Source organism: Citrus clementina, unplaced genomic scaffold, assembly GCF_000493195.1.
Source record: "Citrus clementina cultivar Clemenules unplaced genomic scaffold, Citrus_clementina_v1.0 scaffold_8, whole genome shotgun sequence".
Lineage (NCBI taxonomy): Eukaryota > Viridiplantae > Streptophyta > Magnoliopsida > Sapindales > Rutaceae > Citrus > Citrus x clementina.
The window spans coordinates 1350142-1487285 of NW_006262022.1; the positions used below are offsets into that span (position 1 = coordinate 1350142).

A 137144-nucleotide genomic window follows, 5' to 3' on the forward strand; every position below is an offset into this window, starting at 1 on the left:
TGACAATGTCATTCAAAGATTTCATTAGTTCATGCTTTTCGTTAACTAGAGATTTGCTCTTCAAGTTTGTTCAATTTGCCGTTTACTGCTTGCATTTTGTTTTTTTGCATGTTGTTTTATTCAATTATTTAAGTATAAAGGTTTCTTGATTTCCAGGTTTTAAGGAATTGGAAAAGTAGTGATTTTGAATTGAATTTGGTGGGAGATTAAACACTGGCAAATGGCGGCTATGAGTGCAACTGTTGTGGATGTAAAGCTTGAAAGAAAGGAGTCGCAATTCCTGGAATTCAGGAAGCAATTGAAAGAACATTTTCGAGAGGAATTGAGAAAGGAATCGGGTTCTCTTTGCAGAAGTACCCGGGAAAAGAAGAAACTGCCTTATGACAAGTGAGTGATTAAGGTTTCTTTTCTAATTTCTATCCATTATCTGATGTTAGGTTCGCTTGAGTCTGTTACCAAATGTGACGTGACATTAAACACGTCTGTTACCAATCTCAGCCTTCTATTGCACAAAGATTACTACAAAGCAAAGGAACATTAGAGGTTCAGCAATCAGCAGCATTAAGGCTTACGAATTCGACAGCAGCTTCAAAAGCCAAGCCTGTCGTGCTTATTCGGAGACCAAAACCTCATGAACTCTAGGTCTCCCGGGATTACTCTTCTATACTTTCTGATGGTACAGAATATATCACTTCTCTATCTGGTGTGCAAAGTGCTTTCTCAAGCTCTATAACAAAGAAGCATTTGGATGAAACAAAAGGGAGTTGTGAACCGGAAAGGAAAAAGCTGATGCTAAACCAACTTCATTCTTCAAGAGATAAGGTCCCTGATAAGCAGAAAACTGCCCAGTCAAAGTCCGAAGCTTGCAATGCGGAACTGATGCCAAAGCTGGTTAAGTTTACTACAAAATATCGCACTCCTGATGGGCAGAAAGCTTCGTCTTCAAGGTCTTTGATTGCCAGAAAGCAGAAATCAAAAGAGAAAATTGATTGGGTGGAACTTAAGAAGGCAAAACGGATGCCAAACAAGCTGCAATCTTCTTTGAAAGTTCAGGCTCCTGATATGCATAATGCTTCAATTTCAAGGACTCTATCTGTAACCATCCGACAACCAGAGCAGGGGAAGGAACTTCATGCACCTAACAAGGCAAATGCAATGCCGAGCAAACGCCAGTCTTCTTCACAGCACAAGACTCTTTCAAAGCAACAGGTCCACCCCCCGTCATTTATTCAGAGACATGCTACATTTATGCTTCTATTTCTTTTCCGTTACATTTAATTATGCATTTCCAGGTTCTGATTATTTCTAATCTCCAGATTAAACCGCCAACGCAAGAGCCTTGTTATGGCGACGAAGTTGACATGTCATACATTTCCTCCTTGTGCCAAAATTTATTCAGGTATGATTTCATTCCCTTTGGTTTTGAACTCATTTTTCCACTTTCTGTGAACAAGTTAGTTCTGTCATCTATGGCTTCATTTCATTCAAATCATAGCTATATGATTTGAATGAAACGAATTGAATTATACTATTATCCTATTGGATCACACTCATGTAATGAATTGAATTATAATTTTCTCCAGGCGTAGCCACGCAAAGCAAGTACTTGACGATCATGATCTCAATGGTGACTGCAGAGTTTCCAGTCTCAGTGACATCCTAAGAGAAGAGAGAAAAAGGTAAAGAGGGTCGCTCAAAACAACTGTAAATGGTTACTATTATATATAATATTTGGCACTTTCCAGCCTTAATTGATAATGTCAAAAATAATTTTGCTTCTTTCACAGTCTCTCTATGAATCATTTATGTGCGCATTTGGATTCTAATTCAACGTTTGTATCTCTTGACAGTGCAAAACTTGCAAGGAAGGAGGATCAAATTGAACAATTACGAGAAGAGACAGAGGAGAAGCTTAGAAGACAAGGAAAGAAGCAGAAGCTAAACCAGAACTGAGACAATTTCAAAATTTTCCTGCAAGCAGATTGTTCCTGAAGCTCTCACTCGTCTGCCTTTTTGAAAAGTGTATATACATTACCATCACAACTGCTGGTATATATATAGAAGCACTGCATCATGTAAGTAACATGGTTGGTATCATTAATAGAAATGTTAATCACTTTTATTTTACAGTGATGATGTTACTTAAGAAGATGTGTAAAGCGACATTTGAAAAGTGCAATAAAAGAATTGTTTTTTTTTTATTATTACATGATACTATTGTTTAAACTACAACTCATATTATATGAGACTATAACTAATATTTACAAATCAGATTATTACTGGGACCAACTTACATCAATACTAATAGAACTCTGCCCAGATTTTTAACCCTCATAAATATTCGAGAAATATCTACTCCTCACTCTTGAGTAAGAAAAAAGATTATCTTTATTCAATTTTAATTAAGGAAAGAAATACCCTTACCGTATATTTATGAGGGTTCAAACTGCTCTGCTCTCCACACCCTGACAACTCGGCCCAAGGCCGAGTGGCCAAAAGAATTGTTATTATACACTAGTAATGAAATGTTTTTGTTATCGACGTACGCAGACTTGTATTCAGTTTGTCAAAAATACCCATATTGACTTCCAAGTTCAGTGATTAGCGAGAGCCAACAATATTGCTTCTCTTAGGCAAGGCAAGAGCCAGATAGTGAAACGTGATGATCATAGATTGATGATCACTCCAAGTACAAACAAAATGATAGCAATATTTTTAACAGTAGTAAAATATTATCTTCGAAAATAAGATTAGGATAAACAGTTCAAGGGGCATATTCAATTTAATTGAACTGAACTGAAACGTTATCCGAAATATGAAATCTAAACGTAATCTAATCATTGATATCCTCTTAAGAAAAAAAAAGAAAAATTCTAATTTTATGATCATAAATATCTTTTTGTAATTCACGTGTCGCAATCAGACGATGGAAGCAGTTGGAGATACAATTACAATTAGATGTATACGATTGATAATCTAAGTACAGGACGTTGGTAAAATATAGGACTACGGTTGCGGTACAGAATCTCAACTTATTTTACGGGACTACGCATAAAATTCCAAAAGATGATTTTGTCAAAAAGCGCTTTTACCACCCGCAGAAAGTAACCTATAAAAAAGCTGAAGGCGTTGGGTGGTTTCTTCAACCATCAGTCTTCATATCAACCACCGTTCAAGTATCATAACAATAAGCGTATTAAGTAAGCTTTTTGTAATGGCGAAAAAGGAAGCGAAAGAAGAGGAAAAAGCTGCTGCGTCTTTAGCGGAACCAAGAACAAACCCATCCGTGGAGGACACAGGGATGGTGAGAAACTCACTCACATTATCACCTCCAAAGCCATCATGGTTCACACCCGGAAGGTACCTTTTTTCTTTTTTTGGGCGTTAATGGTGGTTTTGAGTTTTCGTGTTTGGTGCTTGTTTGGCTGCTGAGAAAATGTGGGAAGAAAAATTGAGGGAATGAGAGAGAAAGAAAACGGGAAGGTTGGTTCCTCGTGACTTTTTGTTTCGGTAGTTTTTTTTTGGGTTTCCGGGGGAATTGGGTTTGTTTCAGTTAAATGAAGTTTAATTTAGTTGAGTTATAAGTGAACAGCAGAAGTGGAATACTTCGCATTCAGTTGAATTCAACTAGAATTTGTTTGAATTCCAATCTAATGATTAGTTGCATTGTGTTATAAGCCAAGTTGTTTACAACCCAAGGCAAGATTGGCCTGATTATTCTAACAATGACCCTTTAAAGGGGGAGACATATACAGTAGCAGCACAATGGCTGTTGCTTCCGTTTTGGGGTATAAGAAGAAGGGTTACATGTTGTGTGACTGTGGAGTCGATTGTGTTGTTGTTTCTAAGTGTTGCTAATTAATTGAGACACTGGGCTAGGACATGAAAGATTCGGTTCTTTCTTGGGGTTTGTAAGTTATAACTGACTTTGCCATTCTTCTCAGGCTTCTAGTTATTTTCTGTTTCATCAACTTGTTGAATTATGTGGATCGAGGAACAATTGCAAGCAATGGTGTGAATGGAAGCCCCAAAAATTGCTCTGCAAATGGTACTTGCACTCCTGGTACCGGAATACAGTAAGATTTACTTGGTATTTTCATTTGAATTTGTAGAGTTAATCTGCATTTTATAGTGCATGACTGCCTTATATGTCCTCCTTCAACTAGTCAACTCAAGCTCAGCTATCTGTACATGTGCGCTACATTCGCATGTCTCAGATCTTACTGGAATATGCAATTTTTTTAACCAATGTTTGGTTTACTGCGACTTACAGGGGGGATTTTGACTTAAACAACTTTCAGGATGGTGTTCTGTCATCTGCTTTTATGGTTGGACTTCTTGTGGCTTCTCCAATCTTTGCTTCCTTAGCAAGAAGGTAATGACATTTATAAGGTGCATTGTTGTCAACCCGTATTCCCAAGTGAGAGGCATTGTTGTCATATGTTCTTGTATCTTGATGTGGGCTCTAGTGTAATCATGTAGCGAATCTTAGTCCTAGAGTGAATATAGTTTGCCAGGTTCATAAGAATTGGAATGATAACTTTTTGGGATTTTTTCTCAGCTTTTGAAGTATTTTCCAAATGTTGAATTCTGATTTACTATTACGGTTTTTTGGTTGAATCCTTATATGCTCATGAAACTTTGCAGTGTAAATCCATTTAGACTCATTGGAGTTGGATTAACAGTTTGGACACTTGCTGTAGTTGGCTGTGGTTTTTCATTTAGTTTCTGGATGATTGCAATCTGCCGGATGTAAGCTATTAACGTATCCATTTTCCTTTCTTCTTGTTATTACCGAGGAGCAGTTTTAAAATATTCACTAGATCTTTTATTGATTGTCTTCAGGTTGGTTGGAGTAGGTGAGGCTTCATTTATAAGTCTCGCAGCACCATTTATTGATGATAACGCTCCAGTTGCAAAGGTTTTTTTTCCCCGTGAAATTTACCAATGAAACAGTAGCTGTTTATGTTTAACTTCAGGGGGTTAATTTTGAATAAAATTTAATTATGGATGAAGTCATGTAATCTTCATCAAGAACTTCTATTTTAGTAACTTTTTTATTTTTATAGGAACTTAACAACATTGTATTATTTCATCCATAGTTTTCTGCTAGATGAAGGGCAGATTGCCATTCATCTAAATATGGACTAAGCACAAATGCTTTTCTAGCTCAATTGTTCACTCTTCATAGGGGTGAAAAAAGCACTCTCTTGGGTTATTTCATCATATCTTTCTCTAAAATCAGTCACATAAGATTTTAGATTTTGGACTTTAGAACTAACATGCTGTAGACTTGGTCCTCTGATTACAATGCAAAATGTGCGGAGTTCCCAAGTTTCTAAAACTTTAGAGTTATGATATTGTAGTCAACTACAAATATACGTTGTGAAAATTACTTGTTTACATGAAGAGCCATGGCCAATCCTTAGTTTTCTCTACTTCTGCTCTTGGTGTATGCTCTGGCCTGTTAGATTTTATATTGTTCCCTATACCTGCAACACATGACTTGGAGCAGACTGTAGGAGTGATTGAAGTTTGTTCATGCTTTGCAAAGGAGTATTCTATAGGAGTGAGAGAGAATCCAAACTTCTACTGAAGGGAGTCTTCTTTATATTATTTTACATTTTCAATTTCCTTTTGGTGTGGCAAGTTGAGTTACCCATCTTAGTTTCAAATTTGAAGAATATAAGCCCATCTTAGAAGTGATGCATTTGGAAGGAGTGAACAAAAAAGTTTCTGTTTAGTGTATCTTTGGATTTCTAATTTCTCTTGTCGATGTGATAAACTAATTCAAGATCTTTCAAAACTTAAGCCCTCTTCAAAATCTTAATGGCTTCTCATTCTGATATAATATCAATTTCTGCATTCATTTTTGACAATCAGAGTGGTCGTTTTCTATTTACTTTCTTCATCTGTATAACCTGTGTCTTATGCCCTGCATTTGCTTCAGAAAACTGCGTGGCTTGGAGTATTTTACATGTGTTTACCCTCTGGTTATGCGATCGGCTATGTTTATGGTGGCTGGGTAAGTTTTTTATTTTTCTTTTCTTTGTTCAAGTATGATTAATACAGTTCTTCTCAAACATTCTAAACAACTTTAGCTTTTCTTACAACTCTCCAGGTGATCATTTTGTAGCATTTTGTATCGTTCATATTTTCTGTTGATCATCATTTGTTCTTGTTGCCCTTTCAGAATGCTTTTTCTTGTCTTTATAAGGATTAAAATACAATCATCTTCCCCATTTTTTTTCCTTAATAGGTTGGTCATTATAACTGGCGCTATGCATTCTGGGGTGAGGCAATACTGATGTTTCCATTTGCTGTCCTAGGTTTTGTAATGAAGCCTTTGCAGCTGAAAGGTGCATGTTTTTTACATTCAGATTTTTCTTGATCTGGCAGGCATCTTCCAGCTATTTCTAAATAATTTCTGGATACAGGTTTTGCTCCTGCAGAATCAAAAAAGGCATTCACAGATATAGAGATAGCTTTTCCAGAAGCCCAAGGTGACACTCATTGCAGTAGTGAAGAATGACAGTTAAATATAATTTGCAGATTAGCTTCTTTTATCTCAACTAGAAGCCGTAGGTTTATGATGGGTTGATTAGTTTTTTGATGCCTTACAAATATCTCATTGTAGAAAATTGGTGTACAGTGAAATAGTGTATTTGTTAGTTTTCTGAGTTTATGATGATGCAGATAGGGGAGAACGGGATGACAAAAACCTCAATAAAGATTCAAGATCCAGGTGAGGCTATAAACCTTGAATTGCGTGATTTTTATAGTCTATGATTGCATTTCCAAGTATTTGTTTGTATTGACTTGAGTTTCATGGCAGAAGTTCTACCATGATACAGTATTAAGTGTGGAACTGTCCTTAATCATTGGGTTTTGTAGAAAGATAAAAATTCGAAACAACTAACCCAACATCTTCTTGTTGATCTAATTGTTGACTTTAATAAGTTTTTGTGATCTGAATTATATAATCACTCCATGTAATTCTAGATTCGATAACATTTGATATATTTGTACTTAGAAAATGTTGATTATATTTTGCTGCATGTTCCAGGTTTAAAGCTACATCGAATAATGTGAATCAGTTCGTAAGATTCTTTAAAGACATGAAAGTGCTTTTGAGGGATAAGGTTTTCGTTGTCAACGTTCTAGGTACTTTTTTTCAGTCTTCTTTTCATAAGATTCTTTAGGTGGCTTATTTTCGCATTCTGTTATATGGATTCTCTCAGAAAAATCAGTTACTGATAGCAAGTTGCAGATAGAACTTTTTTGCTCACAAATTTCATTTTGGGTTATCCAGGATGTACTAATCTCCATAGCTGTATTGCTCTACTATGTCACTGCATGTAAAATATTTTGAGAATATAGGTGGCTGTTTGCAGGTTATATAGCATACAATTTCGTCATAGGGGCATACTCGTATTGGGGGCCTAAAGCTGGTAAAAACATTTATAACATGGTAAGCTTTTTACCTTTCATGTGACATCAAAGCTTTCATATCATTTAAAATATGAATGTTCTGTTATGATCTCAAATGTTTGCATATATTGATTGAGTTTTTAATTGAACTAAAGCTCCATAGCACCTGATCTTTTGCAGAACAATGCAGATATGATCTTTGGAGGAATTACTGTTGTGTGTGGCGTACTCGGTACACTAGCAGGAGGTTTTGTTCTGGATTTCATAGATTCGACAATCTGTAATGCTTTTAAGGTAAATGCTCAAGCATTTAAAATTTTTCCTTCTTCATATACTTCTTTGTCAATTACTTCATGCATTATATTTTTCCCGGTTGGGCAGTTGGTCATATGGGAATAACAAAAACTGGTTCTTTTTTGCAGCTTCTTTCCACAGCAACATTTTTGGGGGCAGCATTTTGTTTCAGTGCTTTTTGTTTAAAGAGCATGTATGCTTTTCTTGCTCTTTTCGCCGTTGGTGAACTATTAGTCTTTGCCACTCAGGTGTATTTTTTTCTCCCAAGCTGAAAAACACTTGTCTTTACCAATATGAGCCTCTAGTTAATTTTGCTACTGCAGTTATTACATGCTTTTCATTCACTATGAAGAAAATACAATGCATTAATCTTATGAACAGTGAGATTATGTGTTCTGCTAGTATATAAGTTTTATTTTCAATGACTTCAAATGGCAATCTTGGATTGGAATTTCCCAAGCTTTGCCTTCCAAGAACTGAAACACTTAAAATTCATGTTATTGTAACTCTATTGATAAACAGTTGTCTCATTTGCAGGGTCCTGTAAATTTCATATGTCTCCACTGTGTTAAACCAAGTATCCGACCACTCTCTATGGCTATCTCGACTGTGAGCATTCATATCTTTGGAGACGTTCCTTCCTCACCACTTGTTGGGGTCCTTCAGGTTTGCGTTCATAGTCCTTGTCTTTACAGTTAACTGAAATTGGTATAGATGATGGTAGAATGTTGTGTTCCCATAAGAGTTTAAGTTTCTGAAGCTGTAAGATTTTCTATTCTTTGCATTGGTGCGTTTACATGTTTCAAATGTCTCTATGATGGATTAACTTTGCGGATGTTCATGGCAGGACCGAGTTAACAATTGGAGGGAGACTGCTCTTATTCTAACAGCTATTTTGTTTCCAGCGGCTGCAATTTGGTTTATTGGTAGGTGCTTGTTTGATACTTTCTTGCGTGGAACAATTTAACTCTCTCCCTGTTAGGTTGCAGAACTTTAATGACATTTTTTTTTTCTTACCTTGAAATCCAGTGGCCACGTAATCATTCTAACAGTTGTCTAACGTAACAGGAATATTTCTGCACAGTGTGGATAAATTTAGTGAAGATAATGAGGATAAAGTCAGCAGGATCGAAAGATCGAAGACAACTCCTTTGCTTGAAGATGAGAAAGCGGAAACAACACAAGCTTGTGCAGAACCATAAATTTTCTTAATAACTTTTTTGTTTTTGTTTCTTTTTTCCTTTTTGAGGCATTATTTCTTGAGTGTATAGGTTAGATGTTCTTTTCTTCTTAGGTTCTAATTTTACTTCTGATGTAAGTAATGTTTTATAGAAAAGAAAGTGCGAGACTCTGTTCTTGGAGCAATTTGCAGATCAATGTTTTAAAGAATAACAGTTACGGAAATTTGTACAAATAGCCCAAGTTACTCAATTTACAAAAGCACCTACTAAGCAAATTGGGTTGATTTTGTAACTCCCCTTTTAAGTGCCATGTCATTTGTCACTTCGATTAGAATTTAGATATTTTTCGTCTACTATAAACTCGATCAAAAAAAGAGTAAGGGATTAAGTCCGACACGTGTCAGACACGTGTCTAAAGCGAGTCTCCTCCTTCCCACAACTTAAACAACTGTGGTGGTAGTATTATGAAAACCAGGTTCCCTTGAGCCCACGGAGACTCCATTTGCCAAAGGCAGGATTCAATTCAAACGTGAGATAAGAAGTTTAAAGAACCATCACCATTAGGAAAAACCATTATAATCCATCAGCTATCTGTATATTTATATGCTAAAAACCAAAGGCAATCGGGCCCATAGATTCTTTTGCTTGTTTTGCAAAAGCTGTCTCTTTTCCCTTTATTTCAGATTATAAGCAGCAAACAACAACGTTCTCACTCCTCACTAGATCATTTTTATACGAAAAGCCTTCTTCTTTTCTTTTTCTTCCAAATCAGAACTAATCAATACGCTCTTGTTTTTGTTTTGTTTCAATGGCACCAACAGCAGCAATGTTAACATTGTGTTACCATAACAGTTACAAGCCTTCTTCTTCTTCATCGCCAACTTTTCCTTCTTGTTCGAGGCCACATGCTATAGCAGCAGCAGCAGCATCTTCTCTGGTGATTAAAGTTTCAGCAGCCAAATGGGTATCACAAGGCTATGCCATACTCAAAGGAAGAACTGAGGGCAAAGAATCATCTGCTGTTGTTGATCTGGATTCCTCTTCTTTTGCTCTGGAAAAGAGTTTTGAAGAAGCCCTTCAACTCAGTTGCTGGTGAAGTAGAAGCACCAAGCATCAGTGTTTTGAGTTTTCCCAATCATCATCAAATGTGTATACATAAGAAATCTGATCCTTTCTTTCTGTACATAACCATTAATCTTTTTTTCAGATACGTTAACCATTATCAAAGTCTCTCTTTTTTTCTTTTCTTTTTTTAAAATCAAATACCCTATTTGTTTTGTGCAAATATTAGGTGACAAATGCTGCTTTTGTTGGCAATTACTCCGAACTAGCATGTTTTACTATGTAAGACAGAATTATCCGAGCTACACCCCAAGTATTTTATTCCACGACGTGCCTGAAATTAAAGGATTCAAAATAATGTTCAAATCCGCAAAAAAATGGTTCTTCAATTTTGTTCATCACATGTAGTACATAATGCAAGCAGCTACATGATCAATAGACAATCCAAAACTCAACAATGGGAGAGAAGTAGCCGAGCTGCACCAACTCCGATGAGTAGCAGTTACAGAAGCACCAACTCCGATGAGTTGCAGTTATACAAGCGATAGCTCGCCAGCCTCAATCGACCTCTTTACAAGTTTAGCCCATGATTCGTTTGTCTCGGTGATCACCTTTAAAGCATAATCCTGTTTATCATGCACGTGGATCAAGATCAGAAGGTCGTCCAGACGTGTATATACTAATGATGATGGGAATAGAAGGTCAACCAGATTACAGGATTACCTTGTCTGCAGCCTTGTTGCCGAGACCAAACTTGTTGGCAGGCTTTCCGTCGGGGATCTTGTAGTCTCTAAACCAGTCCCTGATCGCCGTGAGAGTTCCCTGAAACAAGTTACCGGAATGACTTAAGATTGTTTGTAACTGCTATTGTTTGTAACTGCTATTATAATCACGTTTGCACAAACGAACAAAATGTCAACAGTTTGGCTATCAATCCATCATTCACTACTCCAACAAGAGCCAACATTCCAGTTCAGCCCACCCAATTTTGCATTCTTTCTATAGCTGATGTACTTGATATTTGCAGCTATTATTATCATTTTCATAATCACTTTCTTTTGCGACTCTTTTAGAATATTACTTACAGGAAAATGCTTCTCGACATCATCAACATCGTTTACAAGGGCAGCCTTTGGATCATCCAATGAAATTGCCACTATTTTCCAGTCAAGTTCACCTTCATCAATCATGGCTAAGGCACTCAAGGGCTTGACCCTAAGAATTTCACCAATCTTTCTCCTTCTTTCACCAATCTCAACAACATCAACTGAAAAATAAAGCAAGGGAGGAGGGTTATGAATAGGCATCTCAACTTAGGGTACAACAAGTAAAGGCAGAAGTGTGAATGTAAAGGCCAAAAGTTGAAACAGAAATGCAGTCAAATACCTGGATCATTATCCCCAAATGCCCCTTCAACTTCAGAGTTTGCAAAAGATGGATCTTCCCATGTTTGTGGAAACAATCCATAATTCCAATTTATGTTGTATCTAAGGGTCAAACACATGAGATTTGAAAACATGGTCAACTATTTAATACTCAAATAAACAAATTTACATGATCCAGTAAATGGACTGTTGGTTACAAGGAGAGAGAAGATACAACTGAACTTAAAACAGCACATTTCATTTCAAAAAGCCTGTGGAGTAGATTGTTTCACATTGATTAAAGCTACGAATAGGAGCTCCACACAGACTTCAGATAAGGCTTCATGATGTACAAAGTATTAATTATATTGATAGAAACCACTTGTGTGTTTAAAAGATTTTAAGAATGTGGAAAATTAATTGAACATCGCACAAGGAAACATACTGGGTGTATGAAACAAATAAGTCCAATGACTTGGCTACCCAGGAGGTACAAATTAGCCTAATACACAAGGTCACTTGGAAGCTAAATGAGTTTAAAGAGTTTTGAGACTGTGACAGAAAACTGTATACCCTATTTTTCAGTTCAAAATATGCCCACAACGGAGAAAAAATGGAGATGGATTTATGCTGTCAATTCAAACAGTGAAATCAGGATTTCGTTAAGATGAGTTGAAACATTTGAACAGTTTAACTGTAAAGATATGTTCTGATCAGGTGTAGCAAGCTAGCAATCTTAGAAGTAACACAAAAGCAGCTTTTGTTCAAGGAAATTAGAAATTCAATCACATTGACCAATGAGAACAAACTACATCCCACAAGAAATGAAATTAGAGAATCTTACGGGTAGTATCGAAGCTTCCCCTTCTTTATATCCTGTTTAATAGGGGTGTATAGCTCATCAGTAGCAACCTCCATCTTTGCACTTGATTCTTTGGGTATTTCAACAACAAAGTTGAAAACACCGTCACCCAATTGCAGCGGTATGTCATGCCAGGGAGAAACCTGCATGGCAAGGACATGTATGTTTTAGTAGGCACACAAAATGTAACTATTTGCTATAACTGTTAAAGAAATTCAATTCATAAGTTCATACATAAAACTCAATTGAAAATGAACATTCATCTGTTGTGAATCCAGAAAAGTTAAAAAATAATTCATAATAGCCGTCAAAGACAAATGCGTGGGTATCCAACTATCCAATGTTGTACCCTTATTCCCTCATAGACTTAGTTCCTGGAAACTTCCTATTTCTCAATATTCACCATTTTATTCACAAGATGTTTCAGATCCCAGTAGTTTTCCAGAATAGAATAAATTAATCACAGATTTCTTTCAATCATAATTGTGATATTTCATTATATGCCTGACCTCAATCAGCCACCAAATTCGACCAAAACTAGTCATGAAGCTCAGATTTTCAACCACATTTACTGTGTGTTCTATTTGCTCATTTTCAGAAATGAGAAGAAGTAAAATTAATCCAATTTCAATGAACTCAATCCACGACAGCTGCGAATTGGCAGATGAATAAGACCAAATTTCTTATAATCAAGTCGTTCAATCATTAAAAAAAATACAATTATCAAACCCAAAAACCCAATTATACTCGTCTTCCTCCTTTCCATCCAAATTTTAATCGCCCAAACAGAACCCAGAAGCAAAATTATATGTAAACTAACAATGACAATCAATTGGAATTTTCGAAGACAAATTTGCCCCAAATTAACATATATCCAAATGCAAAAGATTATCTCCTAAGAAATTAAAACTTGGCATCAACCTGTCAATAGATTCCCTTTTCTTTCACTCCCAACATTTTCCCAGCAGCCAAACATGGTATAAGAGAAACATTTCAAGCAACAACTACTCATTCCAACTATAGCCTAACTCTAAAACCTGTTGAATTCCAAGTTTTCCCATTGAATAGTTTTCTTTTCCCACATTTTCCGGCAACCCAAACACACAAAATAGAATTTTTTTTGCTAAATAAAAAAAAGAACCTTTTTGCCAGAATTGTTGACGAAAAAGACTCTGTAATCTAGAGTTTCAGGCTGGCCCTCCTCTGTGATTTGAACCTGAGGATTATAAATAGCCCTACATGAAAACAGCCTCTTTGACGGAAAAGCAACTCCTTTGGTACCAAAGCAAAGATTTGTGATGTGGGATTTGTGTTTCAGAGCAAAGGGTGTTTTGGACAGCAAGCAAGAAGTGGTTTGGCTTATCGCTTTTGCGGCTGCCATGGCTGCTGACTGGCGACTGTGAGTGGGAGTGAGTGAGAAAGTGGAATGAGTTTTGGAGATTTGACTGGGAAGTGTTTTAAGGCCACAGGACTACAGGAGCACAAGTACTAGTAGAGTAACAGGTTGGTCTGTTTTTGTCTTTTTCAATAATAACATGCAGCACCCTGAGTTTTAGGATTTCTCAAATTAGAATATAGTTTATCCATAGGTATTAAGTAATTTCCTTAAGATTGAACTATTTAAAACTCGCTAATTTTCTCTTTATACTTTTTCAAAAATTAAATTTATTATAAAAAAATTTTAATTTAAAGATCTCAAAATTATTCTTCACTAATCTCTTTGTCTCAAAATTAACATATTTTCTCTACTCTTACATTTTGTAAACTAAACACTCAATTCTATATATAAGAATTTTTTTCTTGATATTCATTAACTTTTGTATTTAGTAAAAATTAATTTCTTAATATTTATGAACTTTACATGGTTGATATATATTTGTTGATATTCAACTTTAAATAGTGTGTTTTATTTCACTTAGTTTGTGATATCAATTATTTACAACTAAAAAATTATATTTGAATGAATTTATGAGAATTTGTGAAATGGAGATGAGAAAAAGGAAAAAGAATTAATTAAGTAATTTTATTAAAAATTACTTAGATAATAAATTTCTTAATTAAAGAAGGGTGTAGAGAAGAAATTGGTGAGATCAAATATCTTCATTCTTTCCTTAATTCTTATTTTTATTTAATTGACTAAATTGCCCTAATAATTTTAAAGTTTGACCATAATAATGTAACAACTTATAGCTGAATAATAGAGGGATAGTTAAAGTCTTTTTACATACAAATAGGAAATAAATCATCTTATTTTAAGGAATCTAAATAATGACTATTCAACTATATGTTATATAATTAAAGCTTGTCATCTTGATGTTAAGGGGATAGACTCAAGTCTTATCCTATCATTGCAAAAATTCCTACGCCCCTCTTACATTATAGTTCATGTCACAATTAAAATATTTTTTTATTTTCCAGTGAACTATTAATTGTAAATATCTAGGAAAAAATGAAAAATGAAGGACGACCTATTTCAATTAATTTGAAAATTGATATCTCCAAAGAAAGTGTAGAACATTAGGGAGCCGTATGTTATTAATCTATTGGGATGATGAAAACCCCGGGGTTGTTGGGGTGGGGGGGAGGGCCAAAGGGCCAAATCTCCATGATTCACTGTAAGTTGATTGATTTTGAAATTCATGAATCTTGACTGTTGTTTATGTTGAGATTCATTACGTGAATCATATTAACATATGGGTCTAAATTAATAGAAACGGGGATGAATCTAGTCTTATTTGGTAAATCTCTTTGTATTTTGGTGATGGATTAACGAACAAAAAATTAATTTTATGCGTTGTTGGCTTATGTGTAAAGTTATGTTGCTGTAGACTTATTTTGACGTGTAGTTACTTCGTCGTCAATAAAAGTTGGCTTAGCTTTAAAAAAAAAAAGTATAGAATTAATTTTCAGTATAAAATTGCCGTTTACAAACTAATAGAAGTTTTTATTAACAACAGAGATTTCGATTCAAGGAGTATGATCTTGGAATTGAGGTGTTGTATTTTTTAAACTATAGTTGCTATGGAAAAAAAATATAATTATGAAATAAAAGTTAACAATTTGTAGTAAATATAAATTTTAAATAATAATTATGACAAGATTATTAAGAATATAATATATTTTTTATTATACAAGTGAAAAATCATATCAACATATTTTTTGAACTACAACAGTTAATATTTACCAAATATTTTAATGTTGTAACTTTTAAAATACAGCTACCTAACCTCAATCTTAAACACACCTTATATTACCGAAATCGCTCGATAAATGCATTGCTGACGCAAAGCAAATTATAATGAAGGGTAGCTATCCCTTATTGCTTCAAGTTCTAGTTTTATATTAACCACCACTTTTCTATTAGCCAATATTAAAGAATTTAAGATAAAAGATTATTTTAACCCTAAATTGATTTAAGAAGAGAAAAATATATTTAGGAGGTTTCAAGGGTAAAATAGTTTTTTGATATATTCTTTTGTGGTGGTTAATAAAATTAACAGAAAAGTGGCCGGTTGATTTAAAACTAAAACTTGAGGAGGTGATTTTGAGATATTAATTAAAAATTGTGATAATTACTTGTGCTTTGGATATGATCTAGAGATGGTTGAGGGAGAAAATTTATGTGATGAATCTTGGATCATTTTGCATTTACTGTATGTATAATTACTAGGGTGTATATTTATTCATGAGCTTATGAATCTATGCAGTTTGTTTATACATATTTCTAAGGAAGTAGTTTTTTTTTTCTTTTTAATAATTCTTTTAATACGAACACATATTATCGACCGTTTGTCTCGGCGAAACACCTTCGAAGTATAATCATGTTTGTCATGCCAGAGCATAACAAAATTTCAACACAATTATAAAATTAATCATTATATTTTATGTAGCCTTCTTTCCTCTTGAGACCACCAAACTTGTTGGCAGGCTTTCCAATCGCTGATTGCTGCCAGATGTTAAAAAATCATCTCATAATCTACAGATCCTTTATAAATGGCTGGAAGCCCCATTCCTCATGTATCGTCCAGCGGAAATGACACCACGTCCCGAAAAGCCTCCCTCCAGCAATGATGAGTTGTCTAATAGCAGTGAATCTATGGGATCCCCAGTCCAACAATGGCTTATAAATCTTCTCATAATCAATACTAAGTCAACGAGGTTGGTGCGAAAGCTGAAGTTAGAGCCTGAGCAGTCCCTCGTGCCCGAGGCTATAGGACATATTCTACGTTTGGACGACCTCGTATGTATCGTCAATTTTTGAAGAGAGGCGAAGATTGTGCATCCAGTTGGGTCGCGCTTTCAATTTATTACACCTCACTATCAAGGGTTTAGTCAGTTTTTGACGAGGCAGGCCTGCTAAGTAAACAAGATTTGGACATTTAGATTGATGAAGATGGTCGGCAATATGCAAGTCATCTGGTAAAACTTTAACATTCGGACAATCCAAAATCTCAATAATTACAATAGACTTGTTGTTTTTCAACCCTTGTGCTATGGACTTTAACGCTTGTAACCCAGACTCAGTGTTTTGGCCAACGGCAAAATAAGATAGCGTTTAGAAACTAGTTAAATTACCGATTCCAAGAGGCATTTCCTCCAATGGACAATCTCCCTGGTCCCCGAGGGATGTTGACTAAATATAAGCAGACAGTTATCGTTAACCAACTTTTTCAATTCATAAGCCGGCATAGTACCCATTATGGATGCGACACCTTGATTACGGGTTGTGACAATAACCTTACTTCTTGATGCAACCGCGGCAAATAGATCTCTCATATTAGTCCAATCTACGTATTTCTCCTTCCACGTGTCATCCAAAGCAAAGTTGAAATTTCTTTCCAGATAATCCACTGTTCAGTTTGACCTGAAGCGAATTTAGATTATCATCAGAGGCTGAGGCAGTCTCCGGAGAAATGGTATTGAGAATTGAATTGCTTTGGTGACCCCAAAACACAAGCCCAAGCTTTCAATTCAAAATGGGATTACACCGTTTTGTCATTGTAGACGGGCAAAGCCGGAGTTGTGTTCCCTGATCCGCCCATCCCTATAATAGGAATAACAAAGAATCCACCATCAATTGTCTCAGAATCATCTTTCAATACCAATTCAACCGTGCCCTCTTCTCTTCTTCTCTGCCATATACTTCAGCTTTCATGACGCCGTCTCTTGTCATTTGCTTACTCTTTTCAACCTCCCTCCTGAACTTTCAAGTCCAATTGGTCTTTCTGTGGTGCAATATCTTGCAACCTGAAAGTGATCTCCTTGATTTCAAATGCAATCAAATTTAATAGACTCGGGATTGAATTTGGTGCAGTAAGCTGGGATGAGCTTATTACACGACTTGTTACTTGTACTGGGATGTTGTTGATAAGGTTGATTCGACGTGTTCCTCCGAAAAGCCTCAGCTGCAAACTCATCTAATTTGTCTTCCACATCATAGGCCGCGTTTTGAAGTTACCCCAGCCAGAGTTTTACTGAGGGCACCACTGTTTGCCTCTCATCTGCATCATCAAACACTGCTTTGATCTTCTTCAACATTCTCTCTCACTTCTTTATATCAGCTTGGATGTGCTCTTGGCGTGCAAATAGCTGAAGAACATTCGCAGCCAACATTCTTGAACAACGTCTCAATGGAGACACATAGAATGGCCTCTCCAACAGTTGACAGTTTTTTTTCCCCTTTTTTGGGAAGTGAACAAAAGGGGTTACTGAAAACGAAGTGATGGAAATTAAGAACAACCTGTTTTGATTGTTTTGTGAAGGCTAAGGTAAAAGGACAATGACTATACTATTGAAGAAGAATATTGCAGAAACTCACCAAGCCAGCAGAATCAGAATAAGGACAAAATTTATGCATTATTAAGCAAAGCAAACTTGGGATTTTTTATTCGAAGCTTAATTAAAAGCTATGTTTAAGACTTTGTCGAATGTTGTAGGCTAAGACTTATGAACGTTTGGGGTGAGAATCAATCAAAAGACAGGAAAGTAAAGTAAAAAGAAGACGTTAGTTGATTAGATTTCGCACAAGCATGCAATTGGCATTATTCCTTTAGATTAAAGCACGTCTCATCCCAATTTCTATCAATTGTAAAGAATGGTACTATAAGAATTAACTTGTAAATTTTGGAGACGAAACAAATTGATTAGGTTTCCCATGTCTGAACACTATTTCTTCAATTGATAACAGTGTCTAATAGAACTTCTATTATAGAAGTGTAAGTAAATTGTCAAGTGTGTTTACTGACTCGAGGAAAGTTTCAAAGATGCAAACACCTTGAACAATTTTTAATATGTGCCTGCCTATAAATTTACCTCTAGCTAGCTATCTAAAAACTTAAAAGGATGCAAGTTTAGCAAGTTCCAAAATTTTAATTAATTAATAAAAAAATAGGTTAATTAAGTAGAAATAAATACGAGGAGAGAAAAAGAATAGAAAGCTGAGAGGGAAAGAGAAAATAAGAAAAGGAAAGAGACAATCTCAATTTTATTATTTAATTTGACATGAATCATTTTCTTTTTTTCTTTTTTTCTTTTTTTTTCCTCCTCTCCTCTCCTTTTTTTTCATTTCTTCAAACTAAAGAAGTAAAGATGTAAAAATTAACGACTCTTTAATCTCCATGTTTGACTCCATGTGCCAGATAATGAAGCAGATTTTCTCCAAAAAAAATGATATTACATATCACTAACTATTCTTAGGGACTGTTTGGCCTATTTCGTTCAACGGTTTGTAATTATATAAAATAACTACAAAATTTGAGGACCTAATTGAAAATGTTTGCATTATATTTCTTAAAAAAATGGAAAATAAAATGTATCAGGCTATCAGCACAATTTTTTTTTTCTTTTACGATTGGCTGTAAACCCTAAACCTCGAAAACAGAGAAATAATTATTCTCGATTCCACGATCATTTTCGATGGCTTCGTCAGAGATCGAGGTGGTTTCATCAGCAGAAGCGAAACCGAATGAGAACCAAAACGACAACCAAGCTGCCGTAACGGATGTGTTCTCCGCCTCTGCTTACGGAGACTTCGAGAAACTAAGAAAATTTGTAGAGGAAGACGGCGCTTCCGTCTCTAGACCCGATGGAAACGGCTATTTCGCTCTCCAATGGGCTGCGCTTAACAACTTCGCCGATATCGCGCAGTATATTATTGATGTAATGCAATTTTTCTCAATTGCTTTAATTGTGCAGCTACTCTGCGTGTGGCATTTTAGTTATATTTCAAATGCTGCTATTTTCTTTTTATATTTGAGTAATATGAACACCTTTTATCAACAGATCACATAGGAACTCTAATAGAAACTGTGATACAAGTTATGGTACAACTTGTGGCTACTGGACTAATGCATTATGAATGGTTGAGATTGCATTTAATATGTGTTATTTCTAAGGTGTATTTGTTACACGTGTTGGATAAAATCTTAGTTGTTGAAAATTCACTTATCCAATGACTTGAAAGTTGTTTTTATAAATGAGGCACTGTTGATTTGCAGCTTTAAATGTGGTAAGAATTGAAAAGAAAAGGTCAAAATAGGAAATAGATTAAATAAAACACTTTCTATATGCTTTTGACTAATTTTGCTTGTGGTTGATTGATGAGGTATCTTTAGCATTTTTGTGTTTTTTTTTTTTCTTTTGGGCTTGAATAGAAAAGTTTATGTTAATACGGGTTTTTATATTTTCTTGAATTGGTTTTCTTGTTTTATATGGAATATTTATAAATTCTATTCTGACTGCTGTTGAAGCATGGGGGTGATGTCAATGCAACTGATAACAATGGGCAGACGGCTTTGCACTGGGCAGCTGTTAGGGGTTCGATTGCTGTGGCGGATGTGCTTGTACAGAATGGAGCTCGAGTCGAGGCAGCTGATGTACATGGGTATCGGGTAAATTTCTCAAGCTTTTGTGGGTAATTTATTTTTTCTTGTACTGAATTCAAGTTGAGAATCAGACAATATGTGTGTAGTAATGATACTATTTAGAAAAAAAAATTGATATAGAGTATATTTCCGGTAAGATGTACTTATATGATTTTAATGCAGGCAGTTCATGTTGCCGCTCAATATGGGCAGACAGCTTTCTTAAATCACATTGTTGCAAAGTATCATGCAGATTATGATGCATCGGATAATGAAGGGAGGAGCCCTCTTCACTGGTATGTTGATAATCACTGACTTCACAGGTTTTTTTTATTTTCAAGTTCTGTTACAATTAACCGGAAAATTAGAAGATCCTTTACTTTAGGATGATTTCTTAGAAGTTCAAGTTGACAGGAAAATTTCTGATTGTCATTAAAATGTAATGAACATTGCTCAAGTGCCTAACATGTATAATTGCCTATGTAGAATAGTACACTTGTTATATAAGAAAATTAATTAATGATGCCGTTAAATTTGTTTGAAGTATCTAGTATACGGCTGCTTTTGTGCTTGACGTTCTATGAAGTTTTGCATGTTGAATATGTTTTTGAATGTTTGATGTGTTTAACTTTTAAATCTTGGCAAGTGACTGCTAAAGTGAACCAGCTGTTCATGGTTGTAATTGTTTCAAGTCAATTTTTCCTTTCGCTGGAATCTTCATTTTTGTTCTTTCTCCATTTTGCTTGTGCTTGAAATTCTTATCCTTTTCTCTACTCTCTTACACCTTTGACAAGTACAGTAATACCTGATTTCAGTTTCTGTTTCAAACCGTTTGATTCTAGGGCATCTTTGGATGCTTGAGGTTAATAAATGTTTAACATGTCAGTACTAGCCGAAGATGTTCATGTTGAGTTTTAGTGCTTAAACTATTTTGCTTGCCGTAGGCATCTTTGATCAGAAAATAGTAAATGCCTGTTAAACATTGTTCTCCTCATGGTGCTATAAACCAGGGCTGCATACAAGGGATTTGCAGATACAATTAGACTACTACTTTTCAGAGATGCAAGCCAAGGGAGACAAGATAAAGATGGTATGTGGGCTTTGAGTATCCTCTGGCTCTTTTATTTGGCGTGCTTTCCCAACTTATAAATCTTTAAATTTGATGAAAAAAATCCATGACTGCAGCTGGGTGTGGCAATAGTTTTATCTGACAAAACAAATTAGACTCATGAAGACAATCTTATTACTACAAAAGAATAACATTGATGCACGTCCAAAGAGCTAGCTCCTTTATTTTCTATTCATCTTTTCACAACTGTACCAAGCTTATTGGCTGTGATAATCGTTTTGGTAGTGAAACTGAAGTTTCTAAATGCTTTCAGGGTGTACCCCTTTGCACTGGGCTGCATTAAGAGGAAATGTGGAAGCATGCACTGTCTTAGTACATGCTGGAACAAAACAAGAATTGACGGCGAAAGATAAAGCTGGGCTTACTCCAACTCAGCTCGCATATGATAAAGGTCATCGGCAAGTCGCCCTTTACCTTGTACGTGATTCTGTGTTGATGTTTGCCTTAGGTAGTTTACTTTTGTTTGAGTATTTGAAATTAAGTCTTATTTGTTGAATCTGTAGGATTTTAAGCTTATGGAAATCGCTAGTACTAATTTATCTTTGAGGAGATATTTATTTCTTGAATATGTTTAGAAGTGAGGCTAGTTTTCTTTTGTGTCTAGGGAACTTGTGATTTCATTCAGTTCTTTGTCTTTTGAAGTGAGATGAAATCACTATTATCGTCAATTTTTATGGAGTCCTTCGTTTTTCTTGTCGATGACTTCCAAAGTTAGATTTGGAGTGGTTAGATACTTCTTAAGAGAAATAATCATGCAGAAATTGGAAGAATTTCCTCTAATTTGAATTTTGAAAATTGATTATGGAATCTACGTTATGTCATACAAATACAAATTAGGGGTACACCTAGAAACATGGTTTATTGGACTTTCAGATTTGATTTTCTGGCACTTCATATGTTTTGTTGATCAATTGCTGAGTATGTTTGTTCCTTACTCCCAAATTGGGTATTGGAAAAACGTTAGGTTATTTTCTTTTCATATCATCTATATCTTCGTCATCATTGGAGCTTGGCAACCAGTAACACTATACATATTTTGTCGGGTTTCGTTTCAGTCTAATGCACAGCACATGCATCGAAACCACTGGGGTGACAAAATTTGTGGTCGGAAGACAAGTGATATTGGTTATGCGCCGATTTTGTTTTCTATCATTATCCTTTGCATCATCCTCTTCATCAACTCAGTTGTGGCTGGTAGGAAATCTATAGTGTTTGAATATTTCATGTTTTTAATTGGTTTATTGGAAATTTGAGATTTTAATCCTGATTGTGTCCTTATCTGTCATTCTAGCTCCCAGGTTGACCAAAGTAACTGCTGTTCTTGGACTTTGGTCATGGACTGTTGTTTCTTTAGCTGTTGGTTCACTTATAATGTTCTATAGGTGTTCGAGGTAATTTCTTGCACTGTTGTTAATGTTAAGGTTATAAAGAAATATTCTTTGTTTTTGGTATTGACTTATATAGTATGTGAAAGAAATGAGGAAATATTACGTGTGCCTTTGTCTGGGATGATACTGTCATCTGATTATACAATTGAAACAATTGGAATTATCAAGCACTTCTATTCCAACTTGTGTTTCTTTGGTGGTTTGGGGATCATTAATCTCTTTGACTGAAAGTGACTTGCAGTCAACGTAATCAGCAGGTTTTGACTATTTTCCTGTGTTTTCCTGACTATGTATAAGCAACCTAAAGTTTGAAAGAGGCAATGTGAGTTGATATTTGTGCCCTTTTGATCAATGATACTGAAATAGTTGTTTCTTTTCTACTACTGTTATATTGGCATTTGCTTATCTTGAACTTGATGTCATTTGATATATTATCCCTCCCTGTTTATTTTGATAAATGGTAATAGTTTGCTTCTCAATTATTTCTTATTTCTTAATGTTCAAGTTAAGTTTATGATGAAATCTTTTAATTGCCTGCAGTAAAGATCCGGGTTATATTAAAAGATCACAAGATATTGATAATCATACAGATTCAGAGGTATGAAATTTTTCTCGTCGAATTGGATTATGTCATATACTGTTCAACCTCTAATATTAGCAGCAGAAGTTCAGCACTTGTTATTTTAATTTAGGAGTCTTAATTCCATATTTGGGGGAAGAGAGATGGTGGTTTTATGGAAATTTGGTGTGTCAAAAATTTTTTGGCTTTTTGTTGGAGAGCAATAGCCGTATTTTTGAAGATAAGTTGAAGATTGTGAACTTTTATGGGACAAGGCTAACTCTTGGAATTGCGTCTGGCTTCAGATATTTGGTGAATGGAGACCTGAATGTTTTTCATTCAAGAAGGGAAAGTGGTTGTTTGATGATCATGGTGTTTTGTGGAATCTTTTACTGAGATTTGTATTTGATTTCATATAGTTTCTTCATAGTGGACTGCAATTGATCTGTTGTGATTATTAATTGAACATATCTCTTATTGAAAAAGAGAGCTTCAAAACCATATAATGGTTGAGTGCTTTCTACACTACTGGGTGAGGGACTGAAATTCAATCGTACAAAAGTTATTTATTAGCACTTCGATCCAATAATCTGAGGGTTATTAAAGTCAAATTTCAAAATGTGAATCTGTTATTGCTATCCACTAAGAGCCTGTTTTATCCATTACCATAAAGTAGTTTTCCACATATTGCTTGTATAGTGCGGCTGATTGTTTGGGGTGGAAGGGCTGCTTATTCCGTTTTGGACTGGGACATTGACATTTGGTGGCCATTAGAGTTGCTTAATTCGTTAATGATGTATTGTCATTTGCAGGATCCCTTGTTGACTATTGATCTAAACAACTCCCCCATATGGACAGGAAATTGGTCTCAACTCTGCCCTACTTGCAAGGTTTGCTTGATGACATTTCTCTTTGTAAAGAAGATAACAAATATATTTGTGGTGCATGTTTATTTTGTTTTATTCTCAGATTATTATTATTATTATTGTTTTAATTTTCAGATAATTAGACCTGTTCGCTCTAAGCACTGCCCTGCATGTAAATGCTGTGTGGAACAGTTTGATCATCACTGCCCATGGATATCTAATTGTGTTGGGAAGGTAAGCGGTTGGCTTGAACTATGCTAGGATGGAATTGAGATTATGGCATTCCTGAAATGACTGAAAAGCTTGATCAATCGGTTATTACTGACCAAAAGTTCAAGCACACAACAAAACAGCTCACTTTTGGGGTCTGTCTTCACATTTCTTCATTCCATCCAAGTTGACCAAATTTATTAATTCTGAATCTATGCTTAAATAGAACTTGAAACACACCTCTTAATGCAATGTACAGCACTTTGAAACCAATTTCTGTAAAGCAGTTGTGATGCCAAGAATGATGTTATCCAAGTTATATTATGTTAGTGTTTTACCCATTATAGCCTTTGATCTTGCAAGAATGATGTTAAAATGCGATATTTCCTAACATAGAGTCTTCAATATTATACCTGATTTCGAGATCTCTGACATTCTTTGGTTTTGTATCACATCCATACTCTATATTTGTTTCTTTACCAGTTGTTACAAGAATGCTTAGTACTTTTCTACATTTTATTTGATGTAATCTCCACTTGGATAATTGACCTGAAGATGTTATGCATGACTTTGCTTCAAGCTTTAACATTTTTCATTTCTTGTTGCCTCACCTGCATATGTTTTATCTTTAAACGTATTTTTCATGATGCTTCTTGCAGAGGAACAAACGAGATTTCTTTATTTTTCTATGCTTGGGAACTTTGACTTCGTACCTTGCTAGCGGCATTGCTATTCATAGTATGTAGATTTATCCATGTTCCCACTATTTAAATTTTCCAAGTACACGTATAGGTGCTTTGTACCTAATATTCTATGTTTTACAAGATAAGGGCAATATTTCATTTATGCCAGGAACTTGGACAGCACCGCACTTGCCTGCCGGTGGAACATGGATTCACTATGTGCTGGTGCATCCTGGTCTTGTTTTGTTTCTAGTTTTAGACACTATTATTTTGATTGCCGGAACAACTTTGACCTCAATACAGGCTTACCAGGTAATTGACTGGAGACTACTAGACCTTTGATATTTTGTGGTAATAGTTTTCGAGGGTATATGCTGTTAAGGTGGGTAGATCCGCATGAGGTTATTAGTTCCTTCTTCTTTTGTTAATGTTCTTGTTTCCAGTCCTATTCAACCAATACCTTTGTGTTATCACTCATATGTTAGTTGATGATCACATACCATACAATATCATTCGAATTTCCTAATGTACATTTGAAATCACTCTTGCGCTTGTCAAATTTGTTGCACCTATTGTGATAGAAGATAGTTGATGTCCACAATTGATTTGCTTGAGCTTATGATTAATGTACTTTTCGTTTTGATATTGCAGATAGCACGGAATATCACAACTAATGAGTTGGCAAATTCTGTTCGGTATGATTATCTTCGTGGTCCAGATGGCCGGTTTCGTAACCCATATAACCATGGGTGTCAAAAGAATTGTGCAGATTTCTTCATTCATGGTTACACAAATGATGATGAGCTTGCTTGGCCACCATTACAGCTGGCTGCAAGATAGGACTATTGACTTTTACACACTGATTATTACTACTAAGCTCGGCTGGTTGCTCTTCTTGGTTGTAGATAATACTCAGGTAACCCTTCACACTGGTGGGAATCCCTGTCATCTTTGACCCTAGGCATTCTTGTTGATGATATATATAAACCAACCTTTCGACATTGAAATTGTATCATGTGCTTATCGGATTGCTGTTTCTGAAAAATGCAATATACATCAATAGAAAAGAAATGAAAGCTTCGAATTTTGATTCTTTTTTTCATGCAAGGAAATGTATTCTGTAATACCAATGTACAATTTGATTTATAAGTAGTCGATGTTCTGAAGATCAAGAGACAATTCATTGCATCCAAACATCTCAAGCTTCAAGGCTAGTCTATTTGCAATGAACCACTAGGTTTTAACAAATTCGAGGGCAATATGTGTAAAATACGAAAAGCTTCAACAAATTCATCTAAATACAAAGACTAAGATGCTTACAGTACCCGAAGTTGATTTACCCTTATTAAGATGCACTCTCCTGTTAACAAATATAAATATAAGAGTTTGATGAGATCTGAACTGCCTTCCCACTAAACAAATAAAGGTCCGCTAGGTCATCATAGACTGTTTGAAACTTGATCAGTAAGTACAAGAGGCAGATAGTTCAACAGCAAAATGTCAACTTTAGTGTATCCCACTAGGCCATGTTTGATTCTTTACAGGTTTGAGAATTGCTTCAACCTCTGTTAGAGCTTCCTGATCCTTTCCAAAAAGTGCCAGTTCTGATGCAGCAGTGACATTCTCCTGAACCTGGTTATAAAAAAGCAATGTTTAACTAACAGGCCAAAAAATAAATTCAATATTCTTTGTTTTGATTGAAGTCTGAAGACATTACGGAGAAAGCTTGAGAGCAGGAGGAAATGGATCCATAAGACTCAACATGATTAGGAGAGATAATTACTGAAAAAGAATTTTATGTTGGATAGTACAGAAATGAATCAATTAAGCAAACCTGTTTAACAGAGTTCATGCCAACCAGCACCGATGAAATATCCTTATTTGACAAGCTGTATTGCATGGCTATCTTTGAAATGTTCTTGCCCTTCTCTTTACAACGGGCAGCGGCAGCTTTGCATGCAGACTGTCAAAATGAAACAAAGTCTCAACAAAATAAATGACTGATCAGACAGATTTCAAATAAGATGCGATCCATTTGAGGGAGAAAGAATACCTTGAGTTCAGGTGAAGCTGGGTGCCATTCTGGGGGACCATTATCTGTAAGAAGCCCCATTGCAAGAGGGGAAGCACTAATGACGCCTACACCCTTGCTCTTCAAGTAAGGCAGTAAATCCTCCAATGTTGAATCATTAATACTGTAATGGCAGTACGAAAGAATTACATCAACTGCACCAGGTGGCACCCGATCAAGCATGTAGGTAAAAATTTCCAAGGGAAGTCCGGTAATACCAATGAAACGGATTTTCCCTGCTTCCTTCTGCTTCTGAAGGGCAGGAATGGTCTCATTCACAATCTGTTATCAGAAACAAATAAAAGCAGCCTAAACGTCATGATTACATTCATTTAAAATACGAGAGTGAAAACAATGTATAAAAAGTAAATAAAAATCGCAAGTAGATAAATATAAATCAGGATTCATAATACTGACCTGGTCAAGAGACCCAAATTCAATGTCATGGCACTGCAGTATATCGACGTAATCAAGCTGCAACCTCGCCAAGCTCTCATCAATGCTCCTAGTCACTCTCTCAGCACTAAAATCAAAACCGTCAACATACCGCCCGCATTTTGTTGACACAATATACTCATTTCTCGGAACGCCCGCAGCTTTCAGTGCCTTACCAAGCATCTTCTCAGACAATGTCCCTCCATAATATCTTCAAAAATTGAGAAAAAGAATCGAAAATTAGAATTAAAATCGAAAAATTAAGCACAACATTCATATGCAATTTTCTGCCCAAATGAATAGATTAATGTCATTTCCATCCCAAATGAATATCCCCCATTTCACAATCAAATATATTTCTCATAAAATCTAAATGAAGCAATACAATTTTTAATTCATTTTCTTCCCCTTAATTACATAAAAACATCATAAAGATTTCATTTTTAACACATACAGACTACCCATTTTCACATCCAACAACAACTAAGCTAATTCCATGTCATTTTTGTTATTAATCTTTTTATTCCTGGATCAACAAATAATGACCGAACTACAAATAAAAAATTAAAAAAATATATATTTCAATGCTACTATTTATCAAAAAATTAATAAAATGGGATAACAGAAACAACACGTACGGAGAAGTGTCAAAGAAGTTGATGCCAAGGCGAAATGCTTCGCGGACGGAGGCAACGGCGTCGTTTTCAGAGACGGCCCCAAAAACGTTGCCGAGCGGCGAGGCGCCGAAGCCGACGCAACTGAGGCGGAGGCCCGTGTTGCCCAATGGTCGGAGCTCTAATTTGCGAAGTGGGAATGCCATTTGAATTAAGTTTAGGGCTTCTGAGAGGCGTTTGGGAAGTGGGAAAAATTTTGTGAGAATACAATTTCTTTATTTACTCACTTTTTTTTCCCGGGAAAAGTTTTTAACAGTTAAAAGAATATTCGAATGGAAGTAGTTTTTTACTGTTCATGTGTGATTGGAAGGAAATTTCTTGTGGGACCCTTTCAGTGGATAGTGGGTATTATATCCAATTATTCGGTGGATAAAAGATATAATGGTGTTATATTCGAGAGTTTAGGGAATAAGAATAAAAGAATGTGAATGAAATTCGTCGGGAAAAAACTCTTTTTATTTTTAGAGTTTCGTGTAATAATTCATTTTATTTTTATTTTTTAAATAATAGTTTAAAATATTTTTTTGTTAATTTACCGTTAGTTAAATATCGTTTGTTAGTAATTCATTAAAGGTAAAAAAAGATTTTCCATCAAAGAGAAAATTAGAAAAATAAACAAAAGTTGACATATAATTAAAAATAATTTTATCTAATCTCACTAAACAAAAAATAACGAAAAAGATGAAAAACTTATATTTCACGAAATTTTTTTTTACTTCTTTCTATTTTGGCAGCATGAAAGCCCTATAAACCATATATTTAAGTACAAAAAATATCATAATTTTCTTATTCGTATAAGTATACTCTCTAATTGTAATGTAAAATGGCTTGATTGAGTTGAAGATAAAAAAGATATTCAGCACATGCAAACACATAAAAATTGGTGGTATTTTTGAGTTTTTAATTACAATTTGTTCCTTATGGCAATTATTCAATGGCTATATCAAACTATATCATGATTGATCTCATTTAAGAAAAAGTTAATAAATTTTGCATACTTTGTACTGTTATTTAATTGTGTAAAAAAACTATTTTGATATAGTTTGTATCATTTTAATAAAAAATCATATTTTGCCCTTAATGAATTACTAATTAACGATTTTACACTAACGGTGAGTTAATGGAAGGATATTTTAGGCTATTGTTTGAAAAGTAAGGATGAAATGAGCTATTTTATTAAACCATAAGGATGAAAATGACTTTTTTTCCAAATTCATATTTACTTGGTACAATATAATTTGAGAATAAGAATAAAATGTGTGGATCCCATATAATTTGGGAATAAGGAATGAGAATCTCATTCCCATGGGGTTGGGAATCTCATGGGAATGGGATTCCCATTCCTTGAATTGACATTTGTACTCTCTAATTTTTTCATATTTTCCGCATTACCCTCGTTCAAATCACAAATAATTTTACTATTACATGTCATTATTATTATTAAATTTTATTAACTTTATTATTTTAGTTATTATTAATTATTGTTATTATTATTTTTATTAATATTATCATTATTAACATTTGTTATTATTATTTTATTAATATTATTTTTATAATAATATTTATACATGTATCTAGTTAATGAAAATTACATTATTTAATACTATGAATATTTTGGTAAATTGATTCTTATTTCCATTCCTCATTCCCATTTATTTTGCTAAGTAAACATATCAATGTCATTCCAGTACATTCTCATTTCCATTTATTTTTGCTAAGTAAATATTGAAATCTCATTCTCATTCATCATTCTCATTCCAATTCACTCCCATTTACAACTCATTCTCATTCCATGAAATAAACGCACTATAATAGATTTGCATTGTTAATTATACCAAGTAAATGCAATTATTGTCTCAATGATTTTGGATTTAATAGTATAATGACTAGTGAATTTATCCTTATTTTTTAGTTTAAATTTTAATTTAAAATGATAGATTTTGTAAAGATAAAATAAATTTTTAAATAATTAAAAATAAAGAAGAAAAAGATAAGGTTGAGAACAAATCAATTAATTATTATTTTCTTTTCATATTTACAGTTAGTCATTTTTTTTTTAGAGATAGTCATTATCATCTTAATAAAATAAGAATTCAATTAAAGAATAAGAAAAACATATTAATCCATAAATAAGGTTCTTGTGCCCCAGCATCAAGTCTGTTGGCAAATCCAACCCGCATCATTTTTTTTTCGTTGTCTTTATATTTTATAATATTTGGAGTATGCAAGTAAATAATCCATGCTCATGTCTAGGGGAAATCAAATCTTTTCTAGTATGGATAAAAAAAAATTTACTATTTGATTATTAGATAATTCTCCCATCTGAAATTTACGAACGTTTGCAATTAAACATGACTTATATATATATGTATGTATGTATGTATGTATGTATGTATGTATGTATATAACCACAACTCGGAAGCTCATTTTCCTAATTAACTAATCCAAGTAACGTTAATAGGCAAGTTGTTGTTTATGATGAAGTACAAAGTAGGCATTATTATAGAGAGTATATAGATTCCAAGAAATTTCCATTATTTTGGCCTACTTGCTGAATGCAATTTAAGATCATCATTTTGAGGGGCCGGGTTAAGTGTTAGTCCGTCTGTTAGAGTTTCTCTATCAGCCCGAGGGAATCTCTCAATGCATAGACATGATTACTTTGAATATTAGCACCAGCTTTTTTCACGATAAGAATAATTTGTCTCCTGAACCAAGAAGCACGAACAAAAATTCAAACTCTGATCGGTGCTGAAGCCACCAACTATATTCTATTTTACAAATTTCAGCATCATTCTTAGAGAATCTAGTGTGTTACACCCAAGATTATCCTGTAAGTGATTATATGAATAAGAACCAGGAAGCTTCTCAACCATTTCACAGACTACCATAATATAGGGGACACAGCTAATATAATTGCATCCAGCATATTCAGTTCTGGAATTAATCAACAGTTCAACACGGACTCTCATCTTTTTGTATAGCAATCCATTCCAAGTGTAAAGATAAATCAAGTTTTGTTTCAACACAACTGGAATATACAATGTCTTTTGGTAAAGCACAACCCAATAACCCATTGCTTTACAGAACCTTACCTGAAATTTACCGCTATTGATCTCCCTAATCTTGGTTCGTGATCTCAATTTAGAATAGAGTGACTCTAGCTTACATATAAGCTCATTTATCACCCTTTTCTAAGCAATGTACGACAGCTGAACTGTTTAGCATACACAAAAATTGATTATGTGTTTAGTAATGGAAACCTGAATGCCGAAAATAAATAGCGTTACAGCAGACACCTGTGTATTGTAGATATATATACTTTAGTTTAGAGTACTCCTTTATATGCTTTCTCCTTTCTTTCAATTTTTTCTTGTTTTTTTTTTTTTTACCCAGTGACCGTTTGGTTGAATCATCCGTTCGTGTCACAAGGGTATAAAAAAATAGTGATGGAAGTTAAAAGATCAACGAATGATCAAAAGGGGTGAAGTTTGAACCCGAGTTGCCTGAAGCGCACGTCGGCAGCCTGTGAACATGAAAAGTCAAAGAAAAGTTTCATAGGAACAGCACTGTTTGTTTTCCGAAATTAATAATTTTTCGGGCTGTTTACACATTCTTGCTTTTTAGTTCACATGTACCAAAAACTATTTATCACAACTGGTATGTGCATTGGCTTATCAGCAAATTATTGGCTTCAATTTGTGAATATCATACGGGCTCGGTTCGGTTCGGTTCCAAAAAACGCCTCCCCTTTAATAGCCGCTGGGTTTTTTATTTGGTCAATGACAAATCTTGATTTGAAATTTCAACGCTTAGTTGGTGATGAAAGTCCACAAAACAACAAAATGGAGGATTGTTTATGGCATTAATTTGTCAGCAAAAACAGACCCACTTACCGTAAAATATTCTCATTCTGTTGCATTGTCTCACAAGTTTACTCATCCATCATTGGCACCGAATTTCAAAAGCCATTTTCACATCAAAACTATAAAGTTGACGAGTCAGTCTCCAGTTATTGTGGAGAAGGTCTTGAACAGGAAAACCCTTTTGGTTATTAACTGCAGGGGGAGTACTTTCACACTGCTATAAAGTCTTGAGCTTCTACGTGTAAATTATTCTCGTGCTCATTTGCTTTTGCTTGAATTTGACGATTTCATAAACACAAAACAGGTCTTAATATTTGGGTATCATTGGTGGTGGTTTCTTGTTTTGCAGGCCATTCCATCAGAGGGAATTTAAGCTTCTTCACTGGAGATTTCATCGATCAAAGGGTTACCAGAACTGGTAAGCCTAATTTCTTCTGATCATTGAAACAATTTCGATGGCTCCGTTTGGTATCTTGGTGCTGTGACGAAGGCTCTATCTGTCAAATGATGTATGTATTTGACAGCTGGGGAAGATAAGCAACTATGCTGACAAATATGTTCATGCAAATGTTTACAAAAAAAATAGAGCCTTGATCATATTAGATTAAATATGTTGATATTCACAGTCATTTAAACGTCTAGAAATTTGACTAAAATAGCAAATTTTGGCTAAATTTTTTCTGCATGATAAATTTGCAGGGAATGGAGGATCTCAGCTTCATGAATCAATGGCACATGATGAATTCTATTGATGAGTTCAACTTACTACCTCTAGCAGCTGCATTTGGAGAGAATTTGCAGCAGTCTTACACCCACCCATCTTTCAACAATAACACCGGCATCGATAGACCCCAGAAACAGCTGAAAACAAGCACTTGGAATTCATCAGAAACTGGGTTTAATCCCAATAATGTTTCTAGTATCAACATGAACCAAATGGGCATTTTGAAGCCTAAACAAGAGACAGGGGCAGGGTACCCATCTGATATTTTGCCTTCTCAAGTTTCCTTTGGAAATAACCAAAACTACGTGTTCAAAGCCAGTCAAGGAGCTAAAAGAATTAGCCCTGGAGCTGGAAACAGGCTCTCCAACACACAAGATCACATTATAGCAGAGAGGAAGCGGCGCGAGAAGCTCAGTCAGCGGTTTATAGCTCTATCTGCTATAGTTCCTGGCCTAAAGAAGGTACATATATATATATTCCTCCGAGATTATGCTGTAGCTATATTATGAGCCAAATTTTGATTATTTTTTGTTGACAGATGGATAAAGCTTCTGTTCTTGGAGATGCAATCAAGTACCTGAAGCAACTTCAAGAGAAAGTTAAGATACTTGAGGAGCAAGCAAACAAGAAGACAATTGAATCAGTTGTGTTTGTGAACAAAACACAGCTCTCTGATGAAGGTGAATCCCCTAATGGTGCATTCAATGAGGCACTGCCAGAAATCGAAGCAAGGTTTTGTGACAAAAGTGTCCTCATTAGGGTTCACTGTGAGAAGAGAAAAGGTGTCTTTGAGAAAATAGTGGCTGAAATTGAGAAGCTTTATCTTACAGTCATCAATAGCAGTGTCATGACGTTTGGGAGCTCTGTTCTTGATGTCACCATTATTGCTCAGGTAATATTCTTTTGCAAGCATCCATATTTTGTTAAAATTTTTATCTTTCCACGAAGAAATAACAGAAAAAGAAAATTTTCTTAATGCTCACAAAGAGTTTTGTGATCAATGCATCTGCGTTAATAACACTTTATCGATTAACAATCTTCAGGCCTAATAATGTTCTTTTCATTTTCAATAGATGGATGTGGAGTTCAACATGACTGTGATGGATCTTGTAAAGAATCTGCACTCAGCTTTCCAGTTGTTCGCGTGAAGGAATCACTTTCAGTTTCTTTTCAGCTTCTGCAACTACAAAATAAATAATCCTGATATACATGGAATCAGCTCAAATTCAGCTTTTTCAAACTCTTATTGCATACAGAGCGTGCAATTCTCCACCAAGTTAAGACCATTACGTGAAGCTTTGTTTGCTGTGAGGTTCATTTTGCAAGAGGGTTTTTTTTTTTTTAGTTCATTTTTGCATGGTTAAAAATATTTTTACCATGTTTTGTACGTACCCTCTTGTTTTAGAATAATGATCTCACAGCTTTACTAGGCCTTCTATATTTTTTCCATTTTCCCCTTTTTTCAAAGGAGAAGTTGAAAACTCGACTGAACCTAAACTATGCCCTCTTCATACCTAAAAAGTTGAAAAGGAATTAGAAAAGGGAAAAAAATTAAAGGGTTTTTTTAGGTGGGATGGAAAGCAGGCCTTGTCTGTAGTTTGTTTGGTCAATGTTTTAGAGGAATCTTGAAATTATTTTCTTGGGCCTCTTTTGATTTGTAATGTCATTTGGTCTGTAACAGTTTGGTTCATATTAATGAATTAATAATATTGTTCCACGCAATATTGATATTATCTTATGATATATTGTGATTCAAATCTCCAAGATTCTTCGGAAGATGCTAATTTATTTACAATTGGAACTTTTAACTACCAAGATTAAGCAACTAATTAGCCCCACAAAAGATTCTAATCTTTTTTTTTTTAAAAAAAAAGAGTGATTAATTAGTAACATTCCACATTTAACATAATAACAATTAACAACCTATGCCTGGGGCCAACAATAATCATTCAATCAATATGCTAGATGGTTTAGCAATAGAATTCATAGAATTATTTGATTAAAAAGAATTTAGATTCAATATTTTTTTAAATATTTTTATTGGTAATAAAATGTTTCTATCTAAATCGGATCTCAAATTATAGCCAAAATCTTATAAACTAAGCCCCAATCCACATTTTTCTAAAGACAACTAATGCAAATTAGGCTGGAATTAGTACTTTAAAAAATAGCATTAAAAAAATGGAAATGCTTTAAAAAAAAAAGGGGGAAAACAAATCAGCATTGATAAGTTTGTTTCGCAAATGAATACAAAATAATTTTATTATAAGTTTGATGTAACAGTTGAGATTATTAATTTCTGTGGGGGAAAAAATTGTTAAAATATTGCAAATTGAGAAAAGTGTACTCTCATTGGAAGAAGTTGTAAGTTGACCAAAAGAATGGCCGCTTCTCGCTCATCCGCCCACAGCTTTCGCATTAAGATAAGGTCACCTACTCATTTTAATTTTTCTCTAATCCAAAATTTAAATATAATGCTGATTAGTGATTACACATAATACTAAAGTTTTTTTTTTAATCTTCTATCATTTGAGGTATGATTGTCTGAATCTACCAACATAAAGATTTATTAGGAAAGAGAGGAAAAAAGGAGTTAAGGATAAAACATATAAAAATAAGAAAGAAAAATGATGCAATAATTTTAACACTAATTGTCCATCCAAAAAGATGGAGTTTATTAGCAAAAAGAATGGTTGCTCATGTTTGAAATCAAATAATGGATGTTAAACCAATGGGGTCTAAGGTAGCATTTGCTTATTTGTTTATTTATTTGCTATTTTTTTCTCCTCGAATCTAAATAGGTGAATTTGGCATCTTATTTATTTTTATTTTAAAAAAATTTAAACATAATTATTTGACACTTGTATCCTTATGAGTGAAATGAATTAAGTTTTTAATTTAGAAAATAAGTATATTTAATATAGATATTTTTTAGATTAATATTTACTTCTCATTTAGAAAAAAAAAGTTACAAAAGTTTTTTCTCTTTTTCTATTAAGATGTAAATGTTTAAAAATTAAATATAAGTTTCAAAAAATAAAAAAAAGTTTGACATTTATAAAATGGGAGGCCCTAAGTTACGTTAAGCGTAACTTACGGGCATCTCACAGCAACAGTGCCACTGATGGGACCGGGGTACTGTTGCTGTGAGAGGCGTAAGTTACACTCAACGTAACTTAGCGCCAGCCTTATAAAATTACAAATTTTAGATGTTTAACAAACAAGTCCTACTTTTAAAGGAAAAATTACGAATGATCAAATCAAGTCAAGATAATAGATATATGAATGACAAGAATCCAACATATTAGATAACAACTAAAATATTTTTCTTTATCGTATTTGCTAGGAAATATTTTTCTTTTTCATTTTCAAACTTACGGCCAACCTCTCACTCTCATACAAATGGTCCCAAAACCGGAGCTCGATCAGTAGCTTTGTTTGTCAAAAGAAAAAGAATTGGGGTGTCTACAAAGTTTGGACAGGTAACTAAATGAATAGAGAGCCAAATTAAAAGGCTCGTGATTAGAAATTATAAAGTCTATGGTCTTGTGTGTGGCAGGCAAGAATCTTCATTATCCCAATAAAACTAACAACCGGATAAAGGAGACAAGAAAAAAGATTGAATCTTGGAACCGGTGTTGGCACCGACTATTGTTTCTTGGAGGGTCTCTAGAAGCCTTGGAATTTATTAAGCTTGATCTTCCAACCGTAACGTGACAACTAATAAGAGAGAGATGTCGGGGAAAAATTACGAGTTGGAATATTAAGTACTCTTGTTGTCTAATAATGCGGTACTTGGTTTGTTTTGGTTGAGCCTCCCTCGGAGTAATTCTTTGCGGATTGTCTCTGACTTTTCGTAGGTAAATAATTGAATATCATCGTTAATCAAGTCCTATATATAATTTCCTTAGAAAATTTATCACAAGAGGTCCCTTAGTCAAATATCATACAATTCCTTAGTGGGTAAACTTCACGCAAGGCGCCATATGATAATCTTAGAGCATCTCCAAAAGGTTCTATAAATTTTACTCTTCAAATATCTATTTGCTTACCTATGTGGCAAATAGAAGAGTGAAAAAATATGTTATTCTTCAAACGACTCTTCAAATAGAAATGAGTTAATATTATTTTAATTAAAATAACTATTTTTTTTGAAGAAAAATCAATAGTAATTAACGCACCTATCTCTCTTTCTCTAACAAAAAGTAATAAAATATAAATTAAAGAGTGATAAAACAACTCTCCAAATTTAAAGAGAGATAATTAATTCTTATTTGAAGAATCTTAATCGGAGTGTCTTTTAGAGTCTTAAATGCTGATAAGACTTTTCAAATAAGTAATAAAATCTTATTTGAATAGTCTTTTTGTAATGCTCTTATGTTAGACAGACGAAGGCTGCATTTAGAGCGGTTTTGCTGCCATCTTTTATATTTTAGGAAAATTCTCTTAAAATCTAGAATATAGGGTGTGACACCCCAAATGGACCTGAAGATGGTGGAAGCAGAAATTTTTTTAAGTTATGGTGTTGGGTTGACTGATGATATTTCCGTCCTAAACCCACTCCACTTATTATAATAATTCACGTTGCTTTAAAACTTTTAAATAAAGAAGAAATTTTGAGAATTAATCAAGTAAATCTATCTTCATTGTTATTATTATTCTTGTTGTTGGTGATTATATATTTTTTTATTATATTTGACCACGAAAGTTACTGTAATGTAAATTTAATATGATTATCTTACCCTCATGAGGTAAAAGTACCAAAATGTCCAACAAAATTCTTTTACTTCAATAACTACCTTATACAAAGTGCTACTTTATTATTAATATTCAACTAAAATGAGAAAATATTTTATGACATGTGGAGTATTAAAAATTTTAAATTTTATTTAAAACATATTAGATTATTAAACATAAAATAAATGCCTTAACTATTAGCTATAATAATAAATGTTTCTTGAAATAATTTTGTTATTTCATATGATAAAGGTAAAATAGTAAAATAAAATTTATTTTAAAACAACATCAAAGATTGTTAAAAGACCTAAGTCGAGAAAAAAAATATTATAAGAATATTTAATCAATTAATTGTTCAAACTTACTATTAATTTGTAAGTTTGTAAAATAAAGAGAGCGTATTGTAGTTATATTATGTAGGCGGCGTAGCAGTGAAAATATCCCACCCAGCCAATATCCTTCATCCCGGTGAAAATATATCAGCCGAAGCCATTGTAGTAAATGTCATCCAAACCCCCTAAAATTGATTTATTCAACCTAAAGTAAACTCATCAAAAATGAAATTATTTCAAAACTAATTTTTCTTAGAATAACGAAACTATATTCCACACTAAAAATGAAAATAATAAGAAATACTCTGTATCTTCAAAATTTCCGGTTTTTTTTTTTTTTTTTTAAGTTGCAATTATCATACACGTGAGTTTCTTGGTGAATCAGTACATCAATTATATAATACACACAAACAGCATAATTCTAGACAGCCGCTACATAATTCTGGAGACATACATGTGATGTGGCATTAATTGTTGAAAAAAATGGATTGAATGAGAATGATATACATGAATGGTTTAGGATCAAGGACTGCAGCTGAAGCTCAACTCTCCGGACTCCGCCCAGCAGGTTTAGATCTGGATATCATCCAATGACAGTTCGTCTACTGTTAGCATCTTCATTTTCTGCAAAGCAAGACAAATTATCAGGCAAGGCATTTGATACGAATGGGGGATGCATTTTTCAGCAATTTCAGTTTCTATAAAAATACCGTGATAAATTGAGGCGGATCATCCAGACTTGTGGAGCCTAGAATGATTTCTCTGTTCAGCTTTCTTGTGAGCTTGTGACACACCCTTAACTGAGGATTAAAAACATTTGGTAATGTTGAATAAGTTATAATGGCAATCACTATAATGTCAATTAGATATTAAACGAAAAACTTTTCATACCTCTGATCTGGTAGCTCCGCCAACAATAAATACAAAAATACGTTGGCCCATCTTCTTGAAATCACTAGATGCATGTCTTAGTACTGAATCACTGCTGTATGGCAACAGAAGATAAATACCAACACTTTCCAGGGACAGGGAAAACCAAAATAGTATAAGAATGACCAGCCATGAGAATAATGAGATGAACGAATATTCAACCATGCAAGTGTCTCACAACAAAGGTCTTCATTAAGTAATGGGTTAGGTTTCACCAAACAGGCAGCAGAATTAAGAGAAAGAGGTCTACAGTACATGAAATTATAAATCGGCAGATTATGAAACCTATGGGTCTATGAAGAGAAGAGCAACAACAGCACCTTGAATAACCATCATCAGAGTTTCGAGGACGAGCCCATGTCGGTGTCCGTCTGGATCTCATTGAATGAGCAACAGGTGGTTGACTAATTGCTGCAGACTGGTTTTTCGCATGGACGGTTGGACTCGGCTCATTCATACATGGATAATCATCCTTTGGTAGTTCTTTTTTACCAAGTTTTTCTATGAGTTCCTGAAAATGTGAAATCAATTGCATTAACAATCCACCGTGAACATCTTTCTAACGTTTATTGCAAAGCCAATTAGATATAGAAGATGGAAAACACAGGAAACCAATTTAGATGTAAAGATAGATATTGCAAATTTTATTTTGTTTACCATGACACTAAAGGATCTTTTGAGAAAGTAAATATCACAAAATCACTGCAAATATACATGGAACAACTCATAGTGAAAAAACTAACTTTGGATGTACCTCTATCATCGGGTAAAAGCGTGATAACTGCCATGTTTGTTCTTCACCAGTGCGGTCTTTCCTAACTGCTCGCTTCTTCTGACGGTTAGATAGGAAGAGGAGGGAAAGAAAAGTAGGGCTTGTTGGTTAGAAACATACATCCAACGTTAGAAGCAATATTTCAACTGACATGCAAATGTTTACCTTATTAATATCAAACTTCAGAGAAAAAGCTCCAGTCGAACTTTTTTTGATATCTGATGCTCCCCCAAGCAGTCTCATATTATTTACAGCAGTTATATCATCAGACTGTAACCTTGCCAACTGAAAGATATTCACGCAAATTAGAACCCAAGGAGAAAGATATTTAAGAAAAAACTGACGTAAATTAGGCGTAAAAGGGAGGGGAAAAAAAAAAGGAGCCCCCAAAGGTTTAGATGCCAACCTTCATTATATTTTGACCCTTTTCACCCTGAAACTTCTCAGGATAAATGGCTGCAAGAATCATCAATAAACGCAACTTATTTTCACGAGTAACATCCTGCATAGAAGTGATACTTTTTTCTCATAAGATATACAGATAAATTTGTAATATATCAACTTATATGTACAACAAGTTCACACCTCATTTGTAGTAAAAAATTTAACTACATCCTTCAGTCCTGCATCACCAAAAACAAGGTCCTGCTCCAGCTGGCCAAGTTCTCTAAGTCTCAGCTCCCTGATTATTTTGTTGATTTTTCCTGCAATCTGCACAACCAGACCCACTTGCATGACAACTTGGCTGACAGAAATTTCAATCAGTCAACTACTATTATATCCAAAATCTTTAGAAGAAAAATAATATTCTCCAGTTGAGAGGAATTTAAGCTAAAATGTACATGTATTTCTCTTCATTTTGACACAATAGTACAATCATATTATCAACAGAAGTTACCAAAGCTACAAGCAAATTGGGAATTAAGATAGAAGATAAATAAGGAGATCTCATTGGAGTTGAAACAAAAAGGCAAATGATGTTAATGTGGCTAATATTCTCACATGACTCAAGAATTTTGTGAGACTGAGAAAATAGTAGTATTCGTTGCATTACAAATTAAGTAAAGTCTGAGACTTTTAAGTCAATCCAACTGTTTAATTCATTTGTGACCAAAGCATAAATAATGTTCTGAAAACTCAATAAACAGCAGAGGGTAGCACAGAATAATGATAAGAAGAAATAAGATGTGTTAAACTAAAAAGATGCTTCAGCACTACCAGAGTACTAACCAGTTACCTCTTAATTAGAATGGAATCTCTTCAGTTGGAAGTTTAAGGCCAACAATCTCTTATCGAAGAAAAACAAAACTATTGTTGAAAGAGGATACTCAAATGAATGAATGTTAACAAAAGAGCATTGTTATCAGTATTGATTGCATGCCTACCAATTGCTACAACGAACAAAATATATCTGTCGAATTAATTTGCGGTAACATCAGTTGGCAAATGGACAAAGATCCACATAGCATTTTACCAATAATTTATGGAAAAAGCATAACATGGCACAACACATTTCTTCACTAGGTTGCATGCAGGAGAGACAAATCCGTGCCCCTAGTGGGGGCGCAGGGGTTGCGTCACCAAACCAAATACTAAATTACTAGACGGCGAAGAAGAAACCAACCTCTACATGGAGGGAAAGCTTGTCAATTTGGTCACTGTATTGTGGCAATGCTTGAACCATCTTTTGCAGATCCTTTGTAGAAAGTTCACCTCCATCTCTAACAAGAGATTTGCGTAAGAATTAAAAAGTGACAGAGTTCACATTTGAAAGTTAATAAAGCTTTATTCTCCAATGATATACCCAGTGACAGATTTTCACCAACCTTGCACTGTGTTGAATTTGTGCAGCTTTATTTTTTGATATGAAGCTGGTCATTTTCTCATGCAACCGTTCACTTGCCTGAGGATCAAGAGCATTCACATAATTCATATAAAGAACAATAGAAAGGAAAAGGATAAATATCAAAAAGATAAAATCACCAAACATACATCTGCAATATGTGCATGCCGAAGTTCAAGCCAGAGAGGATCATGTTCCTCCAAAAGCACTTCTTTTTTCTCTGGTGGACCACCTGTCTTGCTTGGAACCTGATGCAGTATTTATCCTTATTTTTGGTAACCAAAAGGCATGCACAAACAGATACGAGAAAACACATAAAACTTCAAAAATTAGAACTTACCTCATGCACGTATTTATTTCCCTCCATATTCAGTAAGTCACGGCAAATTGCATCATATGTCCACTCATGAATGATAGGAGCAACCTAAAAATGCAAAATTAACATAGTATTAAAACAGACAGCATGCATATTAAGCATTTTGAAAGTTGATGTCCAATACATGTATCAAGAAACCTGATCAACAGAACGGTCAAGGATAAGCAAATCGCATGTTTCTGTCTGAGGGAAATTTTCAATGCTTTGTTTATATTTCATAAGACAGTTCCAGACTCCAGCAGCGAGCTTTGTTGGAATTAAATCACTAAAAGTTGTCATTGTCATTGTATCAAGTGATTTGGCAGCACGGTAGCGCACTAACGGAAATTCCTGTAACATGCCTCTTGTTAACAAAAAAATTATACACATTCCCCAAAAAATAACAATACTTGAGAATCAACAAAAGTAAATCATTATGAATACCCTTAATGAAGCAAAAACTGTAGCAATGCGGGAAGCCATCACATTCAAACACGCATCACCTCTGCGAGAATTTTCCTCATCTCCAAAGAGTTCCTCCAAGGCCCTTTCATCATCAGTGACAAAGCCCTGTTTTCAGAAAATCACAATTGACTAAAGAATGATAACATTACAAAATAAGCTTCAATGAAAATGAGTAACCCAATAATGACCGAGAGAAAAAGAAAAAGGTCCACAAAATAATGCATTGAATTTTCAGGAACAAAAAGAGAGTCCCACAAACTTCACTAACTGGCCATCAATAGTTTTGAAATATACTTCTGAATTCTGATGAGCATACAGATAAATATTACTTATGAGATGAAGAAAAAATAATCAAGGATGCTGACAGTAAAAACTAGATAAAACGCAGCAGTTCAGAAACAAAAAATCACGCCATCTGAGATATTCTATGTTATGTGTACAAATTCAACCAACTGAAATAGTGTCAAATACCTGGCTGTCTATTGCAAAATACTCCAAATTCATCTGCATATTCTCAACAAAATGATAAAAAAAATCAGCATTTATTTTTATGTTCCAAGACAACAATGGAAGAAGAGAAAAGGACGAGGTTGCTTATGCACAATAATCAATTCAAATAATTTTGCAACACAACAAAAATAACCTCTCTTAGTGCACCTATGCGAGGTAGAACAGTTGAATCCTTCTTGATGTGAGTCACCAGTTCCCTTGATATAGGTGAACTGAAGAAAACAAATGCCCTTTCCAAAAACAAAAACAAGTTATTGAAAACAGCAAGAAAGTTTGTGAGTTTCAAAGAGGAAACCACACATCAAACACCTAGGATAATAAGGAAACTTTTTTCACATACTTCTTATATAAAGGCGATCTTCCGGACATATCTGACAAGAACATGATAACACTGCCAAAAAGCAAAACAAAGAGATAAATAAACAAACCTTAAAATAAAATATATATAAAAACCAAGCCTGTGCTATAGCAGTATATATCTAATCAGTTTAACAGGTTCTTCACGAATACAAGAAAATTGCATATCTACAATTTCTAAGTTAACTCTTTCATCAAATATTACAAATATAGGCATAAGTTATGACATAATTCAGATGAAGACAGGACATGCAAAAATAAATAAATAAAAAATGTCAGTTTCGCGGAAACAGATATTTAAACTATAAAGAGTTTCCTTGCAATTTCCCTAGCATGAAAACTTCAATAATCTACAGTTGGGCATCCCTCCTTTACAGCAATTACTTTGGGAAAAAGTATAAAATATGTGTTTCACCACCATCAATAGCAAAATATTGCAAATAGAGAGGCATACAAGTGCAAAAAAGAAATATAAAAGAACAAAGAAATAGTGACAGACTGGAAAAAAAAACAAAAATATGTAATTATGCTAAGCTGAGAAGGGAATGCAAATTACTTCTCTTTGGTTGGTTGAATGAAGTATATAGCCTCCATGGAGGGCAATGGCTGCCTTCGTCTGTGTATGTCTTCTACCACTGCAGGAAACAATGAATGTAAGATATATCTACTGGGATCAAATCCAATAACTAAATATATTAATCTAAAATCTGTTTCCATCCAATAGCTTACTAATGTCTCATCACCTAATTCATCATCCTAACAGCTAAATTTCCTAATCTCTAATTCTGGAACAAAATGTAACAAAAAAGAAATGCAACTATCTACCAACTTCAGCAAGTAATGGAGTGGAACTACGGATTCATTCACTTAGTTTATCAGCTTGCCTTGCTTGACACAAGTTTTTTACTCCAATCCTAACAAATATCCAAATGACACAAGATTAAGTTTCCAAAGAAAGTTTGCTGATTCTTACATGAAACTCCTTCCTGTGTGATGTCAGCCATCTTGCACGAATGAGACATTATCTTAACGGTAAGTTTATCCATGATGAGTACCTAGGCATTCAAGATTCCACAAAAATCAGAAATGAAATTCAGAAACACAAATGACATTTCAATACAAGCTGATAATATATACATATAGTATACCTTCCATGTAGATTTCGAGGTCCCTGTTTTTGCTGAGCGAAGCATTTCATACAACAATCCTGAGCTCCAATTTTACAGTTACAAAACAAATTAGACAAATCGTCCAGAAATCTATAAACACTAAAATTGAAATCATACTAGAACGGTGCCGTTCTAGTTGCAATTCGTGTATGATATAACGATCAGTGTTCAGTGATGAAGAAGTCTCCTTCTATAACTAAATCGCTGCGTTTACTAAAGCTAAGCATAATTATAGAATTATAGATAGTGATTGGGAAACTTACTTTCGCGGCTGATTTGCTTAAAGTTTTTGTAGTCGCCGCCGTAGGAAGAGGAGTCCGAATCGGAGTACGACATGTCGTTTTTACAGTTAATCGATGGATCCAAAAAAGAGGACGAGTTGCGAAGACAGAGAGATGGCGTGCTGATCAAAGCAGACAGGCAGAAGGAGTTTAGACTTTAGCAAAACAAAATGATTTTGATTTCTTTAACTTAAATGGAAGTTAATTTGGTGGCTAATGGACTATGACGCGCTGACCGTTGGAACGTTGAAACGGCAATTCCTCCTTTCGTTTTGTGGGACTTGGTAAAGAAATGGACCAAACAGGCAGGGGTCTTTGAGCACAAAGAAAAGTCAATGTTATGTCATCGTTACTCGTTGGTTGCCTAATGAAATTGTCAAATATTTATTATTTATTATATATATATATAAGAGAAAATTAGTATTTTAAAATAAACTAAAATTGACGTTTATGAAATATGATTTATAGATTAGAAAAAAAAAGTTTGAATTTTTTCGCAAAGCAAAACTCAAAAAAATCACACTGCGTGTCGACACGAGTTGGTTTGGTTTCGAATTAAACTGAACCGGTCGATTTTTAATTAATATATAAATCTAATGGAATTGAACTAGTTTGATTATGATGTTTTAGTTAATTCCTTTGTATTTTGTGATTTTTTCGACTTTTAGTTTCTTTTAGACCGATTAATATTCATTAATTATTAGAAGCGAAGTGAATCACCAGTTTGATTCGGTGTTTTGGTGGACCCATATTTTTTTGTCCACCTTTCATTGATATTTACATCTCTTTCCTTTATCTATATAGTGAAGGGTTCGAGGCTCCTTAATATTGTGAGATTAAAACTCCAAAAAGAGAGATAGAGAGAACTAATTTGATGAGTAATGCTGTTCATGTTAGTGCCAAATAACACCATCACACGAAGCAATCTTATTGATTTACCACTTTAGTTTCATTCAATTGATGCTAAATTGTGGTACAGTACATAGGTGATTAATAAGTTGGATGAAGTTTTCATGGAATAACGTCTGTATCTGTTGTTTCTTCTTAGGTGTATACATCTGCAATATGTCAAATTCAGATTCTAGCTAGTTGTTGATAACTAGTTTTAAACTTACAGAAGATAATGAACGCTAATATAGTACAAAGCCACAAATATTGTATTAGAGTTTGTAATTATTTATTGTTCCCAACTGGCCATCTACTTATTAATAACTAATTGAAGTATGCATTTAACAATATAAAGAGATTTCTATATAGGCACTTGATAATTTTTTCCCCATATGGAGATTTCCTGCAAGGATTTGCCGTTTCTAGGAAAGAAAAATATGCATACGTTATGCTTTTTTGGGAGTATTAGTAATTATCATTACTTGTTAGGTTTGAGTCAATCAATATTAATCTTTTCTCCTAATTAAATAATTAGGTAGTGTTACATCTTCCATATAGATTGTGAATAGAATATATATTCCTTTGTGGTTAAAAATCTAGACCATGTTATATTAACTAAAATTTAGATGATCCCAATAAATATCTAATGTAATTATCAATAGACTTATATAATTTTAATTTTTAAAAAAATTGATAAACATAAATAATGATGGCCAACAATAAGGGTCCATTCATTGGGTTCGTTTAATCCTTAATGGAACATTTAAAAATTTGCTTTATATTTAAGTTTAAATTTGACTTACTCTAGTACTATGGTGTGCTGGAGCTACAAACATTTAATATAAATTAGTATATATAAATTGATGTAATATGAAGAGAGTATGATAGTCATTTTTCTTGTGCTCATAATATTTTTAGACCAGTTTGAGATTGCGGAGGCTGATGAAATAAGCTGATTGTGTTGTGCAGATAAAATAAGCTGCTAATTAAAAAAGTAACTTGGCGTTTGGTAAACTATGTTGTTGCAGTTACTGTGAGTTTGAAAAGTAAAGTATGTGTTTGATAAATTTTATTACGAAAATGCTATTTTATTACATAATGACCAAAATAGACATATGTTTTTATTACTTTATATTTTTAGAGTATGTTTAATAAAATTGTTTAGACATATATTTTTTCTTAAATATTAGACATATCTTTGTTTTTTAAATATGTAAAATTACATTAAAAAACTCAATTAAAAAAATCTAAAGAACTTTATAATCTGTTACATAAAATATGATAAAGATAAATGTATGATTTATATATTAGGGTTTATGGATAAATAAGATATAATTATTATTTTTTAAATCTAAGGTTATAATAGGAATTTTAAAAAGGTATGGTAGTTTATTAAATAAGTTGCTTATAAAAAGCAACTCTCTACCTACTTTTAAAAACTGCTGATAAAATGAAGAAAATTATGAAATAAGCAACTTATTGAATTTCAACCACAATCCCAAACGGGCCCTTAATATAGTTAATCTTTTCATGCCCGTTGTGATAAGTGGTTTGTACGTTAGTCCACACATTGAAGTTTGAAAAATTTATAAAAATAACTTAAATTTTTTTGTAATTTTCACAATTGGCCCTCCAAAGTTTTTTCGATCATAATTAGCTAAATATAAGGTTTCTTTCCCAAATTATCCTTGTCTATCAAACCAAATGCAACTTTTCTTCTCTCTTTATCAAAGCAAACGCAGCCTTTCACTCTTGAATCGTCAACGGAAAACGACGACGACGAACGATAAAAGTGACATTCAATCAAATGCAACCGAATCCATCCGAATTCAACACCAATTTGACACGATTATAAAAAAGTGAAATAGAGTCAACATGATTTCGTGCGACAAAAGAGTTTAAGTGCGATTCTATGTTGGTGCGACAAGCGCCTGTCACACCAACTTTACGTAAAAAAAAATTATAATTTGGTGCGACAGGCTGCCTGCTGCACTAAGTTCACATTAAAAAAAAATTGTAAGTTGGTGCGACAGGCTGCCTGTCGCACCTGATTAGGCGCGATGACACCCGATACCAAGCTCACGCCAACTTCAATCTTCACTCATTATCACCAACACAATAAGAAAATCACAACATAAAAGAAAAATAGAAAATAGAACATGCTTCAAAATCTAGGGTTTTTGAACTAATCTTTGATTTCAGATTCTCACCGAAATTTTGGTAATGTCGGCTGTTGAGGATGGACTCCGGGAAGCCACCGGCTATGAGTGACCATCTTGGGAGAGAAATCGTTGGTTAGAGAGAGAGAGGAAGTTTGGTGAGAATGAGAGGGGTATTTTCAGCACTTGAGAGGATTTTTGGCTAATATTAATAGGAAAAAGTTTGGAGGGTTAAATGTGAAAATTACAAAAGTTTTTATGTTATTTTTGTAAATTTCCCCTGAAGTTTGCGGCTCGAACCCGGGTCACGCCATATTTGTTTCCCCAACCACTTTCTCAGCAATACGCTGTCGTTTTCAAAATAGCCAAAGCCAACTTATCCATACCCTCGCAAATAATTAAATAAAGCTACGCGGCAAACTGGGCCCCGTCCGAAATTCCATCCTAAATTACCGCCGTTACTTCCACGTGATCACAACGAACGTTTCCTCAACCGCCAACATCACCCAACCAATCGAATTTCCCGTTCGCATCACTTCCTCTCTTTTGATTGGTCCAAATCTGCCACGTCACCCATCCTAGAATCTCCACCAGTCATCCAGAAGTAGTAGAGAAGCCCCTTCCTATTTTTAATAACAAACGATCGTCTCTTTGTTGTCATAAAATAATCGGTCCCGAAAGACATCCGATTTTCGTCTCACCCGTACAAGTTTTCTTCTCCGATACGCTCCGGTTCTCCGTCGGAAAAAATGATTTTCAGACCATCAGTTGGTTTCTTGACCTCGTTTTTGGTGTTATTTACGGTATTTTCCTCGTCAAAGGCCTTGGTTTCAACTTCTAATCACCCGAACCCGAAAGCCATCTCGGTAAGCAATTAACTAACGGATTAGTATCTTTATCTCATTAAAAATCATAAATTTAGAGCGTGCTACTGAGCTTTTAGAAATTGAAGTAGGTTTTTGGTAAATTTTGTAAATTGAAAGTTGTTTTCGAGATGAATTTTGTTTAATTTCTTATTAGTTTTGAGAATAGATTAAAAAAAAGTTAATGAAAATAACGAGATTCTCTCCTTTATTCTTTTTTATAAAGGAATCAAAGTTGCGATTTTTTTTTTAATAATTCTGTTTTGTAAAATTAGGATTTGAAGGATGCAATTGTGAAAGGACTAGGTTTTCAAGCGGAGGATTTTAAGGTATCTGGGTTTGATCTGCGGGATGCCTTGGTGGGCCATTCAGTGGCATACGAATTTGATCTAGAAGTTGATAAGATGGTGATGCCTTTTAAGCTTTTAGAGGATGTGAATCGGTGGGAGTATGTGGATTTGCCGATATTTAGAGTTGAAGAGCCTGGAGGTCAAAATTGGTTGGTGGAGAAAAGGAAGTTGGATGATGGGTTGCCTGTTTTGGCTCCGTTTCAGCTGGCTGGTCCCATGGAGCTCTGGATTCAGGATGCTAAGGACATGCGTATCTCCTTGCCGGTAATTGCTTGTTCAATATTGAATTTTATTATTATTATTTAGATTTGTTTTTATGGTGGTTCAGACCTTGCTGGATGATATTGAATCAGTCTGTGTAGTGTTTTATGAATATATCACAATTTGGTAGGTTAGTGACATAGACAATCACCATCAGTTTGTTTTAGCACTGAAATTATGTGATTTATAGATCAGCTTCTATATTCTTGAAAACCATATGTTGTATTTGAATAATTGGAAGAGCTGGAGCTGAAAGAATGGCTCTTGTAGAAAACTAGTTTTGGATCTGAATCTAGCGCTGATGCTTGTATAAGTTATCAAGCATGTAAATATGATGACCAAAGTGTTGAGTCCAGGATTTTGGTGTGTTCTTTTTATTATGTAACAGTTGTGCCTGGGTGCAATTGTTGGGAAGGTTGTTGTCTGGAATGTGTGAGATTGAGTTGATTTATGTTAATGAGAATATAGTATTAATCCTTCAAGCTAACTGTCCAGGTGCTTGTAATTTTTTTGCCTGTGGTTCATCAGAGTTTAACTTTGGAACTAATGGTGATTTTTTGGTTGCCTTAATGTTTGCAGCATGACGTGGATGCGGGAGTCTTGAAGAAGGTCGTTTTAGCAGATGGTGCAGTTGTCACTGTCAACGGTGCCAGATCAGTTAGCCTGCGCCACCCCATTGATCTTCCTCTTCCCTTGAATCAATCCAATAATGGGTTTGCTTCTGGTCTGCTAACACTGGCTGAACAACTTCGCCATGCTTCCCGTGCTCAAGGTGCCCCACTCCTCTCCCTTCGCATTGTTGGGCCTACCTCTCTTGCAGCCCCACCTGCATCCTCACCATCACCCAGTAACAAGCTGAAGCTTAAGCGTCTAGCACCTGGCCTCGTGGAATTATCCTCACGAGCAAAAACTGAAACCACGGATGCCCTTTCAACCATAGATCTTCAAGAAGGAGCCACTACCCTTCTGACTCCAAAACACTTCACCACAATGTGGCCCGTTGCTTCTGTCAATGGCTCAAACCATAACTTGCTTGGTTTTGAAACATTGCTATCTTCAGTTCTAGGTCCCAAGGCTAAACAGAAAGGTTCCTTCAAGTTGTTGAAGGCTGATGTGTCTGCGCAGACTTTTCTGAAGATTGGTTTTGGGGTTGAGAAGAAATTGAAAGAGGGAGATGGATTTGACTTGGAGGGTTTTCCTGAATGGAGGACTAAGCCTGAAACCGTGAAACTGCACTTTGAGGTGCTGGCGAAGGTTGACGGTGAGAAGGTCATACCAGAGAGAGTAGTGCAGGTCAACCCATTTGATGTGGAGGATACAGTTGCACCAAACGTGCTTCTTGGGAACAAGACCATGTCTCAAACCCCTATCATATACCCTCCTCAGAGCCCCTTTGACCTGTAAAATTTTTGGGGGCACATGGGGGCTTCTTCATTTTTTACCAAGTTACTGGAAGTAAATGTAAAGATAAAATCCCATTTTAGATATTCTGAAAATACCATGAGTTAGAAGAAATGCAATCTGTAAAAACCTAATTAATGAAAACAAAAACATTTTGTTCATCTACCATTTAGTGTTGTGATCTATAAATAACATGCGGATACCTCTCTGTGATAGCGTAAATTGCTTTCGGTGATGTTTTCTGGTTTAGAGTTGTTCGTTATCAAAATAATGCTCACTGCTCACAGAACGGATTATTGATTTTGTTTCTTAAATCACAAGCCCCTCAGTCTGTGTAATGCAGCGTCAAAGTGTAATTTGTTGGGTAGTGTATCTCTCACAAACATGTTAAGGTTTTGCTCCTCTGAAACGAAATGAGCTCATTCAAACTGCTTTACATGCCAATTCGTCGCTTGTTGGAAAAATACATTTTCCGACTGTTTCTGGGTACAACATTAAGGCTTGCTAATTACAGGAGACGGTGACTCAAGAGCGATAATAAACTTAACCGATGGAATTTTTCTTGGCATCGCTTCATTTCTTGCTGAAGGAGATGCCCTTTTGAATGCTTCCAGCTAACTCTTTCTTCGCTTTCTCCAAGCCAATCCTGGAAACAAAGATGCAACAAACAGAACAAACCACTGTTTCATAATTCGTACGCCCTTGTAACAAACTAGAAAAATTGTCATTGCTGATGTTTTTGCGCCTCAGTACCTCTCATATTCATTTAAAGGTCCAAGTTGGAAGATTTCTTCAGCTCCTTGGCGACCAAGCCGTACCTTGGATGCGAAGAAAGGGAGTTCCGTCACCTGTTATGAACAGGGCATTCCTTGATTATAAGCTTCAAGAATTTGGATTATAAGCTACAGGATCTATTTGCTTCTAAAAATTGCAGGAAAGAAAGTGCCAACTTTCGATGTGTCCTCTCTAGTAGTTTTGATAGCAGATGAATTTAATCGGAGATAGAACAATAAACTGAGCTGTACCAGCAACTGCATCGATAATTCTCTATTGGTTTTAACAATTAAGTAACTAAACCCCCTTTAATTTCTCTCGGGGATCGGGTCCAAGATATTTGTGGACAATTTGATTATTTCACTTGTGAAAACTCTATTTACAAATTTTACTTGTAATATTTCTTGAATTATCAAACAATATCAAATATGAAGAAATACAAAGCATGAATGTGGTTATATGGAGGCATTTAAGAATTTTGTGCTGTTAAAAAATGTTGATTACTAGCAACTCTATCCCAAAACGCGAAAAGTTTCGAGTAAGAATCGGTTTTTCTGACTAGTTACGTGGAGGCATTGCCCTTTGGATTGTTCAATTTTTGGTTCAGAGAAAATAATCAAGTGAGTGAAAAGTGTAAACAAAATTGAATGAACCGAACCAAATCGAAATAATTCAATGAAACCATTTGAAACAATGTTTTGAACCTTTTTCCATGAATAATGCTCAGAGCTACTAAAATAATTGAAATAAAAAGAATTAAAACTACAAAAACAGTGCTTAGTTGTTAGAGCTAATGGGTATATAAATAATAAAAAAAAAAGTGATATTTTGTAAAATTTCTCTCAGAAAATTCACTTCCTAGAAGAATTTTGAACAAATTTTACAAACCTGCGGGTATTTGGTGAGGAAAACATTAAAAAATGAAACAAAGTAAACAAAATGCGGGAAACCAAACTTTAGTTGAAAGGCTTAATAAAAATAAAACAAAATTATAAATTTTTATTAATAAAATTGCTAAAAGTACTGTATTTAAAAATGCATGATACAGAATTCAGTTTTTTTTTTTGGTATAGAGTTCCAATTTAGAGTTTATATATATATATATATTAAAAAAAGAACGGATTTAATTTGATTATTATTTTTCTTTACTATAAATAATAAAGTCTTTTAGTTAATTGGACATGGAGCTTAAAAGTTAATGAAAAGGGAAAATAAGCGTGCAAGACGAAGGTTTGAGCGAAGAACCTGAGAAGCTACGAATGCACATTCCACAACACCAGCATCTCCTCTCAGCCCACGGAGGCATGCATCCGCAAATTCAACCGCTGCATAAGCCTATACATTATAGATGCTTTATGATTAATTATTGAAAAACAAAAAAGATCATATAGTCATGAACAAATTAAAAGAGTTCATAGAATTGGCTGACCATTGAGAGTGTTGCAGAGCCAGCCCCAGCTTTTGCCTGCAAATGACATGAGCTTTCTTAACTCAGACTTGGACTTAACCAATGAATTGCTACAAAATGGCATCGAACAAGTTTGATGAAAACAGCATGCGTCTAATGCCCTAGCAATGAGAAATTTGATATCCCATCTCTGCATGTAATGTGAGAAACATATATCAGGGTGGCATTACCTCAACAACTTCTGTTCCACCATTTTGTATGCGGTTCGTCAGGTATTCAGCTTCTTCTTGAGTGAAGCTACAAGGAGGCTTAACCTGAGAAGAATTTCAAGTGCAATGATCGTTGAAATGCAGTTCATATTCCATAATAAAACAGTAATGCTATGGATCCCAGTATTGCAACTTATCTGTATCTACCACATCAAGTTAGTTAATGTTAGTTATTAGTATTTAACATGATGTGATAGTTACGGATAAGCTGTCACATTAGTTAAGACTCAAATACTAGGAAATTTAGCGTTATTAGGTATTGTAATGAAAAAGTATTTTAACATTCACTTAAAATTCTAGAAGACCTGTGATAAAAGTGGCAAAATTGTTACTCCAGCATGACCTCCAACAACAGGAACATCAACATCCCTAGGATCAAGTCCCAAAACTTCCGCCTGTAACATGATATGACAACATCATAAGAATGGGTTGACTTGATTCATCACAACAGAAATATAAGCTCACTTCAGTCGATGAATAAGGCCCGTACCACGAATGTGTTGGCTCTTACGACATCGAGCATTGTAACTCCCAAGAGTTTCTTTGGATCATAAGTACCAGCTTTCTTGAAAACCTCTGCGGCAATAGGAACTGTAGAGTTCACTGGATTACTGATCAAATTGACAATCGCATTGGGGCAACACTTTGCGATGCCTTCACAGAGTGTCCTGACAATTCCAGCATTGATATTGAAAAGATCATCCCTGGTCATTCCAGGCTTCCTCGGAACGCCGGCAGGGATAATGACAAGGTCCATCCCTGTGAGAGCATTCTCAAGCTGTGGCTGGCCTAGGAAACCCCGTACCTAAAAGCACGCAAGAAAAATGATCACCTTCTTGATTTGAGAACCCAACATGAACATAATGCAATGTGTTATGTTGTTACCACAGCGCCGGTGTCCATATGGCTAATATCAGCAGTGACACCAGGGGTATTGACAACATCATAGAGGTGAAGGACTGAGACCAGGGGGTTTATCTTCATTAGCATTGCAAGGGGTTGACCAATGCCTCCAGCAGCACCCAAGATGGCTACTTTGAATCCAGCTGCCCCGCCTTTTGCCCGGCATTTAGCTTGCCTCAAGCAAGAATTCTCCTCCATTTACCAGCACACAATCCACAGAGCACATCCAACAACTTCAGTAGTAATTAATTTGATCTCTAACGTCCACCAAAATTTATACACAATACAAATATTAACAGTAGACTCCATTCTCAATTTATTCAATTCCTGATATATATGAACTGACCCCAGACAAAGCAATTTTGGCTATAAAAAAAATTGGAGTTAATTACTCTTCTTATGAATTATTAATAATCTTATGGGTAGAGCGTTACTTCTACTTTGACATTGAAAAACACAGCAGTTAAAAGGTGATTAGCAATAGTTTTTATTTGGCAGCTAATATTTGTTGCCGTTACCCACTCATTTATATTTGACAGCAAGTGATTTTATTCTCTATTAAAAATACTACAACATCCCAATATGCTAAAACTAACATCCAGAGGTATTTATGAAATCACTCATTAATTTTTTCTTTGATGGCTTGAGCTTTGAGTACAGCAAGCAACTATCATATTTAAGCCACGATGCCACAATCCCAAACAAACTACTCTTGGTATATATGTGCACAAAAACAACAGCCATGACCCAGAAAACAACTAAACCATATGCAAAGAATGAGTCACCATATCATATGATAAAAGATTCATAAATAAAACACACTATTGAAGAACAATAATACATGTAAATACCTGGAGATTTGGAGGGTAAAGATGAGCAGAGATTCTAGCAATGCGCTGATTAGCCTCTGAGCTAAACTCCATTTTCTTTGTTGAAGTATGGTGGTGTGAATGTGATCAATAATGATACATGCAAAGAATGAATGGATTTAATTAGAATATAAACATGAAGCGATAAATAGGAATAATAAAATATAAGGAGATGAAAGCTAGAAGTTGACATAATTGCATGAAATTTTGTTTTTTTTTTTAATCAAATTTTTATAGTTTTCATTTTTTGTGTGGAAATCAACTTGCTATCTTGAGTCCTTATCTTATCTAAAATTCCTGTTAAGCTTGTAGGATTGTATGTGGCTCTCAATTTGGCTGCACAAAACAAAAAAAAAAAAAAATCGAAAACTGCTTTCACAAATCACAATCTTGGTTTTGTTCTTTACTCTTCAGGTCATCCGTAAGCCCGAGATGTCTGTTGTTTGTTACAGAGACGTGCATGGGACAAAATCGAAGATGGAATTAATCCATATAACTAAATGGTTTTTTAGCCCTTACATATCAATAAATTACTCAATTAATCAATCATTATATTTTTACTTAAAAGGCTAGGTCTCTATTATATATATACATATTTCCGTTAAAAAATTATTTAATTATCATCTATTCTTTACATGTTGCATGTCAAATTTATTCACATTTTAAATTGGACTTGGCTATGTTGCAACTATGGTACCGTGCCTCAGTTGCAACCAGTCATTAAATCCATTTAGATCCACTGTTACACCCCTCATCCAAGTGGATCCAATGGCTGGTTGCAACTGTGGCATGGTACTACAGTTGTAACATAGTGGGACCCTTTTAAATTATATAAGATAAAAATATTATTTCACTCTTGAAAAATAAAAAGTCAAAGATCATGACAGTAGATACAGAGCTGGTTTGAGTAATTTTTGAAATATGATCGGTAAATAGATAATTATAACAAATTGCAGGGACTGCAGAAGCAGTACTATGGTCGTGACGCTACCGCCCATACAGATGATGATGATCCAATGGAATCTTTTTGCTTGCCAAGTTTTTGATCGGGCCTTGCTCTTGGGCTACTTAAAATATGGTGCAACAATACTGATGGATCCAACTAAGGAAAGAGTGGCACATCAGTTTTTCTTTCTCAACTAGTAAAACGAACCAATCAAATTGTGCAAGGAGTCCAGAAACTTCAAATTAAGATGTAAAACGGCAGAAAGAAAGCTGAATGAATGGGCTCTAATTTTCTTAAATAGTTAAAGATGACAGGATTTTCATCAATCTTATATTTCATATGTAATTAAGTTTAGAATCTAATTTATTTTAAAAGTTCATGTCATGAGTTTCTATATCATTTAACAGGGGAAACCTGTAGTTGCATTCAGTCGTTGGATGCCAATAGACCCTATCAATCTAAGTACATCCAACGACTGGATGCAACTATAGCACGGTACCACAATTGCACCGTAGCCTGATCACATTTAATAATTTAATACAGACATTATTCAAAGACAATGCAATCTGTCCGAATCCTTGTGATAGAGACGGGTTATACAATTTAATTATAGCCAGTTGAAATTTTGTAACTCAGAAGAAGATCCGAGAAAATAGAAACTTCCTTTTAATCTTTTCAATTCATGGTGGTGGTTGTTTGCATTCAATTCATGGTTGTTGGGCCTGGGCCCAGAAGCAGGCACAACTTTGACTCTGGGTATTTGTATTCGTAAGGGTGCACTGAATGTTGAAAGGTCCAGGTTACCATGACCTCTTTTTGTCTTTGACTCCTGCACACTACTCATTAGTCATCTTTGGTCTGCTGAGAAAATAACAATAGTAGCAATTTGTCAGCATTCTATGCTAACCATTCTCATTTGCTAATTATTTGTCTAAATAAGTACTTTCCGTTTTTCTTCTTCTTCTTTTCCTTTATTCAAAAAGTACTTCTTAAAAAAAGTGCTTCTTAAATTATCTACAGAAAATGACTCATTACCCCTCATATATTTGTTGTCGACCTCTTGCTTTTTAAGTAAGTAGAATCCCAATAAATTAATAGTTTTGAGACCATAAAAAATCTATTATTAATTTATCAAATATTAACATACCAATAATTTAATAATTATTAATATATTAAGATAGCATCATGTTCATAATAAGAATTTCTATGAAGTATAGATGCAATTTAATTGGAGAATGTTGTAATTCTGTTAAGTTGTATGATACAGTTATAATTTAATCTTGATTGAGTGAATTAGTTACTTGATGGTTCTTGGATCATGATTATTCGGTAACTCTTCAGAGAAAACTTTTTGGAGGTAATATATTAAGTCTATCTCTCTCTTATTTCTTTTAACATAACACATAAAATACAACAATGACTTTTCATATGAAAGATGTGAAGAAAGTAATAATGACTAATCAAATGTATAAAACATTATGCTAGTTAACAGGAAAAAAAAATTATAAACATATCATAAGTATTTAGTTTCAAATTAGTTAATTATTAATTGGGTCCTATAGAAAAATAAGTTTTTTTTTAAAAAAAAACTATTATCTACTAAATCTGTTGAATTATTAATTTATCATATTGGCTCCAATTCACGACCGAAAAAAAATATTTTTTAATTAAAATTAACAATTTAACGAGACTCTACTATATTGGATAAAAATTAGTTTTCGATTGGTGTGTGCGTGTGTTTTTTTTTCTTTGGGCTTATTAGGAGACATCGAAAATATGGCCAAACATTATTTATAGAGATCTTTGCATTGGAGAGATCGATTTTATAACGTGTCCATTTTCAAAAAAACTAAAAGTTACCTTTAGAGCAAACTTAAAGATTTTGAACTAAATACTGTAATTATACAAAAACTTATTTTCAATTATCTAACAACCTTCTTTTACCTTACCAAAAGCATTTCCATGGATTCAAATCTATAAATTTGACAAATTTAATATTTGGGTTGAAAGACCTTCAATTCCCATTTCCAAATACCAATTAGAAGCGTGGTGGTTTTAGACTCAATGGAATTTGTTAATGTTATCATATTGAAATTTCTAGCTTCACCAAATCTTTCATAAGAAAGACCAGAATCTGATAAAATCTTATTTATTCCCTTTATTTTACATCCAGATGCCTTAGGTATAAGGTTATGTGATTTGATTCCCTCGAGCGATTGACTTAAAATTAATCTAATTAAAACCTACCAACATACATAATTTTCCTCCCATATGCATACTTTATTACAAAGCTCATAATTCTTTATTAATCTTCTAGAAGTTAGTTGCCTTCATGATACAACATTATTGCCGCCTTTATTAAGCCAAAACCCCAAATTATTATAGAATAATGTAGCTAAATTTTCAAATCATGGAGATTTCTAATCCAATCCCTTAATCTTAATCCTTTTGACGTAAGTGTCGATAAACTTTTTAATTAAAAACAAAGAATGTATCTCTTTCTAAAGATAAATACAAATCAAATAATACATATATATATTGCTCTTCTTTTAAGTTAGGCAAACATTATTTTCAATTAAAAATTTCTTTGTTTTTTTTTTAATTTTTTTTTTCAAAAAAGAATTGACAGCTACAAATTAAGAATTGAAAAATGAAATCTTTACTCTTAAACTTTGCCTCAATGAATAGTTAGAGCTCATAACTTAAAATATAACAACTAAATTCATACACGATCGCGGTCATATTTTTTTTATATTAATAAATTCAATATATTTGATAGAGATAAGGACATTCTAATAATTAATTTTGATAGCGGCAATGATATACATTTCACTAATGAATCCCACCTCGACAAAGAAATAATAATAATTATAGTCATAATTATTTTTTTTTAACCGAAGTGAAAGTGCCTAAATGTACATTTGTGAATTAATGAGGGGGCTTCCTGTTGTTTTATCTGAAATTACTACTGCTTTCTACTTCCTTCCAAGTGGCAGCCAAAGAGGGTTCAGTCAACCACGGCGGCCACCAGCCCCCCACTTCTTCAACACAAGACAGTCCATTTTCCCATGACCAGCGTCACAAATTTTGAACATTTAAATAAAAAGTAAACGACTTTATGTTTTATTCTACTCTATTATTTGCTAATGGTGAAATTTGAGTGCTTATGTTTGGAATCTTATAATTTTATAATCATAAGCATGTAAGAGCTGATAAAGTCAATGTAATATTTATATTATGGATTTGCATGCAACACATGGAAAGTGGTTAAAAAGGCCAAAAACTCATGCTCTTAATTTGGACTTAATTGCTTAAACTTCAAAATCTTGCCGCTTGAAAATTTTTCTGCAACCTTTGCGTAACACATTTTCTTTCTTTATAACATGTCCTTATCTCTCTGTCCATGTGAACAGACATGAAAATTCAAGCCAACCTCGTGCTGATGTTTTCAATTCTTTATCCTTCCATTTGAACAATCACAATAAACAAAATCAACAAAACTTATCACAATGCCTTCAGCTTTCTCACCGGCTAGCAGCATGTTTGCTCAAGTTTCCTCCAAATGGTCACTTTTAGTGGTTGTGTTTGTAGTGTTTCTAGTTCTAGTTTCACCTGCCAAATCGGATGAGCATCAGATACTGATGAACTTGAAATCTAAAATCGAAAAATCGGATACGGGGGTGTTCAGTTCATGGACAGAAGCAAATTCTGTATGCAAGTTTAATGGAATTGTTTGTGATTCTAATGGACTTGTTGCAGAAATCAATCTGCCTGAACAACAACTTCTTGGTGTTGTGCCTTTTGATTCGATATGCGGGCTTCAGGCATTGCAGAAGATTAATCTTGGTACGAATTTTTTGTATGGTACAATCACTGAAGGCTTGAAAAGCTGTACAAGATTACAAGTTCTTGACTTGGGGAACAATTCATTTTCCGGGGAAGTGCCTGACTTGTCTATGTTACATGAGTTGAATTTCTTGAATTTGAATAGCAGTGGAATTTCCGGGAAATTTCCATGGAAATCATTGGAAAATCTAACCAATTTGGAGTTTTTGAGCCTTGGCGACAACCCTTTTGATCCGAGTCCATTTCCTATGGAGGTGCTAAAGCTTGAGAAGTTGTATTGGCTTTATCTCACAAATTGTAGCGTCACGGGGCAGATTCCTGAGGACATTGGAAATCTTACTCAGCTTCAGAACCTTGAGCTTTCAGATAATGAATTGTCTGGTGAAATCCCGGCAGGAATTGTGAAGCTGAATAAACTATGGCAGCTTGAGCTTTACAACAATTCCTTGAGTGGGAAGCTACCTGTTGGGTTTGGCAATCTCACAAATCTTATGAACTTTGATGTGTCGCAGAATAGGCTTGAAGGTGACCTTTCAGAGCTGAGGTTCTTGAATCAACTTTCCTCATTGCATCTCTTTGAGAATCAGTTTTCAGGGGAGATTCCAGAGGAGTTTGGAGAATTCAAGCACCTGACAGAATTGTCTCTTTACACGAATAGGCTCACCGGTACACTTCCTCAGAAGCTTGGTTCTTGGGCCGATTTTAATTACGTTGATGTCTCGGAAAATTTGTTGACCGGTCCAATTCCCCCAGACATGTGCAAGACTGGCGCGATGACCGATCTTCTTGTACTGCAGAACAATTTCAATGGCACAGTCCCGGAAACCTATGCTAATTGTAAGTCTTTGATTCGTTTTCGTGTAAACAACAATTCAATTTCAGGTACAATTCCACCTGGAATATGGAGCTTGCCAAATCTTTCCATTATTGACCTGTCCACGAATCAATTTGAAGGTCCAGTGACAGATGATATTGGTAATGCCAAGTCTCTTGCACTGTTACTTTTAACTAACAATAGGTTTTCTGGTGAATTACCCTCTAAAATCTCAGAAGCTTCTTCATTAGTCTCAATTCAGTTGAGTTTAAATCAATTTTCTGGCCAAATCCCATTAGATATTGGCAAATTGAAGAAGCTTAGTAGCCTTTATTTACACGACAATATGTTTTCTGGTCCCTTACCTTACTCCATAGGCTCATGTGTTTCACTCACAGACATCAATTTTGCTCAAAACTCACTTTCCGGAAAAATTCCTGATAGTCTTGGATCATTACCCTCTTTGAACTCCTTGAATTTATCCAATAACAAATTTTCTGGTGAAATTCCAATCTCTTTGACATATCCAAAGCTAAGCCTTCTTGACCTGTCCAATAATCAATTGGCTGGTCCAATACCCGAGCCTTTAAATATTAAGGCCTTCATTGATAGCTTCACTGGGAATCCTGGCTTATGTAGCAAAACTGATGAATATTTTAAGTCATGCTCTTCAGGTTCGGGTAGATCCCATCATGTTTCAACATTTGTCTGGTGTCTTATAGCTGTAACAATGGTCCTGCTTGTGTTACTAGCTAGTTACTTTGTTGTGAAGCTAAAGCAGAACAATCTTAAACGTTCATTAAAGCAGAATTCTTGGGATATGAAATCATTTAGAGTACTAAGTTTCTCAGAGAAGGAAATTATTGATGCTGTCAAGCCAGAGAATTTGATAGGCAAAGGAGGGTCAGGAAACGTGTACAAAGTTGTACTTAACAGTGGCAAAGAACTTGCTGTGAAGCATATCTGGCCATCAAATTCTGGCTTCCAGGGGAACTACCGGAGCAGCACAGCCATGCTATCAAAAAGGAGTTCCCGATCATCAGAGTATGATGCTGAGGTGGCAACATTGAGTGCAGTGAGGCATGTGAATGTGGTAAAGCTGTACTGTAGCATCACAAGTGAAGACAGCAATCTGCTGGTTTATGAGTATCTGCCAAACGGAAGCTTATGGGACCGGCTGCACACGTGTCACAAGATCGAGATGGACTGGGTGGTGAGATATGCAATCGCTGTGGGGGCAGCAAAGGGATTAGAATACTTGCATCATGGTTTTGATAGGCCTGTTATACACCGTGATGTGAAGTCTAGTAACATTTTGCTGGATTTGGAGTGGAAGCCTAGGATTGCTGATTTTGGACTAGCAAAAATTGTCCAGGCTGGTGAGGCGGGGGATCAAACTCATGTCATTGCAGGAACTCATGGATACATAGCTCCCGGTAAGCTTTCCCTCAAAATTGTTTCATCTGTTTGTCAATGTTCAACTGATCAATATGCATGAATCTGATCAAATTCTTTATGTTCTTTGGTGAGTGCAGAGTATGCTTACACTTGCAAGATAAATGAGAAGAGTGATGTGTACAGTTTTGGAGTAGTGCTAATGGAGTTGGTCACAGGAAAAAGGCCAATAGTGCCAGAGTTTGGAGACAGCAAAGATATAGTGAATTGGGTATACAGCAAAATGGACAGCAGAGATAGCATGCTTACTGTTGTGGACCCAAACATCTCAGAGATTCTAAAGGAAGATGCTCTCAAAGTTTTGAGAATTGCAATTCACTGCACAAACAAACTCCCAGCTTTTAGACCATCAATGAGGGTTGTAGTCCAAATGCTAGAAGAAGCTGAGCCTTGTTCAGTCACCAACATTGTTGTTAAGAAAGTTGGAGAAAGTAGTCCAAGTTTTTCAAGGCACTACAACTCAACATAAATTTGAAGGGTGACTAAGTTGCTGAACTCTGCTTTTAGTAATTTTCAGGGTCTCAGCTCATAAGAGAGATGAATTGCTCCGCAATATAACTGCAATTCTACAAACTCCCAATCCCAAAAGCCAAATGGGTGTATTTTTCTTTCTATGTATCATATCTAGAAATTAAAAGACTAGAAACAGTGTCATGAGAAAAAAATTACTCTCTCTTTTGGCATTTTGTATTAGAGAACTTAGAATCGGTAACTATTGCAACATACATATTTGTTCTATTTAGACAAATTACCCATATTCCGTAAGATCAACGGCTACAATTTATTATTTATCTAACTAATAAATAAGATTATACTGGTTCTGTAAGGAACAGTTAGAATTAATATTCGCATGCAAAGACAAAGGCTAAACTACATACTTAATGCATAAAACAAATCTTAAAAACCAGGAAAAAAAAAAAAGGGCCTTTGAAATTTAATATATGCACATTAAGTACTACAAATAAATAAAACAAAGTTTATCAATATAAATAAATAAATAAAATGACGAGCAATGCAACTGATGATTTCTGATATGACCTTATTACTTTCAACATAACTTTAGCAGCATGTCCTGTTTTAATGTGATGACACGCAAAACAGTATGGTTTTATTAGGTTTTGTTTCAAATATCACCATCACTTCACGTACTTCCTCGCTTCCTCACACCTCCACTTTATCTCGTCTCAGGTTCCTCCCTTCATCCCATCAGAATTTCACTCTCGCAGGTCTCTCTCTCTCTCTCTCTCTCTCCCGCACTCCTCTTTAAATTATGCAAATTCTCGTCTGGGTTTGTTTTATACTTGTTTGTTTTTGCTAAAGACTTGATCTTTTTATAATTATTGCCAAAAGGCTGATCTTTTTCATTTTGTTTATGAGTTCACAGGTTTTAAGATTTATAATTGTAAAAATTTAACAAAATTATGTTTGTGGCCATTGATGTTGCAGGGAGGAAGGATTTAGTAATACGTGCACAAAATTTTGGGGTTAAGAGTGAGCCAAAGCTCATTGATATGATGGAATCAGGAAAGGAATTACCAGAATTGAATACGAATCTTTATCCTTATGTAGAGCCATACAGTACAGGCATTTTGAAGGTTTCTGATATTCACACAATCTACTGGGAGCAGTCTGGAAACCCTACCGGGCATGTGAGTAGTCATTTGTTTACTGGATTATTTATCCACTTTCTATGTTTTGCATTGTGTAATTTGAAATGCTGTAATTGGTTTGCTCTGCTCTATGGCATTTCAATGTTCCATGGAAGTTGAATTTGTTGTATTTATGTTGTGTTGGAGTCTGTCATTTGCTTCTTTAAGGGTCCTGAATGACAATGGAAGATTAAGAAGATAACACCTTTTTATTCAGTTTTGGTGATAATGGTGACCTTCCAATTGCATCACTTGTTTATAGATTGTTACTTAATACATGATGAACGGTAGTGATATGATATCTATATGGACATCTGTCCATCACCTAGTACTTGATGAGATTATCTATGCTTCGCAATGTTTTGTGTTCTTAGGACAGTGCTTTATTGCTGAAAAACTTATGTTGGTTATTATTTTTTTGTGAACCTGTCTTGCAGCCTGTTGTGTTTCTTCATGGAGGTCCAGGAGGAGGCACTACACCAAGTAATCGAAGATTCTTTGATCCCGATTTTTACCGTATCATTTTATTTGATCAGGTTACTCTTTTAACTTTTATAGAACATTATCGGCTATAATTTACCTCTCTAAACCAGCACACATTGTTTTGCCCAGCGAGGTGCAGGAAAAAGTACCCCTCATGCTTGCTTGGATCAAAACACCACATGGGATCTCATTGATGACATTGAAAAGTTGAGACAACACCTAGAAATTCCAGAATGGCAGGTCTAGTTTCACTTTTGGCTCTTTACAAAGAAACAAACTTTCATGTTCAATTTCATGCTTTTGGTGGATCTAATTTCTTCATCTTTGTGATTGTGCAGGTATTTGGTGGATCATGGGGAAGCACACTTGCTCTTGCATACAGCCTGGCACACCCCGACAAGGTATGTAATTTGCATGATTTGCCGTTTTGTTTTGGGTTGGAACTCTCAGTCTTGAATTCAGATGCCTTTAATTCAGTAAATTTTTGCCAAGGATAACTGATTGATTTTTGATAGTTTTCTCTGCAATATTTAAGGTTACTGGCTTGGTCCTCAGGGGGATCTTTCTTTTGCGAAAGAAAGAGATTGATTGGTTTTATGAGGGTGGTGCTGCTGCTATATACCCTGATGGTATGTTAAATAAAATTTCCTTTTGCTGATGAAACCTCAAGAGAAATTTTGAAGCATTTTGATGATTTTGGGTTACATTTCCATGTACAGCATGGGAGTCATTCAGAGACCTCATTCCAGAAAATGAAAGAAGTTGTTTTGTTGATGCCTACAGCAAGAGGCTAAACTCTGATGACAAGGAGACACAAGTAAGGATTCTATCTTCTGTGTTTAGTTATGTAACTCTTTTCTTTATGTCCTTATTGATTCAATTATTTTCTTTTATCATTTGGGGAAGTAAATAAAGAACAGCTGCTTCTTGCGTAGCAATTCATGTTGAATGGGTTTTCTTCAAATGATCGTGTGGTTTACTTTCAACATGTATTTGTACAGGAAAAAGCTTGCCATTTCCTTTTGCTTGATTGATTGTAATTTTGCTTTTGAACATATTGGATGAACAAAATTGTAGACTTTCCATAACTCTATCATCATTTCGTAGTATGCAGCTGCAAGAGCATGGACCAAATGGGAGATGATGACTGCCCATCTTCTTCCAAATGAAGAAAACATCAAGAGAGGGGAGGATGACATTTTTTCATTGGTAACTTGAGGAGTACAAAGCATAATAGTTTTTAAAAATTTTCAGTTAATTGAAAATCTGGATGCTCTATATGACAATAGCTAAAAATCAAAAAGCAAACTTCTGATGTTTTTACTTTGTAAGGCATAAACTGAGTTGCCTAACAGAAATTAAGATTTTTTCTTCATGCCTTAATCTTCTTATGTGACAGCAAAATAATCAAAATAATATTCCAGATCTATTGTATTAGTTTCTAATTAGGTGTCTTCTGAGTTCTGGATACTAAAGATGTGTAGCACTTGTCAATTCATGATTCACTTGTTTTGCTCAATTCAGGCATTTGCAAGGATTGAAAATCATTATTTTTTGAACAAAGGCTTCTTCCCTTCGGATTCATTCCTGTTGGATAACATTGATAATATAAGGCACATTAACGCTACAATCGTACAGGTATTTGTCACCTTGATCACCCATTTAATTCGAACATGCTTGCTCTCTCTCTCTATTGTGGCGCATCTTCCGAAGCAAATGTAGGATACTTTACAGTTCTTCAAGAATTATGAATGTACGGAAATTCAATATAACTTCATCCGAAAGTTATAAACCAATATGTTTGCACTAGAAAGAAATATAAAGCATGATAGATTTTAGGAAAATGCAGATCACATATAGCACAAGGTTTGCCTCTTGAGGGTTCTGTTAGAATCTGTCTGATAATATTGAATATCTTTAACAGGGAAGGTATGATGTTTGTTGCCCTATGATGTCGGCTTGGGATCTTCACAAGGCATGGCCAGAAGCAGATTTTAAGGTTTGTAATTTCTGCCAGTCTATTGCTTGCTTAATATTAATATCCCTTTCATTTGAATAAAACTGTTCTTATTTAACAAATAGTGAAATATTCTCAACTTCTTTTCCCAGTTTGGCTAATTAGTTTGTTTCACTGCTTTTGACAGGTAGTAGCAGATGCTGGACATTCAGCTAATGAACCAGGAATAGCTGCAGAACTTGTGGCTGCAAATGAGAAGCTGAAAAACCTTATCAAGAATGGACGTTGAAAAAGAGATGCAGCATGTCCTTAAGATCAATGACTACAATCAAAGATACACTGCACATTCTCGATGATGTGCCTTGACATTTACAAGAAACTATGGGTCATTTTAAGCTAGTTGAATGGAATGCAATTCTTGTAAAACTGTTGAATGTGTGTATTTTACGTGTACAATTCTCCACGGCGGTTTCATGATTGAGACACTGCCTGGGCAATAAGCAAAATCCCTTAATCATACAAGCTTACAAGACAGATTTGAAGAGTAAGTTGCCGTGGATTGGTAATACAGAAAACCTTGTCGAAGTGTAAAAAATTTGAAGTTTTTATAAATTTGTTAATACGTCTTTGTCTATTTTCCGAATTTACCATTTGTATTTTGGTTGGTAAAATCAAATTTCATGCAGTGAATGAAATTTATCATTTAAGTATACTACCAAGCAAGTCGAAGTCATACCCACTGAGGAAGAAGTTTTGAGTTTTATGCTTACTTTGCAGGTTTGATTTTCATTAATTATTTGAAAACAGATCCAGACCTTTTTGGTTCTTGATATTGGGACTAAGGCATTGAGTTGATCTAGGAGGTTCCAATATTTAAGTTTCAAGCAATAAAAAGCGGAAAAATTAAAGGATGGCAGCAAGACTCAAAATGGGAGAGGAAAATAGTAATACAAACATATTACTTATCTTTTAATATAGGTAAAAAGAATAAATTACAAATCGTCAGTGTATGCCAAATGTTACACATTACAGACAATTGCTTTAAGGAACTTATGTTTTCCCTTGAAGCTGAAGAATAAGTGTAAGAAAACGAAGAGCTGCTGGACAACTCAATTGTAATTCAATGAAAAAGTTGAACAAGAACAAGGACATACCATACAAGTAAAAGACCTAAGCCGCTCTCTTAGTGCAGCTCTTTGGCGCATGAACGCTGTGAAAGTGTGGCTCCTTTGGAATGGTTGCCGGTTTTCGTCCCATAAAGGATGGCCTAGTCGCAAATGAAGCAGAAGCTTTGGTTACTGGGGAAGCACCCTTCTTTATTGGTTTTGTTGTTGCCTCGGTTCTTAAGATTGTAGGAGATGACTCCTTTATCATACGAAGTCGACTGGGTGTTGTGGGAGCGAGTGTTTTCTTCTTGCTTGGCTCTATCCTACAAGAATGAACTGGTTACAGTTAGCCTCACAATTCTTACATTACTTGTCCACTGATGTTTCTCAAAGAATATACAAATGCTCACCCTCGAGTTCTTGCTATCTGTTTCATACATAGTGATTTGGTTCTTTTCAAGCTTTCCTGAGACTTTTTAGCTGCTTTATCCTGGCTGAACTCCTGCCGTGAAGCTGCAAGATTGGATTTCCGGCGCTTAGAAACAGTAATTCTATGTGGAGTTATAGATTCTTTTCGTTCTGCTGCTGCTTTTGAAGTTCGCGGACAAGAATTTCCCCTTCTTTGCTGCAAAGTTAGATTGCCACAGAGAATTTCAGCCAACTATCTCAATATGCAACCGCGAGAAAGTAAAAATCAAGCTGAGATAAGGGCATTAACTTACTGGTTGAGTTTTTCTTGTTCTTCTGACTGGTCCCTTTTCACTACCTGCACGAGCATCACTGGCACTTTCATTTTGTTCAAGGGCCTTTTCATTTCTCTGTAGTTAGAGACAATACATCAGTCTAAAACTTGACTGATCTCATAATGGAAAAAATAATAATATTCTCAATTCCAAATGTTTACTTGGACTGCACTCTGATGTATTGTCTTTGTTGTGGTTTCCTTTCCAGGTTCAAGATGATGCAGTTTCTTCTCCAAGTTTGCCTCCTTAAGAATTTGTCTCTCCTACACGAAGCAGAAACATTATCAGATACTACTGAAAATTTCCAGTCTTCCAAATTTGGCCGGCCAAAATAATTCTGCATATTTACATCAGTTCTTAGCCGAAAAGGTTTTGGATTTGTGAGCTTAGGTTTTCCGTAGTTCACTCCGGCACAGTTGACAGCAGGGGTGGAGTTTCCTTTAGATGTCTTAGTCAGTACTTTAGTAACCTGCATAATTTCTAAATGCTTCAGAAACTGTAACGCAGATATGAATAGATATTTGAAAAACAACTATGATATTCTAGTAAAGGACTCACGGTTTGACTGCCCTTAGAAGTTTCATGTTTGCCCAGCATTTTCTTCTTGACCATATGGCCGGTGTTGGGATTCAATTTTCTGCAATCATTTGACATAAAATTCATCATTAATTGTCAGAAACTTACTTACCAAGTTACAAACATTCGAAATTAGAAAGAGTTGCTCACCTGTTATCATTGGAAGCTGAAGCATTTTCCTTATCGTCATTATTAATAACTTCACCCTCATTCTCCTTGTCATCAGAGACTGAAGCATTTTCATTTTGATCAGTCTCAATAGCACTGGGAACAGTTCCCTTCGCTGGACTTGATTTAACTTGCTCCTGAATATCACCTCTTTCACTGGTGATGTTGCCCTCTCCATTTTGATCTTCAGTAAGGGAAACATTGCCGTTTCCTGTATTCTTCTCCTTACAGTTTTCAAGCGAGGTTCCCTCACTTCTTGAGGGGTCTGACATAGCTTCACTTTTATTCTCACCCAATGGAAGTTCCGAGGTCTTTTGAGTTCCCCAACACTCCTTGTGTTCATTTCCGCTCTCTCCCTCAGAAGTACCTGATATAGAGCACTTCGCAAGAGAACCATTTGAGGGGTCTGACATAGCTTCACTTTTATTCTCACCCAATGGAAGTTCCGAGGTCTTTTGAGTTCCCCAACACTCCTTGTGTTCATTTCCGTTCTCTCCCTCAGAAGTACCTGATATAGAGCACTTCGCAAGAGAACCATTTCTTGATTTCTGTTCAATCTCCATATCACTGGAATCATTTTCACTATCTTCGTAAGGAGTAGGAACACAATGCGTCTGTACCTCCTCCTTATCTCCATTCTTTTTCTTCAGATGTGTCGAAAATTTCGCTTCCTTAACCTGACAATTTTTAGGATGCAAAGAATCATAGACCCGACTTTTAACCTCTCGACCCCTAAATCTTTTTCTTGAAGAATCTACCGGCACCGGTTTATTGCTGCCCAATGCATCTTTCTTCCCACTTGCGATTTCAAGCTTCTTCATCCCAGCACATAATCTTCTCACACTCAATTCTGTAGATTTGCTCAAGTTCATCCTCACAGTCTTCTTCGGTGAGTGAAAAACCAAAGCCTTAGCCACCCTTCTATTCTTTGGCACAGCAAGGGCTGGTGGTTTCGGGTTTCTAACACTTCGAAATGCACCCAAATTCGAGAGGCGCTTCTTGTTATGCGGCGTAGTCAGAGCCTTAGCTGCAAGAACAGATGATTGCTTCTCCTTCTTCTTTGGGGTTTCACACTGCTTAAAAAGAGGCCTTCCTTTCACTTTCCCGTCAACCATCTTTTGAGAAATTGAAGAAACCAAAGCCAATCTAGACTTTGAAGTTTTTGCTGGAACTGTAAGTGGGCATTTCATTTTTGCACTACCAAAATTAAATGAACAACAATAAATCTAAGTCAGTAAATAAATCTTGTTGCTAAGGCCTAACAAAAGTTCATCATAAAATCCTTGAAATATTTACCTTGGATCTTTCCCATAGAGTGCTTTTCGTAGCCTTACATTTGGACTCCTTGCTGCCATTACCTGTTGTGTAAGTAAAGATCCATTACTCTCATTCTCAATTGTAATTCAAAAAATAAAAAAAACTAACCCGAAGAACAAAATTCTTGTAGATAACTTCAGAATCCATCTCCTCTTCATGCTTCTGATCACACCCTATGGTCACAGTGAAGCGAACTTTAGAGAAATTTTAATTCAGTTGCAAGTTCAAGCAGTAAAAAGTGAAATTACTTCGTTTTATAGAAACAGAGCTTTTAAAAAAAGATTAAGTCCACACTTTCTTAAAATGGAGACCACGACGAACTCTCGTGGAGAGAATTAATGTATATAAGTAACTAAATTATCCAATGAATTGCATAACTGATGCAATCAAGTTCACAAAAATAAGAAAAAAAAAATCAACAGTCAGAAAGAGAATATGAGAAGACGGACCGACGCGGAGGCAGAACCAGTAACGGTCGTCATTGTCCGGGCGGTAGTGATCGGGTGCGGTGAGGTCGACGAACTTGGGCGCTTCGATCTTCTCGTAGAAGTCATCTCCGCCGTCGGTCTGAGTCTCATCCATTTTAGTTGTGAGTCTAAGGAGCGGAGCGTGTAGTGTGTGTGTGGTTTTTGCTCTGCTATGGGGATGATGAAGTTGAATTGAAGGGGGGAGGTGGCCGAGGGAGATTTTTAAATCTGCAGAAGTAGCCGTTAGAGCGAAAGGTGTTGTTCGGGCATTATTTAATATTTTAATTTATTTTACTGTCAGAAAAATTGCAAAGGCACCTTACCATTGGGGTCTTTTCATAAATTTGATGTTTTTACGAGGCCAAATTCGAAATCATTTGTTTTTGCATTATTTTTATGAGCGATGATAAAACCACAAACTTTTACACAAACTTATCTTATACAAATTGATGTGTCATTAATTCATTGGTTGAATAAAAATATAAAATAATATAAATAAATGTTAAAAATATTTAATTCAACTAATTTTATCATGTCAATTTATATTTTTGTACAAAAATTTGTGACTATAATATTACTCTTATTTTTATTATGTGCATCTTCATATCCTCCTTGATGTTAGCAAGTGGTATTACTCCTCTAATAATTACAAAATATAATTAATTGCACATAATTATGTTCCTTGTAAGAAAAATGTTGAAGTTGTAAAATTTAAATAAATAGGTCGTATAGATTACAAAGTACTTACGGAGTGAGTAATTAATTAATTTATTAAAATATTATTTTCTCTCTCTATATTTTAAGTTTAAAGTCTAATTTACGTAAATTTTAAAATTTTCACCAATTTATTTTGGTACATTTTAATTTTAAAAAATTAATTAATTTATATTCCTCAATAGTTTTTTTTTCCCCGTAAATTTTAGACATTGTTTTTTTTTTGAATTGATCGAATATATACCTAAATCATCCATAAAAGTTACTAAACACAATAATATAAATTAAATTTGCATTTTGATCTGAGCTAATTACATAATCACAAAATTACCCCAAGTCGAGAAAAATAAAATGTCGTTAAAAATTAGTTGACAAAAATACCCCGACATAACTGGCACAAATCACTGTCAAACCCTCGATGTGACATAATGAGCCCTAATCTTTCGTCAGAATACCGAATGTAGAACTCGGTTTCCTCTCTCAACTCTCAAGAACAAATGGGCTCTCAAGGTTTCGATTCCTGCTCTATCAAGCACTGATTTTTATCGCTTGCTTCGAAGTTTTAAGGTCAGTGTACTATTTACATATAAGCATATTCTCATATTTGTTGTCTTCTTGTAAAAATTTAAATTATCTTGTTTCTGGGTTTCATGTTTTGTTGAGTTTTGGATATAATAAAAAAAAGTTTCATTTTTATGCAATGAATAATGAAAATTTTCCATTTCAGCCTTTCAGATTTGGTTTTGGAACTTATTTGAAATAAATTTGTGATCAAAATTTAGTTATTTGTTGGCTGGTATCGAAATGCAAAGCTAGTGAATGAAGTAAATCATAGCAATTTTTAGCAACCCGTAAAGAAATGAAAAAATATATATCCCCAGTAAGCCTTTCTTGGGTATATTTGTATTTTACTATGGATTTCTATAGTGCCGGTTTAACTAAGAATGTATTTTCAATTTTATCTTCTTGGTTATTCTGATCAAGTAGTTCTCATTTGGTGAATCTTTTGTTTCTGCCTTGATTGAAAGAAGTGTTTTCATCTGTGTGACTTTGTATGCTATTGTTTTGGCTTCTCGCAGCCTTCTTTGGATGTTCATTTTGAATGAAGTTGTACATAGACTCCATCGTGGTTTTCTTCCCAAAGATTCTGTGAACTCAGGTAGCAGCATGTTGATCAAATGAATGGTATATTAAGGAGATGGATTTCTGATTTTGTGTAAGCTATCTGCATGCATGGAGGAGGACCATAATTTTGTAGTTGGGCAAGAATTCCCTGATGTCAAGGCTTTCAGGAATGCAATTAAAGAAGCTGCCATTGCACAGCACTTTGAGCTTCGTATTATAAAAAGTGACTTGATTCGCTACTTTGCTAAGTGTGCAACTGAAGGTTGTCCATGGCGCATTCGTGCGGTCAAGCTTCCTAATGCCCCGACTTTTACTATAAGAAGTCTGGAAGGGACACACACTTGTGGGAAGAATGCACAAATCGGGCACCATCAAGCTTCTGTTGATTGGATTGTAAGTTTTATTGAGGAAAAACTGCGAGATAATATTAATTATAAGCCGAAAGATATATTGCAAGACATTCACAAACATTATGGGATCATAATACCATATAAGCAAGCTTGGCGTGCAAAGGAAAGGGGGCTTGCAGCAATTTATGGCTCTTCTGAAGAAGGGTATTGCCTGCTTCCATCATACTGTGAGCAAATAAAGAGAACTAACCCCGGAAGTATAGCAGAGGTTTTCACTACCGGTGCAGATAATCGGTTCCAGCGGCTCTTTGTTTCTTTTAATGCATCCATATATGGTTTTCTGAATGGTTGCTTACCCATTGTCAGCATTGGTGGAATCCAACTGAAAAGCAAATACCTTGGTACTTTACTTTCAGCCACTTCTTTTGATGCTGATGGTGGGTTGTTTCCAATTGCATTTGGTGTCATCGATGTAGAAAATGATGAAAGTTGGATGTGGTTCTTGTCGGAGTTTCATAAAGCCTTAGAGATACATGCTGAGAGTATGCCACAGCTCACCTTTATATCAGATGGACAGAAAGGCATTGCAGATGCGGTAAGGAGAAAGTTTCCTAATTCTTCTCTAGCTTTTTGTATGCGCCACTTGAGTGAAAGTATTGGCAAGGAGTTTAAGAACTCAAGGCTCACCCATCTTCTTTGGAAAGTTGCATATGCTACCACTACCATGGCTTTTAAAGAAAGAATGGGTGAAATAGAGGATGTTTCTTCTGAAGCTGCAAAATGGATACAACAATATCCTCCTTCTCACTGGGCATTAGTGCATTTTGAAGGGACACGATATGGTCATCTCTCTTCAAACATTGAGGAATTTAATAGATGGATTCTAGAAGCTCGTGAGTTACCCATTATCCAGGTGATTGAACAAATTCACTGTAAACTGATGGCTGAATTTGAGGCCCGGCGTTTGAAAAGCAGCTCTTGGTTTTCTGTACTTGCCCCATCTGCCGAGAAGCGTATGATTGAAGCCATCAATCATGCATCTATGTATCAAGTCCTTAGATCAGATGAAGTAGAATTTGAAGTTCTGTCAGCTGAGAGATCAGACATTGTGAATATTGGGACACATTGTTGCTCCTGCCGTGACTGGCAGCTTTATGGAATACCTTGTTCTCATGCTGTTGCTGCACTCATCTCATGTCGAAAAGATGTGTATGCCTTTGCTGAGAAGTGTTTTACTGTTGCTAGTTACCGTCAAACATATGCAGAAGAGATACATCCCATCCCTGGAAGAATTGAATGGAGAAAGACGGGTGAGGGTATCGATGATGAAATTCAAGTTGTGCGACCACCCAAGTTCCGCCGACCACCAGGACGCCCTGAAAAGAAACGAATTTGTCTAGAGGATCTTAATCGTGAAAAACATACAGTGCATTGTAGTCGGTGTAACCAAACTGGGCATTACAAGACAACATGCAAGGCCGAGATTATGAAGAGTATTGAACAGTTTTAGGTAACTAACATATACTTTGTAGATTATTTGAACATTGCAGTTTTTTTGTCAACGAGAATAGTCTTACCAGTGCTATGTTTAGGGCATACTTGTTGTAAAATTGGAATTATTGACTATATTAGAATGTATGTCTTTAGTCATATAGAACAGTTGGGCAATGGTAGATGTTATGTTTACACTTTTAAGTTTGGAAATGCGTAGCTAGTATTTTATGTTGTTGTATCATTTACTCAGTAGCTTGTACTATGGCTTTCGTGTACTCAGCTTATGCAGTACCCTAGTTTACGAACAAGGATTTCTCAGCCTACGTGACTTGTTTACCTTTGTTGAGACATTGCTGATCGTATTAGCCATTGTAGTTCCGTTTTCTGTTCTTCTGTTGATTCACTCCAATCGCCAGTTGCAGCCATTACCATATGCACTGTCTCCTGGGATTTGGGATTTTGTGATCTGGAGATGGCGCTTTCTGTTAGATTCAACATACTATGCATCTTTGTGACTCAATTAATGGAAAATGGACTAGCTTGCATGGAATAGGGCAGCTTGAAGATTGGAGGGATGGATTTTAAAAAGAAATAAATAAAAACGCATAGTTATTGTCCAGCACCTTTAATTCTAGGAAAATTGCTAACCAAGCAACTCATTTATTTTATACTAACAGGGCATAAGCAAATGAAATTTACACCATCGTGTTATAACTTGCAACGCCCTGCCTCTATGAGCAATTCCATCTCCTGATATCAACCCTCTCTAGGATTGCCATTACAAGTTATCCTAAGTGCAGACTGGAGGGGCTCAAAATGCCCAGACTAGAAACTTCTCAAGACTACAAATAAGATTCTTAACAATTTGTTACAAAATTTAAGGGAAACAACATTTGCAGCAAGGAGCCAAGAAGGGAAAGCTTGAACTCAACAATCACTATCAATTTTAGCATCTTGTCAAGCATTTAAATTGTCTAGTGCCAAAACTGATGGGAACAAGGAGCAGTTTGGCATTTAATATTAGGTCCAAAAATGTGGAGGAATCAGCTAGATGCAGCAATCACTTGTATAGATGCTTGAATCTTTTGCAGGCTTCTAAAACATTCCCTCTGTGGCCAAAGGCGCTAACCCTGATGAAGCCTTCACCACCAGGTCCAAAGCCACTACCAGGCGTAGTAACCACGTGAGTCTTCTCGAGAATCTCACTGAACACATCCCATGAGCTCCGGCCAGGGAACTGCACCCACACATATGGTGCATTCTTCCCGCCATATACTTTAAAGCCAAGCGAATTGAAGGTCTCCACTATGATATCAGTATTTTCTTTATAGAAACCAATCACCTCATGCACAGCCTGCAAGTTTTTCAAATGCATAAATTTCAAGTGCTGAAATTCACTATGACATACTGTACGGATGCGAGGTCCTTGAAGAAAGGAAAAGAAATAAATTTTCCACATCACTTTTTTAGTTGCTTTCACGACATTTACCAATTGCTCCAAGAAACTGAATTATACTCACCTTGAAGCCTTCAGGTGAAAGGCAGGCCAAACCACCAGCTTGGGAGATATTGGATGCACCATTAAAGCAAGTACAAACAATTCGGTTGAAGTCCTTTGCGACAGGAAATCCATCTGAAAACAGAAGTTCCTTTGGGATCACAGTCCAACCAAGACGAACTCCAGTGAACCCAGCATACTTGCTAAATGATGATGTCTCAATTGCAACCTGCAGTACCAACTTTGAAACTTATACATTGGACAAGAATAGTAATTAAATCAATTTGGATGGAGATGCATGATAGATAGCATTTTAAGATTATTCGACCAAGCTGAATTCTAAGACAGACTGTAAAACTCATTCTCATTGTAACAATGTAAAAATCTTGCTGAATTAACCAAGGAAGTGGATACAAATGATAGCAGAAAGAACATTAGACGAATGCAGCTGCAACAGAACAAGTAAATGATCAACTCTAGAATTACCTCTTTGGCTCCAGGAATTTCAAAGATGGAACGTGGATTATCGTCCGACATATACAAGGCATATGCAGAATCATACACTATGATTGACCCATTGTCCTTCGCAAACTGAACCAATTGGGTTAGTTGTTCCCGTGTTGCAGCAGCACCAGTAGGGTTATTTGGTGAGCAAAAAAAAATGATATCTGTTCGAGCAACAGTTGATAAATCAGGAAAAAAACCATTCTCTGCAGTACACCTCATGTATTCAATCTTTCCATACTTCTCAACATCCTTTTGAAACTCTCCAGTTTGGCCCATAATGACACTCGAGTCTACATAAGCCTGGATATTAAAAAAGGAAGCTCCAACATTGTCACAATCTCATTAGAACTAACACAAAAATGTCATTGTTGAGAGCGACATAAATATTTCCTTTCCCCCTCTTCTTTATCTTTCTTTATACTTTCACCCAGTGCAATTGGAGAAAGGCACCGTACACAAGTTTGTGTACAATTACGACACCATTTTATCCATCACAATGCAAGTAGATGACACACCAATCCAACAAAGATGTTTGTTTGGGTCACTTATGTTATGTTCCGGAAAGTGCCTGATACATTTATAGTAAGTAAATGATATCGTGAGGGCTTAGGCAATCCTGCCAAAATTACACTTATCTAAATTTTCATACCCTCTAAAACTCAAGTTAACCAAAGGGAGCACAATAAAGGAAGCCAACTAATCTTGAACTTTTTTATTTATTTATTTTTTTTCCAAAGGAAAATATTGCATCACTTGACAGCATGGAAAACTTAACATGGTCAACTACCCAACTGGGATCCTGAAGCAGACCTAGACAGGTAGGAGGGGAGGAGATGGGATCAAATATGTAAGAAGTTTATTAAGCCATGAATATTCCCAAAACCTTTCAATAGGCTAAAGTTCTACAAACTGAATAAAACCATAATGTATTGAGACCAACTCAATCTTATCACTCAATTATAAAAAATGTAGACACAGTGAAATGAAAAAGGCAACACATTAATGCAACAAAAGAGGAATTCAATTACCAATTCTTTAGAAGTAGAAGAACAAAAAGAAAGAAAGAAAGAAATAAAAAGAAAAAAAAATTATTACCGGGTATGATGGATCTTGAACTGCCATAGTAACATTAGAACCAAAAACAATCTGCCACAAAGTGAAGGCAAAGACAACTTTATTTGTTTTTGAATTAAATCAATCTTCTCTCTGAAACTTTTAGGAAAATCACATCCATCAAAGGAGATAACATCGAAACATAAAAATTGAAAAAGAATATAAAAGAAGCTGGCAGATAACTCAATTGAAATACTAAAATCTGTGATGTTAAATCTTAACAAACCTGAAGGCGGGATATGTCACATTTTGCACCATCAGAAACAAATATATCGCCTTCCTCTATGCCAAGGTCCTTATAAAATGTTGAAGCAATTGCAGCTCTCAATGGCTGAACAGATCAATAAATTGCGTTATTCATTAACTATGACAGTGCTCATCATTATAAAAAGAACCCTAAATGATTTGAGTAAATAAATTCTTGAATGCAGAACGAAAGAGATAAAGAAATGAAGAGTTTTGACATGTTTCCACAATATGTTCCTTTTTCTCAAAATTAAGGATGACTGGACAAAAAGGTGAGCAAAAAAAAAAAAAATAGAGAGAAAGAGAGAGAACTTCTAAACACCAACTAACGGAACATTAAAAATATAGATTCTAAACAGTATCACAGTATGCAGATGGTGGGTGCCTACTAAGAAAACATTAGATGAAACTGTATATTTAACATTTTTCCCACTAAAATTGAAGACTCCCATATACCTTTTCACCTTGTTCAGCTCCATAACCACTATAGCCCTCTTGTGTGGACAATGCATAAGATCTCTGCCAAAGAGGGGAAAAAATCAAGTATGCTTCAGCAAGAGGGTTAAGTAATGTCAGTTACTTTGCAAATGGGAAACCACTGAGTATAATCATAATAGTGACACTTAAGTTGAATAGCTAGTAAGTTCATGTTCAACAGTTAATAGATAGTCATGATATTAGCCAATAAAGACTTTTGTTAGGTACCTTAGCCAATGCAGAAGTTATAACTTCGGGAATGGGCTCAGTGGTGTCACCGATTCCAAGACTAATCACTTCTGCATCTGGGTATTTCAGCATGTGTGCAGCCTTTCTTCGAGCAATCTAATTTATATAATATTCAAGGAAAGAAGAGCAAACTAGAATTAACAAAAAATGTTGATATCCTCATCTAACACCAATCAAGCAAGAAAATAACCAAGAGATCTCAGTTGTTTAACAATGCAAAACAGAGAAGATATCTCAAGCCTGACAAATAGGTGCATGCTGTAATGCCGATAGTAAGTAAAGTAATAATATACCAATAACAAGTATTCATCTAAATAATAATAATAATAATGCACCATTACAGACCTCTGGAAAGAGGTATCCCGCTTGAAGTTTTCCCAAGTTTCCATTACGAGAGACCTTTGTCTTGTATGCTTCAAAACAAACCGGGAAATATCTTAGTGATCTAAATGTAATAACAGAAGAAAAACCATCAACAAGTGCTTACACTAAAAATAAATCAGCAAATAACGTGTTAGCCTAACTCATTCTCATATCCCTTTGCAAGGGTTATTTTTCTTATGTTTCCTATTAAGACCGTTTAACACCATCATGTGGTAAAATTAATCCAGTAACTAGTGTTTTATTTATTTTTTTTTCCAGAAGAAAATTATAAATAAAGAACCATGCTTTGGGAAAATGGACCGAGAAGTTAAAAAGATACACAGAGGTTATCGTAACTCTTAACACATGTTTCAATGAAATATTTGGTAGGTACATGCATCAATGAAATGAAATTCGGTCCATCTCAATGTTATGAAGCCAAGTCTAGTCAACACCATTGCTGTTGATCTTCGAACAAATTCTTTTATTCATATTTATCAAATCATATGTACCAATAAACCAGTTTTAGACTGCACATAATCTTAAGCAGACACAAAATTGTAGACATGTCAAGCAATATGAACATAGGACCTCTTGGTCAATCAGGATTCAATGTCATGTTAAGACACAACCAATAATTCTATAAAATATTATGCTGAAATGTAAAGGTCCCAAAAATAAAATTGAAGCACTACCGATCCTCGTATACATACTTATTACTTAACAACAAAAAGCCAATTACCTATAGAAATCAAAATGGAATTCAAACTGCTAAAAATTTGGAGTTTAAAACACAGCAAAATTTCCAAGTTGTATCCAGAAATGAAAAAAAAAAAAAAAGAAATAAAAAGGTACCAATTTTCTCTTCTTGAGGCGCGGCAACGCATTTGCAAACACTGATTCTCTTCGCTTGAACCCAAGCATTCTGTCTTCTGCAGCATTTCACAAAAAAAAAAAAAAAAAAAAAAACAAACAAACGTACAAATAAATGAAGTTATTGCAAATTTTGTGAGCAGCAACAAAAACGGAGCCGTTTAGTGAAGAGGTAAAATGATACCTTGAATTGAAGTTCAAGTTCGATGGGGATAAGAAAGTAGATGAAGAAGAAGAGATCATTGATGTGGAAATGGATTGAGGAGCTAGCGACATGTTTGCTGAATTTTGACCAACTAATTACTACCACCAAAACAGGCTGCTTTTGTGTGCACTGTCACTGACCGAGTGATTGAGTTCGAGATTTATGATATAGAGTAGATCTAAAACCCTAATCGTCGACTCGTTGGAGTCAGTCAGTAGAAAACTGGCCCTGTGTGATCTTGACACGTCGGCACGGCAATTTTTTTGTGGGTCCCGAAGATGAGTTAGAACTTCATAGTCTTAATATTTACCTAGTACGTATGGCCGCGGCATGAATCACGATGGAAGAGGAAGACCACGACACCAAAAAAAAAAAAAAAAAGGAAATTATTAAATCCACAATCTCAAAAAGATTGGTACAAACAAAATTTTACGATAATCGCTCGTTTACCATAACACTTCATACACAAGTAATCTATTACAATAGAGAGTTACGTGGTGGCTTCAAATTTATGGAAATAGGTTGTGTGAACTTTTTTGGTTGGGATTGTTTCGTAAGAGCAAACTGAAAATTTGTAAAGTAAACTATTTCTCTCCTCTTAACTTTTGTGAATTGGTGTTCACTTTTTGAGACAAAAATGACTCGTGTCTTTGGGTCTCTCAGTTAAATAAATTACACGTGATTTTATCAAAAGTAGAGACTGTTTGATTTTTTAACATTTAAATAAAATAATAAATTATTTCAATTATTCATATATTTTTATTTTTTTTCTAACACTAAAAATAAGTTATTTGGATGTTTGGGTAAAATTAAAGAAAAAACTTTAATTTGAAGTCATGCTTAAATATAAATATATATTATATTGAATATACGTATATGCATACATGTGTGTGTCCTTCTCTCTCTCTCTCTTTCTATGTATATACTTAGCCGATAGACAACCACAGTCCACTTAACTATGGTCTATAATAACTATTTTTTAATGTATTTTTGAGTTTCTTATGTTAGAGAGATATTTGATATATCAAAACCCTCCATATACAAATCTTTATTTTGTTTCTGCCCAATTAACTCCTTTTATGTTGTGTTTACTTGCTGGAGTGGGAGTGAGGAGTGTGAATTCCTCCCACTCCAGCGTTTACTTACTTAAAATAGAGAGGGATTGGGAGTCCTACTCTGTGGGTCCCACTCATTTTTAGAGTGGGGAGTGGGAGTGTGACTTCCATTGGGGGAGGTGGGAGTGGGAATCCACTCCCACCTCTCCCATTTCTACCTTTTTTTATTTATTTTATATTTTATAATTAATAAAATAAATAATATTATATTTATTTAAATAATAATATTATATTTAACTAAATAATAATTTACATTGATTCTAAGTTTAAATTATTTTAAAATAATATTATTATATTAATAGAGAATTAATAAATATAATATTATTATATTAATAGAGAATTAATAAATATAATATTATTATATTTATTTTAAAAATAATAGTACTATATTTATTTAATAATAATAATAATAAATACTTTATTCTAAGAAAATATTAATTTTGTACTAAATAATATTATATTATTATTTTATATAATAATAAATTTAATATAATTATATTAAATAAAATAAAATAACATTTCATTTTATATTAAAATTACAATTAATAATTTATTGTTCATAATTAAGAATATTAATAATTATAATAAATTTACAAATATAATAAAATAAATATTATTCATTAAATATAGTTTTTATTAGTTTTGTAATTAAAAATTATAATTCTTTAAATAAAGATAAAATTGTAATTTGAAACTATTTACTTCCAATCCAAGACAAAGTAAACACATAAATTGGATTCTGATCTCCATTCCATGCTTCCATTCCAGTGTAAGTAAACAACCTGCTCTCACTCCCACTCCACACTCTCAATCCTAGGATTCCCACTCCCCAAAATTCTCAATCCAATCCAAAAAGTAAACGCTACTTTTAGTTAATTTGTGATCATGTTCCTTATCCTCATATGAAAGGCGTTAAATGGAGCCCGGTAATTAGAGCCCATATTTAGGCGAGATATTTTCACAAGTTTAAGCCGCCCATGTTTTGGTGAGAAATTAGAGTCCGTGATTGGCACAATGACGGTCACTGTCACCGTTCACTCTGCCAGGGACTATTTTGCTTATTTTCTCACGAACTTAAAGTTCAGTAAAATAAAAGAAGATTACAAGGAATTCGTTGAAAATATTTCAACACGGAAACGGAAAACGCTATCGTATCGTTAGTTGCATTACTTTTGGGGGGGAAAAAAAGAAAAAAGAGCTATTAAAAGGAAATATTACGACAATTCTTAAATCTTTTCTCCTTCCATTAAAAAAAGAAAAAAAAATTATTTCCTGCCGGCTCAGCATCACCGACGCCGTTGCCTTTGTCGTCCTTCCGAGCCGCCGTCTGAATTCGCTCTCGAATCAGCAGTTTGTGAGTTTCGCCTTTATCACTCTCTCTTTAAGTAATTTTCTTCCGTTTCGCCGCGGGTAAGATGGTTAATTTTTTTTACTCTTGTGATTTAAGATTTGGTTTAATTTCTCTTTAATTAGTATCTTCGGCTTGAATTGAGTTTTGTTTTAGCTGAATCAGCTGATGTAACGATTTTGATTCCAATGGAAATTATAAATTGTTTTAGGTTAGGGTTAGAGTTAGGTTCAGGGTTTTCTGTTTGGTTGCTGAGGAAGTGTGGGAATTGCGTGAAAGTGAACAACTTTACTCAAATCTTCTTAATTCTGCCTAAATTTGAGTTTATGTTTCTATTTTTCGTTTCCTTGTTTTTTTCCCCCTCCATTGGATCTTGATCAGGAGTTGGGCAAATATTTTTTGTGTAAACTTTGCTGAAATTTTAAAATTCGTTTTGTAGGTCAATTGTGTTTATTAGCACTTGTTTATGTTGTCCATGCCTGATGTATGTCTTTTTATCTCTTTTGTGGAGAAATGTATTTGCAGATCAATTTTTGCATTTTTTTTTTTTTGCTATTTCGTAGAACTTTTTTTTTTTTTAATGTTTTTACACAGAAATTGAGATGTCAGCTACCCTCCAGCTGATTTAGGTGACAGGTTGAGATGTTCATTTCTAGGTATAAAAGTTTGGCATTTTATGCATTATTCTTTAGTCATAAAGTTAGAGGATCATTTGTTTGGGCTTGAAGCTGCTCTTGAGAAAGTTTCAATAGCTGTAATTCTCTGCTGCTTGGAGATTTTGGCCATAAAGGCTGTTGTTACTTTGGAGTTTTGGTGGTTCCTTATTCCTTTGCAACCTTTTTGTATTTTTACGCCTCTTTCTTTGTAGATCATCTCATATTGCACTAAAACCTCACATGGTAGATTTCCAGAAAGATTACTGACATATATTTAAGTTCCTCCCGTTCTTATTTCCATACTACTGTCTTGATTTGTGCTTTCATGATTTCTTCCTCACAGTATTTAGAACCTTCTTTGCAGGGTCAGATGGATCTGGAAACTGAAAACAGGATAGCTGCAATCCTCCTGAAGGAAGCAGCAGAATTACGGCAAAAAGCTGAGAAGGAAGGTGTGCATGTTTATCTTCAGCAGCCTACAATGAGGGGTAGGCCAAATTCACGGTTCCTCACTGCCACTGTTCTTGGTGTGCAGCAAGGTTTGTTCTGTAGACCCGTTCACAGTGAACGATTTTATTGCTTCTATATAATATTTTACTATGTTTATAACCTATTTGTCTGATTGATTTTATTCCTGTTATCCCCAGCTAATCGAGCTGTGGAAATGAATGAGATGTGGCGAGTCCGGCAGAAAGAGCTGGAGCTAAATGAAAAGCTTAAAAGGAGATCAAAAGATCGAAGTAGCTGCAGTAGCCATGCAGACATTGATAACTCCTCAAGAAGTTTAACTAATAAACATGTTGTAGATGACAAAGGTGCTACTGCCTCGTCAAGTAAAAGAGAATGTGAAAGTAACCATTCAAGTGAAAATGAAGGTTTAAGAGATGAAGAGGTTGAGGTATTTCTACACTCAAGGTAATAAGATAGTCTTTTCGTTCTTTACCTGTCTACATGCAAGAGTCCTCGGGACATGCTTTGCTCGTCTCATTATGATTTCAGTTAGATGGTTTAAAATTGAAGTTTCTGTCAATGGCAGGGTCAAACGTGGCCGAGGTGCTGTTGGTTCAAGAATGGATGAAGCAGGTCCTTATCTTGCGCCTTCTGCAGACTCTAATGGCAAACTTTCAGCAAGCTATGATGTTTGGCAACATCGTGTTTTTGGTCCTGAAAAGCCTCCTTCGCTGAAGCCTTGCAGATCTTCAGATGATGACGATGATGCAGATAGACGGAAGAAGAGAAAGGAGCGATCAAGTAGCTCAGAAAAGAAGCATTCAAAGAAGCACAAGTCTAAAGAAAAGTCGAGGCATAAGAAGAAGAAAAGAGAAGGAAAAAGGAGTAAACATCGCTAAGTGCATTTCTGTATTTTAGTGTGGCCCACGTATGAGATTTACAAAGTTGTGCACGCTAGAATTTGGTACGACGCTCTTTTTTGTACAGAGATTTTTTTAATTTATTTTTCCCCAAATGATGAGTAATGTCAAGAGTAGATTCTATTCGCTATGCGTGAGGTTGAATTTGAATCGAATTATCTGAATCATCTTTAATAATATTCATAGTAAAGATGCCTTAGGTAATCGGTGCCGATATATTTTATTCAAACGATTAAGTAATGTCTAGCTGTTTCAACATCATAACTAATTATATTTGATGATGGGCTATGAACGAAGTGGAATTTGTATTGAATCATCTTTAATGATGCATTCGGCAATTTAAACAGATATTGGATTGAGACTGAACTCTGTAGAAATTATTGGCTTCTGCTTGCCCCTAAATGCGTTTATACGTTCCATTTCAATCCGTCGATTTTGATGGCCGACATGTAACAAGAGGAAAATGCCTCAACAACTGTCCGTTCAAGTTGTTAACAGCGTTTTCCCAGGTAGTTGATTCTCCTTCATGTTGATTCTTTCTTCCCGCGACTATGACGATGTCCCACGTCCCCGATGCAATCACAAGGGATTATACCAGAAGTCGTAGTACATTTCCAGCTCAAACAGACTTAAAACTTTCTTTTCATACAATGAAAAAGTAATATATCATCATAGCACCAACACTTCTCACATCTTGGTTGGCAAAAAATTGTCTTTTACATCTCTGATGACTCTACTTACAGATCTCCCCTCTGATTAAGTACAAAATACAATACATTCTCCTTTTCTTTTGTAAACATACAATTTCACTTTGAACACACGCAGTACAAACCATCTGATTACTCTACAATAGCTTCAACATTTCAATTGAATCCTAGGAAACCATCCAGATTCCAAGATGAATATATAACAATTTTTGCGTCGTTATCTATATTGCAGTACGTATTAATTGCTAGTAAGGCCTTCGTCATGAGTCCTCAAAATGATGATCTGTCTCATCGAATATCTCCTCCTGCACGATTTGGTCAATATAGAAACTATGAATGAGGAATCGTGCAGAACAATAGAGATGGAAATCTTGCCAAAACCTATGTTGGCCTTTACCTGTAAAAGTTCTTCAATGACATCTTCCATTGTGATTATGCCAACAGCTTCTTCTTCCTCAGGCAGCTTTGGGAGTGGATTGCCATCTATTTGTAAAATGTCCGAGTACATGTCTTTTGTCCACTTCCTACTCCTAGAACTGGTCCTGTATAAATTATTATTTGAGCTGTTGGGAAAGCTCTTCCACTTCTGCAGTGGTCTTTTGGTCTTCAAAACCTTCTCTTGTGGAGGCTTTTCACCATCAATGTCAATCTTCACATCTCTTGCTGAACCTATAATGTGAGAGCAGAGGTGTTATACAAAAAAGGGCAGAAAAGAAAGAAACCCTATCATACGTAAAATTTTGAGGCTTGGACGTTTCAGGTAAATAAATTTTTCAAGATAATCTACAACAAATAAGTGGGCTTCTACCGTATGCTGACTTGCTAGCAGGGTTACTAGCAGGTTGTTCTGCATTCTTGTTGTACTGCCTTACCACAACAGCCATATGGCTATGACCTTTCTGAAACTCATTCAAGATTTCATATAACGGCAAAGTTTCTGGAACCCTATAATCAAATAGAGGTAGAGAATAAACTCAATGACCGAAATAATGCACATGAACATTTTCCCAGAGAAATAAGATACCTTGGAATCCTTCGTATGGTAACACTCTTCACAGGAACTTCATCTTCTGGGTGAATTGTTAACAAATTCTTCACCTAAAGGATAGAATTTGAATGTCAGAAAGAGAAAAGGATGCAAAAAAGAAATTGGCCTGCGCTTTCCTCCCATCCATTCTAACCTGGCCCTTGCTAATGAAATGCCCAATGTAGCTGTACATTTTCACATGGTCATAGATCGAAAGATATGCAATTACGAGGAAGATGATTGGTACATCAAATTAAGTAGATCAAATTTCTGACATGCAATACAAGCAATAAAAAGTACAGCTATTTATGCTTGGTTCACCCGCTACTTTATCCATATAAGAGCAAGAGTAACCAACCAACCCTGATGAAGTTGAAATTCTAGGGCAAGCAGTTTCTTCGTAACACCTTACCAAGATATTCTTTAGCTCTCTTATCAAATGAGTCGATTGTTAGCTCCCAATATTTGGAGATTGTTTTTCTACTGTTAACCAACCAACCACGATGAAGTTGAAATTCTAGGGCAAGCAGTTTCTTCGTAACACCTTACCAAGATATTCTTTAGCTCTCTTATCAAATGAGTCAATGGTTAGCTCCCAATATTTGGAGATTTTTTTCTACTGTCCAACCCACCTATCTAACAATTCAAACAATGATGCTAACTCTCTATGTTACCAAATATTTCATCATATCAAGCAAACTAGATGAGTTCTGGATAGACCAAGTCTGGTAAAATTCAGATTGTAAAAAGGCCACATCAGAATATAAGCAATTAAGCATATTCATCAATTCAACTCATGCAACTTCAAATAGAACAATCGCCAGAACTATTAATCTTCAATGAACATGAACCACAAAAATTGATTTTCAAATTACCAGAATGAGTCCAATTATGTTTGTAGGCTCCTCATAATAAACTGGCACTCTGCTGTGTCCTTTCTCCAATATTAGGTTCATCAAATCCCTGTCCATTAAAAGTGGATGCCAATGCCAATGAGGATGATACTTATGCAAATGGTGCAAGTGGCTTTATATTTAATACTCTTCAGAACATCTTACTTGTCAAGCTTGGCATTAATATCAATAGCAAAAGTTTCGGCTATTGGAGTCATGGCATCACTTGCAGTTTTCTCTGTGAGCTCAAGTGCTCCGGCAATAATTGTTGTCTCATCATGTGTCAGTTCTCCACCTTTTCCAGCCTAATAAAAATCAATCACAGGGTGATAAATGGAATTGCACGTAATGAAAAGGAAGATAGACAAAAGGATGTCTAACAATTGTAATATGAGTAGGAGAAAAAAACCCTTGGAAGACGTTCAGCAAACATGGAATGTAAGAACAGATGAAATGAATAGCATAACAAGTGAAAAAAAATGGCTAAACAAGCATTAAATACATATAATAATTTATAACAAAATACGAATAAGTTAAGAGCTTCCGCTTGCTACTTGAATAAATTAAAGAGGTGTTAAACATACCTCATTACCATGCAAATTCACAAGTGTTTTCAACTCAGCTCTGCGAAAAAGTGCCACACGTCCATGGCCCAATAAAACGTCCAGCAGCTGCAAAATCACCAAAAAGAAGGAAAAAGAAGAAGAATAGGTCAAGATTACTACATTGTACACATGAACTGACCAGATTGCTCGATTTTAGTGATGCAGAAAATTTAAGGACGGAAGTATTCAACACAACATATCTTACCTTGCTTATTGGGAAAGCAACAGGATAGCAGATCCAAACAAGAACCCGGACAAATGGGGCCACAGTTGAACCAATGGCCAAACCATATCGAGAACAAACAGACTGTGGGATGATCTGTAAACACAAGTGGATAGCAATTAGAGCATGCACAGGCATTGTGTTGCTGAAACATAAATGAATAAATCAAAGTAGCCACACAATATATAACATTGTTTCCAGTAGAACATGTTTTATGTCTGTACAGAAAAAAAAAAAAAAACATTATGCCGTCCTACCATAATGCACCTAAGATGCAGGAACCCAAAGCCATTATTCAGTGAGACACTCCAGGAAGAATTGTGTTGCCTAAAATGTGATTAATAGCACATGTACCATATGCCAAACTAATTACACTCATTAGCTTTACTTTAGCTGTATCTTTGACTATTTATCCTCATTTCACAGATGTAGAACAAATGAACATACAGTCAAGGTTAAATTCTGCACCTCACCAAACAAAAGAATCAATGTCACTGAAATCAGAATAGCACCCCAAGCTGAAACCAAACCATCAAGGAAAATGGGAAGTGCCTGATAAAGGGAAAAACAGTGGTCATTTTCCATATCTGTTAGTCTCTTCCAACACATCTAACCAAATAGCTTCTTCATGACATATTCAAATCAATGTACCTCCATGGCAGCAGCATTGCAAATAAGTAGGGTGCATAACAACAGATGTTGATTTCTGACCACCGGTAATATCTTTGCTGTTAAGACAAGGGGCATACAGTAAGCTTAAGAAAATCTTTTAAGATGAAAGACATCTGTTACGTAAGATGCTTTTACTACATGTAAATAACATACTGAAACATGATGCCAGAGGCTTATTTGCAAATAACTTTTCGTCAGTGTACATACACCAATTCACCACAGCTGAAATTTTCCACAAAAAACCTTTATTATTTTCCCAAGCTAAACTACATGACTCGAGATTGTTGGTGAAAACCTGATTTTAAGTTTGCTTTGAAACTTCCAAAGAAAGTTCTCATAAACCCACAACCACAATTGAAAGCTTTTCCAAAACCAGTCCAAAAGACTTGGAAGATTGTCCAACATAAACAACATAAAAAAAGTCAAGAAACTATTTCTCAAATATAATAATCACCCCACGGTAGCCTCAATTACTGAAAACAGCTTCTTGGACCTTCACCACCCAACCTTTTCTATCATTTTCTCAGCAACCCACTAACCAAAACAAACAAACCAACCATACCATAACACTGAAGAATATTCCAAGCCAAAAACCCAACCAAAATGAGATCATATCACCTTGTGTAAACAATATAGATGAATACGAACCAAACTGAAACCATACCAACTGAACTAACTAGCATTCCGATTTTTTTGTTATTAATTATAAAATAGGCTCGGGACACGAACCTCAAACCTTTTGTACCATCCAAAAGAAGTTTTACATTTTAAATTTTATCAGCAACTAAAGAGGATGTACAATAAAAACAAAAAATTAAATAAAAAGACAAATGAAGAATTACCGGCATGCTTGCGATCCTTGGGAGTACCAGACTTAGCAAGAACTTCAAGATCAACAAGACTCATAGACATGAGCCCCAAGGTGAGACCAGACATGAGCCCAGCGAACATAACCAGAAACACTATTACGACGATATGAATAATAAAACCCATCCCACAGCAACTGTACTCCACTGCCATTCTTTAACCCAGCTCAAAACTCTCAATACGAAACTCTTTTGTCACAGACGCATCACTGAATTAGCCCCAAACGAACAAATTGCAGTTTCAAATCGACTGCGTTCTCGAGAATAACAATGGGCTCTTTCTAGAAAAAAGGAACAGAATAACAGAGAGAGAGAGAGAGAGAGAGAGAGAGGTGCGGTTTATAAAGAAAAGGGATTAACTCACTGTACGAAGAGCACTGAAAAAGATTCATATATTCTTTAATGGGAAATTTTGTTACATTCTTTATATATAATTACCTTAAAAATTTAACCATTTTTTCACCTGAATATGGAGGACAATTTTTTTTTTTTAACGTCCGGTCGGTGAAATAAGAGAAAATGAACACCTACGACTCAGATTAGTCCCTGTCGTTTGCAAAATTATAAATAGGCTCGCACATTAACACTTTTTCTAAATAACTCCGATGGCGAAAGTTTAAGGGATTTTTATGAAAATAACTCAAAATTAAGGCTAATTTATAGGACTGTTTAGTTATAATTTTTAATACTTTACACGTTAAGAGTGGATATTTCTTGCTAGAGAAGCAGCCGATGAATGATAAGCCGCGGATAGGTAATTGATATGTTTATTGAGTAGCACTCAATTCATGAGCGATCGATATATAATTAATAATATAAAATATTAGGAGAATTTATATAAAAATTGTAAGAACAATGCATGGGTTCAATCTCCTTCAACTAAGTAAAAAATTATGTGAAATTAATTTGTAAGTTTTTCTCTCTTACGAAATGCAATGAAGTAAAGACACCTCTCATCTATGAGTGTTATATGTCTACTCTAATAGCAATTATAAATATCAGTATAATACAGTAATCTGATGTGTAATCAATATTAAAAAAAATAAGAACAATAGTAAGTAGACTAATGTTATTAGTTGACTCTAATTCCAAGGTATTTTTATAAAGTTCTCAATATCAATAAATGTATACATATATATCATTATATCTATAATTCAAAATATGAATGGATCGAATAATCAAATAAGTATTTTTACAGTTTGGCGAAAGAAAATATAAGTTAATTAAATTGGAACACAAGCAAATTTGATAAAATGATTGGTTTAAGAACTAAAGAATCAAGTATGTAGTTGCAGAATTAAGATTTAAGTTCAATGTGAATTATGATATATTCTTTGTCTTCTCCGGAACTTTTAAGAATTCCTGTAGAAAAGTGAAAAAAAAAACATAATTTTAAATAATTGAAACAAAATGAGAAAACCTTGAATTTGATTGATATTATCCGTATGGTAAACTTATGCGCCTATTTGTTATATTTCCAAAATATAAGGATAGTTTTGAAATTCACCCACAAAAAGGTGATGTTGAATAATTTATGAGATATGGAGAGAGAATCGGAGAAATGTGTGACAGCGGAGTGTGTAGAGGCCGTAGCATTTGCCGCCGGCTGTTTGGTGAAGCAGAAAAAGCTGAAAATGGCTGTGCGTTGGTCTTTTCTGATTGCGACATGTGGCGTGTATACGTGTCGTGATCCACAATATGCGGTTCTGATCCTCACGTTACCCCATCATCTTTATCCCTGCGACAACGAACAATATCTTCTTTTTAATTTAATATATTTTTAAACTTACTATCGTTAAGTTTCATTACATGTGGCTATTGCCACCCCGTTGGCCGTTGGCTTTCAGTCTTAGGATGACAATGATATCCCCAAATCTGTCTAAATCCATCGCTAAAATTCATTTATTGTGGGTAATTTTACAGATTGTGGGTGTGTTTGATATTAAAAATTTAAATCTATACTACGTTACAGGTAGATTTAGTATTATCTAAATATTTTATGGAGACCGGCATGAATATTTGTCAAACCTGTAATTTTTTTTCCAAATAGTTTTAATGTAATTTTAATTGAAAAATTAATTAAATCTAAAAATATATAAATTAAATAAATGTAAAATACAAACATGTCACTTGTGGTGTGTGCAAGTTGCAACTCATAACCTAACATAAAAGAAATCGAAACTATTTTCTTTTCACCTGTGAGCAGCAGCCGCAAAACCTAACCTTCCAAACTATTTTCCTTTCACCCGTAAGCCGCAACCTCACAACCATGAATTTTTCATGGCATTTGTGGTTATTTTTTTATAGATTTATATATTTCATACTTAAATTTGATAATTTGTGTTGGATTGATGTGATAATTTTAATTTTCAATTTATATTAATTACATTTAGAATTAAGTATGTTATGTAGAATTTTAGCTTATTAATATAAATTTACATATTAAACATTTGTGATTTAAAATGTGAGAACCTACAAAAAATTCGTCGGGTACTATTGCGGATTGTCAAAACCCGCGGTATGTTGGTTTTCTTAAAAAATTAAAACCTACAACAAATGTGGGTGCGGGTTTAGTAATAGCAAACTCATTTGCGGATGGTGCACATTGTCATCCTAAGCCCATTCATTATATATATTTTTATTATTATTAAATCCGGTAAATGCACTCTCCGATTTTTTTCCTTAACTATACAAGTGACACAATATTATTTTAAACTGTAAACTTATGTACATTAATGGCTTGCTTTGTCGTAACTTTAATTTCACTTACAAAAAAAAATGTAAACATGGAGAAATAAAGAAAATGATATATGAACATAAAACTTGTATTTATAAATAAATAATAATTCGTTTGTTGTAGTTCCTTATTAAGCACAACTCTCCACCCTATCTAGTTTTAGATTTGAGATTTTTTTTTGGTCACAAATACCATGCCCAACGTTATAAGAGTAACAATACAGCCACAAACTCTTGTATAAACTTATTTTGTACAAACTGACGTGGCATTAATTCATTGGTTGAATGAGAATATAAATTAATAAAAACAAATTATGTAGGCCAAGTGATATTTAATTCAATCAATCTTATCATGCCACATCAGTTTGTACAAAATAAATTTGTACAAGAGTTTGTGACTGTATCATTACTCACGTTATAATTATAGAAATTAAAATCGGTAGATAAAAATTCCCTTTCTTTTGTCTTTAATAGATACAAAAAATAACGTCCATGTTGAGTTGTAGAACATGATGAGTCATCTTCAAATATATTTGAGTAATTTAACTAATATATTTTAAATATTTAATTTTACCAACTCAATTAGACAACGCCCGTTATGATTTATGATTTGTCAAGATCATTAAGTTATTATAGCTTAAAATATAACTTTTTTTATTATATATAGCGATATTATAATTTTACTACCAAAGTTATTCTAACATATCATGTCAGTACCATAGTTTGCCGAAAAATATATTTTATTACCAAACGTTTGCGTCGTTATCAATTCACTATTATTCCGTTAAGAACGTTAAAAATTTGCTGATATCTTACTGATGTCATAAGGGCATCAAAGACATTTCCAACTGTAAGAATAAAATTGTTTGTTAATTTGATAAATAAATTATTATTTTACTACCAAGTCTTTAGGGGAATTATCATTTTACTACTAAAGTTATTCTGACATATAATGCTTAAATTACAATGGGTAAAATTATTTTTTAAATTCTTGGGGGTAAAATCGACTTTTAACTCAATTTCTGTTAAATATTAACGTTTTCTTAACAGAATAGTAGTGAATTGATAACGGCGTAAATGTTTGGTAGTAAAATATATTTTTCGGCAAACTATGGTACTTAAATGATATGTCAGAATAACTTTGGTAATAAAATGATAATTTCCGTATTGAGATATTATTGTTTCACTATATATATATATATATATATAAAACTATAACTGTTACATAATGGAATATGCTTATGAACAAAGATATATTATTGTATCACTTGGGGGTGACGTTAACCATTTTGGTTTGGTTTTGTCAAAAAGGCAAAGCAAACCAAACCTGATTGATTTAAGAAGTTGTGAATTAAATATAAATCAAACTTAGAAACTGAATCGAATTATTTCGATTTGGGTGGAATTAGTTTTATATGATTCAATCTATGAAATTTAATATTTTTTCTTTTATATTAACCAAAATTTTATAGTTTTCACTTATTATTTTTTAAGTCCAATTAAATTATAATTATTAATTATTCATGTTTTGTGTAAAAGTACTAATAAAAAAATATTAATCATTCTTTTTTTTTTAAATTTTAACAATGAACCAATCATTTTTTATTCGATTTGATTCAAACAAAAAGCCGATCAATTCATATTTTCTGAACCAGTTTTTACTTACCCAACCAAACCAAATGCCCATTCCTAGTTTCACTAAATTTATTTCGAAAATTAAAAGTGAATTTTATTTTCGATTTTGCCATTATCCAAAGATTGCGGCCCGACCGAATAACGGTTGTACATAAACAACTCAACTTGGGCCCATTGGAGGGTCCAATTGAGAGGCAAATAATTCAGAGTTTTTTTAATCAATATTTTCTTTTTTGAAAGATAAAATCAAATTTACGAGTAAACCCCTAATATTATGATTATACTATTTGTTTAAAAGACTGGATAAATTATAATTAGAAAATTCAAAATCTCGACTAATGATGTGAGGAGGCCACAGTCATTAAGCTAAAAGGTAATTGTTAAGTAAGTAATTAATACCAGGAAATGATCTGATGATAAAATCGTCGAGTGAAAACTTTAATACTTCATAAAATTAGTTATTTTTTTTAAATAATTGAATATTTGGAATACTTTATAGCTAGTAAAAATTTAGGGACCTGTACGCAATAAATGACAAATTATGTCCGAAAGTATAAAGTTTCCAAAACATCATGGATTCGGATGTTATTATCCCATTTAGTTATTATCCCATCTTATAAACCGAAGAATAATAATATATACAATTAAAAAGAGAAAGAACGAGAAAGATTCTTCGGCGAATTAAAAATTATCAAACATCGGATAAATAATTTATTTAAATCAAAACCAAGTTGAAAAACAAATCCCATTTCCCTCTTTCCCACTGCGAACAGATCTGGATCGTGCTCTATACTCGACCCATCTGATCGTTGATCTCAGGTAATTTGCTTACAGTTTTTGATTTACAGTGAATCGTTGGCTTCAATTTATTATTAAAGTATGTTCGTATCACTTGTGATTCCTTGTCACTAACTAAATTTAGCTTTCGTTTAGCTGAATTTTAGCTTGTAGTTGTAGTAGTCACTAATAAGAGAAATGGGTATGCTTAAGATTCAAGACACTTAACTGTTTGCTGTAGTTGAAATGCCAATGAATCCAGTGATGGGTTATTTTAGTGGTTTTTGTGACAGCTGATACTTAATGTAATGGAGTTTGGGTTTATATCTGAACATTCAAATGACAAAGAGTAGAACTAACTTTGGAAAAGAGAACTCATTTTAGATTGTTTCTTAATTTACTTTTGGTTTTGAAGGCTCTCCATTGTTACATAGTCATGTCAAGGAGGCCAGTGAATCCTGCTCGACGCCTTGCTGATGGTGGAAGCATCCCTTTTGTGGGTTCAGCACATTCAAAATCACGCTCATCACCTTTGCTGTCTGTTATACTTTTGGCTGTGGTATGTTTTGTAGCATCATTGTTCCCCATAATTTTCTCAGTTTGCTTACCATTTTCTAGCAATTATCACATTAACCACTGATTTTTCCTTTGTTGAGAAATAAATATTGATTTCCGCATATGTACTCCCCACTCTACAAATAAATTCCTGTTACTGCCACCTACCTACGGAACATAAATTCCATGTTGAGCATATTTTCAAAATGAAAGTAATTAATTATAATTTATGTTGAGCAGATTTTCAAAATGAAAGTAATTAATTATTGTTATACTTTTGTGAATTTTCAGGGTGCAGTACTCCTTATTGGCTATTTATACAGTGGGTCAGGTTTGTATTTTCTCTGTTAGTTTCATTATCAGTGGTGATGGTTCATGAAATTTTTATTTTTCCCACAACCAAGATCTGAAAGGAAGTTCATCTATATCCAACCACCATTGTTTTTTCAAAGCCTTGAAAAAATTTAAAAGAAAAAAATGCCACAGACATTAAAAGTTAGTTTATGAACAGACTTTGATGTACTTTTCACTTTGGAACTTTGGTGTGGTTAAAGTCTACCATTATCAGCAACTGATTTGAGCAGTATTTGTCTGATTTCAATTTTATCTTCTATAGTATGTTTTGTATTAACTTCTTTACGTTTCTGTTACAGGTAAAACAATCATTGAAAAAGAGGCATTGAGTAAAGTTGAAGGTAAAGTTGGTGTTTTGATTCTATTATCTTAGTTTCCATGCTTCTTAATATTTTGCAACCTGGATGCCAAAGGCTAGGATTTTATGGGCTAAAGATGGGGAATACTGATATCTTGTGTTAGTTTGAGCCATTCTTTTCCCCATTCTTTGAATTTTTGCATGGTACCGCCGGCATGCAAATGGAGTGGATATGAAAACTTTTCTTCAGCTCATGATTTCAATTATGCAGGCGTTGTTTCGTGCACTTTAGAAGTCCAGAGAGCATTACCTGTTCTTAAGAAGGCATATGGTGACAGCATGCTCAAAATACTACATGTAGGACCTGAAACTTGTTCAGTGGTATCTAAATTGTTGAAAGAGGAGGATACTGAAGCATGGGGTGTTGAACCATATGACTTAGACGACGCTGATGCCAACTGCAGGAGTCTTGTGCGAAAAGGCATTGTGCGGGTGGCCGATATTAAGTTTCCTCTGCCCTATCGGGCAAAGTCATTTTCTCTAGTGATAGTGTCAGATGCTGTGGATTACTTGTCTCCAAAGTACCTTAACAGAACTCTTCCAGAATTGGCTAGGGTATCTGTTGATGGAGTAGTAATATTTGCTGGTAAATCCCTTATTTAGGTTTTTCAAAATATGTGTATGAAACTATTGATAATCTTAAGTTCTTTTGATATATCATTTTTGTGTAGGTTATCCTGGTCAGCATAGAGCTAAAGTTTCTGAACTATCCAAATTTGGTCGTCCTGTAAGTTATTACTCTTTGCAGGATTTCAATTTGTTCCTAATCCTCATAGGGCTTCTCATATTCCTATATATTGGTTGGATTTGAACTAGGCTGTGGACTTTTACAATTTCATTTGAATGCTGTCTTTGTTACTTTGAATTGATGGCATGCTAACATTTATTTGTTGAGAAACACAATTCATACATGTCTGATGTTTGGTTGGTCGAAATACGACTGATATCTTGCTTACTCAGTTATATGGGATTATTTTTTATTCTTTTTGGGTTCAAAATATTTCAGTAAGTTTTGGCTGTACAGGCATAGTAATTCAAGTTCTTTTTTTTTTTTTTTTCGATGGAAGAAAGTTGACACCATTAAACGTTACTTTTCTGTAGGCCAAATTACGGAGTTCAACTTGGTGGATAAGGTATTTTCTTCAGAATAGCTTGGAAGAGAATGAAGTAGCCGCGAAGAAGTTTGATCAGGCTTCAGTTAAGAGATCTTATAAGCCGGCTTGTCAAGTTTTCCACTTGAAGTCATATCACTGAGAATCTCAGCAACATATACTCTCTTATCAACACATACTCTCTTGTTGAACTTACACATCTGAAAAACATGCTAGCAAGCATATACCCAAAGGGTAAGTAATGTTGTGTACCAATCATGAGACATTACGCATCTGAGTTCACAAGGAATGCCTTCTGCCTTTGTGTACTCTTTAGATTTTGTTTTGCTTCTAATCTTCCTGCTTGTTATAGGTGTATGCTAAGATTGTTAGTATGCCTAGACCCATATTTGTTTTGATAATTATATGACTACAAATTATTATTATTTTTTCATTTTAAGGGTAAAATTTCTTCAGACGGACTCTGTCTCAATGTAATTTGCAATTGCTAAGTGTCATCCTTTGTATGTTTTCGCTTAAACATGGGATCGGTTGAGCTTTTGAGGAAGCTGGATTTTGGGCTACGGTAGAACTTGGCGAGTTGAATTGAGTTGAGTTGAGTTGTGTTGTCTCAAGTTGGCTAGAAGATGGGTTGCTTTACCCAAAAAGGCTTTCAATTGACCTGAGCTTTTGTTTTAGCAAACAGTTCTAATGGAGTGTGATGAACTTAAACACGCTATAGTGTAGTTTTTTAATTGACCTGAGCTCTAACTCCAAAGACCAGCTCAGGCATTTTTTTCGTTTGCTTCAGACAAAAAAAGATCGTATTGGGTCCAACAGTGGCAACTTTGTTGTACTCAACGCAATCGAGGGACAACGACAGTACATACTCGCTAAGTCAAAAACGGAAGGGCCGAAAGCCCAGTAAAATCGATTTTCATAATTCTGTACTTCAAAATGGTCAAAAGAACTACAGGTTAGTGTTGCCGTGGCTCTTCGTGATCCCTTCTATAATAAAATAAATAAATAAAATGATCAAAAGAAGACGGCGGACAAGCTACGTAGCTAGTCGCAACCATTAATGCATCACCAATCACCATCACCAATCACAATCACTGTCGAAAGGGCTATGGAATTTTGATTGGGTGATTGATTGGTCACACAGGAGCAACACGACAGCTTGGAGACTGTGACAGTTTTTGTGTTTTTTTAACCCTTTTTCCATTTTTGTACAGGTTGGTTAGCTATCTTGAGTTTTCTCCATAAGAAGGGGAGAGCTTTACTCTGTATACTACTAACAAACTCAAATAGCATTTCCCACTTCCCAGTCTCATAATTGTAAAAAGAAACAACATCAACAATCGCTTGCTTACTTCAATCTGTGATGTTGAGGCCCTTTTTCTTGCTAATATTTCTGCTTAATTTGGCAGCATCAGCACTCACTGCTGTTGAGTATACCAAAAATGACTTCCCACCTGGCTTCATTTTTGGTTCTGGCACTTCGGCTTATCAGGTCCACAACTAATTCTAACTTCTTCTACTCAGCTGTCTGATCTGTTTCAGTTTACACTTTTAGTTTGTTAATTGGAGGAGAAGGTAGGGGGGGAAAAAAAAAAAGAAACATCAGATTCTTATGATATGTAACGTGTAATATAGGTAGAGGGGGCAGCAAATGAAGATGGAAGGACTCCCAGCATTTGGGATACCTTTGCACATGCCGGTCAGTTTTGTTCTTTCAGATTAAATATGAGTCTTGCCGAACCCCTTAGTTTATCATCACTCCTTGTTGTGTTCTTGATTGTATATGCTGAGGTTGGCATTGAAATTTTTCAGATATTAGATATCAAAGCTTCACCCCTAATAATTTTTCATTGATTTACTATAACTGTGTTTATCAAAAATTTATCTTCTAACAGTTGTGTTGGGTTTTCTCTTCTAAATTTTCAGGGAATGTACCTGGCACTGGAGACGTAGCGTGCGATGAGTATCATAAGTACAAGGTGGATACATCATGCCTTAAATCATTATGATTCTTCACATAAAGCTTAAGTAAAATTCAATTACAGTTCATCCTCATTTTGTCTATTGAAACTAATTGAAATGGTTATACAACAATAACCAACCAACAGCTGGTTGATTTTGCTTGTTCATGCAAAACATTGCATCTTGTGGCACAATGATACCTGTGCAACCCATGTGCTTTTTTTCAGGAAGATGTGAAGCTTATGGCAGACACAGGCCTAGATGCCTATAGATTTTCCATCTCATGGTCAAGACTAATTCCAAGTATGATAAGATACTCCCGGCTTTTCTGAAACATATAACAATTATGCAGTTTCTGAGTCATTCTCTCAGATTATCCTCATTTTCTTCTATCTTTCTTGTTCAGATGGAAGAGGACCTGTCAATCCAAAGGGTTTACAGTACTACAACAACCTCATAAATTAGCTAATCAGCTATGGTCAGTTCCAGTTTTTCATTACTACTTATAGAAACTCAATTTCTTTGCATATATTTAAGGAAAGTACTTCCACTATCTCCAATATACCACTTTTGTTTGAATCAAGCAGGAATCCAACCGCATGTCACATTACACCATTTTGATCTTCCTCAGGCACTGGAAGATGAGTATGGCGGATGGATCAATCGAATGATTGTGTATATTTCTCAGTTCCTTGTGGTTTTAGCTTACCCTTTTGTGCTTGGTTAAATAAGCAAATCAATAAACGTGTTGATGACTGTGTCTATATTTTCTCCATTTTGAATGCAGGAAAGACTTCACAGCTTATGCAGATGTATGCTTCAGAGAGTTCGGCGATAGGGTTTCATATTGGACCACTGTGAATGAGCCAAATGGATTTGCAATGTTAGGTTATGACTTCGGAATTGCACCACCTAAACGATGTTCTTCTTCATTCAATAACTGCTCTAGAGGCAATTCTTCCACTGAGCCATACATGGCAGTTCATCATCTCTTATTGGCACATGCATCGGTTGCAAGATTGTATAAAAAGAATTATCAGGTAATATCCAAAAAAATTTCATTCATGTGCTTCAGTATTCCATCTAGTGTGTGACTTAGTCAATCATTTATCCTTTCAGTTATTTATATTGAGTTCAACAAGAAGTATTTGGCTTCAGCATCAAGCATTTTTAGTCTTTCTTGTTAGAATAGAAATTTTGTGTCCGCACATTACTTCCTTAGATGTCAATTTTTGCCATTGCAATATCCCATATCGCTTTGAGTGTGTGAGAGAAGCCTAATACTTATAGAAGGTGATCCACATTTATAAAAGATTGTATAAAAAGATCCACACTTTACTTATAGGCACCCTGAGAATGAATCCGTAAGGGTTCAGTATCAAAATGGATAATATCTTGTCAAATCTAGGTTGAGTCGTAAATGATGGCCAGAACCATTCTTGAATACAAGTGTGCGAACTGAGTTTCTAAGCTTGGTAGGTTGTACGTGCTTGGTTATGGGAGAAGTCTAGTGCTTATAAGGGGTGATCCAAACCTTAATTGACAAGACACATTTTGAGTGTATAAGCATCCTGAAAGCAAATTCGTGACAGTTTAGGTCCAATGCAAATAATTTCTTGCCAGGTTTAGTTTTGGGTCATGACAGTCATGTCTAAAGATATTGGAATAATTGCAACGCATGGTGATGCAGGACAAGCAACATGGCTATATAGGTCTATGCATCTTTTCATTTGGGGTTTTTCCTCTTACAAACTCAAAGGAGGATACAATTGCAACTCAAAGATACTTTGATTTCCTAATTGGTTGGTACGATAAGAATCTATATGTCTTGAGCTCTCTGTTTGGCACTTTTTCCATTAATCTAATTATTTTAAATTTCAGCCGTAGCTAATATTTATATTGCACTGAATTTCAGGGTTGCAAATCCGTTAGCGTATGGAGACTATCCCAAAATAATGAAACAAAATGCTGGCTCAAGACTTCCAGCCTTCACTGACCATGAATCCCAACAGATTAAAGGTTCAGCTGACTTCATTGGAGTGATAAACTACTACACAGTTTACATCAAGGACAATCCCAGCAGTCTGAAACAGAAACACAGAGACTGGAGTGCAGACACAGCAACAAAGGTTTTTTGTACGTTCTCTACATATCATTAGTCTTACTTTGCTGATAAATGGCTGAATTATACATGAGTTGATTCCTCTTTTACTCCATCAAAGTTCACCTAGTCAAACTCATCTGTGGCTTAATTTCAATCTAGAACTTCCATATGGTGGTCCTTATATACTTACTGTCTTGTAACTGTGTAAACTCATTATATATACCAAGTTGACAGGTCAATTTTTTTTTTTTTTCAAAAATCAATTTCTGCCTAATTGAGAAACTAAAACTATTGATTGATTTTGGCAGTTAAGCAGGATACTGCTGCATCATCAAATGAGGTGGGACTTTTAAGTAGATAATCAAAGTATTTGTTTAATCTACTTGATTTAGTTCACTACATTCCTAATTTTCTTTGTTTGACACAATCTCCAATACAGCCCTCAAGCCTGCAAATAGTGCTGGAGTATTTTAAGCAAGTTTATGGCAATCCTCCCATTTACATTCATGAGAATGGTTCTCTCTCTCTCTCTCTCTCTATCTATTTATCCATCTATCTGTTGATGCTCTTGACGACTGACTACAGTAAGTAAACTCGCATATGCTGGTCTTCTTCTTTAAGTGATGAAGTATTTAAAAAGGTAACAAATGAAGAATCAAAGAGCTGAAATCACTAATCATGCTGCCTGGTCAGCTACTTGAAAAAATTTCATGCTATCTTTATTTGAGTATGCAACAGGATATGGTAGTGGCTAATTGCACATGAAAACATACCTTACAATAGCATGCATAGAGGGGGAAGACAATAGAAAAGGAAAGAAAGTCCTGCAGTAACTATTCTCGTGGTGGCAATTGTGGCCTTGCACCAAAAGATAGTTGCTGTCAGATGCAACATTAATATGATATGGTCAATACTTGTTTCACTTTTTTTTTTCTGATTTGGTTTGCTTTATCATCAAATGAATTTTACCAGGTCTGGCCACCCCACGCAATTCATCATTGGAAGATATATCCAGGGTTGAATATTTGCATGCATACATAGGAATTGTGCTTGATACTGTGAGGTATGCCTATTTTGTGCCAAAGTAGACCCCTTGAATGTCTTTTATATTTTCATGAGGGCAAGAAAGAGCTCATAAGCATTCGACTCAAGATATTTTAATAGAAAATTAGTGTGTTATGGAATGGTTTTGACTGTTGGTCTTATGTAAATGTTGAGCTTTTAAAAGTCCATCATTTCACCTCCTTTCCATTTTTCCTGAAATGAAGTGAAGTGATCTGTGTGTATAATCTAACTTCTTTACTGTTTGCTTTTTATTCTTGGAAAAATGGAAGAAATGGATCAAATACAAGAGGGTACTTTGTGTGGTCCTTCTTGGACGTGTTCGAGTTGTTGGATGGCTATAAATCAAGTTATGGCCTGTACTATGTTGACCGACATGATCCGGATTTGAAGAGATACCCTAAGCTCTCGGCACATTGGTATTCACAGTTCTTGAAGGGGAGAAGCGTGAGATCAGATGAAGTCTTCTCACTCGAGAAAAATATTTCAAGTCTTTCTTATGATCTTGACTCTCAGTAGGCTAAGATCTATGCAAATAAAGGATATTCTACGATTACAGTATCATGATTAATAAAGTTCATAAGATTTCTTTGTAATTATCTATTGATTTCTTCGGGAACAACGTACATTTTTCTGCTGAAAATAATAATAATTATTTTTAAAATTTTGTTTTCTAGTTTTTGTACAAGAAAACTCCTGGGAATGCTCTCAATATTCAGCTTTCTACGCCAAACATTCAGGCACAAAACAGAAATTTATAAGGGGATACAAGTACCATTGCTCCATTACATAACTGACAAAAAGTTCAGTTCGGATTAATTTTTCTACTGCTAGAGAAGGAAAACCGATTAATTACATGCATTGCCAGCTAGAAATTAACTTTGTATCAGCTATCTTATCTCTGTTAGAAGAATTTTGAACATGCAACTCAATGAGGCATTTAAAAAATTCGGGGATGGCAGTAATTAACAGCTCTAATTTGTATAATTATGGAAATACTTAAATTAATAAAACTAGAAAAACGTTTATCTCCATGTGGTATTTTGATTATCAAGTAGTTGTTTAATTTAGTTTCTTTGGCATTGTATAATATTTATTCACTTTTATTTCAAACAAAAATTTTTAATTCCAAGCAGAGATCACAAATGGGCTGGGCAAAGACCAAGCCCAAACCCTTAAAAACCATGTCAAAATTTGGACGGGACGGGTCGGGCCTGGGCTTCCCAAAGAACCGAAACTCAATCGAAAAAGTAGCTTATGTATAAAGGCTACAGGGGCAAAGCGAATATAAACAAATATGAGACGCAATTATGATTTATGAACATTTGAAAAAAGTTATAAACTTAACAAATGTTTTAAGACATCAACACATTCAGTCAGATTAATTCATTCAACGACTTTGTTCAATGCTTAGACCTTATCATAAGAGTTTTCATAAATAAACCTTCAACTACAGATAACCACGGTCTGTGAGTAGGGATGGCAAAATCCCGGACCGGGTCCGGGTATTGCAATGACCGAATTCTGTCCGGATGCAACAAGTCCGGATTTAGGCCAGATTTTAATCCGGGTACCCAAATTTTATATTTTTTAATATTATATGTGTATATATTTTATATTTTTTGGTAATTTTATAAGTTTTAAATTTATTTCAATAAAATTTGACATGAAAATATAATTTTTAAGTATTTAAAATTTTATATATGTATAATAAATGAGTCAAATAAATATAAATATTTAAAATAATATATATTTTATAATTTTTTTTAAAAAATCCGGGTTCCGGGTTTATCAAGTGATGCCCAAGACCGACCCGGCTTCATACCCAGGCCGGGTAATACCTGGCCCACAATGCTCGGGTACGGTCCGGGTCCGGACCGGACGGGTATTTTTGCCACCTCAATCTGTGAGGGATTTAATCGATTAATTTTTAAAACGTTTGGATTATTTGGTTTTTTCCCCAAACAAGAAGGAGTGCAATGCAAATTGGAGGGAAAAAAAAAACATAAAACCCCAACACGGTCTAGCTCTGCAACACCATCACTCCTCTTCTTCGCAAACACTTCGACTCGAACGCAGATCCGAGAGACCGAGACCTCCGTTACGTGTTCTTAAGAAGGCATATGTTGACAGCATGATTAAAATGCTACACGTAGGACCCCGAAACTTGTTCAGTGGTATGTAAACTGTTGAAAGAGGAGGATAATGAAGCATGGGGTGTTGAGCCATTTGACTCAGACGATGCTGATGCCAACCGCAGTGAGTCTTGTGCGCAAAGGCATTGTGCAGGCGACCGATATTAAATTTCCTCTGGCCTTCCGAGCAAAGTCATTTTCTCTAGCGATTGTGTCAGATGCTGTGGATTACTTGTCTCCGAAGTTACCTTAACAGAACTCTTCCAGAATTGGCTAGGGTATCTGCTGATGGTGTAGTAATATTTGCTGGTAAATCCCTCGTTTAGCTTTTTTAAAATATGTGTATGAAACTATTGATATTCTTATGTTCTTTTGATATATCGTTTTGTTGTGTAGGTTATCCACATCAGCAAAGAGCTAAAGTTTCTGAACTATCCAAATTTGGTCGCCCTGTGAGTTATTACTCGTTGCAGGATTTCAATATGGTCTTAGTCCTCGTAGGGCTTCTCGTGTTCCTATATATTGGTTGGATTTGAACTAGACCTATGACTTTTACAATTTCATTTGAATGCTGTCTTTGTTACTTCGGATTGATCACGTGCTAGCATTTAATTTGTTGAGAAACACAATTCATACATTTTGGATGCTTGATTGGTCAAAATACGACTGATATCTTTGCTCACTCGTTTTATATGGGATTATTTTCGATTCTTTTTGGGTTCAAAATATTTTGGTAAGTTTTGGCCGTACAGGCACAGTAATTCAAGTTCTTTCTTTTCATTGAAGAAAGTTGGGTCCATGAAACGTTACTTTTCTGTAGGCCAAATTGCGGAGTTCAACTTGGTGGATACGGTATTTTCTTCAGAATAGCTTGGAAGAGAATGAAGTAGCCGCGAAGAAGTTTGAACAGGCTTCAGTTAAGAGATCTTATAAGCCGGCTTGTCAAGTTTTCCACTTGAAGTCATATCACTGAGAATCTCAGCAACATATACTCTCTTATTGAAATTACACATTTGAAAACCATGCTAGCAAGCATATACCCGAAGGGCAAGTAATGTTGTGTACCAATCGTGAGACATTAAATCCTTCATCCAAATATTTATTAGGGGAGTGAGTTCACAAGAAATGCCTCCCCGCCTTTATGTGTTCTTTAGATTTTGGTTTGCTTCTAATCTTCCTGCTTGTTAGTATGCCCAGACCCATATTTGTTTTGATAATTATATGACTACTAATTACTATTAATTTTTTCATTTTAATGGTAAAAAATATCAGAGAAACCATGTCTCGGTGTAATTTGCAATTCTAAGTGTCATCTTCTGTATGTTTTTGCTTAGAAACGAGGTCAGTTGAGCCTTTGAGGGCTCTGGATCTTGGGTCACTGTAGAACTTGACGAGTTGAGTTCAGTTGTCTTAAGTTGTCTGGAAGATTAGGCTTTTAATTGAGCTGAGCTTTTGTTTTGGCAAACAGTTCTAATGGAGTGTAATGAACTTCAACACGCTATCGTAGTATAGTATACTTTTTCAATAAGCCTGAGCTCTCTCCCCGAAGGACAGCTTAGGCATTGTCTTTCCTTCGTCTTACAAACAAAAAAGAACGGATCGGGTCCAACAATAACTATTTTGTTGTACCCATCGCAATCGAGGGACAACGACAATACATACACTCAAGTCAAAAAAAGAAGGGGCCAATAAAATCGATTTTTTTAATTCTTTACTTGAAAAGGTCAAAAGAAGACGACAGGCTCGCTAGCTAGCTAGTCGTAAAATTCATACACTCAGGACAACGACAATACATACACTCAAGTCAAAAAAAAAAGAAGGGCCCAATAAAATCGGTTTTCTTAATTTTTTACTTGAAAAGGTCAAAAGAAGTAGGATTGGCAGAAAAATTCGAACCGGCCCGATCCAGTCCAGGCCCGCGGGCTTTAAACTCAGTCCGTGGCTTTAAATGATAGATAAAGACCTCTAATTTGTAAAGTCCATATGCAATGGGCTTAGACAAGGGCTTTCTTTAAAAGCCCAGGCTTAAGCCCAAACTTTATAATAAATAATAGGAAAAATGACAAACACACTCCCAACGTTTAGACAAAGGGACAAAAACTCTCCTAACGTTTCAAAAGAAATATTTACATCCTCATTCACTAACGGAAACAGTAACTTTTAACAAAAATTATCATTATACCCTTCTAGCATATAAAAAAAAATTATTGATTATCCAATTTGTCCATATATTATTAATAAAATTATAAATATATCCTCATTACCCAATTCCTCTATTTAAATTTTTATCAAATTTTCTCTTCAAGTCAAATAAATTTAATTCATTACTCAAGAATAAAAATAAATAAAATTGGTTATTAATGTTAACTTGTATTTCAATTAATACCATAATAAATAACATAAAAAATTAGTTATAAATATACAAGTTTAAATGATAACATGTGGAAAATTGTTAAATATACAAGTTTAAAATTTAAATAAAATTTTATAGTATTAATATTACAAGTTAAACTTGTATATATATTTTTTATATGCTAGAGGAGTATAACGGTAATTTTCCTTAAAAATTACTGTTTTCGTTAGTGAATGAGGGTGTAAATATCTTTTTAAAAACGTTAGGGTTTTTTGTCACTTTGTCTAAACATTGGGGGGTGTGTTTGTCATTTTTCCTAAATAATATATATATATTTTAAAGAAAAATCTTTATAATATATCATAAAATTCAAATTAAAAAAAGCTGAAAAAATAAAAAATAAAAACGAAAAAGAAAAAGTGAATCAAACAAAACAATTCGTTAGTTTTGAACAAAACCCAAACTCTCAAAGTCAAAATCCCTAATTCCCTCGTTTTCTCCCTCCCTCACTCACCGTCACCTCAACTTCTCACTGTTCTCGCCGCCGGCAGTCAACGGCGGGGCCAACAGCATCCAGCAGTGAGCGACGAGCATCCACCACCAGCACTCCAGCAGCCACCACTCAGCCAGCAGCAGCGGCGAGCATCTCCCGCCATCCCGCGCAACCCACCGTCCAGCTCCAGCCACCCAGCATCTCTCGCGCGACGCAGCAGCAACCCCCACCCACCAGCACAGCCGCGCGACGCTGCAGCAAGCACTTGAACTCGAGCGAGGCAGCAGCAGCGATTTGCAGTCTGTAGTACGCGAATTCAAACGACACAAGTAGCGAGGTAGCAAACCATCCAACTCCGGTCCGGTACTCCTCCTCAATAGCTTCAAACTTTTTTTATTGTATTATCAATACAATATTATGTAATATGAGGACATCACCAGAATGACGAGTTTAAGAACACGGGTTTGTTTATTTTTCTGTTAGAATTTTGTTTGGCTTTAAATTTTTAGCTTTTGGTGGTTATGTCTTTAGAATTTTCTTGTCTCTGAAAACCTAAGTAGCCTGTGCTTCTTTATGTACAGGGAGAGAAAGAAAAAAAGAAAGGAAAAAAGGGATGGGGGGTACAAGTAAAGATCTTTTGCACTTAGAGCACAAGGATTCTTCGGCTTCAGCTATAGGTACACGTTTGTACTCTCTTTTCCTATATATGTGTATCTTGCAAGCTCTGTTGTTCAACGGTTGTGTTTATATTTGCAGAATCTGCACTTCTTGTTTGTAGCAAGAAAGACACGAACGCTGAGTTAAAGAAACCAAACCCCGGTAAAATGCCCAGCTACGGACCAGTTCCTAGAAGCCAAGGTATTCTGAATTTCTATGTGTTCTGGAAGTACTCTCCCTACAAAATACTGGCTTCTGGTTGATAATTTGTCATGGGTGTTGCTTCTCTGTGAAATTGGTTCATGTGCACTCTGTTTCCGTAGTTAGATTATTGCAAAGATCTTGTTTGAGTGATCAATTATGAAATTCTCAAAGGAGAAAGAAGTTTCAAAATTATTGTTCTGTAAATTGTTGTATTAAAGAGTTTCAGAAACCCTTATTAGAGAATCTTTTTGTTTCCAAAGTTGTTTCTGGAACTTGGAATATCTTTATCAAAGTTGTTTCTAGAGCTTGGAATATCTTTATCAAGTTTATGTCAAGGAATTTTCTCAGGTATGTAGAGTCATATACATTTTGTAGGTATTTGATAGTGTCCGATAATCTGTCTCTCTCATTTTTCAGTTTTGGGAAAAGTTAAAGGTTTTTTGGGAGTCATATCAGAGGCTAATAAAAGGCTCCAACTTGATGCAAAGGTTTGTCAGCTGATCTTATTACTAAATCCATACCATTTATCTTGATCCAAACCTTTCTCTCTTAATCACTAACGTGTGCCTCCTTTGACCAAATGTAGGATAATGCTCAAGATTATGATATGGAAGCGCTTACCGGAAACGAATCTGAAGTTATTGAAATGGTAAGTGAAGGTCTCTCCCTCTTTGGTCTCTCCCCCTGTCTGTGTTCATACTTATATTGTGGCAGCTGGTCCATTAACAACTTCAGTTGCATCTTAATGATAGGATTTAATGCTGGGGATAGCTGATCTGCATACTCCTGAGGCGGTCAGTGCTGCTGAATCTGCAATCGCTGGTAATCAGCCAGCGATTCCTTTGCCTGCAAGCAGTAGTGAAACAGAAACTGAAGATAGTAGTGATGACAGTGATGATGACGTCGAGGATAATAAAACATTGGATCCCATGAATCTGAAAAGATCCGAGACAAACAAGGATGATTCATTGAGTGAATCTGCAGGAAACAAGAAATCTAAAAAGCGGCCAAAAATTGTTGAGCTCTCATGAGCATGTTATTTGTATGAGTTAGCTTTGTTGTGTATTAGTGATTTGCGTGTTGTTGTTGTGTCTTGATTATGAAAAAGACAACATCCTTGGTTGACTATTTAATTTTCATAACCAGTTGATATATAAAGTTTTGTTTTGTTTTCTTTTTCCTCTATTATCTTTGTGTATTGAACACTGAGTGCACAATTTCGAAAACAGGTATCTTATTTTGGTTTCTTTTTTTTTTATATGTGAGCCTATTGATGGAGAGGCCATTGAGCTCGGAACAGCGCAATTCAGAGGGGAGAATTTGCAACGGGTTTTTTTGGTTTGCATCAAGCTGAACATATATATCAGTGACACAAATCAATTTTGTCCAAAAAATTAAGTTGATTTTGAGTTTGAATTTTTTTGACTCCAATCCAACTGAGTATAATAAAAATGGATTTGAGGTCAAGAAATTACATGTGTGCAAAAAAAAAAGGGAAAAAACTTTACAAATGGATGTTTAACATATCACTGCTCATGTGTCAGTGACTGGTGAATTGACCCAGCCTTTTCACTGGCAAGAGATTCTTGACAAAATATTTTTGGGAAGAAATTATTCTTTTGTTTGGTAAGCACCGGCTGGACACTTTTGGAGCTTTGTTTTGTTTGTATCTGTATCATTTATAATTTTATTTGAATTTAATCTTAGCTACCCCTAGTTTTGGCTCCCATGGTTTTGAAAATTTTGAGACTTAAAGGACTCCTAATTCAGACCCCACATATTACCAATCAAACATTTGCTTGAAAAATGCAGTGTTTTGACTTGGAGACTCAACAATCCAATACAAATCATTCGATAACCTAAGTTGCACAAACTGTCTTAATGATGATGATTACATAATATCTTCAATCCTAGAGTCTTGATCAAACAATGATTATGCCTTCGTTTGTAATCTTATTCACCCTATCACATCCCTTCAGGAAGTTAAAAAAAAATTATAGGTCCATAATGTATTTTGGCCAATTGCTAAAAGCCAAGATGTGTTTCAGCAGCTTATTATTATAAGTTATTACAACTCAAGCCTATAAAAGGCGCCAAGTTCAAGTGACAAATCAAATCAAACACGCAAACACAAAATCTATACAGTTCATATTATCTTACAATTCATCAAGTTGTGAAAATGGTTGCATTGGGAGCAGTAATTGCTACTCTGTTAGGATTTGCCTTGTTCTACGGTTTAAAAGGAAAGAAGAAGAGCATAGATTCTTCAATGAAGAGCTCAGAAAACAGAACATGCAAATCAGATTCAGGCAAAAGCACGGATATAATCATTGTTGGTGCTGGCGTTGCAGGCTCAGCTCTTGCTTACACTCTTGGCAAGGTGATAAAAGGAATCAAAACATATCATTTGCATTGCTGTCTGTTTCTGAGTATGTTCTGTAAACTTTTTTATCTGGGAATTTTTTTTTTCAGGATGGACGCCGCGTTCATGTGATTGAAAGAGACTTACGCCAGCCTGACAGAATTGTTGGAGAGCTGCTGCAACCTGGTGGATATCTAAAGCTAGTAGAGTTGGGTCTAGAAGGCAAGCTCTGACAATTTGAATCTTGTTCTTCCATTTTCATCGGCATAGATCCATCTTGTAACTTATAAACATGTGGCTGCAGATTGCGTCAGTGACATTGATGCTCAGAATGTGTACGGATATGCTCTTTACAAAGGTGGGAAAAGTACTAAACTTTCATATCCATTGGGAAGTTTTAATTCAAATGTGGCTGGGAGAAGCTTTCACCATGGGCGATTTGTACAAAGAATGAGAGAAAAGGCTGCTTCTCTTCCCAAGTACGGCTTTCTTTCGTTCATATTTGTTCATTTTGATTCATTTCATAATTTGAAACAATTTTTTTTTTATAAATTATTGCATGTTCTGTCCAATCTTATGTTTAGTGTAAGGATGGAACAAGGAACAGTGACATCTCTTCTTGAACGCAATGGAACCATCAAAGGAGTTGAATACAAAACCAAGACTGGTGAAAAGCATACGGCCTATGCTCCCCTCACTGTAGTATGCGATGGTTGCTGTTCAAATTTGCGCCGCAATCTCTGCAATCCTAAGGTGAAGATGCTGTGTTAATCTTGTCAAATGAAGATAGTAAATCATAGATCTCGCCAATTTCTTATAAGGATTTTTTTCCGAAAGTTACAATTTAACTTGTGATTATAATTCTGCAGGTTGAGATCCCCTCTTGTTTCGTGGGCTTGGCCTTGGAGAATTGTAAGCTTCCATTTGCAAATCATGGGCACGTTGTTCTGGCAGAACCTTCACCTATCTTGTTTTATCCTATCAGTAGCACCGAGATTCGCTGTTTGGTTGATATTCCTGGCCAAAAAGTACCTTCCGTTTCCAACGGTGAAATGGCTCAATATTTGAAAACTGTTATCGCTCCCCAGGTACATTTCTTTTGCAAGTAATTTGTGTAGGAGTTACTTGAAATATGTTGTCCTTTCAAAACATGAATTGCTACTTCATTTTAGACTAATTGAGGAACTAATGTTTCAGATTCCCCATGAGCTGCAAACTGCTTTTATATCAGCAACTGAAAAAGGAAACATGAGAACAATGCCAAATAGAAGCATGCCAGCAGCTCCATATCCAACTCCAGGTGCGCTTCTGATGGGAGATGCATTTAACATGAGGCATCCTTTAACCGGAGGTGGAATGACAGTAGCCTTATCTGATGTCATTCTACTCAGAGATCTCCTCAGACCCCTGCGTTCTTTAGACAATGCATATTCCCTTTGCAAAAATTTTGAATCCTTTTACACACTGCGCAAGGTAAATATGCACCATTCATAATGCTCTTTACTTGCAGCACACTCAAGCTGCTGCTAGCTTAAAATATTAGCGTCCAATTCTGTGCTTGCAGCCCGTGGCATCTACAATAAACACATTAGCAGGCGCATTATACAAAGTTTTCTCCGCATCTTCAGATCCTGCAAGGGAGGAAATGCGGCAAGCATGCTTTGATTACTTGAGGCTTGGAGGTGTTTTCTCAAGTGGACCAATATCAATACTCTCGGGGCTAAACCCCCGGCCATTGGGCTTGGTTCTGCATTTTTTTGCAGTGGCAGTTTATGGCGTTGGACGCTTATTGATTCCATTTCCATCTCCCAAACGTTTGTGGATTGGGGCTAGATTGATTTCTGTGAGTATCTTCACTTCATTTTGTCATTCCAAGATTTTAGCCGATCAGTTTGGCCACATGACGCGTGTGACAAGAGAATATTGCATTTGTATTGGTCATGGATTGATATCTAACACACGATGTGTAAGATAACTGGGCATATAGCTAATGGTTAAAAGTCATAAGATCGGATTCTAAAACTTTGTTTCAAAATTCGCATTGAATCATATATTTATCTTTGGTTAATTTTGTTTGTTATTTTGCAGGATGCTTCTGGAATTATTTTCCCCATAATAAAAGCTGAAGGAATTACACAAATGTTCTTCCCTGTTGCTGTGCCTGCATACTACAGAGCTCCTCCTGTTAAGTGAGAATATGAAAACAAGAAATTCAAGAAAATTTTTGGGGAAGAAATCTAGACATGTTGCAAGTTCTTTATTTATTGATGGGAAAAGGACATTCAACCCCCCAACGTTTAGGAAAAGGGACAAAAAACCCATCAACGTTTTAAAAAGGACTTATAACCCCCTTTCTGTTAACAAACACCGTTTGTTTTAACAGTAAATTTATTTTTAATTTTTAATTACTATTATACCCTTATAATAAATAAATTAATATATTAATTTGAGATATATCACAATTAATAATTTTTTAAAAGCTTAAAATTGAGATACAATTATTTTTTTATCTCTCACTATAAGTGTCGCCGTCAAGTCAATATAGTGTAATGGTTTTGATTCCTCAAAGAAAAAGGGTTTAATCAAATTTCGTTTTATTAGTAATAATCACATATGAAAGGTTTGATCATTAGAAAGGTATAATTTATAGCAAATCATTTGGGCAAAAATTTAATTGTATCTCAATTTTTAGTTTTAAAAAATTATTAATTGTGATATATCTCAAATTAATATATTAATTAATTTATTATAAGGGTATAATAGTAATTAAAAATTAAAAATAAATTTACTGTTAAAACAAATGGTGTTTGTTAACGGAAAGGAGGTTATAAATCCTTTTTGAAACGTTGAGGGGTTTTTTGTCCCTTTTCCTAAACGTTGGGGGGTTGAATGTCCTTTTCCCTTTATTGATTAATTTATATTGTTTTGGCATAATTAAACCAGTCTTTAAGCAGGGAGTTCCTCTCTCACCAAAATTGGTGGCAGAGCAAGCAAATCTGCTTGAAGCAAATTGTATCAGTAGATAACAATTTCAAAGAATTAAACTTTATTTTATTAATTTTATTCCAAAATTTGCGGGGTAGCATAACAAGGGTCACAAACATATACATATACCTGCACATACGTAATTGCGCTTGTGGGTATGTAATAGTGCGAGCGGCCATTAAAGCATCTTGCCTAGGCAATAGATATATAGACGGAAAGAGAACAAGATACAGATAAAAAGAGAAAATTCTATGCATCACTCATTTATTGCTGCGTATGGAAGTGAAATCCCATGCATTGGTGGAAAGTGAAAATAGATCACACTGCTTGATTTTATTGTTTTTAGATATCCGCCTACACATAACTTATTCATGACAAAACACTAAGCCCTCCAAGCTCGTAGTTGCATGGACGATTTAGCAAAGTTTTAATATATATAATTAGGAAAAAATGACCGAAGCACGTCCTTTGTTTAATGAAATTAACTTTTGCCTTTAAAGCCCACTAGAATCCCATATTTTTATAACTGGCAACATTAATTAAACAGTCACCTTTGAAGGACAATTCGATTATACAATAATAAATCCGACTTAAACAGCTAGGGCCGCGTTTCTCGGTTAATCAAGATTAACCTATTTTATAGCATCATTATTTTATTTATAAAACTTCTAAGGCATGTGGGGTACTTAGGGCTCTAAATATTATCATTGTTGGGCGAAACGTAGATGTTGAGTATTACACCTCTAATAGCTGCGGAAGTGGTTTGAAGTGCAGACACTACACACAAGTTGTGTGGTGCAATTCTGTGCGTTTAGGTTGTGCTCGAATTGCCACTTCGGCCTTGGCCGAAGTGGTGGGCTGCTGCCCTCACAAGGCTTGTGAGGGCAGCGGTTCTAGCCCCACAAAAGCATTGTGGGGGCTAAATATTCTTAATATGTAAAAATCATTCTCCCTTGCGAAATGCGAGTGGAGTATAGACATCCCTCCTCTGTGAGAGATTATTTGTCTGGGCATGTACTTCACAGAATTCAATGTAATAATGTAAGTCTCAATCATGTATATCTGATTGTAATTATCAGTGTAATATATCTGCTATAATAGTAGTTGTTGTAAATATCTGTATAATGCAGTAATCTGATGTTTAATCAATATTAAAAAAAAAAAAGGTTGTGCTTGAATTAGGTGCAAAAACGGTGGAACCTTTGTCATCTATAGCTACGATCCCCGAGGCAACTATGATAATACATAACCTTACTAATTGATCAAAACTCTCTATCTTGTCAGGCAAAATTAACTATAATCTTTTGCTTTCTAAAACCAACTAGAACCACTATATTGTTAATAGACTCACTGAACTTACTTTAACGTTTATACTTATGCTTGATTCTATTATTTTCTTTCTTTTAAATAGCTTTGACGTAAAGGTAAAAATTATTGCAACCCAATAAATTAAAATGAAGATACATCAAACAAAATGAAGAAAAAAGATTTCGTCAATGGTACAATGAAATTGTTAGAGCATACCTAAAAATTGAAATGAGGATTTGTTCACCACTCAACCGGCAATGAGTTGTTTTCTAATTAATTTGTATTAAGCTAAAAAATTGAAGAGATTTAATAATCTAAATAACTTTAAAAGAGAAATGTACCGCTTATTTATTGCTGTAAATGGAAGTGGGCTCCCGTACAACGTAAAAAAGATCACGTAACTTGATTTTATTTTTTATGGATATCTACCAACACACGACTAAAACATTATAAAACACAAATCCCTCTAATCTCGTACTTGCTTGGAGGATTTAGGAAAGCTGTTTTTATCAATTAGAAAGGTCGTTCACCAGCAGCGTTGCCTGGAGGATCATAGTTGCAGATGGCAATGAATTGATGATTATTGTTACACCGCTCTTTAGCACAACCCAAACGCACAGATTTGCGCCACACAACTTGAGTAAAGTGTCCGCCCATCTGATTAGGAGCACAACTATTAGAGTTGTGGTCGTAAAATTGTTTCTCATCCACCCACATCTTCAGGATGTGATCGACGGTAAAGTCGTAGTCAGCCCATGCAAGGTTCTCGCCGTAATGGCTAACTGAATGTTCAATTATGCAGTCAACTTTAAGTTTTTGTGCATAGCTATGTGCATGATCCTCCAACGTCTTGTCCCATGTCATGCCTATGCCAATGCCAACATTACGACGAGCTTCATTATGAAGGTGGACGTACCGTTGCTGAGTTGCATTGTTGGCTGAGGAGAGATGGATTCTTGCAGCTAGGACTACGAGATGGAAAATTGCTAGTGAATTAATGGGTGACATTACTTGTGGGGTCGATTTAGCTTATTTGATAGAATTATAGGAAGGAGAGAAAGCTTGTTAGATAGGTTAGGGATGAAAAACTTTTGCTTATGTACAAGTAGTTTATATAGGGAATGGTGTGGGAAATCATTCAAGAATCGAATGGTCGAAAATTTCTTCAAAAGTAATTTCTAATTATGCAATATATATATAATAAAAATAGCTCTACTTAATTAAATCTAATTTTAAAATAATTAGATTTTTGTTTGAAATCTTATATAAACCATAAATGTCTAAGTACAACATATGAGAGCCTAAATTTATATCAAAGTTGACACCACGTCGAATATTTATTAAAGAATAAATCATGTGCACATATGATCGGTATAACTGCGGTGACTTCCTAACTGTTGTTACAGACAAGGTAATCGGGAGTGAGTTACTAACTGTGCAGGGCATGATACGGTAATCCACTTTGCATGTATATATATCATGATAGATTATCATGGATGGCAGTTGCAAAAGTGATAAATTATTACAATCCTACTAAAAAACTAAAATTAAATAGGCATATAAGTTCATGATCCTCATGGAAACCCTTTTCTTGCAAGTTAATTTTTGACAGTGGGTATGATGGACCCTCAAGCCATAGATTTTTTTTTTTCATATAATACCATTTTAAAAGTTTACAATATTATAAATTTCATCCTCAAAATTACACATATTTACATTTTGGCCCTCATTAATAGTCATTTCTTTAAAAGAGAAAACAGAATATGAGTATTATGTCTCTCATAAATTTAACCTTTAAAATTTTCTTTATTATACTTTGACCCTATTGGTTTTTCTTTAAAATAAATTAGCCACTGTATCAAAGCTTGTGGTTCTGCTACTGGTTCTACCGAAAAACCAAATTTTGCTCAAAGTTATGATTGGTAACCAAATAATCAATTTATTTATTAATTTATGGTAAAAATTTCTAAATGTATAAGCTCCGTGTGAAAAATCCATCTTATCTTATAGCCGAGATTTGAAACCCCCCCGGGGGGCCCCAACCCCAAAAAAAAAAAAAACTACTTGGAAAGTCTTACCAGTAGCTCCACGGCAAGTTTCATGTTCCTAAATGTTTTGATTTTTTTTTTTTTCCTCTCACATTCACTCTCTACATTTTCATGCACAACAAAATTAAAGAATTTTCCCATTCAAGGTCTAATCAGGGAAAATTAATCTATTAATATCTTGCATCCATGGTAGTTAGGTAAATCATAATTTGACAATCAAAAGAGAAATTATATGTTCAATTTATTTTTTTATTACTTGCGTAAATGGAAGCGAACACATAGCTTGATTTTATTGTTTTCGGATATCTGCCAACGGCATGACTTATTCATGCATAGCCCTCTGGTCTCATATATAGAAGAAAGTTTCTTTATGATCCACTAGTAAGGACGTTGACCAAAAACATTGCCTCGGGGATCGTAGTTGCAAATGACAAAGTTGAGAATGCCATTGTTATTGCACCTCTCTTTAGCACAACCTAAACGCACAGAATTGCGCCACACAACTTGAGTATAGATTGCGCATTTCGTACCATTAAGAGCACAAATATTAGAGTTGTAGTCGTATAATATTAATGGCTTCCCATCCATATACATCTTCACGAACTCGGCGGCGGTAATCTCGCCCTGGCTGCTCCATGCAATTGTCTCGCTGTATTTGCTAACTTGTGGTTTCTTTAAATTGCAGTTACCCTTTAGTTTTTATTCATGTTTATGTGAATAATCCGCCAATTTGTAGTCCCATGACATCGGGCCAACGCCAACACTAGCACGAGCCTCGTTGTGAGCTTTGAGGTAGTCTTCAGGTTTATTGTGGGCAGAGGAGAGATGGATTGTAGCTAGGGCCAAGAGGCAAAAAATTGCTGGTGAAGTTCTTGGCATTGTGGTGATTACTGTTTTAATTTCGCTTATCCGATGGAAATGGGAAAGAAAGAGCTTAGGTAATGAGTGGAACTGCTTGCTTGTGTATAAGAGGTTTATATGGGGAATGGTGTGAAAATCATTCAGGAATTGTATGGTCGAAAATTTTTCAAACGAAATTTCTAACAATACAAGATAAATAAAACTTAGTGGCACTTTGGTAAGGGTAAATTCCCCTTTAATTTTCAGGGTTTAGGCTAATTACTAATTTATTTTATGTATCTTTTAATTATAATTATTCAAAATACTCATTTCTTTTCTTTAATAGGTGTTAAATTAACTTCTTAAGCATATGTAATATTTTTGTCTAATATAATTTGAAATTCTAATAAGTTAGACATATAACAGTTAGCAAATAGAGAGAAGTGAGGTAGATATATTTTAATGAAAACAAAGTTATAGGGATCTTTTTGATAAGTTTTATAAATATAGGGACTAACTGAATAATTGACTCAAATTATAAGGATTAAAGGAGCATCTCATCAATCAAGCCCCTTGAGATCACACAAAAATTTTTTATTATATGTAATTTACCCGTATTAGTTATTATTTACCATAAGGGGAAGGATAATTAAGCCCCTTAATAATAAATTACATAAGTTTATACAGCAATTTTAGATTTTGAGATTAGAATACTTTGAGTGGTTGAGATTCATAAATAGATTGATGGCATATGTTAAAGAATTATATGCATCACTGATTTATTGCTGTAAATGGAAGTGATCTCGCCTGTAGTGTAAAAATTATCACACAACATGTTTTATTATCTTCTTATACCTACCAATACATGGCTTATTCATCATAAAACACAAATCCCTTTTTGCTCATACTTGCTTAGAGGATTTAGGTAAGTCCTTTATATATATGTATTAATTAGTAAGGCCGTTTACCAGCAACATTGCCTGGAGGATCATAGCTGCAAATGACGAACGTGCCACGATTGTTGTTGCACTTCACTCTAGCACAACCTAAACGCACAGAATTGCGCCACACAACTTGAGTATAGTGTCTACACTCCCCACCAACACAAGTATTTGAGTTGTAATTGTACTTTGGTCTCTCATCCACCCAGAGCTTCACGGCCGCCGTACCAGTGAGGTCACCGCTGCTCCATGCTAAGTTCTCGCCGTATGGTCCACCGGAGTGCACCAATCTGCAGTCACCTTTACGTTGATTGGCATAGTTTTTAGCGTAAGCCGCTACCTTGTTGTCCCATCTCATCGGTCCAACGCGGACGCTAGCACGAGCTTCATTGTGAGCTCTGAGATAGTCTTGTTGTGAATTTTGGGCAGAGGACAATTGGGTTGTAACTAGGGCCACAAGACATAAAATTGCTAGTGAAATGTTAGACATTACGTTGTGACTTAATTAATGAGAAAGCTTAGCTGCTTAGGTTATGAATGAAAAATTTTGCTCATGTATAGAGGTTTATATAAGGAAATGATGTGGAAAACTTATTAGTTCAAGACTCGTATATGGTGGGATATTCAAAAGGAAAAAATTGAAGATAAAATTTGCGGCGCCTTAACTAATAAAATTGACTGAGTCTAGTATTTGGACAAATTAATTAAGCTCTTATTGTTACTTTCTTAATGAATGAATTTATTATCCCCGCATGATTACACGTAGTAGATTTTCCACTTTTTCGTCTGGAAAAATTGGAGCGTATTCAGGACAAATGCTTGTTATTTAAAAACAATTGTTAGACCAAAAAACCAACTAAATCTTACTTATCAAATTATTTAATTTTTAAATTATTCTCTTATAATTAAGTACAAGACACTTTATCTTTTACTTCTAAGAATGCCATATCTTCTTCCTAATTAAAATTCCGAAACTGACGTGAACCGATCCTAGTCAACACGGAAACTGATTAATAAACCAGATTCAAATGCCTTTAAAATCAGCTTGTTCAATTATATTCAATAAATAACTGACATGATTTTGGAAAATGTCTATTATATATGGATTTGGATCCTTTCGTAACCTAATTTTTTCCTTGAGCACGTGGCATTTAGAATTTAAATTATAAGGTTAAGATTAAATTGATTACAAATAAATGATCTCTTTAGGAATACTCTAATAGTCTAATACTTCAGGAAAATTAATTAGACATGGTCATAAACCAGCAGAATCACATCTCTAGATGGAATAATGCTAATGGTTAGAAACTAACTTAAAAGACAACAACGTTAATCTCAGAATATGTATTAATTTATTATTCTCCTGAGACGATGAGGTAACGGTGGATTGAATTGCTTGTTGCGTCCGGATTTGAAAAAAAATATGAAATTAAAAAAAATAAGAAAGGAATGGATGAGTGATTAGACCCGTAAGTTATATTGAATGGACTTTATCCTTATACAAGGCATGAATCATTAAAAGATAAAGAAGATGAATAGTGTTTTGACGATTTTTCCTGATAGAGGGAGATTCTTTAGTACAAATCACATGAAACTTTTCAATAAATCACATGAGAATAAGTTTACGCATAGTAAAAATTAATTAGGTAAATGAATAAAAACTGTGTGAGGATTTTAAAATTTTTCTTGATAAAATATGTTAACTAGTATTGGATTAGAAAATTAGAATATACATTTCATAATCATTAGTTGGAGAGAGTCTTTGTTGCTCCTAGAGCACTGATACTTGTCTATCCATTACTTGGCACGTGTGTATAAATTTTTTTCATGATTGTTTATAGTATAGGCATAACAAAAAGTGTATGTTGTTCCTAGAGCACTGTGATATTTATCTATGAATTACTTATAATGTGTTTATCAATATTTTTAATGATTGGGTTAAAGTAGTGCTCTCTGGAGTACCTAAGTACCAAAGACTTTAACTTCTCCACTAGCTGTGATACCATAGTAAGTTTTCCATTTTCGTATTACGTGTAAATTTTAACTAATATATTAATAAAAATAAATAAATAAACTGTTTATGTTATGTAACTGACAATGGGCAAAGTGTATAGTGTTAACATTTGTAAGATAACGGGTGCAAAATTAAACTGCTGAGGAAGGAGGTAACATTTGTAAGAAGTCGGAAAAATAATTACATAAAGTTGGCTAAATTTCTATCAATCCCTTATCGTTTCTGAATTTTTTTGTCCCACCCCTGGTTTTGGTCTGGACTCTGGTATCGATTCATTAATTTGCAAGGGAATGAAGCTGCTTATAAGTACATATTTTTGAGGCGCAAATTAAGGAAAAATGCACATAGTCTTATAATTAGTTACTCTAGTTTATGATTAATTAGTTACTCTTCACTGGGATCTATGTAGGAAACAGTTTTTTTGTTCAATGGAGTAATAAAAATAGAAAAATTGAGAGGGCCAAGCCAGCAATGAGGACGAAATAGTGATTTAATAAACTCGAGTATGCAATAACATAAAAATCACATATACTAGAAGCTCTAGCATGAGGTTATTATTTGTTGGCTTCAGACAATGTTATTTTGTTACTGAAAGAGATGCAAGGCCTTTCCATGATTGGTCAAAATACGATTTTGGATGCTTGATTGGTCAAAATACGACTGATATCTTTGCTTACTCGTTTATATGGGATTATTTTCGATTCTTTTTGGGTTCAAAATATTTTGGTAAGTTTTGGCTGTACAGGCATAGTAATTCAAGTTCTTTTTTTTTTTTTTTTGGTTGAAGAAAGTTGACTCCATGAAACGTTACTTTTCTGTGGGCCAAATTGCGGAGTTCAATTCTTGGTGGATAAGGTATTTTCTTCAGAAAAGCTTGGAAGAGAATGAATAGCTGCGAAGAAGTTTGAACAGGCTTCAGTTAAGCGATCTTATAAGCCGGCTTGTCAAGTTTTCCACTTGAAGTCATATCACTGAGAATCTCAGCAACATATGCTCTCTTATTGAAATTACACATTTGGAAACCATGCTAGCAAGCATATACCCGAAGGGCAAGTAATGTTGTGTACCAATCGTGAGACATTAAATCCTTCATCCAAATATTTATCAAGGGAGTGAGTTCCCAAGAAATGCCTTCCCGCCTTTATGTGTTCTTTAGATTTTGGTTTGCTTCTAATCTTCTTGTTTGTTATAGGTGTTGGGAAAATATGTCCTTTAAAAGTATATGTGTTTATTTAATTGTAATAAATAATTTTTCTTATTAATAAAATAAATGAGGTATTTTATTCAAGTATCTTAATTGCATTAATATTTTGAGTAAATTCCATTTAATCATATTATATGTATTTATGTGACCACCATATGAATTCACAGAAGACATAAATACAAGTTATCTTATGATTAAATAAATTAAGTTCGCAGTTGATAAATAAAATTATTTAGGTATAGACTGTAATAAATTCATTAAATGATGTGTATTAATCATGTATGAATTTATTGATGTAGTACGACTACATTGAACAAGATCACATATGAGATTTAATTAACTTTGTAATAACTGTCAGACTTATTAAATCTCATAGGTATTGATTTTACTGTAATCTTAATCTTGAGTTAGTTATGATTTCATGATTGTAATTTTTATTCTATTTGAGTTACCAATGGGCACGACACACACTTGTACTCAAAATTACATGATATCTTGGTGGGAGCAATTATGAGTATTGGAGTTATAGATTGACAATATAGAATTTTTACAACACATTTCTTGATGGGTTGTAAAGAACTTGATCATATAATTCTCTGGTCAGAGTGTGTCAACATATTTAGTATGTTGAAAATGATAATTAGAGAAAACCAGCAAGAATCAAGGAAAATATGTAATTAAATTGATTGGACAGTTGAGATATCGATTTAATTAACGATGTGGTACAAAGGATTATGCAGTAAAGAAATCAATGTGATATGGGTTGAATTATTATTCGAAAATACTATCCTAGATAGCATACAATTATAGAGGTCAATTTCAATGTTTTAGTGGAGTATATTTGGAATTAAATAATTGTGTTAGTTTGATTACATGTCTAATTATTATAGCCACTATTGTATGTACCCATCTGATCCCCAGGTTAGCTCATTTAATTAACTGCACCGCTATTGGATTAATAAACAAGATAACTAGTTATTTAGGTTAAAAACTTAAATATATTATTTAGTGGAAAACTCTATTTAATATGCTTGTGTGTAAGGGGTCTTGTGTTATTTTACAATATGAGCCCCTATAACACAAGACAAGTGTATCATCACTTTTGGTTTTATTGTTTTTTAATTTAAATCAAATGTGATTTAATATAATTAAAATTAATAAATATGGAGTCTAGGATTTTCACCAAATATAGATATAAAAATACTTATTTTCTCTAAAAGAAGTAAGGAGCCACGTTATACAGATCAGAGAAAAAAAATTTCTCTCTCTAATTTTGAGAGAAATATTGCTAGTTGCTTTTTAATGGCGATAAAGGCGCCCATACGTCAAGTGCAGATTAATCTTGAGTCATAACCTAGAAGATCATTGGTGACTGATTGTGTTCTAATAAGATTGGTGGTGACGGATCGTGATCTAACATAACTGGTGGTGACAAATTGTGATCTGGGAGCCTAGATTAATTTAGCGAAAAAGCAAAATCGGACTGTCAATATATGATTTTCTAGATTATGAATTTCTATATATTGTATGAGTTTGGTCCTAAAAGTTTTTATAAAAATTTAAAAAATTAATTTTTCTCCAACAATAGGGGTATGCTAAGTTTGTTAGTACGCCCATACCCATATTTTTTTTATAATTATATGACTACTAATTATTATTATTTTTCATTTTAATGGTAAAAATTCATCAGAGAAACCATATCTCGATGTAATTTGTAATTCTAAGTTTCATCTTCTGTGTGTTTTTGCTTGGAAACGGGGTCGGTTGAGCCTTTGAGGGCTCTGGATCTTGGGCCACTGTAGAACTTGACGAGTTGAGTTGAGTTGTCTTAAGTTGTCTGGAAGATCATGTCAAAAAAAAAAAAAAGTTGTCTGGAAGATGGGTTAGGCTTTCAAATGTGTTTTAGCAAGCAGTTCTAATGGAGTGAAATGAACTTCAACACGCTATATAGTATACTTTTTCAATTAGCCTACGCTCTCTCTCCGAAGAACAGCTTAGGCATTTTCTTTCCTTCGTCTTACAAACAAAAAAGAACGGATCGGGTCCAACAATAACTATTTTGTTGTACCCATCGCAATCGAGGGACAACGACAATACATACACTCAAGTCAAAAAAAGAAGGGGCCAATAAAATCAATTTTCTTAATTCTTTACTTGAAAAGGTCAAAAGAAGACGACAGGCTAGCTAGCTAGCTAGTCGCAAAATTCATACACTCAAGACAACGACAATACATACACTCAAGTCAAAAAAAAGAAGGGCCAAATAAAATCGATTTTCTTAATTCTTTACTTGAAAATGTTAAAAGAAGACGACGGACAAGCTAGCTAGCTAGCAGGTCGCAAAAATTCCGTTCATTAATGCAATGGATCACAATCACAATCACCATCACAGGGTCTATTAAATTTTAATTTGGGTCGTTGGTCATACATGAGTAACACGAGTTACGCGATGGCTTTGAGACTGTGGCTGACTGTTTTTTTTTATTTTTTTATTTTTTTTGTACAGGTTAGTTAGCTTATCTTGAGTTTTCTCCATAAGAAGGATCAATGAGAGAGCTTTACTCTGTATACTACTGCTAAACTCAATAGCATTTCCCACTTCCCAGTCTCATAATTGTAAAAATAAACAACAACAACAATTGCCCGCTTACTTCAGTCTGTGATGTTGAGGCCCTTTTTCTTGCTAATATTTCTGCTTAATTTGGCAGCATCAGCACTCACTGCTGTTGAGTATACCAAAAATGACTTCCCACCTGGCTTCATTTTTGGTTCTGGCACTTCGGCTTATCAGGTCCACAACTAATTCTAACTTCTTCTACTCAGCTATCTGATCCGTTTCAGTTTACACTTTTAGTTTGTTGATTAGAGGGGAAGGAAGGGAACAAAAAAAAAAAGACACATCAGATTCTTATGATATGTAACGTGTAATATAGGTAGAAGGGGCAGTAAATGAAGATGGAAGGACGCCCAGCATTTGGGATAATTTTGCACATGCCGGTCAGTTTTGTTCTTTCAGATTAAATATGAGTTTTGCCGAACCCCTTAGTTTATCATCACTCCTTGTTATGTTCATGATTGTATATGCTGAGGTTGGCTGTTGAGTACATAAAGGCACCAAGTCAGCCATGCTACTGTTTCCGCCCCGGCATGGACCATTTCAGCTAAGCGGTACGAGCAGAACACGGGGGCAAACATGAGCCGATCAGAGATGGTGCAACCAGGGGAACATACCGACCAGAAGTATATGCCGAGCCAATACTCATCCCCAGGAAAGCGGGAACACGATCCCACAAGATCGCGGTAGTTGCGCTTCTCCCAGAACGGTTGAAGGACACACGAGATCCACGTTTGCCCACAATATAACAGTTAGAGCTCCATGAGGGGCTACCACCACCCGAAAAAGGAGGGATAAGGGGCAAACGGAAAACGTGGGACAAAGGGCGGCTATAAAAGAGAAAGACATCGAAGAAGAAGGGGACAGAAAAATTGAGAGAGGGAAAACGCTGCCAAATTGCAACCAGATTAATTCCTTGCAGATTTTGAACAAACTTCGTGAATCCAAATTATATTGTTTTCCCGTAAACACCTTGTACTAACTTAGGCATCAGAGGGTTTACGCCGGCAAAACCACCGGCGTCTCTGATCCATTTTTAGTGAACGCAGGTCTAGTGAGAGAAAGGAGGGTGGTCCCGGCCTTAGTGGTTCGAGCAACAGTCGATAACTTAAGCGTTGGTGAAAGGATCTGGTCGGTCTAAGGACGAGCAGATTTCAGCATCAACATTTTGGCGCCGTCTGTGGGGAGCTGAGTAAAAAGCTACCACCAAATTAGTAAGTACCGGAGAAGCAGCGAGCAATTGGATATGGATGTGTCAAGAAATGATACTTTAAGGGAGGACAATGAAACGGTGGAGACAATTACTCTCCGGGAGATTGCAAATGAAGCCCGAGAGAGGATGATGCAAGATAGACTGGAGCGGATGGAGAAACAAATGGAGACTCTCGCGGCCGTATTGTTTGAGCTGAGGGACGAGCGGAGAAGGGATTGTGAAACCCCCGTGGGAAGAGATGGAATTGGAGCAGAACCCAGCCTCCGGGGGCGTAGGGTCGGGGAAATCCCTCCGCCCGCAGACCAACCTAACGGAGTGCATCCCCACCGAAGTACTGGTCGGGTCCCAGGGGAATACGTAGATGGAGGGAGAGACCAAACTCGCCCCGGACAGGTACTAGAAATAAATGGCCGAGGGGCCAGTGTTGATGAGGGAGAGCTCAGACAGCGGTTGCAGAACGTCGAGCAGGAGCGTGATCAGATAGCTGCACGTGATCCTGATCGTGCTGTAGAATTGGAGGGGGAGGTGCGCAGATTGGCGCATGTGATAGAGGAGATGCAGGGCAAGAGGAAACCCCCGAGCTGGAGGATAATGCTAGATGAAGAATCCCCGTTATCCACTGAGATCATGAGTACCATAATCCCAAGGGATTTCCGCTTCCCCGACCTCAAATACTCCGGGCGAAGTGACCCGTTGGTGCACATTGAGCGTTTCAACGACATGACGGGTGTGCAGGGGTTGACACCAGCTCAAAGGTGCAGGGTGTTCCCGTTGACACTAGAGGGACGAGCCCGAGAGTGGTACCGCAAGCTTCCCCGAGGAGGAATTAAGGGTTATGAGCAGATGTGCCTGGAGTTGGCCGAACAGTTCCGAGGGGCAGTGGCCCCAGAGGATGACATGATGGAATTGATGGGGATGAAGCAGGAGGAGCATGAATCCCTTCGAGATTTTGTAAAACGATATCACCGAGCCGTGCTGGATCTGGGGGCTTTTAACCACCCACAGGCGTTGAGGGGATTAAAAGAAGGTGTGAGAATCGGCCGATTGTGGTATAACTTAAGAAGCCCCCTCGTACAGAATTACTCGTCGGGATATGAGCAGGCGAGACGAAATATAGAAATCGAAGATGAGAAATCGGCAAGAATTAAAAGTGAACAGCTGGAAGAGCTGAGACGGAAGGAACGGAGAGCCCCGAAAGAGTGCGGGTCGGGAAAGCGAACGGGAGAATCTTCAGTGATGGGCGGAATATCAGCTCGTTCCCGCCCATACCCCATAGCTCCGAGAGCACAACAGTTCCAACACAGCTGGGCTCAACCTTCGCGCCTCCCGATCCCAGAACGGCAACGAGAATTCAGGCAGATGACTGCCCACCCTTACCAGAGCAGTCCCAGAGGATTAGGTGCAACTAATTACAGGTCTGGACGACCCGAACAGATACCGGCTATGCCGGCCCGAGGTAACATTCATGATAGCCGAGCAGTGCAGCTAGTAGACCAGAGCTTGGCCTATAAGCAATACACTCCATTAAAGATCTCCATGGAGGAATTGTATGAGAGGATCGAAGGACGAGGCCTGCTGTACCCTCCAGCCCAAATAACAAAACCGACTCACCGACGGGACAAGAGCCGATTCTGCAAGTTCCACGACACTCACGGTCATACTATCAGCCAATGTCGTGACCTGAAGATTCAGGTGGAGGATTTAGTGAGGAACCGATACTTGGACGAGTATGTAGACGGAGTGTCCCCTGTCATGGAATCACAGTACACACGGGATGAAGGAGTCGAGAGGGATTTGGAACGTGAACAGCCGACCATCCGTGTGATAGCAGGAGGGCCAACATTGGCCGGGGATTCAAACAGAGCACGGAAGAACTATGAGAGATATGCCATGACCGGCAGAGAGGTGCTTCTAAATTTGCCAGCAGCCAAGAAGGCAAGAGTGCGGCAAGTTCCCATCATGTGGACGGAGGATGATGAAGAGGGCATTTTGTATCCTCATGAGGATGCACTGGTGATTAAAGCATTGGTTGCTAGCACAGAATTGAGGCGAATACTGGTGGATACGGGCAGCTCAGTCGATATTCTATTTAAGTCGGCCCTAGATGATATGGGGATTTCAGATTTAAAGCTGGAGCGGACAAACACATCATTAAAGGGATTTGGAGGTGGACGATTAACTCCCATGGGGGTCATTGAACTCCCAATTACTGTGGGGACAAAGCCCTTTGAAAGAACGATGATGCTGGACTTTGTCGTGGTAGAGGAAAGAAGTCCTTACCAGATGATATTGGGGAGACCCTTCATGAGAATAAGCCAATGTGTAATGTCCACGCATTATCTGGCGTTGAAATACAGAATAAATGGAGTTGTGGGTGTAGTAAAGGGCGACCAGAGAATGGCAAGGAGCTGCTATGCTACAGAGGCCAAGGAAACGCTGCAGGTTACCTCTCTAGATAACCGAGGAGATTCAAGAAATGGTCGCCAGGAACCTGTTGAGAAGCTGGAGGAAGTTGTTGTAAGCAGGAGTGACCCTAGCAGAGTTGTTAAGGTCGGATCAGAATTGGGCGAAGCAATAAAGGCCGAGCTGGTGAAGTGTCTACAGTCCCATGCAGACATATTTGCCTGGTCTCATGAGGATATGCCAGGTATTGACCGCGGGATAGCTTGTCACAAGCTGGCGGTTAAGAAAGGGGCAAGGCCAGTGAGGCAGAAAAGGAGGTGCTTTAACCATGAAAGGTACGAGGCCATAAATGCCGAGGTGGAAAAGCTGCTGAAAGCAGGATTTATAAGGGAAGCCAAGTACCCGGAGTGGATTTCCAATGTGGTACTGGTAAAGAAGGCCAATGGGAAATGGAGAATGTGTGTAGACTTCACGGACCTCAATAAGGCATGCCCGAAGGACAGCTTTCCCCTACCAAGAATAGATCAGCTGGTGGACTCAACCGCGAGTCATAGTCTGCTCAGTTTCATAGATGCCTTCTCCGGATACAACCAGATACCCATGAACGAGCAGGATGAGGAAAGCACCACCTTTATAACTAACATGGGTGTGTTTTGTTACAGGGTGATGCCTTTTGGCTTGAAAAATGCAGGAGCTACCTATCAAAGGTTAGTGAACAAGGTCTTCAAACCATTGATCGGTCACACCATGGAAGTATATGTGGACGATATGATCACCAAGTCGAGTGGACGATATGATCACCAAGTCGAGGGAACCGAGAGATCATGTGAAGCACCTGGAGGAGACTTTCGAATTGCAGAAATGTGCATTTGGGGTCGGCTCGGGCAAATTTTTGGGGTACCTGGTGAGCCATCGGGGAATTGAAGCCAACCCAGAAAAAATACGGGCGGTAATAGAAATGAGGTCCCCACGAACAGTTAAGGAGGTGCAGAGCCTTACGGGGAAGTTGGCAGCGTTGAACCGATTCATTTCGCGAGCCACTGATAAGTGCCACCCTTTCTTTCAAGTCATAAAGAAAGGGAAGAAGATGGAATGGACACCGGAATACGAGGGGGCATTTGGACAGCTGAAGGAATACCTAGCCCGCGCCCCGCTACTGTCAACTCCGAGAGAGGGTGATCAGCTGCTCTTGTACTTGGCAATCTCTAAGCAGGCTACCAGCTCGGTCTTAGTCAGAGAAGAAGAGGGAAGCAACACCCGGTATACTACACAAGCAAGGCCCTGGTGGACGCAGAAACCAGATATCCGCTAATGGAGAAGTGGGCGCTGGCTTTGATAACGGCAGCACGCAAACTCCGACCATACTTCCAAGCCCACCAGATCGTTGTGATGACTGACCAGCCACTTCGGCAAGTGCTTCAAAAACCAGATGCGTCTGGTCGGTTAGTAAAATGGTCCGTGGAGCTGAGCGAATTTGACCTGTCCTACAGGCCCCGAGGAGCAATCAAGGCCCAAGCCCTGGTAGATTTCATGGTGGACCGTGTTGAACCAGGGGAAGAGGTCCAAGAGAAACAACCAGCAGAGCAAGAGGATTCAAAATGGATATGGCTGGTAATGGTTGACGGATCATGTAGTGAGCAAGGATCCGGAGCAGGAGTTGTAATACGGAGCCCAGAGGGAACCGAGATAACATATGCGGTGAAGTTCGAATTTCAGCTCACAAACAACCAAGCTGAATATGAGGCATTTCTCACCGGGCTCGGACTTGCACACGCTCTAAGAGCAGAGAGGGTAGAAATCAGAGCAGATTCCCAGCTGTTGTGTAATCAGCTCAATGATCAGTTCCAAGCAAGGGGAGAGAAGATGGGTCTTTATTTAAAGAAGGCCAAACAGATGGTTAGGCTTTTCCAAGCAGTGGAGGTAAAACAGATATCCCGGAATGAGAATTTCCGAGCCGATATGCTGGCTAGGATGGCAGCCGTTGCAGATCCCAAATTACCGAAGTCAGTTCCACTAGAGGTAAGGACCTCACCAAGTATTGAGGAAGAAGCAGAGGTGATGAGAGTAAGTATTGGAGAATCCTGGATGGACCTGATTCGCGCATATGTCCGCGATGGAGTTTTACCAGAGGACAAAAGGCAAGCAAGAAAATTAAAATGCCGAGCAGCAAGGTATACGCTACTGGATGGAGTGCTGTACCGCCGAGGGTTCACCTTGCCCCTTTTGAGATGTTTGGATAACGAGGAGGCGGATTATGTGCTGAGAGAGATTCATGAGGGAATATGCGGCAATCACTCGGGAGCAAGAACTTTAGCCTTCAAGGCACTCCGGCAAGGATACTTCTGGCCAACCATGCACCAGGATGCCAAAAGGATGGCCAAGAATTGTAAAACATGCCAAAGCTTCTCCGAGGTTCCTGCACAACCACCGGAGAAACTGACGGCTATGACATCCCCATGGCCTTTCGCTCAATGGGGAATCGACTTGATTGGTCCATTACCTAAGGGACGAGGAGCGGCGACACATGCAATCGTGGCAATAGACTACTTCACCAAGTTGGTGGAAGTAGGAGTCCTCAGCCAGATCACAGAGAGGAAGACAACAGATTTTATTTGGAAAAACATCATCTGCAGATATGGGATCCCCTACGCCATCATCACAGACAATGGGAGGCAATTTGACAACGGCAACTTCAGGAAATTTTGCCGAAACCTGGCGGTGGACCTGAAGTTCTGCACCCCCGCACACCCCCAGGCAAACGGGCAAGTGGAAGCAGCCAACAAGGTGATAAAGAAGCTCCTAAAGACTAGATTGGGGGAGAAGAAGGGAGCTTGGGTTGACGAGCTACCAGGGGTACTGTGGGCCTACAGGACAACTCACAAAACCGCCACATGAGAAACACCGTTCGCTTTAGCTTTTGGTCATGAGGCGGTAATCCCAGCAGAGATTGGAGTGGGGACACATAGAACGGAACATTTCGTTGAGGAGCAAAATGATGAGCAGATCTGCTTAAGCCTAGACCTGCTGGAGGAGAAAAGGGAAGGGGCCTCGCAGAAAGTGGCCCAATGTCAGCAAAGGGTCATGCGTTATTACAACAAGAATGTACGCGTGAGGCAGTTCCGAGCAGGAGATTGGGTACTTAGGAAGGTGAACCAGAACATCAGGAATCCTAACCATGGCGCTCTTGGCCCAAAGTGGGAAGGCCCATACCGAGTGATATGAGCCACTGGACCAGGAGCATATAAATTAGCGTGCCAAGACGGACGAGACGTGAAGAGGTCATGGAACGCCGAACACCTGAAGAAGTATTTCCAGTAAGCAAAATGCTCTATTAAATCCTCACTCCGGCAAGTTATTTCTGTTACAATGCCTGATGGCCTGTCGCACATGCATATATTCTATGTTTTTGTAATACATTCAAATTTCAATAAAGATGAATTCAGCATGAAATCCCCCTGCTAGCAAGATCAATAAAAATTTCACTAAGACAAGTGCCACTTCTGCTCGGTCAACGAAGACCAGCAGCTAAATTCTCTAAATTTCACTAAGGCAAGAGCCTACTTCTGCTCGGTCAACGAAGACCAGCAGCTAAATTCTCGAAAGTTCACTAAGGCAAATCAGTGCCTATTTCTGCTCGGTCAACGAATGACCAGCAGCTAAAGCTACGAACACTCTCCTAGGGCAAGTGCCTACTTCTGCTCGGTCAACGAAGACCAGCAGCTAAATTCTCGAAAGTTCACTAAGGCAAATCAGTGCCTACTTCTGCTCGGTCAACGAATGACCAGCAGCTAAAGTTACGAACACTCTCCTAGGGCAAGTGCCTACTTCTGCTCGGTCAACAAAGACCAGTAGCTAAATTCTCGAAAGTTCACTAAGGCAAATCAGTGCCTACTTCTGCTCGGTCAACGAATGACCAGCAGCTAAAGCTACGAACACTCTCCTAAGGCAAGTGCCTACTTCTGCTCGGTCAACGAAGACCAGCAGCTAAAACTTCGAAAATTCTACTAAGGCAACAAAGTGCCTGTTTCTGCTCGGTCAATGAAAGACCAGCAGCTAATTCTACGAGAAGTTTACTAAGGCAAGTAAATACCTACACCTACTCGGTCCACTAAAGAACCAGCAGGCAAGATCAGATAAGTTGTGCAATTATTTTGCAGAAACAGTCTATGAGTAGACATTAGACAAGGGAGCCAATAAAGAGCATCTGAAAATTTATTAATGTTCAGTTGGTTACAAAACTAATGAAGATCTAAAGTCTATACAAAAATAGACCTAAGGATTAGGAGGGTCAACGGCTTCAGCAGGTGAAGGATCAGTTGTCCCAGGAGGTGAAGGATCAGCAATACTGGGAGGAGGCGGCATGGATCCTTGTCCCGTTTCAAAAGCACGTCCCCCAGCTCCCCCCTCCTGTACCTCATATAAAGGAGCCTCCACCTGATTCTGCTCACCTTGCTCCTTATCTCCCTGGCCGACCCCAGCCATGTACCTCTCCACTCCAGCCTCCAGCTTGCTCATATCCAGCTCGGGATATTCTTCCTTAAGCACAGACATGATGCACTTATAGGAGAAGGCAACCCCAGAGTCATACTCGGCATCCAGCCGATCGTCCACATCAGCAGATTTGCCTTTCTCCTCAGCCAGCTGCTCACCCAAGGATTTGATTTCCCCCTCAAGGGCAGCCCTCAGAGTATCCCTTTCAATTTGAGTAGCCTGAAGATCAGATCTCAGGTCACCCAACTCGCCCTCAAGCTTGGAGGAAGTGGACTCAGCAACAGCAACTTTCTCATGAAGCTCCGTAAGCTGTTTGTTCAGCTCGGCCAGTTTCTCCTTGGAGCGGTCAACAGATTCAACTTTCTTTTTCAACTCTTGGTTATCAGTCTGGAGCTTCTTCTCATGACGAGCGGACCCGATCTTGTAGCACGAGACCATTGTGGCCAGCCTGAAGGAGACTCTCTGAACAGAAGCGGCCAACTCGGAGAGGCTCATGCTCTCGATGTCCTTCACCATCTTGGGCCTAACCGATTTTTTATAATCCTTCTGATATGGGCTCAGGTAGTCACCTTAATCCCGAGATGGAAGAGGAGAAGATATGTCCCCAGACTGCAAGCTGACCTCAGGATTCTTGTCGGAAGTTTTCTCCCCACCACTCTTACGAGATGGAGGAGGGGGCAGAGCAGGAACAAGCGCCTTGAAAGGACCGACGCTGGGTTTCTTCGGAGGAGGAGGAGGGTTGCTGGAGCTACTCGAGTCCCGACCACGCTTCCTGCTCATCGCGCTGAGGATCTTGTTATCCATCCCGGCAGCTATGTCCACTAAGCCCGAGCTGACCAAACTTGTTGGTGACAGGAGGTCTTGGCAGGTAGACGCGTTCAATAGAGCCGTTTCCACCTGAAGCAAAGGCCGATCTTCAAGCCCCCCGATCAAACCCCACGACTCTGAAATAGCACAGAAGGTTAAAGAACTCAATAAGTAGCAATCTAATTAAGAATACATGCAAAAATGAACGACCTGGGGTGACAAAATGGGTGGGAAGATAAATGTCCCCACCAAGCGACCGAACCGCTGGACACCAGTTCCCTCCAGCAAAGAAGAATTTATTCTTCCAATTTTTACATGAAGATGGAAACCCAGTGATCGGTTTCCTCTTTGCGGAACTGGACATGAAATAGTACCAGCCTGCCTCCTTCGGGCTACTCCGCAGCTGGTACAGATGCTTCACTTCAACAAGAGAAGGCTCCTCCGACCCGCACCTCTCCCACAACACAAACATTACCGAGAGAACCCTCTACCCATTTGGGTGTAGCTGACCTGGGGCCAGGTGCATACCGCCCAGTATCTTGGCAAAGTAGGATTGAAGGGGCAGCCGAGCTCCTAGTCTGAAACTCTCCAAGTGCATCGTCACATACCCATTCGGAGGACGACTAGGGACATCATCTTTTCCAGGAACTACAAGAAGAACCTCGTTGGGGATGTTATAGAGGTTCCTAAGTTTAAATAGATCAGTGGGGGTGGTAGCACAAGCCATGAAATCAATAGGGTAGGAATCAGCCTCCACCCTATGGCCTAGGTTCCTTTTCTGAGCAGGTCTGCTCGGTCCAGAACTGCTCCCCTCACCATTACCAACTCCTTCAGGGATCCCAACCCCACCAAAGCTGTGGTTCTCACCACAGCCCGACGCAGGTCCACCTCTATTCCCTACAAGCTCCAGTTCAGGGGAAGGAGAGATAACCAAAGGGCGTGGGTATTCAAGGGTATCCCTGCCATGGGGAGAACCTACACTACTGGAGGGGCCTAAGTAATCAGTGGGTATTGGCACATTGAGGCCCGAGTCCCCTGATTCTTCATCACCCTCATCAACAAGTAACTTTCTTTTCCGGTTTGACATATTGGAATTTCAAAAGAACACCAAAACAAACCCAAGTGCACGGATACAAAAAGGGGCAACACAGGACCCAAACAACAACAGCCAAAGAAAAGGTTAAAGGCTATACCTGGAATAGACTGACACTGATAGCGCTGCCGCGACAAAGAAAACACCCAGCAAATGGATACTCCGGACGCTGGAAATAGTGAGCAAAGTTCAAAGAAATTTTGGTTAACGGCGGAGAAAATGAATAACAAGATGATGATGACTCCAGTCTAGGGATTTGAAACGAAAAGGGGGAAATGGAAGCATTTAAGTGATGGGATATGCCAGCTCACCCCCCCATATATCGAGGACGGATAGCCCGTCGTTTCAAATTTCAAATACGAAGAGTCTGGAGATGCCACGTCACCAACCGTTACAAGAGGCCAGGTTAGATATAAGCCCAGATATGCAATGAACATGTTCACTTAGGCCCATGTTCAGGTCGGAGTCTCCCCAGAAGAGAAGCTCCCCGGCTGGTGAGATTTAACCATCAGTTTCTGCTCTTAACTCATTTCACTCGCCAAACCAGAAACTGGGGGACTGGTGTTGAGTACATAAAGGCACCAAGTCAGCCATGCTACTGTTTCCGCCCCGGCACGGACCATTTCAGCTAAACGGTACGAGCAGAACACGGGGGCAAACATGAGCCGATCAGAGATGGTGCAACCAGGGGAACATACCGACCAGAAGTATATGCCGAGCCAATACTCATCCCCAGGAAAGCGGGAACACGATCCCACAAGATCGCGGTAGTTGCGCTTCTCCCAGAACGGTTGAAGGACACACGAGATCCACGTTTGCCCACAATATAACAGTTAGAGCTCCATGAGGGGCTACCACCACCCGAAAAAGGAGGGATAAGGGGCAAACGGAAAACGTGGGACAAAGGGCGGCTATAAAAGAGAAAGACATCGAAGAAGAAGGGGACAGAAAAATTGAGAGAGGGAAAACGCTGCCAAATTGCAACCAGATTAATTCCTTGCAGATTTTGAACAAACTTCGTGAATCCAAATTATATTGTTTTCCCGTAAACACCTTGTGCTAACTTAGGCATCGGAGGGTTTACGCCGGCAAAACCACCGGCGTCTCTGATCCATTTTTGGTGAACGCAGGTCTAGTGAGAGAAAGGAGGGTGGTCCCGGCCTTAGTGGTTCGAGCAACAGTCGATAACTTAAGCGTTGGTGAAAGGATCTGGTCGGTCTAAGGACGAGCAGATTTCAGCATCAACATTGGCACTGAAATTAAACGAGAGTTCATGCTTGTTTATGAGATATTAGATATCAAAGCTTCACCCATAGTAATTTTTCATTGATTTACTATCACTGTATTTATCAAAAAAATTTCTTCTATCAGCTGTGTTGGGTTTTCTCTTCTAAATTTTCAGGGAATGTGCTTGGCAATGGAGACATAGCATGTGATAAGTATCATAAGTACAAGGTGGACACATCATGCCTTAAATCATTATGATTCTTCACATAAAGCTCAAGTAAAATTCAATTACAGTTCATCCTCATTTTGTCTATTGAAACTAATTGAAATGGTTATACGACAATAACCAACCAACAGCTGGTTGATTTTGCTTGTTCATGCAAAACATTGCATCTTGTGGCACAATGATACCTGTGCAACCCATGTGCTTTTTTTTCAGGAAGATGTGAAGCTCATGGCAGACACAGGCCTAGATGCCTATAGACTTTCCATCTCATGGTCAAGACTAATTCCAAGTATGATAAGATACTCCTGGCTTTTATGAACCTTATAACAATTATGCAATTTCTGAGTCGTTCTCACAGATTATCCTCATTTTCTTCTATCTTTCTTGTTCAGATGGAAGAGGACCTGTCAATCCAAAAGGTTTACAGTACTACAACAACCTCATAAATGAGCTAATCCGCTATGGTCGGTTCCAGTTTTTCATTACTACTTATAGAAACTCAATTTCTTTGCATATATTTAAGGAAAGTACTTCCACTATCTCCAATGTACCACTTTTGTTTGAATCAATCAGGAATCCAACCGCATGTCACATTACACCATTTTGATCTTCCTCAGGCACTGGAAGATGAGTATGGCGGATGGATCAATCGAATGATTGTGTATATTTCTCAGTTCCTTGTGGTTTTAGCTTACCCTTTTGTGCTTGGTTAAATAAGCAAATCAATAAAAGTGTTGATGACTGTGTCTATATTTTCTCCATTTTAAATGCAGGAAAGACTTCACAGCTTATGCAGATGTATGCTTCAGAGAGTTCGGCGATAGGGTTTCATATTGGACCACTGTGAATGAGCCAAATGGATTTGCAATGGTAGGTTATGACTTCGGAATTGCACCACCTAAACGATGTTCTTCTTCATTCAACAACTGCTCTAGAGGCAATTCTTCCACTGAGCCATACATGGCAGTTCATCATCTCTTATTGGCACATGCATCTGTTGCAAGATTGTATAAAAAGAATTACCAGGTAATATCCAAAAAAATTTCATTCATGTGCTTCAGTATTTCATCTAGTGTGTGACTTAGTCAATCATTTATCCTTTCAGTTATTTATATTGAGTTCAACAAGAAGTATTTGGCTTCAGCATCAAGCATTTATAGTCTTTCTTGTTAGAATAGAAATTTTGTGTCCGCACATTACTTCCTTAGATGTCAATTTTTGCCATTGCAATATCCCATATCGCTTTGAGTGTGTGAGAGAAGCCTAATACTTATAGAAGGTGATCCACATTTATAAAAGATTGTATAAAAAGATCCACACTTTACTTATAGGCACCCTGAGAATGAATCCGTAAGGGTTCAGTATCAAAATGGATTATATCTTGTCAAATCTAGGTTGAGTCGTAAATGATGGGCAGAACCATTCTTGATTAGAAGTGTGGGAACTGAGTTTCTAAGCTTGGTAGGTTGTACGTGCTTGGTTATAGGAGAAGTCTAGTGCTTATAAAGGGTGATCCAAACCTTAATTGACAAGACACATTTTGAGTGTATAAGCATCCTGAAAATAAATTCGTGACAGTTTAGGTCCAATGCTAACAATTTATTGCCAGGTTTAGTTTTGGGTCATGACAGTCATGTCTAAAGATATTGGAATAATTGCAACGCATGGTGATGCAGGACAAGCAACATGGCTATATAGGTCTAAGCATCTTTTCATTTGGGGTTTTTCCTCTTACAAACTCAGAGGAGGATGCAATTGCAACTCAAAGATACTTTGATTTCCTGATTGGTTGGTACGATAAGAATCTATATGTCTTGAGCTCTCTGTTTGGCTCCTCTTCCATATAATGTCACTTTTTCCATTAACCTAATTATTTTAAATTTCAGCTGTAGCTAATATTTATATTGCACTGAATTTCAGGGTTGCAAATCCGTTAGTGTACGGAGACTATCCCAAAACAATGAAACAAAATGCAGGCTCAAGACTTCCAGCTTTCACTGATCGTGAATCCCAACAGATTAAAGGTTCTGCTGACTTTATTGGAGTGATAAACTATTGCATGATTTACATCAAGGACAATCCCAGCAGTCT

General features: G+C 36.0%; 20 protein-coding genes and 4 pseudogenes across 30 annotated transcripts; 14 read left to right on the plus strand and 10 right to left on the minus strand.

The window, feature by feature from the left end:
• The first annotated feature begins 2928 nt into the window (after positions 1 to 2928).
• On the plus strand, positions 2929 to 9090 carry LOC18034326 (probable sphingolipid transporter spinster homolog 2). Of its 2 annotated transcripts, none has more exons than XM_006422609.2 (16): positions 2929 to 3360; positions 3945 to 4076; positions 4274 to 4375; positions 4648 to 4752; positions 4846 to 4921; positions 5951 to 6025; positions 6260 to 6359; positions 6438 to 6503; positions 6697 to 6745; positions 7067 to 7164; positions 7395 to 7471; positions 7612 to 7725; positions 7854 to 7973; positions 8263 to 8391; positions 8573 to 8651; positions 8794 to 9090. In XM_006422609.2, the coding sequence occupies exons 1-16, from the start codon at positions 3215 to 3217 to the stop codon at positions 8925 to 8927; spliced, it is 1602 nt and encodes a 533-aa protein (XP_006422672.1). In that variant the 5' UTR covers positions 2929 to 3214; the 3' UTR covers positions 8928 to 9090. The 2 variants fall into 2 exon arrangements, with proteins under 2 accessions (XP_006422672.1, XP_024035257.1); XM_024179489.1 differs by having other exon boundaries at positions 8755 to 8806.
• Positions 9091 to 10251: 1161 nt separating this feature from the next.
• LOC18034268 (soluble inorganic pyrophosphatase 6, chloroplastic) lies at positions 10252 to 13660 on the minus strand. 2 transcript variants are annotated; one of them, XM_024179379.1, is made up of 7 exons: positions 13336 to 13660; positions 12177 to 12337; positions 11355 to 11455; positions 11054 to 11235; positions 10692 to 10790; positions 10483 to 10594; positions 10252 to 10451 (listed from the first exon to the last, which is right to left on the minus strand). In XM_024179379.1, exons 1-6 carry the CDS (start codon positions 13573 to 13575, stop codon positions 10502 to 10504), a joined length of 876 nt encoding a protein of 291 aa, XP_024035147.1. In that variant the 5' UTR covers positions 13576 to 13660; the 3' UTR covers positions 10252 to 10451; positions 10483 to 10501. The 2 variants fall into 2 exon arrangements, with proteins under 2 accessions (XP_024035147.1, XP_006422673.1); XM_006422610.2 differs by having other exon boundaries at positions 10252 to 10594.
• A 5363-nt stretch (positions 13661 to 19023) lies between these two features.
• LOC18033818 (probable protein S-acyltransferase 23) lies at positions 19024 to 25979 on the plus strand. Of its 2 annotated transcripts, XM_006422612.2 has the most exons (13): positions 19024 to 19352; positions 19943 to 20083; positions 20240 to 20352; positions 21067 to 21146; positions 21439 to 21602; positions 22241 to 22379; positions 22477 to 22576; positions 23114 to 23171; positions 23945 to 24022; positions 24134 to 24232; positions 24868 to 24946; positions 25061 to 25203; positions 25543 to 25979. In XM_006422612.2, exons 1-13 carry the CDS (start codon positions 19110 to 19112, stop codon positions 25729 to 25731), a joined length of 1626 nt encoding a protein of 541 aa, XP_006422675.1. In that variant the 5' UTR covers positions 19024 to 19109; the 3' UTR covers positions 25732 to 25979. The 2 variants fall into 2 exon arrangements, with proteins under 2 accessions (XP_006422675.1, XP_024034549.1); XM_024178781.1 differs by lacking the exons at positions 24868 to 24946; positions 25061 to 25203.
• Positions 25980 to 26074: 95 nt separating this feature from the next.
• LOC18035644 (L-galactose dehydrogenase) lies at positions 26075 to 28303 on the minus strand. Its single transcript, XM_006422613.2, has 5 exons — positions 28036 to 28303; positions 27380 to 27608; positions 26945 to 27244; positions 26726 to 26854; positions 26075 to 26523 (listed from the first exon to the last, which is right to left on the minus strand). The coding sequence occupies exons 1-5, from the start codon at positions 28215 to 28217 to the stop codon at positions 26398 to 26400; spliced, it is 966 nt and encodes a 321-aa protein (XP_006422676.1). The 5' UTR covers positions 28218 to 28303; the 3' UTR covers positions 26075 to 26397.
• A 3400-nt stretch (positions 28304 to 31703) lies between these two features.
• Positions 31704 to 33809, plus strand: LOC18033790 (transcription factor bHLH25). The gene is made up of 5 exons (XM_006422614.2): positions 31704 to 31731; positions 32312 to 32355; positions 32637 to 33122; positions 33200 to 33553; positions 33735 to 33809. The coding sequence occupies exons 1-5, from the start codon at positions 31704 to 31706 to the stop codon at positions 33807 to 33809; spliced, it is 987 nt and encodes a 328-aa protein (XP_006422677.2).
• A 4290-nt stretch (positions 33810 to 38099) lies between these two features.
• On the minus strand, positions 38100 to 44682 carry LOC18034478 (SNARE-interacting protein KEULE). Of its 2 annotated transcripts, none has more exons than XM_024179046.1 (21): positions 44395 to 44682; positions 44111 to 44169; positions 43936 to 44017; positions 43519 to 43597; positions 42946 to 42996; positions 42739 to 42835; positions 42567 to 42599; positions 42075 to 42200; positions 41790 to 41981; positions 41616 to 41699; positions 41425 to 41523; positions 41259 to 41335; positions 41057 to 41153; positions 40018 to 40143; positions 39839 to 39934; positions 39598 to 39717; positions 39415 to 39489; positions 38981 to 39171; positions 38622 to 38712; positions 38441 to 38530; positions 38100 to 38354 (listed from the first exon to the last, which is right to left on the minus strand). In XM_024179046.1, exons 1-21 carry the CDS (start codon positions 44465 to 44467, stop codon positions 38301 to 38303), a joined length of 1992 nt encoding a protein of 663 aa, XP_024034814.1. In that variant the 5' UTR covers positions 44468 to 44682; the 3' UTR covers positions 38100 to 38300. The 2 variants fall into 2 exon arrangements, with proteins under 2 accessions (XP_024034814.1, XP_006422678.1); XM_006422615.2 differs by having other exon boundaries at positions 39415 to 39492; positions 44395 to 44681.
• Positions 44683 to 48087: 3405 nt separating this feature from the next.
• On the plus strand, positions 48088 to 50495 carry LOC18035046. The gene is made up of 3 exons (XM_006422617.2): positions 48088 to 48325; positions 48598 to 48936; positions 49513 to 50495. The coding sequence occupies exons 1-3, from the start codon at positions 48209 to 48211 to the stop codon at positions 50335 to 50337; spliced, it is 1281 nt and encodes a 426-aa protein (XP_006422680.1). The 5' UTR covers positions 48088 to 48208; the 3' UTR covers positions 50338 to 50495.
• Positions 50496 to 50724: 229 nt separating this feature from the next.
• Positions 50725 to 54711, minus strand: LOC18034657 (malate dehydrogenase, glyoxysomal). 2 transcript variants are annotated; one of them, XM_006422620.2, is made up of 9 exons: positions 54540 to 54711; positions 53671 to 53880; positions 53276 to 53590; positions 53091 to 53180; positions 52747 to 52830; positions 52538 to 52573; positions 52354 to 52443; positions 51088 to 51182; positions 50725 to 50980 (listed from the first exon to the last, which is right to left on the minus strand). In XM_006422620.2, the coding sequence occupies exons 1-9, from the start codon at positions 54609 to 54611 to the stop codon at positions 50908 to 50910; spliced, it is 1065 nt and encodes a 354-aa protein (XP_006422683.1). In that variant the 5' UTR covers positions 54612 to 54711; the 3' UTR covers positions 50725 to 50907. The 2 variants fall into 2 exon arrangements, with proteins under 2 accessions (XP_006422683.1, XP_024034973.1); XM_024179205.1 differs by having other exon boundaries at positions 53671 to 53886; positions 54540 to 54693.
• Positions 54712 to 58880: 4169 nt separating this feature from the next.
• LOC18033658 (receptor-like protein kinase HAIKU2) lies at positions 58881 to 62446 on the plus strand. Its single transcript, XM_006422622.2, has 2 exons — positions 58881 to 61599; positions 61699 to 62446. The coding sequence occupies exons 1-2, from the start codon at positions 59013 to 59015 to the stop codon at positions 62085 to 62087; spliced, it is 2976 nt and encodes a 991-aa protein (XP_006422685.1). The 5' UTR covers positions 58881 to 59012; the 3' UTR covers positions 62088 to 62446.
• A 180-nt stretch (positions 62447 to 62626) lies between these two features.
• LOC18034392 (proline iminopeptidase) lies at positions 62627 to 66040 on the plus strand. Its single transcript, XM_006422626.2, has 11 exons — positions 62627 to 62844; positions 63065 to 63267; positions 63705 to 63803; positions 63880 to 63990; positions 64089 to 64151; positions 64286 to 64379; positions 64470 to 64567; positions 64858 to 64959; positions 65275 to 65388; positions 65675 to 65749; positions 65895 to 66040. Exons 1-11 carry the CDS (start codon positions 62721 to 62723, stop codon positions 65994 to 65996), a joined length of 1185 nt encoding a protein of 394 aa, XP_006422689.1. The 5' UTR covers positions 62627 to 62720; the 3' UTR covers positions 65997 to 66040.
• A 646-nt stretch (positions 66041 to 66686) lies between these two features.
• Positions 66687 to 70309, minus strand: LOC18035088. 3 transcript variants are annotated; one of them, XM_024178191.1, is made up of 11 exons: positions 70067 to 70309; positions 69726 to 69790; positions 69597 to 69658; positions 68836 to 69497; positions 68283 to 68694; positions 68115 to 68193; positions 67906 to 68025; positions 67718 to 67819; positions 67536 to 67631; positions 67224 to 67438; positions 66687 to 67136 (listed from the first exon to the last, which is right to left on the minus strand). In XM_024178191.1, exons 1-11 carry the CDS (start codon positions 70197 to 70199, stop codon positions 66878 to 66880), a joined length of 2205 nt encoding a protein of 734 aa, XP_024033959.1. In that variant the 5' UTR covers positions 70200 to 70309; the 3' UTR covers positions 66687 to 66877. The 3 variants fall into 3 exon arrangements, with proteins under 3 accessions (XP_024033959.1, XP_024033955.1, XP_024033954.1); XM_024178187.1 differs by having other exon boundaries at positions 68283 to 68556; positions 68698 to 69497; XM_024178186.1 differs by having other exon boundaries at positions 68283 to 69497.
• Positions 70310 to 71211: 902 nt separating this feature from the next.
• LOC18035056 lies at positions 71212 to 74088 on the plus strand. Its single transcript, XM_006422628.2, has 2 exons — positions 71212 to 71365; positions 71878 to 74088. Exon 2 carries the CDS (start codon positions 72032 to 72034, stop codon positions 73781 to 73783), a length of 1752 nt encoding a protein of 583 aa, XP_006422691.1. The 5' UTR covers positions 71212 to 71365; positions 71878 to 72031; the 3' UTR covers positions 73784 to 74088.
• Positions 74089 to 74361: 273 nt separating this feature from the next.
• Positions 74362 to 79927, minus strand: LOC18035556 (LL-diaminopimelate aminotransferase, chloroplastic). Its single transcript, XM_006422629.2, has 11 exons — positions 79749 to 79927; positions 79278 to 79608; positions 79076 to 79152; positions 78203 to 78270; positions 77837 to 77953; positions 77588 to 77650; positions 77112 to 77216; positions 76868 to 76918; positions 75752 to 76072; positions 75288 to 75494; positions 74362 to 75121 (listed from the first exon to the last, which is right to left on the minus strand). Exons 2-11 carry the CDS (start codon positions 79367 to 79369, stop codon positions 74828 to 74830), a joined length of 1395 nt encoding a protein of 464 aa, XP_006422692.1. The 5' UTR covers positions 79370 to 79608; positions 79749 to 79927; the 3' UTR covers positions 74362 to 74827.
• A 1702-nt stretch (positions 79928 to 81629) lies between these two features.
• Positions 81630 to 83913, plus strand: LOC18033977. Of its 2 annotated transcripts, none has more exons than XM_024178823.1 (4): positions 81630 to 81823; positions 82782 to 82956; positions 83065 to 83332; positions 83454 to 83913. In XM_024178823.1, exons 2-4 carry the CDS (start codon positions 82788 to 82790, stop codon positions 83764 to 83766), a joined length of 750 nt encoding a protein of 249 aa, XP_024034591.1. In that variant the 5' UTR covers positions 81630 to 81823; positions 82782 to 82787; the 3' UTR covers positions 83767 to 83913. The 2 variants fall into 2 exon arrangements, with proteins under 2 accessions (XP_024034591.1, XP_024034590.1); XM_024178822.1 differs by having other exon boundaries at positions 81631 to 81767.
• A 493-nt stretch (positions 83914 to 84406) lies between these two features.
• Positions 84407 to 89268, minus strand: LOC18034375 (DUF21 domain-containing protein At2g14520). The gene is made up of 11 exons (XM_006422633.2): positions 88757 to 89268; positions 87894 to 87970; positions 87711 to 87794; positions 87225 to 87338; positions 86999 to 87085; positions 86580 to 86719; positions 86397 to 86484; positions 85519 to 85592; positions 85303 to 85439; positions 84892 to 85163; positions 84407 to 84799 (listed from the first exon to the last, which is right to left on the minus strand). Exons 1-11 carry the CDS (start codon positions 88932 to 88934, stop codon positions 84755 to 84757), a joined length of 1296 nt encoding a protein of 431 aa, XP_006422696.1. The 5' UTR covers positions 88935 to 89268; the 3' UTR covers positions 84407 to 84754.
• A 4546-nt stretch (positions 89269 to 93814) lies between these two features.
• On the plus strand, positions 93815 to 96756 carry LOC18035058 (uncharacterized protein At3g49720). The gene is made up of 7 exons (XM_024178948.1): positions 93815 to 93970; positions 94344 to 94487; positions 94775 to 94814; positions 95137 to 95178; positions 95407 to 95781; positions 95867 to 95922; positions 96297 to 96756. Exons 2-7 carry the CDS (start codon positions 94365 to 94367, stop codon positions 96447 to 96449), a joined length of 789 nt encoding a protein of 262 aa, XP_024034716.1. The 5' UTR covers positions 93815 to 93970; positions 94344 to 94364; the 3' UTR covers positions 96450 to 96756.
• Positions 96757 to 97540: 784 nt separating this feature from the next.
• On the plus strand, positions 97541 to 102052 carry LOC18033822 (annotated as a pseudogene).
• Positions 102053 to 103501: 1449 nt separating this feature from the next.
• On the plus strand, positions 103502 to 104660 carry LOC18034356 (annotated as a pseudogene).
• Positions 104661 to 106335: 1675 nt separating this feature from the next.
• On the plus strand, positions 106336 to 108444 carry LOC18035188. Of its 3 annotated transcripts, none has more exons than XM_006422639.2 (6): positions 106336 to 106878; positions 106998 to 107093; positions 107173 to 107274; positions 107695 to 107765; positions 107864 to 107926; positions 108030 to 108444. In XM_006422639.2, exons 2-6 carry the CDS (start codon positions 107030 to 107032, stop codon positions 108306 to 108308), a joined length of 579 nt encoding a protein of 192 aa, XP_006422702.1. In that variant the 5' UTR covers positions 106336 to 106878; positions 106998 to 107029; the 3' UTR covers positions 108309 to 108444. The 3 variants fall into 3 exon arrangements, with proteins under 3 accessions (XP_006422702.1, XP_006422700.1, XP_006422703.1); XM_006422637.2 differs by having other exon boundaries at positions 106336 to 106779; XM_006422640.2 differs by having other exon boundaries at positions 106336 to 106753.
• Positions 108445 to 109356: 912 nt separating this feature from the next.
• Positions 109357 to 111984, plus strand: LOC18033947 (squalene monooxygenase). The gene is made up of 8 exons (XM_006422641.2): positions 109357 to 109657; positions 109750 to 109861; positions 109944 to 110118; positions 110224 to 110392; positions 110509 to 110727; positions 110837 to 111112; positions 111204 to 111482; positions 111728 to 111984. The coding sequence occupies exons 1-8, from the start codon at positions 109457 to 109459 to the stop codon at positions 111830 to 111832; spliced, it is 1536 nt and encodes a 511-aa protein (XP_006422704.1). The 5' UTR covers positions 109357 to 109456; the 3' UTR covers positions 111833 to 111984.
• Positions 111985 to 114266: 2282 nt separating this feature from the next.
• LOC18035049 (pathogenesis-related protein 1A) lies at positions 114267 to 115057 on the minus strand. Its single transcript, XM_006422642.2, has one exon. The coding sequence runs from the start codon at positions 114938 to 114940 to the stop codon at positions 114446 to 114448; it is 495 nt and encodes a 164-aa protein (XP_006422705.2). The 5' UTR covers positions 114941 to 115057; the 3' UTR covers positions 114267 to 114445.
• Positions 115058 to 116241: 1184 nt separating this feature from the next.
• Positions 116242 to 116915, minus strand: LOC18033771 (annotated as a pseudogene).
• Positions 116916 to 117699: 784 nt separating this feature from the next.
• LOC18035319 (pathogenesis-related protein 1) lies at positions 117700 to 118332 on the minus strand. Its single transcript, XM_006422644.2, has one exon. It carries the CDS (start codon positions 118249 to 118251, stop codon positions 117772 to 117774), a length of 480 nt encoding a protein of 159 aa, XP_006422707.1. The 5' UTR covers positions 118252 to 118332; the 3' UTR covers positions 117700 to 117771.
• A 16934-nt stretch (positions 118333 to 135266) lies between these two features.
• The window catches only part of LOC18033749, a 3517-nt pseudogene continuing 1639 nt past the window's right edge, over positions 135267 to 137144 (plus strand).

Coding starts and splice junctions, on each gene's coding strand:
- LOC18033818 (XM_006422612.2), top strand. CDS start 19,110: ATGGCTTCGTCAGAGATCGAGGTGGTTTCATCAGCAGAAGCGAAACCG. Junction 24,023..24,133: donor AACTCTGCCCTACTTGCAAG/GTTTGCTTGATG, acceptor TTTAATTTTCAG/ATAATTAGACCTGTTCGCTC. Junction 24,233..24,867: donor TATCTAATTGTGTTGGGAAG/GTAAGCGGTTGG, acceptor TGCTTCTTGCAG/AGGAACAAACGAGATTTCTT.
- LOC18034375 (XM_006422633.2), bottom strand. CDS start 88,934: ATGGCAGTGGAGTACAGTTGCTGTGGGATGGGTTTTATTATTCATATC. Junction 85,593..86,396: donor ACATAATTGGACTCATTCTG/GTAATTTGAAAA, acceptor TCTATCCTTTAG/GTGAAGAATTTGTTAACAAT. Junction 85,164..85,302: donor TGCTAGCAAGTCAGCATACG/GTAGAAGCCCAC, acceptor CTCACATTATAG/GTTCAGCAAGAGATGTGAAG.
- LOC18035319 (XM_006422644.2), bottom strand. CDS start 118,251: ATGTCTAACATTTCACTAGCAATTTTATGTCTTGTGGCCCTAGTTACA.
- LOC18034478 (XM_006422615.2), bottom strand. CDS start 44,467: ATGTCGTACTCCGATTCGGACTCCTCTTCCTACGGCGGCGACTACAAA. Junction 42,997..43,518: donor ATTCAACCAACCAAAGAGAA/GTAATTTGCATT, acceptor GCTTTTTGGCAG/TGTTATCATGTTCTTGTCAG. Junction 42,201..42,566: donor ATTTTGCAATAGACAGCCAG/GTATTTGACACT, acceptor TTCTGAAAACAG/GGCTTTGTCACTGATGATGA.
- LOC18035556 (XM_006422629.2), bottom strand. CDS start 79,369: ATGTCGCTAGCTCCTCAATCCATTTCCACATCAATGATCTCTTCTTCT. Junction 78,271..79,075: donor GCCTCAAGAAGAGAAAATTG/GTACCTTTTTAT, acceptor TTTGTTTTGAAG/CATACAAGACAAAGGTCTCT. Junction 77,651..77,836: donor TAACTTCTGCATTGGCTAAG/GTACCTAACAAA, acceptor CCTCTTTGGCAG/AGATCTTATGCATTGTCCAC.
- LOC18034268 (XM_024179379.1), bottom strand. CDS start 13,575: ATGGCAGCCGCAAAAGCGATAAGCCAAACCACTTCTTGCTTGCTGTCC. Junction 10,791..11,053: donor ATGTCGAGAAGCATTTTCCT/GTAAGTAATATT, acceptor AACTTGTTTCAG/GGAACTCTCACGGCGATCAG. Junction 10,595..10,691: donor GCAACAAGGCTGCAGACAAG/GTAATCCTGTAA, acceptor CATGATAAACAG/GATTATGCTTTAAAGGTGAT.
- LOC18033790 (XM_006422614.2), top strand. CDS start 31,704: ATGTACCAAAAACTATTTATCACAACTG. Junction 31,732..32,311: donor AAAACTATTTATCACAACTG/GTATGTGCATTG, acceptor AGGGAATTTAAG/CTTCTTCACTGGAGATTTCA. Junction 32,356..32,636: donor TCAAAGGGTTACCAGAACTG/GTAAGCCTAATT, acceptor ATAAATTTGCAG/GGAATGGAGGATCTCAGCTT.
- LOC18033977 (XM_024178823.1), top strand. CDS start 82,788: ATGGATCTGGAAACTGAAAACAGGATAGCTGCAATCCTCCTGAAGGAA. Junction 82,957..83,064: donor TGTTCTTGGTGTGCAGCAAG/GTTTGTTCTGTA, acceptor TGTTATCCCCAG/CTAATCGAGCTGTGGAAATG. Junction 83,333..83,453: donor GAGGTATTTCTACACTCAAG/GTAATAAGATAG, acceptor TGTCAATGGCAG/GGTCAAACGTGGCCGAGGTG.
- LOC18035058 (XM_024178948.1), top strand. CDS start 94,365: ATGTCAAGGAGGCCAGTGAATCCTGCTCGACGCCTTGCTGATGGTGGA. Junction 94,815..95,136: donor CTATTTATACAGTGGGTCAG/GTTTGTATTTTC, acceptor TTTCTGTTACAG/GTAAAACAATCATTGAAAAA. Junction 95,923..96,296: donor TATCCAAATTTGGTCGTCCT/GTAAGTTATTAC, acceptor ACTTTTCTGTAG/GCCAAATTACGGAGTTCAAC.
- LOC18034326 (XM_006422609.2), top strand. CDS start 3,215: ATGGCGAAAAAGGAAGCGAAAGAAGAGGAAAAAGCTGCTGCGTCTTTA. Junction 4,753..4,845: donor ATGATTGCAATCTGCCGGAT/GTAAGCTATTAA, acceptor GATTGTCTTCAG/GTTGGTTGGAGTAGGTGAGG. Junction 7,726..7,853: donor CAATCTGTAATGCTTTTAAG/GTAAATGCTCAA, acceptor TCTTTTTTGCAG/CTTCTTTCCACAGCAACATT.
- LOC18035644 (XM_006422613.2), bottom strand. CDS start 28,217: ATGGCATTCCCACTTCGCAAATTAGAGCTCCGACCATTGGGCAACACG. Junction 27,609..28,035: donor AACTTCTTTGACACTTCTCC/GTACGTGTTGTT, acceptor CAATTTTTGAAG/ATATTATGGAGGGACATTGT. Junction 26,524..26,725: donor GCATGAACTCTGTTAAACAG/GTTTGCTTAATT, acceptor TTTTATAACCAG/GTTCAGGAGAATGTCACTGC.
- LOC18035088 (XM_024178186.1), bottom strand. CDS start 70,199: ATGGATGAGACTCAGACCGACGGCGGAGATGACTTCTACGAGAAGATC. Junction 67,820..67,905: donor CTTTTCGGCTAAGAACTGAT/GTAAATATGCAG, acceptor TGCTTCGTGTAG/GAGAGACAAATTCTTAAGGA. Junction 67,632..67,717: donor TACATCAGAGTGCAGTCCAA/GTAAACATTTGG, acceptor CTCTAACTACAG/AGAAATGAAAAGGCCCTTGA.
- LOC18034657 (XM_024179205.1), bottom strand. CDS start 54,611: ATGGAGTTTAGCTCAGAGGCTAATCAGCGCATTGCTAGAATCTCTGCT. Junction 53,887..54,539: donor TTTACCCTCCAAATCTCCAG/GTATTTACATGT, acceptor GTGTGCTGGTAA/ATGGAGGAGAATTCTTGCTT. Junction 51,183..52,353: donor GTGCATTCGTAGCTTCTCAG/GTTCTTCGCTCA, acceptor TGTTCATAACAG/GTGACGGAACTCCCTTTCTT.
- LOC18033658 (XM_006422622.2), top strand. CDS start 59,013: ATGCCTTCAGCTTTCTCACCGGCTAGCAGCATGTTTGCTCAAGTTTCC. Junction 61,600..61,698: donor TCATGGATACATAGCTCCCG/GTAAGCTTTCCC, acceptor TGGTGAGTGCAG/AGTATGCTTACACTTGCAAG.
- LOC18035046 (XM_006422617.2), top strand. CDS start 48,209: ATGATTTTCAGACCATCAGTTGGTTTCTTGACCTCGTTTTTGGTGTTA. Junction 48,326..48,597: donor CGAACCCGAAAGCCATCTCG/GTAAGCAATTAA, acceptor TTGTAAAATTAG/GATTTGAAGGATGCAATTGT. Junction 48,937..49,512: donor ACATGCGTATCTCCTTGCCG/GTAATTGCTTGT, acceptor TAATGTTTGCAG/CATGACGTGGATGCGGGAGT.
- LOC18035049 (XM_006422642.2), bottom strand. CDS start 114,940: ATGTCACCCATTAATTCACTAGCAATTTTCCATCTCGTAGTCCTAGCT.
- LOC18035188 (XM_006422639.2), top strand. CDS start 107,030: ATGGGGGGTACAAGTAAAGATCTTTTGCACTTAGAGCACAAGGATTCT. Junction 107,094..107,172: donor TTCTTCGGCTTCAGCTATAG/GTACACGTTTGT, acceptor TTATATTTGCAG/AATCTGCACTTCTTGTTTGT. Junction 107,275..107,694: donor ACCAGTTCCTAGAAGCCAAG/GTATTCTGAATT, acceptor CTCATTTTTCAG/TTTTGGGAAAAGTTAAAGGT.
- LOC18034392 (XM_006422626.2), top strand. CDS start 62,721: ATGGTTTTATTAGGTTTTGTTTCAAATATCACCATCACTTCACGTACT. Junction 64,568..64,857: donor CTGATGACAAGGAGACACAA/GTAAGGATTCTA, acceptor ATCATTTCGTAG/TATGCAGCTGCAAGAGCATG. Junction 64,960..65,274: donor AGGATGACATTTTTTCATTG/GTAACTTGAGGA, acceptor TGCTCAATTCAG/GCATTTGCAAGGATTGAAAA.
- LOC18035056 (XM_006422628.2), top strand. CDS start 72,032: ATGGAGGAGGACCATAATTTTGTAGTTGGGCAAGAATTCCCTGATGTC.
- LOC18033947 (XM_006422641.2), top strand. CDS start 109,457: ATGGTTGCATTGGGAGCAGTAATTGCTACTCTGTTAGGATTTGCCTTG. Junction 110,393..110,508: donor GCAATCTCTGCAATCCTAAG/GTGAAGATGCTG, acceptor ATAATTCTGCAG/GTTGAGATCCCCTCTTGTTT. Junction 111,483..111,727: donor TTGGGGCTAGATTGATTTCT/GTGAGTATCTTC, acceptor GTTATTTTGCAG/GATGCTTCTGGAATTATTTT.